At 52.0% G+C, this 141,652-nt stretch overlaps 1 protein-coding gene across 2 annotated transcripts; it reads left to right on the top strand.

The window, feature by feature from the left end:
• Nucleotides 1-50,407: 50,407 nt before the first annotated feature.
• BACE2 (beta-secretase 2) lies at nucleotides 50,408-141,355 on the top strand. 2 transcript variants are annotated; one of them, XM_053903057.1, is made up of 9 exons: nucleotides 50,415-51,131; nucleotides 90,558-90,646; nucleotides 100,970-101,186; nucleotides 105,008-105,136; nucleotides 106,528-106,662; nucleotides 107,847-107,948; nucleotides 112,824-112,973; nucleotides 117,992-118,160; nucleotides 140,865-141,355. In XM_053903057.1, the coding sequence occupies exons 1-9, from the start codon at nucleotides 50,841-50,843 to the stop codon at nucleotides 141,116-141,118; spliced, it is 1,536 nt and encodes a 511-aa protein (XP_053759032.1). In that variant the 5' UTR covers nucleotides 50,415-50,840; the 3' UTR covers nucleotides 141,119-141,355. The 2 variants fall into 2 exon arrangements, with proteins under 2 accessions (XP_053759033.1, XP_053759032.1); XM_053903058.1 differs by lacking the exon at nucleotides 117,992-118,160 and having other exon boundaries at nucleotides 50,408-51,131; nucleotides 140,865-141,039.
• The last annotated feature ends 297 nt before the right edge of the window (nucleotides 141,356-141,652 follow it).

Raw genomic sequence — 141,652 nt, 5'->3', positions numbered from 1 at the left:
CAGAGGCAGGGAGATTTGAGGGTCACATGGGAAGTGACAAAGCAGGGCTTTGAATTGAACTCACATCGGTAGCGTTGCAAAGAACGGATGATGCGCTCAATGTGGGACTCATTGGCTAATCACGTAGGTAAAATGAATTAAATCTCTACCTCATCTCACAGGCGGATGTTGTACATGGACCGAAGACCTACGTATTTTCACGAATCACGAAGGCCCTGGAAGAAATATGAAAATACTTTTTTTTTCTACAGACTTAGAGCGTAGGGGATCTTTTGCAGCCGGGCACAAGCCAGAAGTCCTAAAGGAGAGTGACAACGTTGAGTATTTAAAAAGGCAAAACCCCCCAAAATCAATAAATAAATGAAATAAAAAGGCAAACTCCTACCCGGCAAAGGACCCACGGCCAAAGTGAAAAGGACAGTGCAGGCACGGCAGGCGGGTCACCCATGTGCGTTTGGGGGTCGAGGGTTTGCGGTGGGACGCAGACGGCGCGGTCGGGGAGAAGCTGGAGGAGTAGAGGTGTCAGCCGCCAGCCACCCTGAGCACGTCCAGCTCCCCAGTCGGGCTGGGAAGGGCGGCTCGTGCCAGGCTGTGCCGTCCCCCAGTGGGTGGGGACGAGCCGAACCAGGAGCAGAGGAGAGCAAAGAGCGCTTGGGGCCTGCAACCATCACCACTTCTGTGCGCCTCTTGCCTACAGAAACGGCCCCGAAAGAGAGCAAGACTGAGGCTGCCCTTCTTCGCCCACATCTCATGTAAACTCCTTTGGTGAATTCTACCCGGTGTCCTGCAAGGATAGATTCGGAGATACAGACTTCCAACTTAACCGAGGTGACAAATGGCGGGCTGGAAAAAAAAAAAAAAGGTTTGCACATCACAGCCTTTTTGCCAAAAAGCAAACCAACGCGTGATGAAAGCAATCCTGAGGTGAATTTTTTTTTTTTTTTTTGCCCATGAGATTGACATGAAATTTAAAGACTGAAAACACTGCTGTTTGCGACGCTCTAAGGAAATTATCTTTCTCGCGTATTACTCGTGAAAGTATAAACAGATGCGAACGTTATAGAGGGGACAAAATGTGTCAGTTCCAAAATTTTAAACACGTACACATTCTGCCGGAGCAACGCCGTTTGTATCCTAAGGAAGTAGCAGCCCAAGGGAGCCCAGATAAGGTGCAAAGGTCCCTCGTGGCAGCTTTGATTGCGGCAGTGGATACGAGTACTGATGATGGGAATCATCTGCGTTTGTACCAGGAACAGAAATACAATTGTTTTCAAAATGATGTGTATGCGGTAATGTTGGCAGATTACAATATCTTATTGATGAACGAAAATTGTCACGACGGATGAGTGAGTACGTAGGTAAGTGGTGAGGAGGAGGACGAGTGGGGGAGAGAGAGAGAGGGAGGTGTAAAAGTGTCATGGCCGTGGGGAACGAAGGCCCATGAGGGAGTTGAGAAATCAGAGACTAAATGGAAGTGGTTTAGGATGTGGTGGAAAACTCACATTTTACTTAAATGTGAATTAGTTGGGTTTTTTTTTTTTCTTAACGTTTATTTACTTTTGAGACACAGAGAGACAGAGCATGAATGGCGGAGGGGCAGAGAGAGAGGGAGACACAGAATCCGAAACAGGCTCCAGGCTCTGAGCCGTCATCCCAGAGCCCGACGCGGGGCTCAGACTCACAAACCGTGACATCGTGACCTGAGCTGAAGTCGGACGCTTAACCGACGGAGCCACCCAGGCGCCCCAAATGTGAATTAGTTTGAATTCATTAGAACAGCTGTTTGGGTTTGTTAGAACAGTCATGTATTGAATTTATATATCTATATTTTTGTTATGTATCTAACTTAAAAAGTAATTAATTTTTTGTTCCGTCAGAGTAAAGGAATGAAGGAAAATAAAAGCAAAGACGTAGGGGAGAGGGGAGAAGCTGTCTCTAAAGCTCTGATACAAATGGGTGGCTTTCACGTAATGACCTACCTCCAAGGCAAATTTTTTGCAACATACTTTGGCCGTAAGAAAACACGAGGCCACATTTATGTGAGTAAAACAACTACCACTTTGAGTACGAAAAACAACCACCGGGGGCGCCTGGGTGGCTCAATCGGTTGAGCGTCCGACTTCGGCGCAGGTCACGATCTCACAGTTCGTGGGTTCGAGCCCCACGTCGGGCTCTGTGCTGACAGCTCGGAGCCTGGAGCCCGCTTCGGATTCTGTGTCTCCGTCTCTCTCTCCCCCTCCCTCGCTCACGCTCTGTCTCTCTTTCTTTATCTCAAAAATAAACATTAAAAAAAAAAAAGAAAAAGGAAAACTACCGGAACGTAGAATTTCAGCATCCAGGTGAACACCTGTATTCAAAAGCATGTCTGCTTCTTCCAGGGTATAGCGTTGCTTTCCCAGAGTTACGAGAGCTGAGTGTTCCCAAATGCAACAGAGGCCACAACTCCAAATCCTGACGCTTGGGTTTCGTGGACAAGATTTGCCTACGTGTCTCCTGCTCTTTTACTGCTGGACTTGCAGGCATGGTGCCTCCTCCCACTCAACATTTCAGTCGGTACTTACCTCTTGCGACTGATCACAGAGACCTTTAAATCGTCACTCTGCTCTTCCGTGATTTATCAACCTCCCTTTGACTCCCGAGGAAAGAGTCACAACGTAGACGGTCCTGTCGTTGTAGGAAAATCACAGTTGCGTCGAAGCTGGATTTTCTCGCTCTTTCGATGATGACGGTGGTGATGATGATGATGGTAATGATGAGGAAGGCCATCGTGGTGATGGTGAGGATGGAGATGACCCTGATGACGGTGAGGCGGATGATGATGATAGCGAGCATCCACCATGTGCTAATCCTCAGCCAGTCGGTGCTCCGAGAGCCCTACGTATATGAGTTCATTAAGCCTCACAGCTACCCCATGGGGTCAAAATTATTACCTTCCCAGTTTGCAGATAAAGAAGCCGCTCCCCACTGCTTGACCACAGTGGGAAGGAGCCGAGGGTCTCAGAGCCTCCGCCTCCTGATTCCGGGGTCTGCAACCTGCCTCCTTACTCGTGGGAAAATCTGCTTGTGGCCAATTAACTCAACACCCTGGGTACAAGCTGGGCTTCATCCTGTCTCATGCTTCCTTTCGTTACCCTAACCACAAGCTAAGATACCCTGCATATCGAAGAGGCGTGTGGCCCAGTGCCCCACACAATCAAGGACCGGTCCTAGGTACCGCCTGGGATTCCATGCACCCAATGTGGACTCCATCCCCAATGCTGAGCTGGTCTGCAGTTCCTAGGAGAGAACTAAGCACCCAACACAAATCAGCATGGGGCACGATGTGTCCTTCCATGCCCTGTACTCTAGACAGCACCCTTCTGAGATGAATAAAAATTGTCCCACCTGAGAGATGAGGAAACTGAGCATGACACAATGTAAGAAATCCGTCTAAGATCAGAGAACCAAACAGCAAGGTGGGGCACTGTTAAACAATGACCTAAAAACGCTTACCCGTGTCCTTAAATTCCCTAAAAGTGATCCTGCGTAGCTCCCGCGGACCACAGCACCATCTGAAGGTGACAAGGTCAGCCCTCCCCTGGGGCCATGACCATGTCTTCTCTGATGACCCAGCCCCTTCCCAGCACTCATGCTGCAGGGCACCAAGCCTGTGCAATGGCTGGCACGTGCACTGAGGCAAAGTGACGTTTCCCAGGAGGGACGGGAAACGCATCCAGCTATGACTTGAACCGTTTCTTCAGGCGACTGAACCACTGCAGGCGCTCACCCTGACCCTGGAACGGCGGCCCCCAGGCAGAGTCCTGACGCGACCTTCACGTGCCCCCTGAGTGCTGTCGCGCGGGTGCACTGACCACTGTGGGTGCAGGCTCAGCATCATCACTCAGTAACGACACCATCCATCTGGGTTTTTATTTCTTAAAACCCCTTGATTGAGTTATGACCGACTTACAAATGCCTGTATGTATTTGTTACATACCTTAATGTTTGGAGATTCGCATATACCCACAAACCCGTCACCATAATCGATGCCATGGACCTATGCCTCACTTCCAAAAGTTTCCTCCTGCCCTCTTCCTTTTTGCGTGTAAGAACACTTAACCTAAGACCTGCCCCCTTACCAAATTTGTATACTGTAGTACGAGGTACGAAAACACTCACCGCAGGCATTACGCTGCAGAATGGATGTGTTGTAGACTTGTAGAACTAAAACTTTGTACCTTTAACTAAACAGACCCTAGCCCCCCAGACCCTGTAACCTCCCCCTCGACTTTCAGCTTTAAGAAAGAAGGAAATAAATCCTGCCGTATGTGACAAAATGGGTGAGCCTGGAGGCTGTTTATGGTGAGCAAAATAAGCCAGACACAGAAGGACAAATATTACATGATCCCACTTAGACGACGACGAATCCAAAATGGTCTTTCTCTCTGTCTTGGGTTTTTTTAATGTTTATTCTTGAGAGAAAGAGAGAGACAGAGAGCCAGCAGGGGAGAAGCAGAAAGAGAGGGAGACACAGAATCCGAAGCAGACGCCAGGCTCTGAGCCGTCAGCACAGAGCCCGACGCGGGGCTTGAACTCAGGAAACATGAGATCATGACCTGAGCCAAAGTCAGATGCTTAACCAACTGAGCCGCCCAGGTGCCCCTCTCGCTGTCTTTGGATGAGCTAGATGTGAGCTCCACACAGTATCTAACCCATTCAACTTACACTTATTCATCCATTGAACAGATACTCACTAAACACCAATGACATACTGATCACCAAGGACAGAACAGTGGACAAAGCAGGGGTGCAGATTAGCGCTTACAGATTGGAGGGGAGCACAACAGGTGAGGAGGCATCATAAAGTACACGCAAGGGTTACAACGAGCTAAGTGGGATCGTGTCACCTGAGGAATTGGGAATCATTCCGGAGAGAGGGTGAAGTCAGTCCGGATGGGTGGATGATAAGAGTTGGCTTGGTCAACAAGGAATGGAGGCAGAGGGAGAGCCAGATTGCCCAGCAGGGGGGAAACTAAGGACTTAGCTTAGCAGTTAGACAAGGAGAGGAAGAGAACACGAATGGCTACCACGCCCGTGCACCGTGAGCAGTACGCCATGAGAGGGCTCAGGGTTCTAGACCCAAGAGGGGGCATTGGAGAGGAAGGCACCCTACAGCATGAACGAGTACATGGGGAGCCTGTGAAGGGCTTAAGCAAACTGAGACATGGTCATATGTGCATTATCGATAGATCATTCTGGATGCAGTTTGGAGTGCATTGGGGAGGCTCACGTCTGGAAGCACAGTGAGGAGCCGTTGCATCATCCAGATCCAAGAGGGCGGAAGAGGGTAGTTGCTGAGGACATGAAGAGAACTGGATGCTTCTCGAGATTCTTCTAGAAACAATATGAGGTGAAGGATTGGATGTGGGAGGTGAGGGAGAGAGAGAACAGTCAAGGAAAACGCAAGGAACAGTCAAGGAAAACTATCAAGTTGGGCAACTTGATAGAGGATGTTACTGTGTTCCCAGAGACAGAAATTCTGGAAGGTAAGATAGCTTTAGATAACAGGGAGTCCATTTTCACTTGGAACACGTCTGAGTCGGAGAAACTGAGGAGCCACCACGTGGGGTTGCCCCGTGGGTGAAGGTGGCTCACCGGGGCAGGAGCTCAGGAGAGGTCTGAGACGTTGATGCCATTTGGGGTGTCATCAGGATGGGTTGTTATGTTATAGACACGACAGGTGGCTCGGGAGTTTGTGCGAATGGCACAGAGGTCCTTGGACCGGCCTCAACATCCCAGGCAGGAGGATGCGGTCACAAGCACGTGGAAGGGCAGGGGGGGGAGGGAGACAGAGAGCAACCAGGCGTGAAGCGCCAGAGACCTGGGACGAGCGTCTTCCGAGGAGAGTGAGGTCCACAGCGGCCCAGGCTGCAGGGCAGGGAGCTGAGACAAGGACGGGCCCGGATTCACCGGAGTTAGCAGCCGCTACAGGGCGGATGCCCGGTGACAGAGGGCTGGGGATGGATGGAAACCATGGGCATAGGTGACTTTTCCCCAGGTTTCGCTGTGAAGAACGGGGGAGGGTTCTGGCAATGACAACCTCTGAGAAGGAAGGCTGGTGTGGGGTGAGAGGGAGACCACCAAGGGGGGAGGGTAGGAAGCCGGGGCGTGAGTGAGGACGGCAGGCGTCAGAGTGGGAGGAGAGCAGGGGACGGCTGGAGAAGCGACGAAGGACGGCCATTCGGGGAGGCCCGCACCCTCAGCGCCGGGGCCTGCGGCTGGGACCGGCGTGGACCGTGTGGCCCACTCCCCTGCCCTGTGGTCGGGGGGACACTTGTGGGACACTTGGCCTCAGCCAGAAGCAGGTCCCGGCGGGGCCGAGAGGGGCACGACTCCTGGCAGAGGGAGAGTGGACGCGGAGTAACGGGTACACGGAGTGAACGCGGACCGGATCCCGAGGGCCGGACGGGCAGGTCGGGGAGGGAGGAGGGCACCGACGGCGACCCGCACGAACCCAGAGCAGTGGACTCCCAGGAGCCTTCTGAATCTCCTCCGCCGAGGGCACCAGATGGGATCGGGAAGGGCTTCCGCATTTCCACGGAGGAATCTCCACGGCCGGAGAATGAAAGTTACTCCCAGCCGTCCACGCAAGCACCACAGCCCACGTTTCCTCGGAGGACTTTGGTTTTATCATAAAATCACATGAGACTCGCGTCTCACTCGGGTCAGCTTCCCACGGCTGCCACCAAAGAGTTTCCACCATCCGGGGGCTGAAGGCCACGGGCCGTTGCTCCGTCACAGCTCTGGAGGACACACGTCCGAGGGCAAGGTGTTGGTTCCTGCGGGTGGCCGGAGGGGGGAATCCGCGCCCTGCCTCCGTCCCGGCCTCTGGGGCTCGGGAGTTAGTGACATCACGTGACTTCTAAGTCACCGCCGGGGACAGCAGTCTCACACTGTGGTGACGGTTTCGTTGCTGCTTCACCGTGAGTCCGGGCCGCAGCCGTTGTCCTTCCGGATTCAATCCCCTCACCAGTGAAATGGGAAAGCACCATCCCACCAACCTCGCTCCTCGCTGCCCGGGAGGTTCGTGCCTTCGGAGCTGAGACGTGAGTCAGCGGGAGGAGCCTCCGGAGGGCGCCCGGGGGGCTCGGGAGGTTGAGCCTCCGACTGTTGATTTGGGCTCAGGGCGTGATCTCGCGGTTTGTGGGATCGAGCCCTACGTCGGGCTCTGCACTGATATCACAGAGCCTGCTTGGGATTCTCTCTCTCTCTTCCCTCTCCTTCTGTCCCTTTCTCGTGCTCATGCATTCTCTCTCTCTCTCTTCTCAAAATAGATAAATAAACTTAAAACGAAGGAGGCTTTGGAACAAAAGCTTTGTGTTGGGCCTTGTCTGAGACACGGCAGGGGAACTAGCATTTAGGAAAGAGCCTGACGTGCAAGGGTCAGAGCAGGCATTCACTGGGTGTGTGATGTTCCAGAAGCAGCTACCAGGCCTGTGAGTGTGGGTCTCTCAGAGAGAGAGCGGGACAGGGGCCACTGGCCGGGGACACGCTTTCTGGTTTGACGATCACCGACACTCAAACCTGAGCCTCTGATTCCTAACTGGGGTAATGTGGCTTTCCAGGCCCCGCCACCAGTCAATGCGACATCTAACTGGTGTCCCAGCTCCTATTCCCTGCCCACAATTGTCCGGTCAGCAGATGCTGACTCATTCTCCAAACATCCACTTTTTAGATGGAGTCATTCCCTCCCCTAGAAAATCTCCAACATCTTGACGTGGTGTTCACAGCTCAACAACCCAATGGCGGTCTGACATTTCAACGTTATTTCCCACAACCTGTGCACAAGGATCCTTTCCTGTAGCCAACTGGCTAACCCAGAGCTGCCAAATGCAGTTGTGCAGGTTTCGCACTGCACATCTAGGGCACATGCGTGGTAGACTGCACAAGGCACGCGCTGATACCTGTTCACTATTGCCTCCCCTCCCATCACCACCCGTCACCACCCACAGCCACCAACGATGTTTTGTGCCTCTCTTGTTCCAGGGTGTTGTTGGGTTTTTTGTGTTGTGGTTCCATGGATAGGTTTTAATTCACAGTAAAAACTATATAATAGAACAAATTCTTCCACAGTCTCTCGCCAAGATTTAAATAATATTTACCATATTTGTTTTAAGTTTTTGTAAATTTTTTAATGTTTATTTATTTTTGAGAGAGAAAGAGAGAGACAGAGCACGAGCAGGAGAGGGGCACAGAGAGAGGAGACACAGAATCCGAAGCAGGCTCCGGGCTCTGAGCTGTCAGCACAGAGCCCGACGCGGGGCTCGAACTCACGAACTCTGAGATCACATCGCCCTCTGACTGGGGGAAGCAAGAAATAAATGTAGGAGCGTATCTGGCTGTTCTCACCAGATTCAGGACGCAAGCTTGGGAGAACAAATCGCATCCTGAGCCGCCCTGCCGGGGGCGGGGAAGCATGACTCCACTGCAAGGAACAAATCCTAGCTCAGGACCTGCCCCCCGCTAGACCCTCCGAAAACGCTGTCCCAGAGCCTAGAGCCATGTGCCAACACCCCGCCAACGAGAGGGGTGATGCAGGCGGGTTCTGACGCGGCCTCTTCGGCAGGTGACATCCAAACCGAAGGGCTGACTCCAAGCCCGACAGGTTGCGCCGCATCGGAAGGACGAGCGATGCTTTCGGGGGGGTTTTGTTCTGTAAACCTTCTTAAAAATAAAGAACAGGTCAGAAGAAAGCGTGCGACCCACGCCCTGCAAACGACAGTAACCCAGCTGCTCGTTTACAGCGCGACCCGATGCTCTCTAACCGGACCGAGCTGGAACTAATGAAACGCACCGGCTGTGCACCTGATTTTCCACAGCACGTCCACACTGGCGCTGGGGATGCTGTGCGACCGGAGTCACTGACGCGCTTTAGGTTCGCTGCGCTCCTTCAGGTGCCACAGCAATGTTCCAGTATCAAAGCCTTGCGACTTGGGGCCGTGTCTTTCTCCAGATGTGCCAGGATTCCAAATCCTAGCTGTTTTTCCTCCTTCTATACATCTCCACGGAACAAATACGAAATAACCTACCGGTATCAGAGGGAATGGTAATCCGTGGCCTGGTGAAACCTGATCTTTGGAATGGTTTCAGTCGAGATTTGGCCACCCATCTGTGGCTCGCTAATTGGAAAGCGTGCGTTCCTTCCGTCGGAGCGGGATGTCATTATAGGGAACAGTCATCTCGTTATACCCGTTCTGGGAAGTGGCAGAAGCCCAGGGAAAGTCTGCTGGGGGGAAGGCATATTGTAACATTCTGGGGACTCGGCCAAATCACAGCCCCGAGACGCATTCGATAAGAGGTACAATCTGTCAAAAACCGCCACTTAGTTTGCAAAACGTTCTCCGGAAGCGTGAATAACGAAGGCAGTGCCCCCGCGTGCTCTGCTCGTCGGGGTGGGGCTCGCCTTCCTCAACGACAGTAACCGTCCAGGAGGCAAAGGCTCTCCCCGCCAAGGGTCCGGCTCCCCCGCTCCGCCAGAATCCGGGCTGGGATTGAAGGCCACCCCTCTTCCCAGCAGAAGAGGTGCTCGGAGGGCATTAGGATGTGAGGGAAGCTGTTTGCAAAAACAACGCTGGCCAAGCGGACGAGAGAGGAACGGTGCTTCCTCCGCGGACGACCAGCTGCCCCAGAGAGCCCCAGGTTGTCCCCGCCGGCTGTCGGGAATAAATACATGCTATTCTTGCCCTCTTCTTCCCGCTGAAACCAACAGAGCCCTGCAGCCTCAGGACGCGTGTCCTTCCCGCTTTATTCTGACTGGGATCAAATATGCATAACATAAAATTTACCGGTAGCCTTAAATAATTCACACTGTGGTGAACTGTCCATCACCACCGTCCGCGTCCAGAACTTTTCCCTCTTCCCCAAACTGAAGCTCTGTCCCCCGAAACCCTAATTCCCAGCCCCTCATCCCCCAGCCCCCAGCGCCTCCGATTTTACTCTCTGTCTCTAGGGGTCTGACGATCACCAGAGACCTCATCCAGGTGCAATCGCACAGTCTTCGTCTTTCGCTGCTGGCTGATTCGCTCCGTGCAATGGCTTCAAGGTTCATTCACATGGTGGCAGGTGGCACCATTTCCCTCTCTTTTAAGGCTGAAAATACCCCGCTGTAGGTAAACACCGCATTTCACTTATCCGTTCCTCGGCTGCTGTTCATTTGTTGTATCAGCAAGTAAGCCCAGTGGGAACAGAAAATAAAATGAGATCGTTGGATCACACACGCATGTGCAAGACACAAAAGAGGCCTCGTTCCTTTATTTTGGACCAGGCTTGAGCACACATGCAAGGGAAAAACCCCCTACCCGGGTCCACAATTGTCTCCTCCATCCGTCTGCAGCTGATGCCAAAGGCATCGCTGTAGAAAGTTCTCTTTCCGTCCCTGATGCGCCTGGGACTAAGTAACACATTAAAGTATCTGGTCATCTAAATGGCGGCACAGAGAGCGCATCAGCCCCAGTGCTGTCTGCGACGGTGTCTGAGAAGTGGTGATGGATTACACAAGAGATCGGACGGCAGAGACGGAAGGGAGGGTGAGGGAGAGTTTTTCGCCCTGGCGCTCTTCTTAGGAGAAAAGTACTTAATGGAGACCTGTGGCAACGCAGCCCAAGAACACAGGTTTCCTCCAACACAGGTTCTCCCAGGAAGGCTAGGAAGGAAGGTGCTAGAGAAAGAAGGCAGGGGGTACTGCCTGCCTCTGAGAAGCCAGGGGTGGGGCGGGGGCACATCCTCTAAGCCCTTCCTCACTTCTTACCCCATACCCTCATGTGGAAAGAGCCAGCAACTGAGCCACAAATAAATTTCTCCGCCCCCGGAAAATCTAAGAGTCTCCAAGGAAATACAGCAACATGGCACGAGGGTTTGATGTAAGTTTTAACCTACATCAAAATAAAACATAAATATATGTAAAGTAATATATTCAGTTATCAACTCACACATAGTTTTCTTTTTTTTTTAATTTTTGTTTTGTTTTTGAGAGAGAGCACTAGCAGCAGGGGAGGGGCAGAGAAAGAGGGGGAGACACAGAATCCGAAGCAGGCTCCAGGCTCTGAGCTGTCAGTTCGATGCAGGGCTCGAACCCACGAACCGTGAGATCATGACCTGAGCCAAAGTCGGACACTTAACCGACCGAGCCACCCAGGTGCCCCTATAATTTTCTTATCTACAAAACGGGAAGGGCTGGTTCGTTACGGATATTTGTGATTCTGGGATGCATTTTAGCATTTCTGGCTGATCTCCTGCCCTGGGATGCCTTTCCTCCACACCTCCCCCCACTCACCCCTTCCACCCCCCACCCCCCCAGTCCGTTCCTGACTTTTACACCTCAAGTTCAAGCTCACCCCTCAGAAAGTACTTCCTTAACTGCCCACCAACCCCTTGTACTCCACACGCACTGACCCTTACCCAGTATCTTCTTGTATATTAGTTTATCTCCTTCCTTCTAGAATGTGCTGCCCGTGAGCACAAGCCTCTTGCCCATCTCTACCGCTGGCCCCCTCAGCAGCAGAAGGGTGCCAACACCCAAAATATATTGGACACAGTCTAGCAATTTTCCAGAAGGGCCAAGTGCCGCTGCAGATGGGTGGATGCCCCACGTCTCAGCCCGACAGCGTTTTCTGCGGAGCGTGGCTTGGGCGTGGTTACCGGTGCCAATGCCTTGCCCCTCGGAGACGAACTCCCCCTCCTGTGTATTAAGTTCTGGGACCGTTGGCCGGATGGCTTCAAGCGGCTCCTTACAGGCAGCGCTGTGTTAAGCTTTCTCAGTAGAGGGAGCTGGAGGGCCACGGAGAAGGAAGAGGCTTCCCGCTGCTTCCAGCCTCCAAGCGGTCTGGGCGGTGTGGGGACGTCCGCCACACCCCGGGACTGGTGCCCCTGGGGGTGACCTACGCTCGCCCAGCAGCTCCGGCGGCTCTGGCCTGGGCAGACCAGCAACCTTCCTGCTGCCCGGTGGCCGAACTGCCCCTTCTCCTGCCAGATCTGAACTCCTGAGTCTGTCCTTCCGTGGTGTTTTCTGGTGACTCAGACTTACTCTCTTATCACAGGGCCAGTGTCCTTTCTATTAACTGTGCCCTGTTTTGCCCACCAGGTGACTTCTGTCGCTTCACTGGACTCAGATTTCTAACCACAAAGGTCCTGGCCCAAAGCTCTGTTCAGGGAATGTTAAGTTGTTCTCTGCCCAGAGGGGGCACGCATTTGGCCTCAGGGCAGAGCGACTGACCCCACACTGGGCCACAGGTCAGCTGGTGGAAGACAACGAATGGCCTGATTAACAAGTGTCAATCAACTAAAATAATCCTTGTCTCTCTCCAGCATTTGGTGGGGAATACAAACATCGGCCCGTCTTTATTAATTTTTTTATTTGGGGGAGGAGGGAGAGAGAGACGGTCTTAAGCAGGCCCTACGTCCAGCTCCACGCCTCGAGGGGGGCTCCAGCCCACGACCCTGGGATCACGACCTGAGCCGAAATCAAGGGGCGGACACCCAACTGACTGAGCCATCCAGGTGCCCCAATCGGCCTGTCTTTAAAAACAGACTAGTCATGACAGTAGCTGACCCTTAGGGGGCATTGGGGAGGTGACTCCCTACCGGATTCCCCTCTAGGACCGTACTTGTATTAACTCGCTTAACCATCACAGCGATCCAGGGATGCGGGTTACCATGATCAGCTCCATTTTATAGACGACGAAACAGAGGCCCAGAGAGGTCGTGTAACTACATCCAGGTCAACAGATGGTTCATGGCAGAGCTTGGGTCTGAATGTAAGCCGTGGGGCTCAAGAGGCCGCGTTCTTCATCATTACGGAAAATCAAAACGTGTGCCCGTAAGACAAGAGTATACCTTTTTAAAAGATCGCCCTCAATTAAATAATCCCGTTAAGCACATCACTTGAACATGATCGACTATGGAGAGGGGGCAAATGGAGATGGGGGGTGAAGACAGGAGAGAAATGAACACATTAACAAATAAAAAACAGCGAGAGAAGGGGCTTTCAAACGCGTGTGCACAGTTAGCACGCACTCGGTGATGGCTGTGATCGGCCCAACCCTATGTGCGTGGGCCGGCGTGCAACACATGCCCGCGGTTCGAGACGGCGGTGACAGGGATGACGCGTGCTTGACCACAACCCAGAGACCGTGTGGCGGGAAGCGGTCTGGCCTTGACCAAGTAGTGCAGGACATCTCTTCGCTCTTATAAAAACAGAACGGGTAGGATGTGAGCTCCACGTGGTCGGGAGCTATCTAGAACACAGGTTGGCGCGCAGTAGGCTTATTACTATTTACCGAATGAATGACCTAGAGCTCCAGGAGCAACCCCCCCCCCCCCCGGGAGCTCACGCCGGATGGGGTGGTCGAAGACCCGCCGTGAGGCGCACCCTCCAAGAGCGGGTGGAAGGAGCTGTCCACGTGGATAAGGAAAAAACCACATTTGAGTCATCCATCTGAGGCAAGTGCCTTGCCTTTTTCCAATTTCGAAATTACGTCTTTTAAAGACCACGTGTTTTTACAATCCTGTCGGGAATGAGTCCATCGGGTGTTCGAATAAGCTGCTTCTCGTTCGTTTCCCCGCCCTTCGGAGGGTACCCGATATTTAATACCGAATCAACGCAAGGAATCGATTTCCGATGCTGACGAGAAATTGGCATACATCAAGCAAGGATGAGCATCTGAGAGACGGGGCTGTTGGCTTTGCCCTTGAGTCAGAAATAGGCCCTAGGACCTCACAGCACCTGTTGCTGGAGCGGGCCCGTAATTAATATGTGTCCCCATAAGATGCCCTTAATAAAATCTTCAGTGAAACATGTACAAGTCAAGCACATAGGAGTATTAAAATTACCGTCCGCAGACAAAGCACATGACGAGCTTTCTAAAGTTAGGGCCGCATCAGCACAGCAAGCCACACCCAGCACTAATTTTTTCTGCGTGGCCTGACGGGAAATATTCCCCAGTCCTTTCTCTCCCTCTCATGGCTTCAGTTACATCAGAAAAGATCGACTTCCGATATCCCGAGAGGTCTTTTCTAGCTTTTCCAAGCGGCGGTTTGAACCCTATGGACAACGTTCCATAATTGCTGAACATCTGGCCTGATATCAGTTTCTTGGGGATGAGAAGAAACAGTCGCCTTAGCCAAGGTCCCAATCTTGAGTGTCAGAAGCTAATATCTATCAGTTTCCTTTCAGACTCATGAGGTGCACTGGGATGCCTGGGGGGCTCAGTCAGTTGAGCGTCCTACTTCGGCTCAGGTCGTGATCTCGCGGTTCGTGAGTTCGAGCCCCGCCTCGGGCTCTGTGCTGCCGTCTTGGAGCCTGGAGCCCGCTTCGGAGTCTGTGTCTCCCTTTCTCTCTGCCCCTCCCTCGCTCGCACTCTGTCTCTCTCCGTCTCTTAAAAATGAATAAAAAGGTTAAAACAATTTTTTTTTTTAACTCCTGCAGTGCATACAGACAGGGCTATGTAATTACAATCAAACGGCGACCAGAGCGTGAGTCTTGAATTACTCGTCCTGGGACAGACAGAGCTATTTATAATCACACTGAGGCTGGGGAATCGAGTAATTGTGGACCAGGATGAATCTGTGGCTCAGGGACTGACATGTAAACGGGCAGCTGCCAGTTACAGGCAAAGAAGCCCACACCACCCACAGACCACAGGGCAGAGGGTCACCTCGCACAAAGGGACACAACTCCTCCGGGAATTGCGTGGGGCCAGGCTTTCGGCAGCAAACCACCAGCTACTCTTGGCAGAGAGAGGTGAGCCTGGAGAGGGCATGAAGGCCTCTTTTCTTTGATTCCATTGCCGGGTTGAGTATGCAGCTCCTTGCAGAGGAACAGAGGAGTGGATGCCCAAAGAGACAGAGCCTGCTCGATCCTGTGTCTCCCTCTCTCTCTGCCCCTCCCTCACTCACACTCTGTCTCTGTCTCTCTCAAAAGCTGAATGAACATTTAGAAAAAAAAAAATTTAATTGCAAACCACAGTGGATTGTTAGCCAGTTATCACCAACGCATTCGTGTCATATGACCTCAATTTCCTCAGGACTTTTTCCACTTAAGTCCGTCCAACACATATTTATAAGGCGCTAAGTTAGTTTCCTATTGTTGCTGTAACAAAGGACCACAACTTTATGGTTCAAAACAACACAAATTTATTCCTACAGTCCCAGGAGTCAGAAGACTAAGATCAGGAACACCTGGGTGGCCCTGTCAGTTAAACGTCCGGCTTTTGATCTCGACTCAGGTCATGATCTCATGGTTGGTGGGTTCGAGCCCCGTGTCAGACTCTACGCTGACAGTGTGAAACCTGCTTGGGACTCTGTCTGTCTCTGTCTCTGTCTCTCTCTCTCTGCCCATCCCCCTCTCCATCTCTCTGTTTCTCTCTCAAAAATAAATAAATAAACTTAAAAAATGTTTAAATAAATAAAAAATAAAACCACTGTTGTCATTATGGTCACAGACTTAAAGCAAAAACATGAGCATAATGATGAACATATGAGGCATCTCAATAAACAAGAGGAAACTGTTTTAAAAAAGAACACAGTGGAAATTTTAGAACAGAAAAATAGTGTGTAAAATAAAATACTCATTGGCTGGGCCTGGCCGAAGGAAACTGAAGAGGGCCTCCATGGCCTAAAGTGATCTAATACACAAATAATTGGAGTCTCTGAAGAAGAGAAAAGAGATATTAGAGCATAAAAATTTTTTGAAGAAATAATGGCCAAATGCTCAGCCATGAAAAAGAGTGAGATCTTGCCATTTCCAGTGGAAATGGACCTAGGAGGTATTGCGCTAAGGGAAATAAGTCAGCGAAAGAGAAATATCACATGTTTTTGCTGATATGTGGAATTTATGAAGCAAACAAGCGAAGAGACAAACCAAAAAACAGACTCTTAGGGGCGCCTGGCTGGCTCAGTTGGTGGAGCATGTGACTCTTAAACTAGAGGTTGTGAGTTCAAGCCCCACGTTGGGTGTAGAGATTACTTAACAATAAAATCTTACAAAAAAGCAAAAAAGCAAAAAAAAAAAAAAAAGTCCACACTCTTAACTACAGAGAAGAAGCTGGAGGTTACCAGAGGGGAGGTGTGGGGGTAAAATAAATAAAAGAAATTAAGAGTATAGTTATCGTTATGAGCACCGAGTACTATATAGAATTGCTGAATCATATTGTACCCATGAAAGTAATATAGCGCTGTACGTTAATTAGATTTCAATAAGAAAAAAAAGAAAAGAAATAATGGCCAAACTATTTCCAGATTTGATGAAAACAGAAACCCACAAACCTTCAGAGAGAATAAACACAAACATTCACCCCAAAGGTACATGATATCAGATTGCTGACAACCAGTGATAAATAGATCATCTTAAAAGCAGCCAGAGAGGGTACCTGGGTGACTCAGTAGGTTGAACATCTGACTTTTTTTTTTAAATTTTTTTTAACGTTTTATTTCTTTTTGAGACAGAGCCAGACAGAGCATGAATGGGGGAGGGGCAGAGAGAGAGGGAGACACAGAATCCGAAGCGGGCTCCAGGCTCCGAGCCATCAGCCCAGAGCCCGACGCGGGGCTCAAGATTGTGACCGCGAGATTGTGACCTGAGCTGAAGTCGGACACTTAACCGACTGAGCCACCCAGGCGCCCCGAACATCTGACTCTTGATTTTGACTCAAGTCATGACCTCAGGGTTCCTGGGATGAAACCCCTACATCAGGCTCTGCACTGACAGCATGGAGCCTGCTTGGGATTCTTTCTCCCTCTCTCTCTGCCCCTCCCCTGCTTATGCACTCTCTCTCTCAAAATAAATAAACTTCAAAAAATAATAATAATAATAAATAAAAGCAGCCAGAAAAAAAAAGATCCATCACATAAGGGAAAGCAATGATAAGATATATGAACAGTCTCTCTTTCTCATCACAAAAAAAGGAGGCCATATGTTAATGGAACAACAACATTAACAAAAAAACAGGAAAAGAATCCATCAACCTAGGATTTCATATCCAGAGAAAATATACCATTGAGAAAAATGAAATAAGAGTCTGTTCAGGCAAACAAAAGCTGAGAGAGTTTGTCACCAGCACACCTGTACAACTAGAAATATCACAGAAGTTTGTCAGAGAATGAAATGGTACCAGGTGGAAGTAGATGTGCTTGGAGGAAATACAGAATTCCAGAAGAGGAAAAGCGCGTCAAAAATGAGGGTGGGTTGGTGCCCCTGGGTGACTCAGTCGGTTAAGCGTCCGACGTTTGATTTTGGCTCAGGTCATGTTCTCACAGTTTGTGAATTAGAGCCTGGGGTCGGGCTCTGTGCTGATGGTACCCAGCCTGCTTGAGATTCTCTCTCTCTCTCTCTCTCAAAATAAATAAATAAACTTAACAATTTTTAAATAAACACTTTAAAAAATGAGGTAGGTATGGAATATTTTTTTCTCTCTCTCTCTTTTTTAAATATCTGTGGAAAGCAACAGTTCTAACTGTGGGGTTTGTAACATTTGAAGAAGTCAAACCTATGGAGTAAATGCCAGCCGCTACGGTGCAGGAGGAATTACCCCCAAGGAGAAAGGAAGCTGGCGGTTAACATGAGGCGTCAAGGTCAAGGTCGGAAACAGAGCCCCCTCACCGTGGGAGAAGGCCGCCTGAGGTGGGCTGGCTGCTGCAGACCTGGGTATTAACAGAGCATTTTCAGAGAAGGTGCGCAAGCCAAGTCTTGAAGGAGAAGTCAGCCGGGATGGGTGACAGGAACGGGGGAGACCGCCTGGGGACAGCTCCACGCAGAAGGAACAGCATGTGCAAAGGGCCCAAGAATATGGGCGGAAGCATTCATGCGAAAAACTGTGCACATTTTGAGGTCGCCTGGCTGGCTCTATGGGTGGAGTCAGCTGCTCTTGATCTCGGGGTCATGAGTTCGAGCCCCACGTTGGGAGAAGAGTTTACTTAAAAATAAAAGGAAAAAATGTGCATAATTTAAGTGTGTACTAAGTGTGTGTGTGTGTGTGTGCGTTACAAAAGTTCACCCACTTTCATTTAACTTTTCGGTCAACATGTCTTCCCTTCATGGAGCTCGGTCTCTTCCCTCTACCCTCTTTCCTGTCCCCCCAGAATCCCCAGTTTTCAGCTAGATGGGGAAACTGACAAAAATCCTCACATAATGAAGCAGTGACGTCCTAGCAGGTGCATATCGAGGGCCTCATGTGCTAGGTTCCGCACCCCTGTGTTTCACGTGCACCGTGACTTTGATTTCATCCCCGCGACAGCCCACGACTGCTCTGTGGGTGGGTACTATTATTGTCTCCAATCCTAAAGAAAGAAACTGTGGCCTGGGGAGGTTCGGTAGCTTGCCCGAGTCTTGCAGCCGGTGGGTGAGGGAGCTGAGATTAGGACCTAGGCAGTCTGGCTCCAGGGTCGAGGCTCACACTCTTAGCCATTAGGTCACGGGGCTCTCCTCGCAGAGCTAGGGTGCTGTCGTTCATGCTGTGCATCAGACACAGCCAGCGTGTGCGGAAACTGCAGAGAAACATCTACCTGTGCATCAGAGAGAGCTTCTCAGAGAAAGTGGCACTCTGGTTGGGAAGGATGAGTAGGAGTCAAGGGCAGGGAAGGGAGGAGTAGGGGAGGGGGCATCCCAGGCAGGTGTGTTTTTTTTTGGGGGGTGTCAGTGCCCAAACCCAGAAGAGAGGATTTTGGATGGGATGGACCAAGAAAAAAAGAAAACGGGGCGCCTGAGTGGCTGTCGGTTGAGCGTCTGACTTTGGCTCAGGTCATGATCTTGTGGTTCGTGGGTTCAAGCTCCGCATGGGGCCCTGTGCTGACAGCTCAGAGCCCGGAACCTGCTCCAGATTCTGTGCCCCCCCTGGCCCCGCCCCTCCCCTGCTTGTGTGCTCTCTCTCTCTCTTTCAAAAACAAATAAACTTTGGGGAAAGTGGGTGATAGGCACTGAAGAGGGCACTTGTTGGAATGAGCACTGGGTGCTGTATGGAAACCAATTTGACAATAAATTATATTTAATATAAGATAAATAAATAAACATTAAAAAAAAAGAAAACAGTTCTCACCGGTCACAGATTGAAACAAATCCGTTGGCCTCTTCTGCTCAGGAGTAGCTTTTGAGCAAAACTATCCTCCAATTAGTAGGCAAAGAAATGTCTGCGACACGCTAACTCCCCTTCCTTCTTTTAAGTTATTTATTAAAAATGACTTTTTTTTAACATTTATTTATTTTCGAGAGAGAGACAGAGACAGAGCCAGAGCATGAGAGGAGGGGCAGAGAGAGAGGGAGACACAGAATCCGAAGCAGGCTCCGGGCTCTAAGCCATCAGCACAGAGTCCAATGCGGGGCTCGAACCCACAAACCGTGAGATCATGACCTGAGCCGAAGTCGGACGCTTAACCGACTGAGTCACCCAGGCGTCCCAAGCTCCCCTTCTTTCAAGCCAATAATTGAGTTCTGGAGAGACTCAAGGGGTCAATAAAAAATTATTGGGAGACTGTTACATTCCAGAGACAGAGCTGGACCTAGACAAGGCCATCGTTCTCTTAGAGCTCATAGCCTGGGGTGGGGAGAGACCCACAGCAGAAAACAGGTATATCTAATGCGGTTTGTATGTGCTAGGACAGGGACGTTCCCTGTTGTAGGCTTGATTCCTCCAGAGGCAAACCTCGAGACAAGAATTTGATCTAACCGTTCAGTTGGGAGGTGGTCCCACGAAGCACTGGTGGGGGGGACAGAGAGACAAGATAGAGAAGGAAAGGAGCCCTTGCATGGTGCTTGGTTGCCACGGTGAACATCCAGCTCCTTCCCGCCAGGGCTGTCTGGGTGACTGTGTAGTACGTGCCCCCAGGGTGTCCTGCCAAGGGGTTAGGAGCTGGGTATTTATCACCATCTCCCATCCACCACTGACGAGGGGCCGCTCCGCACACGCCTATACCCGGCACATTCAGATAGCCCTGTGCTCTGGCTGTGCAAAGCCCTGGGACAGAGAAGCAGGTGCAAGAGTGAATGCTGCCTTTAGGCGACATAAGGAGCTCAGGAAGGCTTCCTGGAGATGTTAGTGCATAAGCCTAGGTCATTCAGGTAAGAAGGAGGAGGGAGCAGAGCATCGCAGGCAAAGGAACATTAACCATATTTATCGGGATTATTTGTGTGAGTGACGTATTCCCCGCTGGGTGTAAGTTCCTCTGGGGCGTGATTAGATCTTCCTCAGCTAACCTTTCTCAAGTATGTGTTCCTTTTGTGCTGGGCTAGAAAAATCTAAGGTCAAGAAATATGAGACCAGGTATAAACGGGCCACCTGGTCTACCCCCGTTCTGGCCGCAGAGAGAGATGGTCACCAAGACAGAAGGACAGCCTGAAACTCCTGTCACCACACAAAGTTTAAAAAGGTTTCCCTGTGTGTAACTTTGTGTGAGAGAAGCCGCACAGTCTTTTCTTTACCAACTTCATTTTTGTACGAAAGAAAATATTTTTATTTTTTTAAACGAAAATGTAGAGAACGTGCATTTTCTAAAGGATTACATTTCACATGTTAATTTAACCTATTTTGTAAAAATATCAACAATATGCTATGGACACCATTTATAGCCACAGACCTATTTCTAGAAGGTTCTGGAACATCATATGTCAGATTCCTTTGCCTTTTCTTAACCGTATATTTATGTTAAGACCTTCAAATGAGGTCGATATAGGTAAATTGTTGCTTTCTATTTTCTTCAGTCCTTTGAATAGCTCTTGCGTTTTCTTTTAAATAGGCAGCAATTTCCCCCCAAACACTTGCTCACGCTACAGCAAAGGCAGGAATATCAGATTTTGCCATGATTTTGCAGATCTAGGCCAGTCCTTTATTCTCAGGGCCTTCGATGTCTGAGGGCAGGTTTTCTTGAAGCAGTTCCCACCGCCCAGAGGCAGCTGCGACACCTACATTATACTGATGTCTGGCGGCCACTGCGAGGTCGTGGGTGGTAACAGCTTCTCAAAATGAAGAAAGACGCGGCATTGTTTTCCCTGAGTATGCTGAACTCAGTTTTTATTCCATTTTTAAGGCTTCTTTTTAAATGTTTTTAAGGTTTATTTATTTTTGAGAAAAACAGAGCATGAGCAGGGGGAGGGGCAGAGAGAGAGAGAGAGAGGGAGACACACAGAATCCAAAGCAGGCTCCAGGCTCCAAGCTGTCAGCACAGGGCCCGACGTGGGGCTCGAACCCACGAACCGCGAGATCATGACCTCAGCCAATTTTTCCTCTAACAATTTTCACCTCTAACAATTTTTCCTTTGATGGATGTGATTTTCGGTGGCAAGTCTGAAAACTCTTCCCCTTAGACCCAGAAGATTTCCTGTTTTAAATTTTTTTTTATTTTTTAAATGTTTATTTTTGAGAGAGAGGGAGGGAGAGAGAGACAGAGAGAGAGAGAGAACATGAGCAGGGGAGGGGCAGAGAGAGAGAGACAAAGAATCCAAAGCAGGCTCCAGGCTCTGAGCTGTCAGCACAGAGCCCACCGTGGGGCTCGAACCCACGAACCGTGAGATCATGAACTGAGCCGAAGTCAGACGCTTAGCCGACTGAGCCGCCCAGGCGCCCCCCGTTTTTAAGGCTTTGATCAAGATGCGTACCAATCTCTCCAGCAGCTATGTCTCCAATTGAATGCTGCTACTTACAACGGGTCTGACCGACGCTGGTCATTGAGCACTGTCCTGGGAGCAGCCACAGTGGAAGAAATAGACGGATGGGAACCTCCCACAAACTTACCTATTTACTTTATTCTCACAAATCATCTTCAGAGCCTCAGCTCTTTGGTGTTCAGCAGGGGGCGTACGAAGGGTGGCAGAAGGGGGCACAGGGTTTATGATTTTTTTATCCATATTCATCACCTTAAAGAAAATACTCTCAATGTGGCATGCCACAGAAAACAAGCCGGCCATCACCTGCCTTAGTCATTGACGTTTCGGCTGTGTGTGTCCCTCTCCGGCCATTGCCCCAATAATCCCTCTCAGAGAGTGGGCTGGGAGAACTTCTGGAAGGTGCTCCTGAACCACTTGCAGCAGAGTCCCGTGAGGCGGGGGTCCAGGTGCGGAACCCTGGGTTCCAGAAGCTGGAGCTCAGAATCGGGCTCCCTGCGATCAGGGCTGGGCATCTGACCCCCTGCGGTCACCCTGGCAGATCCTTAAGTACATTCAGAAGCGAGGACCACCACGTAGGGGCTCTAACTCAGGACCGGGGATGGTGCCTTGTGGAAACTCGGGAGACTATCAGCAGAAACCCTCTCTCAGCCCGGAGGTCTGTAAGGCGATGGCCCGCGCTGCCATCTCCCGGGCCCGCCTGTGCACGGACCTCCCCGGTCACCCGGAGCGCCCGCCACCCTTTAAGGGCAGCCGGGTTGCGTTGGGCATCTGCGTGCAGCGTCGGCTGCTGGTGACAGAGCCCTACCTCCTGCCTCCGAGCTGATGGCACAGAACACCGTGTTCAGGCCACACTGGGCCCGTCACCTCGTCTCCACCTTCATACCTGGCAGGTGGCAACGCCCCACACACTGCCCGTGGGCCTGCTGGCTCACGGAGAGTACCGCCTGCAGGCAAGAGGTGATGGAGTCAGGGACACAGGCGACAGAGGCGGGGACCGAGCCGGGCTGTGTGAGGACATCTGGGCCAAGGAGCGTGCCCGCAGGAGCATCCTCCCCGCCCCGGGAAGACTCCAGTCTGCTAAGCAGCTCTGTTCCCCTGGCTACCAGCTCTGTCTGATTCCCCTTGGCACAGACCCTTCCGGTCACGGGAATTTGGGGCTCCCGGTGGCAGGCCAGGAGCTCTGCTGTTGGAGGTGCGGGTGGGGGTCAATGGCTTCTCCCCATACTAGGCAGCTGAACGGCGGTCTGCAAGTGGCTATGGCCCGAGTCGCCGGTCCCCTGAGCTGGGGAGCAACCCAAAGGGTGCTCCCGGACCCTTTTCAGGAGAGAAGCGGTGAGAAGGCGGTACCCAGCCCGGGTCAGCCCGTGGTGTCCCCGTAAACAATCAGTCCGGGAAGGCGGGCCGGCCCTCCCACCTGTGTAACATCCCCGGTAGGCCCCGCGGAGGCCGGCCCCGCGCCGAGTCCGAGCGCTGGCAGGTGCAGGCCGGTTCCCCTTCGCGCACTGGCTCTGCCCTGGTCGGAGAAGGTGGACCTCGGTGCTTCTGGCCGCTCGGGAGGGCTTGGCCCTCCCCAGTGCGGTAGGGGCAGCGGGACCACGGAGACCCCTGGGATAAGCGGACACAGACACCGGGCACAGATGTCGCGTCCAAGAAAAGAAGGGTGTCCACCATCTAGCTGGCTGAGAGAGCTCTGGACGTTCCTCGCTCCTCGCCCTGACTTCTCCCGGCCAGAGAGAAGGGGTGGGTAGCCCCTTCAGCTGTGGGATCTGGGCGCAGCCCCTCACTGCCCTGTTGCCACCCTCCCCTGAGGGCGGACAGTGGCCACAGTTCCATCCCTCTGTTTCTGGGTTCCAGGCAAATGATAGATCCCGTGCACCCAGGACCTTGCCAGGCATCCTGGAGAGGGAGGGTCTCGCAGCCCCCAGGAGCCGGAGTCCGCCCTCGGAACTCCTCAGGTCTACAACGCCAGGGAGAATCAATCACAAGCCCAACGGGCACTTCCTGGCCATTAACCGTGCCCCAGCCCCCATCTGGGCATTCGGTCTCTATTCTCAAGCCGTCTCTCTGCAAAGGCGTCGCCTCCCTCTTACATATGTGGAAACTGAGTCTCAGACAGGGGACTGAACTGGCCCAGCACCACCACTGGTTAGTGGCACGGCCCCACTTTGAACCCAGCTGCATCTAAGTCCCAGAAGAAGGCGGTGGGGGGCGGCGGGGGGCGGGGTTCATCCGCACGGGGAGCCAGGGTGTGCAGCCAGAGACAGACACGGCGAGGAAGTTGGAAGCACGACGAGGAGAGTCCCAAACAGGTCCCTGGCCCCCTGCCATGGGTTGTGGCCCGTGTTTATGGCTGCTTGCGATAGGATATCTCCTGGCCACCGCTCCCCACCCCTGCCCAAGAAGGCCGGGTCTACACAGCCACGCTTTTCTCCTGCTTTGTTTATTGCTGGATTCCCAGGGCCTCAACTCCTGTCTGGCTACTGTGGGCACTCAGTAAGTACTGGAATGACTCCATCAGTCAGTCACTGGGTGGCTGACCCAGACGGGCCAAGAACTGAGCTGACGAAAAACCCTGACAGTGCCTATTTACTCTCACAGAATTAATCCAAACGGGTGCTCCCTGCCGTCATTTTGAACATCCCTGCATAATATGTCTCCCACATGCACACACACACACACTCACACACACACACTCTTCAGCAAAAACCCCACCCACCCACTTCTTGAATTCTGGGCAGTGAAAAGTACAGGAAGGGTTTGGGCTTTGGGGTGAGAAACTCGTCAGTAAATACCAATTCCTTCCCATTTCTGCATTACCACTCCCAACATCTCATTGGGAAGTTTAAAATTGTGTCTGCCTGTGATACCTCTCAACACTGAAAAGGTGAAAGAAGGGTTGATGGTTTTTTTGTGTTTTTTTTTTTTTTTTTTCTTCTCTGTGTATTTTGAAATCGGCTCAGCACAGTTTGGGCAAAATCTCTGTCCGTCTGCTGCCCGGCCGGGCTTCACTCAGCTGAACACTGCTCAGTCAGGGTTACGTGAAGCTGAGGAAATAATGGAAAAGGCACAGAAAACCTCATCCCAACCCACACGGCTGATCATTTTCCAAAACAGCATTCTTGCCAAATGGGCTTTTGGCTTGATTCGCTCAAACGACTTTCTTGCTCGCTGCTTAGAAGAGGCGTTTTGGCAGGAAAAGGGATCCGCGGCGTGAGTCTGACATGACATTCTCATTCTGATCGGGAGAAGCAGGGTAGGAAAGAAAGACTGTGAAGCAGGGAAAGTTCGTCCAGCGTTCCCTTGTGGGCACCTCTCCCCAAGCGCCTGTCCTGTCGCCCAGTGGCCCCAGGCAGCCTGCCCTCTGCCCCCGGCCGCCCACAGCCAGCTGCTTGCTTTGTACGTTCACCCCACAGGCATTTGTGTTTAGGACTTACAGTCAGCCTGTTCGAATTGCCGCTGTACAAACGGTGAGGTTGATATTATTATTATACCCATTTGACAGATGAGGACACGGAGGCTCGCGTTCAGGAGCTTGCCTGAGACCCCACGCAGAGCCGGGGGCCTCTGCTCTGCTCCATCTGCTTAATTCCACCAGCACTGGAGCACTTTCAACCTTGAGCTGGACCGGCCCGATCTCATCCCTCCAGAGCCTACAGTGGTCAAGGCGTTGGTCTGATCGCCCCTCTGCCATAGCGAGGTAGTGAAAAGATAGTCTCCAGAAGCATCTGCATCATTGGGGGCCATTTGTCCTTCATGCTGAGGGGCAGGGCTCCCAGAAGGAGATTTTTCTGACTACTTTCGACCACCACACATGCACCCCGGGGCCCCTGTGTCATACGTAGAGTGACCACACTCGTCATTCTAGAAAATCTACGACAGAGCTTTTGTCCTTGCTTCCTTCAGAGGACCATTTGACAGACAAGGCTGGGGGGTGGGGGGCAGGCACTGCATGTTTGGGAGGGGGGAGAGTTACTCACGTGCACTTGAGACTCTAAAGTTTGGCAATCGATCCTGTAGGAACCCTCAGGAAGCCACAGTTTCCAATGTCCTTGGTTTCATTGCTGTTGGTCACCATTAACATTTGCTTTGTGGATAATTTCGGCATTTATTTGGTTATAAAGGCCTATCGGTTTCCCACATAGCTAGCTATCCGGCCCAGAGCACTGTGACCTTAAAACCACTTGGAGCTTGATATGGAAAAGAAGCCAGGGAAAATGGTCTTCATTTGGAGAAAAGAAGAGGGGAACAAGTAGGACAGACGCGTCCAAGGCAGAAAGGGAGGAAAGGGGCGACAACGAGAGTTCCAAATCTTGCAAGTAAGAATGGACTCCTGCCTGCCAGGGCGAGGGGCTGTCCGTACCAGCTCTGGCCACTGGAGCACATCTCTGCGGGAACCAGCGGCCATGGGACAGGACAGAGACAGCCCTGGGGGGAGGACAAAGGTGGCAGCGTGCCCAGGGCAAGTCGAAGCCCCTAGGAAGAGAGGAACGGCTTAAATCGACTGCGTGCAACTTTTCCCCACGGAACGTTTCCTTCCGGACATCTGACTCAGAAGCCAGCAGCAGGAGGGATTTTCCTGGCTGAGCTGGAAGTTTCAGGACCAGAAGCCACCCCCCGGCCTCCAGCCTCTGCCATATGGGGGCTGGGGGTCTTTTCTGTCCCCACAGCTCAGGAGCCCCTGCCCCACCCTGATGCTGGGGTCAGTTGGTCAAAGGGGCAGGACCGTGTCGCACACGAGACAAGGCCAGGGTGCCCCAGCCCCAAGACAGTGGTAGTGCCTGTCCCTGGGTTGGAGACGACGGCCCAGAACCAACCCCCAGGCAGGATTCTTGTACAAAGGTCCTGGGGCTGCCTTAATAAAGCCAACCGCGAGTCGAGCGGCTTAAAACGACAGAAATTTACGGTCTCTCAGTTCAGGAGGCCAGAAGTCTGAGCTCAAGGGGTCAGCAGGGCTAGGTCCCTCTGAGGGCAGGGAGGAAGCATCTACTCCAGCTCTCCCCCAGCTTCTGGGGCTTTGCCGGCAGTCTCGGGGGACCCCTTGACTGGAGACGTGCCACCCTGCCGTCTGCCTGAGGCGTCCTGCTGTGGAATAACCCGGGCCTCCCGCCCAGAGCCACGTAAACCTCCACGGGCCCAGGGGCCCCTGGAGGACTTCGTTTGTTGGTCAGGCTTCTCCTGTTGAAGCATCTGTGGAGGATGTCACCAGCCTCTGGAGCACGGAGGCCTCGCTGGGCTCCTCCGGGGTGGGGGACCCCCCTCCCTGCTCATCCCGGGGCAGCCTTCCCCCCCCACAGGCCTCCACCCCCGACTCCCGCTGCAGATTCCAGCAGGCAGCAGCACCCCCCACCCCGGGGGCAGCCCCACCACAGACCTTGCCTCCCGGCCCCTGAGTAAGGGAGTCTGGTGACCTCCCTGGTACTCAGCTCAAGGGCTTTGCCTAGCTTTTGCCACGTCGGCCCCAAATCGCACACCTTCTGTGTGAGCAGTGGCTTCCATGAATAGCACAGTGTCGGGGCGTCCGGGTGGCTCAGGGGTTGAGCGTCCGGCTTCGGCTTAGGTCACGATCTCACGGTTCGTGAGTTCGAGTCCCACGTCGGGTTCTCTGCCGTCAGCGCAGAGCCCGCTTTGGGGCTTATGTCTCCCTCTCTCTTTGCCCCTCACCCGCACACTCTCTCTCTCTAAAACAGATTAAAAAACAAAAGCAGAAAACGTTAGAATAAATAGCACAGTCTGGCAGGCCGTACAAACACATGGGTGACCGGAAGGTCCTGGCTGTGTGAGTTAGCAACGCTCGGGTGTTCGTTGACTCCCCCGGGGACCCGGGGAGCCCACCGTGTGTCCTGAAACTGTTGTCAAGTCACAAAACTGGGAGTCACACTGCGCCATCATCTGGTGAACCTGACTTCACCAGAACAGAGGGCCCCGTGTGCCCTGGGTCAGCAGAAACAGGCAGCGGCCAGTAGGCGGTGGAAAAACCTCGCCCAACGGGGCCGATTCCCCCGGGTGCCGGGACCCGAAACCCAGCGGCCTCCCCGCGCTGACAGCCTGGCACTTGGGAGAAGAATCCAATCAGATGTCTAAGCAAACCTCCAGACTTTTCTCCTCGCCTTTAACCATGCCCACAACTGCGGCCTCTGAGGCACCTGGGCTTTCCGTCTACAAGGGAAGGTTTTCTGAGTTTTTCTTTCTGCACACAAGCCTCATGGAGCAGACCTGTGTCCTGATTTCAGGCGTGTTCTTACGGACAATTTTGTAAATGATTCACAGAATAAATTGTGCGTTTTCCCAGCGCCCTTAGTCCCGGGGCTAATGTGGTAGGAAGAGGGCCAGGGAAGCAAGGGCACATTGGAGGAGCCCCGCGTGCCAGGCCCCGTGTGCCAGCTTTTATGGGACAGCACACCGCGTCTGCCTGTCCCATGGAGGGGGTACGATTGTCCCAACTCACAGAGGAAGAAACCGAGGCCCAGAGAGGCTGGCACCAGGATGACCTAAGCCGTGGTTGCCTTCCAAGTCCACGCCCTTCCTAGACCCCAAATGGCCATTTATAACACGGTGCCGAGCACATTCTCGCCTCCACACCGTTAGAGAAAGGGACAGAGCAAGTCAGAGGAGCCTCCCAAAGCCAGTGTCACTACTCAAGGCCAAAGAGTCAAGAGCAGGAAGCAAATGCATGTGGGGAATCGTGATGAAGGGAAGTGAATTCTCCCCTTACAAACGCGACTGTGGGGTTGTCTCATGGAAAAGGAAACAGGAGGGGTGCCTGGCCTGCTCATTGGAAAAACACGTGACTCTTGATCTCGGGGTCGTGGGTTGGAGCCCCACATTGGATGCAGAGATAATTTAAACAAATAAAACTTGAAAGAAACAAAGAAAGAAAGAAAGAAGCAAAGAAAGAAGAAGAGAAAGAAAGAAAAAAGCAAAGGAAGAAAGAAAGAAAAAAGCAAAGACAGAAAGAAAGAAAGAAAGAAAGAAAGAAAGAAGAAAAAAGCAAAGGAAGGAAGAGAAAAAGAAAGAAAAAAGGAAAGAAAGAAAGAAAGAAAGAAAGAAAGAAAGAAAGAAAGAAAAGGAAACAAGAGAGGAAGCCTGAGTTAAAAGAAATCCCAGTGTGTCCAGTTTGGAACAACTGGGACTATGACCAGGAGGACGCAGAGGGCCTGCGGCTTTGTGCCAGGAGCCGAGGTGACAGATGTTTCCCGCAGCAAAGCATTCAGAACTCAGTTGAAAAAGTGCGACAAGAAGAAAGTAGCACATCCAGTCACAAAACCGGTTTTTCTGGCATTTTCTTACTATCTCAGAGTGTGATCGGTGGCCCTGGGGACAAAACAGGCCTCCTCACTCAGCTGGGACTGATCGTCCACAGGCTAGCCCCTGGCCACCAGCCGGTCCTCTGCCAAGGCTCTTGCTAAAGCCCCGTCCTGACTGTCCATCCTTCTCCTCTCCTTCCTGGTCCCTGGGGTGTCTCTGGTCCAGCAGCCCTGCTCCTCGCTTGCGTTCCTTCCTGCGCTAACCCTGCCGTCTCTCCGGGAGCCCACATGGGCTCCTGGGGTCCCTGGTGCCCCGTGACTGCTGAGCACAGGGCGGGCACCCCATCCCTCCTCCAGGAGCTCCCGGCACACAGGACCGTGGCACCCAGCGTGGACCCCTGGTCACTGTCCGGTACGAGGCTCGTCATGCTGCTGACACGACCCTGCCCCCACCTCCGTGCCTCCAGTAGGGAAAAGCTGGGACAAGGATTTCCTTAAATGCCCCAATTACACAGCTGTTTTCATTTGTTCTCCATAAAGATTGTCCAGAAAGGCTCCACTTCCAGCTCCTAAAGGTGAGTCCCGCCAGGCCACACTCTGCCACCTTTGGGGTCACAGCTCCGTCCTCGGGGGCCACGCCCGGGAGACTGGGGCCACCCGAGGCTGTGTGTGTATCAATCAGCGTATTGGCTTCCGTGTGTTGGAAAGACAACCACAGGCCGAAAACGGGGGCACTTGGGCCAAGCCACCAAACCAAGGCTTCATACCTAACCTAACTGCACTTCCGGCCCCTTCCAGAAGCGTAGCCTTAACCAGCCAGTCAGGAATTTTCAGTCCCCATCGCTGAGGTAACCGGTCTCCTAGGTCCTCTCCATCCCTCCCACCCAAAGGGAGCTAAGACCCCGGGGCCCGTCCCGCTGAGGCCAGTGACCTTGCCGGGAACGATCCTTTCTTTTCTTTTGCTAATAACTTCCACCCCACCCCCCAGAAAACCCTTCCATTTTGTAACTAATTGCTGCCAAATTCTCGAATCGCTTAATAAAGCCAATTAGCTCTTGAAATGTACTTAGCTGAATTTTGTACAGCCCCGGGGGCTGGGGGGGGGGTGTAGTAGGGCACGTAACTACATCCAGAATCCGTGATTTTAGACCAGAGACTGGGTCTTTGGTAGAAAGAGCCAGAAAATCTACAAATTCTAGCTGTGCCATCTACTAGTTATTTGTGAGTCCAAACGGATCGCTGAGGCTTACGTAAGACTCCGTTTGCCCAGTGCGGAAACCAGAGATGATCATTTTTGCTCTCCTTCCCTCCCAAGCTTGTGAAGACAATCCAATTATTGTGAATTGAATATGGGCTCTTTTTTGATGTTGTTGAATCTAAAGCACTGTGAGCATGCAGGGTCTCTTTTTCTCGCCCTGAGGTAAAGGGAGACTCGGAGGGATGGGTGTACCTAGAGCCCCCGTCTAGTGCCGGGTTTTGTGACCGTGATGATGTCGTGTGGATGACTGCCCAACCCCCCAGAGAGAGCTTCTCGTCTATCGATCAATGGCAACCACACATCTTTTTTCAAATACGGGATGTCTGAGAAGAGCAAAGCGTTTATTAAATAAACGCTCATAAATGTGTCTATAGACACTATCCAGAGTCTACCTATTTCTACGTGGCTCTTGTGACAAAGAATGCCATGGGGCTGGAACCTTCTGTGACCTCTGAAGACCAGTCAGGTCTGTCCTCAGGGGTGGAGGCCAGGGGGCCGTCCAGGAGCCGCCAGGTGAGGTCAGGAATGCCACTAGAGGCTACGGGGAGATGGGATGGGGACGGGGTAATAACCAGGAGAGGGGGTAAGATGGACGAGCACACAGGGGACACAGCAGAGTCCCCTGGGCCCTGATGGATACCATTATCCTCCAAAGACTGGACCCCCGGATGCCCCTGAGCTGGGGACTTCCCTGGACAGAGGACAGGAGTATCCAGAGCCCCTGGCTCGGCGAAGGTCTGGAAGCAGGACAAGTTCGAAGACACCTGTCCTACCTCAGTGAACACCTGTCACACCTTTAGGCTCAAAGTCCTAGGAGTAGCTATTTGCCTACCTTCTGCCCTGATCTGTGAGCCAGCAACTGCCAAACCTTGTCACCTCTCACTATTGTTTTCACGGATCCCACTCCGCTAGATGAATGCAATTATGGTGTCACCTTTGCATCCTGGAACACCTGCCAGGAGGGAATAATGAAGCAGGTGACACCTGAGAGGGTTGCAGGGTCAGATGACAGTCCCCCTGGGAGCTAATGACTTTTGGACAATTTCCTGGGGGTGGAGGCAGGATGGGCTGCTGGGGGTCCCCTGGGGGGACGCCAGTGCACAGCGGGGAGGTCAAATCCCGCCCCAAAAGGCCGATGGGTCATTAACCCAATTAGCATGATAAGCTGGTATTTCTATATGGCTCAGAGCCAGGCTTTAAAGCCAATGAGACCCCCCTGAGGGGTGGGGCGTGCACTGCAATGGCCCAAGTGCCCCCTTTCCCAGGGAAATTGCACCCCAGGCTATCCAGGGCCACCGGACTCCATCCAAAGGGGGGTCTCCAAGTTTGGCTCCTCTGGCCTCCAGTCGCTCAGGGTGGAGAACGATCCCGTGGACGCCTGCTAGTGACGAGAGCGGGAGGTCTCTCTTTGGGGACGAAAGAAAATAAGCAGCTTCCTAGGAAATGTGGAACCCGGTTTCTTCAGCTCAGCCCTGCTCTCCAGGATTCAAGGTCCTTGGCCACTTGCTTCTGGGAACTTACTCACTTGCCTAGAAATACGCCCTCTCTGTTGTTCCTTGAAAACAAAGCACGGAAACATTAGAAAAATCCTTTCATTACCTGGTACAGTGCTTCACATGGACACAGCCACGGGGGACAAAAACGCCCGGGCTTGTAGCCACGAACAAAGAAGGATTCATCCACCCTTCTGAAAGAGACGCACACAGACACAGACCAGTGCACGCCTCCTTTTTTTTTTTTAAATATATTTTTTATCTGGAAGATAAATATATTTTATCTGGAAGAAAAAGTTTACCTCAGGGGAGGAAAAACCAGTTGGGGACTGAACTTACTCAAACCGATCTGATAGCCACATCCATATTTTAAAAAGGAACCTCATGTGGGGCGCCTGGGGGGCCCAGTCAGTTGGGCGTCCGACTTCGGCTCAGGTCATGATGTCGCGGTCCGTGAGTTCGAGCCCCGCGTTGGGCTCTGTGCTGACGGGTCAGAGCCTGGAGCCTGCTTCGGATTCTGTGTCTCCCTCTCTCTCACCCTCCCCCGTTCATGCTCTGTCTCTAAATAAACGTTAAAAAATAAAAATAAAACGATGCTGCAGTGGGGGCGCCTAGGGGTTCAGTCGGTTGGGTGTCTGATTTCGGCTCAGGTCATGATCTCGCTGCTCGTGGGTTCGGGCCCCGTGTTGGGCTCTGTGCTGACAGCTCAGAGCCGGGAGCCTGCCTCTGATTCTGTGTCTCCCTCTCTCTCTGCCTCTCCCCTGCTTGCTCCGTCTCTCTCTCTGTCTCTCTCTAAAATAAAAAACATTTTTAAAAATTTAGAAAAAAGGGGGAGCCTCATGCATAAGCACCCTGGCGGCCCCAGGAAGGACCCCTGGAGAAAGGGAACAGCCACCACTAAAGCGATTTCCGGGAATGGGCCCTCGTGTAACTGCAGCTCATTTGTGCTGTTTCTGCAGTTCCGAAGGCGGAGTGCAGACAACACCCGGCTGGCCCCTCCAGGCGAGCAGACCCGCAGGAGAGAAAGTACCGGGCCTGGAGACCTGGCCCCCCCAAGCCTGCCCATTAAGAGATTGGAAAGGGGCAGGGGTCCTGCCCTGGGCAGATGCATCTTGAGCTCACGAACACTAAGGTTTCCTCAAATGCAGCATTTCCGGTGAGCTCAGCGCCAGGCCTGCTGATGGTGAGCCGGGGGCGTGTGGAAGGTGGGCCTGGGGGCAGCGGTGGACGGCAGGGGGGGCAGCTGAGCCCTTCCACTGCGGGGCAAAGGGTGCAGCTTGTCGGGGAGGACACCACCGTGTCCCTGCGGTGTCCCCTGAGAGTTCCAGATCGTGACCCCACGCGTCCAGAGAGAGTCGGACCAACGCGTCTCTGCTGGTTCTGCTTTGGGCAGACTTGCTTTTCTGCGATCGAGAAGCATCTGCCCCGTCGGAGCCCATTGAGAGTCAGCGTCAAGGGGCCCATGGCTTACAATCAATCAGCAGATCGTCTGCTCCTGTGTCGGGTGTGTGTGTGCGTGGTGTGTATGTGACGAAGGAGGGCAGAGGTTGCTGTGGACTGGGGGTTGAGAAGCCTTCCCGAGGGCATTGGTGTTGAGCAGAAAGAGAAAGACGAGACGTAAGAACAGTTATTTTAGGCTGCGGCCACCGTGCGGTCTATCCCTGGGAGAGGCCACCTTTAGGCGACAGGCTTGAGCGCCGGAATGTGGAGAGGGCCACGGTGAATGGCCACGGCGAACACCCGGCTAAATACAACCGGGCCCATCCGGCCACCGACCTCAAAGTATCCATAAGCCCTACCTGACCGATGGGCTACTTATACCCAGGCATAGTTGCCATAAAGGGAAGATCCTTCTTGTCCCCAAAGTTCCTCATCTTCCCCCTTTAAATACGGTCCCTCCTCTGCTGTCCTGCCCCCCAATCCCTTGCGGTCCCTCCTCTGCTGTCCTGCCCCCCAACCCCCTGCCATCCCTCCTCTGCTGTCCTGCCCCCCAATTCCCTGCCGTCCCTCCTCTGCTGTCCTGCCCCCCAATCCCTTGCGGTCCCCCCTCTGCTGTCCTGCCCCCCAATCCCTTGCGGTCCCTCCTCTTCTGTCCTGCCCCCCAATCCCTTGCGGTCCCCCCTCTGCTGTCCTGCCCCCCAATCCCTTGCGGTCCCTCCTCTTCTGTCCTGCCCCCCAATCCCTTGCGGTCCCCCCTCTGCTGTCCTGCCCCCCAATCCCTTGCGGTGTGTTCAGTAAACTTCTGTCTCCTTGGTTCTACCTCAGGTGAACCTACGACCCCCTGGGCAAACCGGCTTCCACCCGACTGTCACCCCACATCTGGGGACCCCCGTCCACGGAGACACACACCACATGCCTCACGGGCGCTATTTGCCCCAAGCACATTTTTGCAGAGCCTCCTGGGATATGTTGGAACTCCAGAACAGCCCCCAGCAGTTAACCATGTCCAGGGAAGAAAAGAAGGCAAGAACAAGCAGCCATCAGGCCAGGAGGCTGCCTTAATGGCATCAGGGACGATCCATCAGCCCCCGCGCTGGTTCCAACGTGCAGACTGGCCCCACACGTTCTTGAGTTACCAGTGTAGGATCTAACCCCCCTCGAGCGCTCAGATCCCAGACCAGCGGGAGCCAGTGGGCTGATGGCCCCACACCCTGGCCAGCCCAGGGCTTCCATCATGGGGACCTGGACTCTGTCACCTTACGATGGCCTTTGCCCCAATTCCCGGCCGCACGCCCCATGGGGCAAGCCCCTTCCTGCACATGCATCATCCTTAGCTGAGCACGTGCCCCCGTTTGTCGTTTGAGGAGACACTGCTCTGGGACAGTTCCCCCGTGTTCTCCTTCGCTTGTTCCAGGAACGGCCTTCCTTGTCCTATTCCTGGGCTTGGTTGTTGTGCCTTCTGGCTTGAGGAGGCAAACCCGGCTTCGGGTAACTGCCGGACTCGGCCGTGCTTCTCAGGAGGGGAGAGAGCGAGCCGGGCTGGCGCTGCTCTCTGGGAGATGTAGACAGAGGTAGTCCTGGCCGGCAGGAGCCGAGGATACCTCTGCAGAGGTGACCGGGGCCCAGCACGGGGTCTCCTCACCTGTAGGGCGATGGTGCGGGGACCTTGGGCCTCTTGTGACAGTGGGGACACATAGGCAGCTCCTCTTACAGAGTAAGAGCTCCACGGTCACTAGCGAAGCCCTTAACGATACTGTTCACCATGCCTCGCAATATTGTTTTTTAGATATCGTAGAATACTCATGCAGTAGAATATTTTATTCGGGCATTGGAGTAATTTATTCTTCCTGTCCTCTACAGACGCACAGATACCGGAGCCCCGGTGCCTTCCTTAAATGGGTGTAGGATGTTACATTGTGCAAAAGGCTCTCGGCACGAGATCACCCCGCACCAGGTGCCTCCCCAGGGGTTACCGACTTAACCCCTCTGCCCCATAATTTCCTCTTCTGGGACACCGGGTCGATGGTTTGTAAATGACGCGGTAAAGGCGAGGCCCTCCAGTAAACGCTGGCCAGCCTCCCAAGCCCGCCTCCGTCGCACGGGTTCTTGGCTTTACTTCAGATGTTTGCACGTAGGGCCGGTTGGCCTGGTTGATAGAAGATACCCGCTCGAGCCTCAGAACGTGCCAAGGAGTGAAAAGCGAAGAAGACAGCTGGGCCACGTACGGGACAGATAAACAGACTGGGAATGGGCCCATATGCAATGTAGTGCGTCTCTGTTTTCCCCTTCTGCTTCCTTCCCGGCAGGATTTCCAGGCACGCGGCACTCTGGGTACACGTAGCATCTTCCTGTGTTCTCTCCCGCGGCAGGTACAGTCGAAAACCTTGTACCCGGAGATTCCATGACCAGACCCCCTCACAGAGCTTGCGTATCTTAATTCCAAAAGAACATAAGGACTTTTTACTTTATTTTTTTTAATGTGTATTTCTGAGAGCAAGAGAGAGAGAATGCGAGCAGGGGAGGGGCAGAGAGAGAGGGAGACACAGAATCCGAAGCAGGATCCAGGCTCCGAGCCGTCAGCACAGAGCCCGACGCGGGGCTCGAACCCATGGACCTCGAGATCATGATCTGAGCTGAAGTCGGACGCTCAACCAACTGAGCCACCGAGGGGTCCCAAGGACTTTTAAAAGATTTTTTAAAGTATATAAAGTATACTTAAAGTGTATAAGACAAATGTATATCATATGAGAAATTGTCAGAGCGAGAAATAAATAGACTTAAAAGAACCATGCCTTAGAAAAGTGTTTCCTGGGCCGCCTGGGTGGCTTGGTCAGTTAAATATATGACTTTGGTTCAGGTCATGATCTCACGGTTCGTGAGTTCGAGCCCCCCATTGGGCTCTGTGCTGACAGCCTGGAGCCTGCTTGGGATCCTCTGTCCCCCTCTATCTCTGCCCTTCCCCTGTTGGCCTACCTCTCTCTCTCTCAAAATAAGGACACATTTAAAAAAAAAAAGGAAAAGTGTTTCCCATACAGAACCTGTGAATCAATCGCATTTGTAGGAACGTGTAAGAGAGGAGCTAGAGAATACCCTTAATATTTAGTGAGAAAGTGGTGAAAGATTGTATCACTCTTCCCCCCAAAATTAACTTTCCACGCCCACTCACTTGAAAATCACTTAAGGGCGCCTGGGTGGCTCAGTTGGCTATGTGTCCAATTCTCGATTCCGGCTCAGGTCAGGATCTCACGGTTTGTGGGTTTGAGCCCCGAGTCTGGCTCCGTGCTGACAGTGCGGAGCCTGCTTGGGATTCTCTCTCTCCTCCTCTCTCTGCCCCTCTCCCACTCCCACTATCGCCCACTCTCTCTCAAATAAACATTTAAAATAAGCAAATAAAGAAATATTTAAAAGCAAATCACTTAAACTCCTATGGCGTTAGTTATTTATTTATTTTGAGAGAGAGAGAGAGAGAGAGAGCACAGGAGAGTACAAGTGAGGGAGAGGGTCAGAGGGACAGAGAGAGAACTTCAAGCCTGGACCACGCTCAGTGCGGAGCCCCGCTCGGGCGGGACTCGATCCCGTGACCCTGGGATCATGACCCCAGCCCAAATCAAGAGTCTGACGCTCAACTGGCAGAGCCCCCCAGGTGCCCTCCCCCCCCCAAGACGTTATGTCTAATAAAAGTTTTATTTACCAGGATATTCTTGTTAACATCTGCAGGAAGGAAGGGAGCAAGGCTCCCTCAGCAAGGTGTCCTCAGCTTGTGCTTCTAGCCTTTTCTTGATAGTCTTTTCTTTTGTTCTCCTGCCAGAAGATGAAGAACAGGTTCCAACCACAGGTGCTGGGTCCAAGGTTCTGCCTCGTTCTAGAGTAGAGGGCCTCGCACCCCACCAGGAGGGATGCGGCCTCCCACTCCCGAGAGCAGCCGGTGGTGCACCCAGCACAGCCCACAGGGGCCAAGAGGACTTCTAAGGACCACCCGGGGAACAGGATATGCTGGGACTCCAGGAAGCAGGAGAAGACCTGGGGGGATCTGGGGGCCCCTGTAATTCCTTCCTTCCTTCACTAGTTCAATAAATATGCTCTGAGCACCTCAGCGTGCCAACCTCTGTCCTGGGCCTTTGGGATGCGTTGTACACAGAACAGGCAAAGACTGCGGCCCGCGTGGACCTTATGTGCTGCGGGAGGGAGGTGTGCCCCAGAGAGAGACAGGGGACGGTGGATTGCAAAGAGAATGAGGGACTCATCTGTATGGTTTATTATAAAGTGTAAGCGCTGTGGAGGGAAAGGAAGAGGGAAGGAAAGGAGGGAGGGACAGGGGATAATAGGAGGGGGTAGGGGAGAGTGAGGAGGGAGGGAAAGGGTTAGAGGAAGTAAAGGAAGGGGGAGGGAGGGGGAGAGTAAGTAGGAAGGGAGAGGGGTGAGGGGCAGGGGTGGGGAGGAGGAAGTAGGGGGAGTAGGGAGAGGGAGGGAGGGGGTAAATTGAGGAAGTTGGGAAGGGAGGTTGCCACACAAAATGGCAGGGGAGCCTCAGGGTCTGGGGGCCCCTGGGCAGGGTGGGGAGGGGGCTGGCTGGCTGGGACTGGAAAAGAGAGGGGCACCCTCTGAGCAGGGCCTGTGGGAAGTGAGGGGGTGACGTGTGGGGGTCGTCACAGGGGCAGGTCCAGAGGGAGCGGAAGAAGTCCCCATTGTGACCGCCATGTTGAATTGGAGGTGTCCCATTGGGGGCAGCGGCCGCAGGGTCTCCGTGTTGGGAGCTGAGGCAGAGACGGCTGGGCTGAGCTGGTGACCCCTGCTCACTGATGGGATACTTCAAGGCCACCTTCTTCAAGGTTCTGGGAGAGCCCCACAGGGCGGACCAAGTACCGCTTGGAGCCGGCATCTCCTGGGCTTGAGGCCCCAGGACAGAGGGAAACTGGGGCAGGGGTGGCAGACAGTCAGGAGAAAAGAGACGGGAGGCGGGATGGTCAGCCCTGGATCAAATGCTACCGAGGGCTCAGGTCAGGCGGGAGCCCCCAGACTCCATTCTGGGGCGCCAAGCCAAAAGTGATTTTCATAACCTTGACTGTCCTTCCCTGGGTTGTGCAAGCCCGTCCCCAGGGTCCACACGTGGTTTCCATCAAGGGACTCCATCAGGCTCAATGTCCCATGTGGTGACAAACGGGTCCTCAAGGATAGGAACTTAGTTATTTAGCCTCCACCTTCAAGTACAAAATGCCCCGGCCCAAGGTTATCACCAAGAGCTGGAAAAATAAAAACACTGCAGCCGTCACTTGCCGGAAAGGCGAGTTCACCACCCAATGGCGACATTCGGAAATAGAAAGCAGCCAGCCTCCAGCCTTCCAGAACCAGTAGGGCAAGATTGTTTCCATTTCGTGACTGGAACGCTACTGTTCCCTGCCCTTGTAAAGTACAGATGCATTAGAGGATTTTCTTTCAAAACCAAACCCGCACTGTCCCAAGTGACCCAAGGGAGGGATGTCCAGGTGAGAGCCCCAGGTGCCCGGGTCTCTGGGAGCGGCCACTCTGGCCCCTTTCTCCGCATCAGGCAAGAGTATGGGTGGGCCTTTGCTGGAGATTGGATGGCTGAAGGGAGCAGCTGTGTACCTCGTTGGCTTGTCATTCAAATCCTGTGACTATGGTTTAAAAACGAATACTTGGGGCACCTGGGTGGCTCAGTCGGTTAAGCGTCCGACTTCGGCTCAGGTCACGATCTCGTGGTCCGTGAGTTCGAGCCCCGCGTCGGGCTCTGTGCTGACAGCTCAGAGCCTGGAGCCTATTTCAGATTCTGTGTCTCCCTCTCTCTCTGACCCTCCCCCGTTCATGCTCTGTCTCTCTCTGTCTCAAAAATAAATAAACGTTAAAAAAATAAAAAAAATTAAAAAAAATAAAAACGAATACTTGCCGTCCCGCTGTGTAAACAGGCCTCCATCCTGCTCTTTGCAGGAAGCATAACTTTCCTGTGACTTTCTTGTTGGCTCTGGACTCGGCCCCCACCCACCTGAGGGGAAAGAGCCCCAACCTTCCAGAAAAACAGCAAACGAACCCCACCCACCATAACTGACCCAACCCAGCCCTGGTCAGCCAGGCTCCAACCCCACCCTCTTCTCCCAGGGCTTCCGGAAGGTGGCTCCTTCCACAGGACCAGGCCCGCACACGCCCAGAAGGGTACATTGAAAGAGTTTCTGGTAACCTTTTTTTTTTTTTTTTTAAAGTAAGCTCTATGCCCAACATGGGGCCTGAACTCATGACCCCGAGGCCAAGAGTTGTATGCTCTACCGACTGAGCCAGCGGGCTCCCCAAGTTTCTGGTAATTTTTCATAATGACATCACTGAAATCCTAGGTTTTTAAATTAAAAAAAATTTTTTAAATATGGTTTGGCCTATGTTTTCCTATCACCATCAATAACAACAACTGTAACGGGGCGCTCGGGTGGCTCCGTTGGGTACGCGTGTGACTTCGGCTCAGGTCGTGATCTCACTGCTTGTGAGTTCGAGCCCCGCGTTGGGCTCTGTGCTGACGCCTCAGAGCCTGGAGCCTGGTTCGGATTCTGTGTCTCCCTCTCTCTCTCTCTGCCCCTCCCCTGCTCATACTCTGTCTCTCTAAAATAAAAAAAAAGTTAAAAAAAAAAAAAAGTTAAAAAATTTTTTTTAAATAAACAAAATAAAATAATAGCTAAAGTGCTTAAAATGTGCCAGCCCCGTGTGAGATGATTGGCATGTGTTGTGTCTTAATTTCCCAGTGTCCAACGAAATAGGCTTTATCTCCCCCCTCACAGACGGGGAAGGCCGCGTCAGGAGGCAAAACAGATTCAGAATTCAGTCCCAGTGTGACCAGAGTGGTGTCCCTCCCTCTTCAGATAACCTTCCCCACCCTCCCGGCCACCAGCCCCACCCGGCCCCGCCCCACCCAGGCCAGACTTAGGCCTCTTCCTCCTCCTTCCCCCATTTCCCACCCCCCTCCCGCCCAATTAGGAGAGCTAGGTGAAACTTCCAGCAGTTTGGTTCTCCACCAGCCTCTTCTGTTTCAAGAATTCTTTCTCAACCGTCACACGACTCACGTCTTCTGGTCATATTGTCCACAGCTGTCCAGATTCAACCGCAAGCTCAACGCTACCCTAGGTCACTCTCGCTTGTACACCTCCCCTCCCCGCACCCCATGCTGTCCTCCCCTCCCTCCCGCGGGAAGGACAGAATCTGGGACCGATCTCTTTTTACCTTGGGCGCGTTCTGCACCTGTCTCCCGCCACTCGGTATTCGAGAGAGGAGCCCCTGTCGTGGGGCACACAGTGCAAACAATTTCCTGTGTATCTTTGGAATTCCCAAGTGCCTTTTAAAATCACCCCACCCGGACGTTGGTGAACCCTTGTGGTCTGACGTCTGCAGCTCAAGGAACTCTCGTAGGTGTCTTCACCTCTGCCAGCTTCCTTCTCCCTGGACTTCTGCAAAGTCAAAGACAAGATCTGGTGGGTTTCCCTCGGTCGTAAATACTGCCTTTCGTGGCTCTCCCTCCCCGGCTCTTTTGCTCTGGGGTTGTAACAATTCCCCAAGTTACGAGAGTTATGTTGACCGGCTGATCTAGCACAACGGGCTTCAGCTCTCTCCTTTCTGCCTGCTGCTGTCCCTACTCAGCTTTTCATTTCTTCTCAAACATTATGCCTCTTTCTCCGAAAAACTCTTCTTGGAGCTCCAAGTGCCCATTCTTTTCAAAACAGTAAAATCTCGGGGCGCCTGGGTGGCTCAGTCGGTTGAGCGTCTGACTTCGGCTCGGGTCACGATCTCGAAGTTCTTGAGCTCGTGCCCCGCGTCAGGCTCTGTGCTGACGGCTCAGAGCCTCGAGCCTGCTTCACATTCTGTGTCTCCCTCTCTCTCCGCCCCTCCCCTGCTCATGCTCTGTCTCTCAAAAATAAACATTAAAAGAAATTTTTAAAAAATAACAAAAAAATAATAAACACAGTAAAATCTCTTCTTTCCTTCATGTAATAGGTTCTGAGACTTCCCTGAGGGGGAAACAATGTTAGCTCAAAGTTAGCTCAGGAAGTATTGGCTCGATGGCCCTCTTTCAGCCAGACTCTCCTCGTGAGTCTGGGAGCTTCTCATTGTCTGCGCACGTAAGCAAACGCTAAGACCGATGCATCTGGGGGGCTAGCCTGGACTCTCTCTGTAACCAGTGGGGGTCTCCAGGGGAGGGCGGAGAATGAACCTGGGGGTGGGGTGAGCTGACATGCTTCTCCTTGGAAATGGTGCAGAGACAGCATGGAGACAGGTGGGCAATGGCTAAGAGCGGCTGCCATTTTGAGCCCAGCGGGTGGTCCTGAGCCCTTGACTCTGCAGGCAAAGGCTGCCGGCCACCCTGTGCGCAGCACTCCGATGGGATTTCTGAGGTTTCTACTGAGTGCTCCCATAGCTGCTCCAGATCTGCCCACCCACCCTTCCAGCCTCCCTCTGCTGGTGGGACTCCAGGCATGTCTCTAAGAGGTCACAGGGAAACACCAGAGAAGCTCTTGACAGGGGCCAGACAAGCTTGGGCCTTTCGGGGCTGCCCCAGCCTCCCTCCCCCTCCTTTTTGTTATGGGATCCCAACGTGACCTGCAGCCCTGTCCTCTCCCCTCTGGGTCCTGGCTGTTCACTAAGGGACCTGCCAGACCAGGAGTTGTACCCCCATCCCCCAGCAGGCAGCCCACAGGGGCAAGCAGGTCAGATGTTAGGCTTGGCTACTTTAGGTACAGGGAGGGCCCTGCCTCTTTGTGGTCTAGGGGACCACCTGCCTTCTCCTCCGACCCTTCCCGGACCACCCATCGTGGGCCGTCATACCCTGAGCTTGTTGGTTGGGGATGGGCTTCTGTACCCCGACCTTGAGGGGGTGGTTTCCAGCCCACGTTACTTCTCCTTCCAGCGGAGATGACCCAGATCTGACTGACACTGGGAGCGGGGGGGGGGGGGGGGGGGGTGCAGAGACTCGCCTGCCTCTTCTCCGCACCTTCTTCCTTGTTTGTCTCCTCCACTGCCTCCCTTCTGCACCCCTATTCTGTGCTCCGACAAACTCATAAATCCACACAGAGGACAGTCCCGTTCTCCAAATGGCCCCTGTCCAAACAGATGCTCGAATCTGTCTTCCTCCAGACTTTCACCGGGAAAGGGACGCAAAGCGGCTTTCAGAAGCTGACCAAAACAAATACGACACAGTAAAGAAGACGTCGTCTGTGGCCACCAACCCGCTTCTGATTCCGCCACTCAGGGACTCCACCTGCCTTGGTGTTAATATCAATGAATCGTGATGATGTAAAATTCCAAGTACGCAGGAGAGCTGTGAACTCCGGAAGGATGCTAACTGTGGCAAAGAGGATTCCCGCTCCCCCCCGCACTGTCCCCCCACCCAGCATCACCTGTGGGATCCCAACCAAACCCCAGTCTCCAGAATGAGGACTGGAAGCGGTTCCCAGAACAATGGGAAGGACGGAGCCCCGTGGTTACAGAGAGGGAACGAGGCCGTTCTGACCAAGCCCTGGAGCTGAGGAAGGCTGACAGCTCGGGTAGGCACCCCCCAGACCCCAGAAACACACAGCCCAGGGGCAAGTCTTAACATCCAAGACATTTTCGGGGAAGGTAAACGTTGACTGATCCCTACCTAGCGAGTACGCCCACATAGGTTGTTCTGTGCCGTTGACTCTCACGATGGTCAAATACACACCTGAGCAGAAAGAACCATCATTTCGTGAACCACAAAGAAAAAGATATGTTACCATTACCCCATGACATGAGGCTTTCTTATCACTTAGGGGTTTTGTTTTGTATCTTTGAAAGAGGTTTATAGTCCTACTTGGCCATTCCTGTGTGAACATAAAATATAGGTGAAATAGACTGGTGAGTTATTCCTTTCTTTAAATTTTTAAATGTTTATTCACTTATTTTGGGAGAGAGAGAGAAAGAGCTTGAGCAGGGGAGGGGCAGAGAGAGAGACAGAGAGAGACAGAGAGAGACAGAAAATCCCAAGCAGGCTCCACGCTGTCAGCACAGAGCCCGACGCAGGGCTCGAACTCACGAACCGTGAGATCATCACCTGAGCCGAAACCGAGAGTCAGACACTTGACCTACCGAGCCACCCAGGCGCCCCAGGATAGTTGGTATTTAAAGGGAAGCCTGACGTGAGTCTTATTTCCTCCTGTGCTAAAATGTGCCTGATTCGTCCCTTTGAGAAGGGAACCTCGTCCAGGTAGAAGAACCCAGGCTTCGGCGGCTGGCGAAGGCTTCAGATCCAGCTCATCGTTGTCTGCTGGGATCTGAGGCAGATCCTCAGCGCCCCCCACCGCGGCACGGACACAGGACGCCTGCCCCGGAGCGACAGAGGACGCAGTCAGCGCCCAGGACGCGGCGGGACCTCAGCGCCGCTGTCCTTCGCTGTCCCTCCGAAACGGGGACATCTGCCCTGCCTGCTTGTCACTGTGCAAGAGTCACATCGCTGCGAAAACTTAGCGGCAGTGAGTGGGCACTGAGCACACGGAAGGAGCCGCTGTGCACCTGTCTGGACAGCGCTGGTGAGTCCTACCCTCTCCACGCTAAATGCTAACTGCTCCCTCTCTGTGCCCCTTGTCCCCTCCTCATGGATTCTTGCAGCAGCCTCCTAATCGGTCCCTCTGTCTCTGGGCTCACCACCACCCATCTCTCCTCCACCTGAGCTGGAGTCGTGTTTCCAAAAAGAAAATGGATTTGTGGTGTGACCTTGCTAACCTGTCATCTCTGATGGAAGGGGCTATTTGTCCCAGGTGGCTCCAGCTCTGATGTGGTCAGTGGCACAAAGGACGGCTCAGCATGTCTGTTAAACGAGCCACGGGGATGCCTTCTGCAGGATCACCTGGCCCTCCTCACCTTCTGTACGCTCCCCGGGCCCGTGTTCTGGGGTCCTCTCCAGCTGGACCATCCTGTGGTCTCTCAGAAAGGTCACATGATAAGGAGCACAGGCTGTGAGGTCTCCAGAATCTGAATGCCAGTCCCACCACTCAGCAGTCAAATATCAACTCCGGGGGCGCCTGGGAGGCTCAGTTGGTTGAGCTGCTGACTCTTGATTTTGGCTCAGGTCACCATCCCAGGGGCGTGGGTTGGAGCCCCGTGTTGGGCTCTGCGCTGGGCCCGGAGCCTGCTTTAGATTTTCTCTCTCCCTCTGCCCCTCTCCTCTGCTCGCACGATCCCTCAAAAAAAAAAAAAAAAAAAAAAAAAAGAAAGAAAGAAAGAAAGAAAAAGAAAAAAACCCACACAAAAAACATATCATCTCTGCCTCCGTATCTCATTTGTAAAATGAGAATGATCATGGTGCCTGCTAACACTTATTATTAGGAGTATATATTTCACTGAGAGGACTGGCATGTTTTCTGCCAACCGATACTATTTTGAAATAAATCTCGTTTCATTCATAAATATTGCAGCATGTCTGATCTAAATAATATCTGTTAAACACACACACACACACACACACACTCTCAATGCCATTACTCTAAAAATATTACTCTAAAATACTCTAAAAATATCAATAATAGTTCCATAACATCATCCAACCAGTGTTCAAATTTCTCTAATTGTCTTACAAGTAACTTTTCCTTTTTGTTTAGTCATGAGCCAAAGAAGATCCCTGTGCTGCAAATGACTGATAAGGGTCTCGGGACTCTTTTGATCTGTAACAAGACTTGGCCAACTTTCTGCAAAGGGTTAGACGGTAAACATGTTAGCCTTCGAAGCCACAGGGTCCCTGTAGCAACTACTGAAACAGACACGGCTACGTTTCAATAAAGCTTTATTCACAAAAACAGGCAGCGGGGCTGAATTGGTCCCCCGATGTCATGTGCCAACCCGCGACGTAGAGGCTTAATCAGATTCGGGTTCGATTTTCCGGCGAGAACATTTCACCGGTAGCATTGTGGACTTCCACGAGGAAGCACGGAATGCTGGGTGGTCCCTCTGCTTTGTCTGTGAAGTTCTCAGCCAGGGATGCTCAGTGCCCAGATCCGTTACCCCCTTAAGGGCTGCTCAGTGACAGTGTTCCAAGCCCATCATCTTTCTTCTTCGTGCATCAGCTGCAAACCTTCTGTGAAGAGAAGTTTCCCCTCATCAATTATTTGGTTATACCGAGGTGTAGTTTGTACAGGAAAGTCAAGACAATAGATGCGTGATTCTTTTCCCTCTCTGCCGGTTTTTTTTTTTTTTTTAGCTTATTTATTTATTTTTTGAGAGAGAGAGAGAGAGGAGAGAGATTGAGAGAGAGGCAGAGAGAGAGGGAGAAAAAGAATCCCAAGCAGGCTCCATGCTGTCAGCACAGAGCCCGACCCAGGGCTTGGTCCCATGAACCCTGAGGTCATGGCCTGAGCCAAAATCAAGAGTCAGATGCAGGGCGCCTGGGTGGCTCAGTCAGTTAAGAGTCCAACTCTCGGCTTCGGCTCAGGTCATGATCTCGTGGTCCCTGGGTTTGAGCCCTGCATCAGGCTCTGCGTGGACAGTGCATAGCCTCCTTGGGATTATCTCTCTCTCTCTCTCCCTTCCCCTGCTTGTGCTTTCTCTCTCAAAATAAATAAATAAACTTAAAAAAAAATCCCCCCCCCCCAAAAATAAAGGAGTTGGATGCTCAACCGACTGAGCCACCCAGGAGCCCCTCTCTGCCAGTTTTTGAAAGTAACGCATTGGGTTCCTTAGCATGCTTCCAAAATAATCAATGTACTTTTTCAAAGAACATTGTGATCGAATAGGTTTCAAGATAATTGAAGTGTTTTGAGCCATTGCAGTTACCACTTCGGATGCTGTTTGAATCGTCCAGGCTCTGCCTTAGCTCTGGACAGAGCCTCCAGAGCCGTTGATTACAGCCTTGCTTCCTGGTAAGACAAGACGCTCCAGGGTCACGATGCTCAGTTTCGTCCCCAGACCTGGGATCAGCCTTCTCTGGGGAGCCACCGTTTGCTTTACGGGGAGGGGGTGGGGGATGTGATATTTAGAAGCCCTAATGTAGGCACTACAGATGTTCATCGTATGTAGGCATTTCCAGTAGACACAGCAAGGCTTCTTCTTTTTTTTTTTTTTTTTTTTTTAAGTTTTATCTACTTATTTTGAGAGAGAGAGAAAGTGTGAGCAAGGGAGGGGCAGATAGAGAGAGAGAGAGAGTCCCAAGCAGGCTCCACACGGTCAACACAGAGGCCGATGCAGGGCTCGAATTCACGAACCATGAGATCGTGACCTGAGCGGAAGTCAGATGCTTAATAACTGAGCCACCCAGGTGCCCCAAGGTTTATTTATTTACTTTTTTTTAAGTAAGAACGACCTCAGGAGTACCTACTGGAATTTCCAAATCAATTCAGGACCACAAGTCTCCAGATCTCTTCAGTCGGACACCTTATTCCCTTTCTCCCATGCTCTATTTCCTGGTTCACCTGGGGAGCTTTTAAAACCAGCCGTTCCTAGGGGCGCCTGGGTGGCTCAGTCGGTTGAGCGGCCGACTTCGGCTCAGGTCATGATCTCGCGGTCGGTGAGTTCGAGCCCCGCGTCGGGCTCTGTGCTGACAGCTCAGAGCCCGGAGCCTGTTTCAGATTCTGTGTCTCCCTCTCTCTGACCCTCCCCCGTTCATGCTCTGTCTCTCTCTGTCTCAAAAATAAATAAACGTTAAAAAAAAAAAAAAATTTAAAACCAGCCGTTCCGGATGCCGGCCCCAAACCTACTGCCAGGTGGGATCCCACAGGTGCCTCACGGAGCAGCCAGGCTTGGTGCCCAGGAACCAGTGCTCGGGGCCGCCCGGGGGCTGGGTAGGAATAAAGCTGGAGACCTGTCTACAAGCCCGTCCATCCAGGAGTGAAGCTCTGTTAGGGTGAGGAGTGCAAGGAGGTAGAAGTAGAGATAAGGAGGCAGACAGCACCTTCCAGAAGGGTGGCTGCACGGGGAAGGAGATAAGCCAGCAGCCTTCACAAGTGGGGTCAAGATGGGTTTTACCAAAAGGGAAGTGGGGGCTGTCTGCATGTTTGTAAGTTTCTGAGAAGGAACCATGAGGCAGACAGAAAAGGAAACCACAGGATACTAAAGAGATGAGCTGATAAGACTCCCCTGGGCCGTAGGGGGTTGGCGTCTTGCTCCGTCTGGGAGGCCCTGGGAGAGACACAGGAAAGGGCCCTTTGATTCTCCGAGTATGGTCTGACTCTTTCAGAGGGCCCTTTAGCTCAACGCTATTTTCATGATGACAGTAAAGTGTTACTCGTCTTTTTCACTTTCCTTCGGTTCTGCGGGCTGGGTGGAATTTTCCAGAGGTTTCCGAATGGACGGAACGCAGAAGCGTATATGAGAATCCAGCTGCCTCCCGTTAAGCCAGATAAAGAGACTTGCAAAAATGCAAAATAATCATTCTTCTCACTTTTTGAAAAAGTTCGTTTTCGTTAAAATGGTATTTGATGGGGGCACCTTGGGTGGTTCCGTCGGTAAAAGTGTCCGACTTCGGCTCAGGTCATGATCTCAGAGTCCGTGGGTTCGAGCCCCGCGTGGGGCTCTGTGCTGACAGCTCGGAGCCTGGAGCCCGCTTCGGATTCTGTGTCTCCCTCTCTCTGTCCCTCCCCTGCTCACACTGTCTCTCTCTCTCTCTTTCTCAAAAATAAATATAAAAAAAAATTAAAATGTTATTTTATGTTGTTGTATAATGGGTTTGTTACATTATTTTTTAAGTGCATTATTACATATTGTTAACATTTGTTTTAATTCCTAATTTGGTAACTATTGATAGGTATGATCTACATAAACAGAAGTTCCTGGGGCGCCTGCCTGGCTCAGTCCGGGGAGCGTGCCACTCCTGATCTCCAGGTTGTGAGTTCGAGCCCCACAACTCGAGATGGTCTAGAGATTACTTAAAAATAAAAAGAAAATCTTAAAAGATTTTATTTTTAAGCAATCTCTACACCCAGTGTGGGGCTCGAACTCACAACCCCCAGGTCAAGAGTCGTATGCTCCACTGACTGAGCCAGCCAGGCGCCCCTAGGGTCCTTACTTTTTAAGGGAGTAAGAGGGTCCTCAGACCCAAAAGTGTGAGAATTGTTGGTATAGAAGGAGCTCAGAGTTAGTGCTAAGAACCAATGAACGTCAACAAACACATCGGTGACAATCTTTGTGACCAAGCAACACGTATTCCTGGAAGGAATCCTTGGTGGGCTCCTTGGGCAGGAGGGCAAGACCCTTTCTCACCCTCAGCCGTGCCAGGCATTTCTGGGTGAGGACGTTTGCTCTTTGCAAGGAGGGGTGGGCCAGTCTCACTCGTAGGCCTCGGTTTCCCCATGTGGACCCAGAAAGTGTGGCTGAAATGGTGGCTCTTACAGAGATTCTTGGGGAATGCTGGGGTGCTGCAGGGGTGTGAGGGGTCCACCTTCTCCCTGCCGCTCACCAATGCTTTGGGACACAGCTTCTTTCTTAGAGAAGGGCTTCGGGGAGTGCGTAAAGAACCCCTAATTAGCTCCGGAATGACAGGCCTGCCACATAAGGTTCCAGGGAGAGCACCTGGGAGGTAAAACTATTGTTTCCCAGACCCAGGCTGCACCCTCGTTGTGAGTAGGGGTCGGGTCCAGAACTGCGAGACCATTCGTAACAGAGACGGCCATGGGGACAGTCATCAGATGCCGTCACTTCAGCCCTATTCATTTCTGAGAAGACCGCTCCAGCGTCCATGAAAACTACATGAGGTCCCCTGTGACCAGATCTTAATGCGTCTGTTTCCCCGTAAACTTAAACTGGCTTTTTCAAAGTGAAAAGCTCATGAATGCTCACACTAGGCGGGGGCCGGAGTCCCACAAAGGACACACCTTAATTAGACTTGATTTTCAAAATTTTCCCTGGTGGTTTTTAATTATGAGAGCAAATGTCTCTGATGTTGAACTTCCAGTCAGGTAGCCCCTATGCCAACGTCCTTAATAAATTGCATGTGCTTTTTTTCCCCCCCCCCAAGGTTGTGTTCTTCCGACAACTGTCTGCACTTCTGTTTGGACCCCCTCAAGACTGGACACCAAGGAGTATAAATAATCATTCTTTAAAAATTATACTTCGTCTACAACCTTGAATTCGAAATGTGAATATATGAATATAATAGCTCTGGAATTACTATGCAGATTTATGGGGATATCAATTTAGGTTATATCACAGGCCCTACTAGGCCTTTCTTTTTTGAGGCTGGGGATTTGTTAAAGTTGGGATACAGTCTGGGGAAAATGTGATTTTTTATACGCACAACCGAAGATCTCTGACATATGGGTCTCTTGCAGAGCGAGACCTGATTCTAAAATCGAGAAGACAGGAATAAAAATCAAATCTTGGCTAGAAGTAGCTGGAAATTACAGCGAGGAGCGAAGCTTTGCTCCAACCTTCCCACTGTTTGAAGACGGGCTTGTTTGTTTTTTAAAACAGCCGGCATATTTCAGCTGGAGGAGGTAGAAAAGATTCGCCTGCTCCTTGTTTCAGTGGAAATCAATGGACCTTAGTTTGTGTAACTGTTACCCGCCCCCCCCCCCCCCACCCCGCGTTTAGTACCTAAAATAAAATAACCCTCGTTGCTGGCACTGCTGAGCCCCTTCTTTGGTCTTGGTGTCTGCGGCTAAACAAGTATTAATTAGATAATCCGCCGGGAGCTGGCGGAGGGGGAAGCGGAGGGTTGAAAGGCAACGTGCAGCTTTGGCGGCCCTGATTTTTGCATCGTGACTGCAACTCGCTTGGTGGACTGAGGGAGTCCTGGGGGAGGTGAGGGAGCAGCTCCCGCCAGCTTCCCATCTGCATTACGGACAAGCGTGGGGCGGAGAAGCCCAAGCTCAAAGCCAGAAGCGGACACCACCTCCCGGGCGGTGACGGTGGGCGCCAGCGGGAGCCGAGGCTCGGGCAGCCAGCAGAGGCATCCAAGCCCCATCCCCTCCACCCCCAAGATTCCTAGGGAGAAGTCTCCAAAGCTCTCGCGTCCTCCCTGCCTCCCCCACCCCCGCCTCCACTCAGATTTCTTCCAAATCTGCCGGGGGGCCGAAGTGGGGACAAGGAAGCGGGAGTGAGCAGGCATGGGGGTGGGGATGGGGGTGGGTGTTCAGCGCACGGAAAATGCCCAGAGAGGCAGCCAGACTCCGCCGGGCTGAAGTGCTGCGGGGAGGAACTTGGCGAGGGGAGGCGCTGACTCCTGGTGACGCTCGCGGCTCTTTGACGATTCCCCACTCTCCTCTCTGACCCTCCACTCACCCCCCCCGCCCCTGCGGGGCCCCCTCGCGCGCGGGGTCCCGGGGCCAGTTCAGGCCCTTGCTGCCCCTTTAAGGGTTCCCGAAACTTTCCCCCTGGTATCAGATGAGCCTCGTCACATCCGTTGGCCGTAGCAGCGGGGCGCGTTCCGAGGAAATTCGGGACTCGAGTTTCCCGGGGAAGAGGCGCGGCCCGAGACGAGCGAGGGCGGGCGGGGCGCGTCCGGGGCGCTCCCGCGGACCCCGCGCTCCGCCGTGACCTTGGCCGCGGGGGAGGGGCCCGGCCCCTGCGGGGCAGCCGCCGCCCGCCAGAGGGGGCAGCGGCGACCAACTTGCTCAAGTTGGCGGCGCGGGCTGGGGCGGCTCCGGCTCCGGCGCCTCCTCCCGCTCCTGCAGTCCTCCTCCCGCGGTGCTCCTCCCAGCCGCCGCCGCCGCCGCCGCTGCCGCCGCCCGCCCGCCCCGTGCGCGCCCGGCCCTGCCCGCAGCCCCGCGCCGAACCTCCGAGCCGCCGCCGCCGCCGCCACCGCCGGACGGGACGGGCCGGGCCGCGCGCGCCCCCCGGGCCCCGCCGCGGGCATGGGCGCGCAGGCCCGGGCGCTGCTGCTGCCGCTGCTGGCCCACTGGCTCCTGCGCGCAGCCCCGGCGCCGGCCCCCGCACCCCTCACGCTGCCCCTCCGCGTGGCCGCGCCCACCCCCGGGCCCGGGACCCCCGCCGCGCCCCGCGCCGCGCCCCGAGCCGACGGCCTGGCGCTCGCCCTGGAGCCCGCCGGCGGCGCGGCCAACTTCTTGGCCATGGTGGACAACCTGCAGGGGGACTCCGGCCGCGGCTACTACCTGGAGATGCTGATCGGGACCCCCCCGCAGAAGGTAGGTTGGTGGGCGCTCGCCCGCTCCCCACCGCCCCTGCGGTCCCCCAGGCTGCAGCCGCGGGTTTCCCGGGGGGCCCGTGGGGGGGGGGTGGGGCGGGGGGCGCCCGGCGGTGCCCGCGCGCGGCTTAGCGTCGCCCCCGACCACACGCCGGCAGGGCAGAGCTGGGGGGCGGGGCGGGACGCCGAGGGGCCCCCGCCGGGCCGGGAGCGGGGCGCGCGCCCTGGGGACGCGGGGCGGCCGGGCGTCCTGCCCCGGGGCGCTGCCGAGGGCGTGCGCGAGTGTTTCAGAACTTGTGCGTCCTCCGCCCCGAGCCGCCGGGCGGCGAGCGCCTCTAAGGGGCAGCCCTCCTGGCGAGCGGGCAGCCGGCGCCGTGGGCCTCGGGCGCGATGCCGAGGCCGCCAAGGGGCTCGCTTCGGGTTCCTCTTCTGCTCCCCACGATCCCCCCACCCCCATGCTGTCTCATGGCCACGGGAGCCCGTGGCCGGCCCCGGCGGCGCAGCGCCCGGGGAGAAGGCTGTGTGCGTGCGCCCGGCGGAGGGGGCCGCGTGGCCGCGTCCGTCTCCCGGAGTTGGCGCGTCGGCGTGCTCTCGCCGGTCCGGCCGCCCAGCCTCTCTGCACCGAGCCCGGCGGCCGCACACGTGGCTGCCGAATGTATGAAAGCGCAGTCCGGCGCCTGCGGAGCAAACGGGGGCTGAGCCAGGCTGCCGGGGACCGAGTGGCCTCCCGAGGACAAAATAAAAATAAAACCAAGCGGCATTCTTTTTCTCTTAATCTGATTTTCATTTATTAGCACTTTTTTTTTTTTTTTTTTTTTGTAACGAGAACCCAGTGGCCCCAGGCTCGGTAATCTGAAGAACAGGAAAATTTCAGGAGTCGAGTTGGCTCTCCTCCTCCTAACACATTACCTAATCCAAGTGTGATGTGAAGTCAGGTTTTTCTTATCAATTGAGTACAGTCTCAAGATACTTTATTTTTATTTTTAACGTTGTCATTTGGGTTTTAATTCAGCTATGATTCCCCCATAAATAGAACATACTCATGACTTGGGTGTAATTCTAATTAAATTATTCAAGACTTTTCTGAAGAGGAAAGATGCGCCATGCTAATTCTTTTAAAAAAAGAAACTCTGCAGAATAACTTCTATACTTGCTTAATTAGTTTAAAAAAAAAAAACCAAAACCCTTCAGAAATGTGTTCAGCTCAAAACTTTGACTCTGCTTTTTGCCTTTCGTCTAAGTGGTGGCTCCCGGGGTGGATGGTGGGGAGGGAGGAGGGGGAAGGAGTCAGCTGAGGAAGCTTAACTTGACCACAGAGGCTGGTGCTGGTCAAAGCCACCACGTGAATACTCCAGCTGGTAGTGGGAACTTTGTACTTTTCTGCCTTCCCAAGATTGCTCAAGATATTGACGATCAACCTATTTTGTGGCCTAAGGATGATGTTTTGGGACCGGAAATGACTCTCCCCTTGGGAATGTGTGCCTTGAGGGCAAGAGCTCCTGTTAATTTTTTGAGTGGAAAGGAATTCTTTGTACTGAAGAAAAGATGAGGGCAGTTTGGGTGCTGTGATAAAAGGGGGTTTGAAGTCTGCCTCCGGGGACTAGAAAGGGGATGGGGGAAAAAAAAGTCTCAAGAAAAGCTTAAAAAAAAAAACCAAAAAAAACTTTTCTCTGGGGCTCTCACAACAAAAACTTTCATAAATGATAGCTTTTCTTTATTAATTAATGCAGTGACCTTTCCTTTATTTTCTTATTTTTTTAAGTAAGCTCTGGGTCCAACGTGAGCCTTGCACTCACAACCCCGAGATCAAGAGTCGCATGCTCTACAGGCTGAGCCAGCCAGGCGCCCCAGTGACCTTTACTTTAAAATGATGAAGTTTAAATAACAGGAATGTATTGAATGCCTCGTGTTTGTATCCTTACCTTGGCCAAGGGAGTAGTTCATTCAAGGTTATGTCTCAGTTAAAGATTAGCATGTTTCCAGGGAAGGCTGTTTTTAACAATCCAGATTTAATTTTTACATTTGACGGGGAATGAAATATTCTGTTCCTCCTTCTTGGCCTGATTTAGTAATAAGCTGTTTTATAGCAACATCCGTGTGTACGATCTTTCCAAATGCCTACTATAGGTGTTAGTGACAAATGCACTGGGATTCATTTCTTCCCTGTCTCCTCCCGAAATGTCTCTGGCCACCAGCAGGGTGTTTGCAGCAGGCCCTGGGGTGACTTCTGAACTTGGAGTGAGGTTTCCTGCTCTATTAATGGCCAAGAGTTATGCATTTATTCTCTGCTGATTCTCCTAAGCCTAAAATAAAACTTGCTTAGGTGGAGAGAAAAATGAAATTGTAAATTCAAGCATTAAATAACCAAGAATTTTTGGAGAAGTAACAGTCGCAGATCGTTCGGAGGGCTCCCCTCGTGGCAAGCAGCCTGCTGCGTGTCTCACGGGTGCTCTCCCTGGGGGTTCTCACAACCACCTCCCAGTTCTGATGCCCATTTAGGGGATGGGACAACAAACCTGAGGAAGTTGAATGGCTGGCCCAGGGGACGGGACAAGAAAGAGAGCCAGAAATCGGGCCCAGGTGGCTGGAGTCCAGAAGCCGAGTTCCGAACCATTGGGCCCCTGCCTACCTGCTCCCTTTCCTTCCCGCCTCCTTTATTTTACTTTTCCCTTTTTAAAGTTTGTTTATTTTTGAGAGAGAGCAGGGGAGGGGCAAAGAGGGAGGGAGAGAGAGAGAGAGAGAGACAGAGAGACACAGAGACAGAGAGAGAGAGAGAGAGAGAGACAGAGAGAATCCCAAGAGGGCTCTGTGCTGTCAGCACAGAGCCCAACTCGGGGCTCAAACTCACAAACCGTGAGATCCTGACCTGAGCCGAAAAAGCAAGAGCCAGACGCTCAACAGACAGAGGCACCCAGGCACCCCTCCCTTTCCCTTTAAAAAGAAAAATTTGGCCTCCAAGTACCCTCCCTGTCCAGCCAGAGCTCCCTGGACCTTAAACCCCAAGGTGTCAGGGACTTAATAACGTGACCAAAGAGGGACTCCAACCCCCGCGGCCCCTTCGTCCTTTCCTTTCCTTCAGGGCGACATGATGAAGAGTTGGACCCAGGTGTGCCTGGGGGAGAGCCATAGGTCAACAGGAACCAGAGCCACGCAGGTCCCTGCTCTCCCAAGGGAGAGCCAACTGTTGGACACGTGCACACGTGCTCGGTCCCCGCATGCCTTAATCAAGAACTGGGGGGGGGGGGGGGTCTTTCGTTCTGCCTGACACTCTTCAAGACATCACGGGCATCTGCCCCGAAGCCCGTGGGAGAGCAGGACCACGTGGGCATGGGGATGCGGGCCAGGTGTTGGATACCATCATGTGACCTCGTTCGAACAGTAGAGAACCCGCCTCTGCTTGAACCATACGGTTTGGTCGTATTAATAATAATGGCGTGCTAAAATGATGATAATTATAGCAATTTCCATTATTTAAACAAAAAAAAGGCTTCCATGCTGACACGATAAACCCACTGGAGATGCTAGGGGGTCTGCAGCTCTGTACCTGGTAATGGCCTCAAAAGGCCTCCGGGGTTTCTGTTGAAGGATTGTTCTGTCCTCTCTCCACCAATAGGGATGAAACAGACAGAAATACGATCTTCATACTTAACCATTCGAATGTAAAGAGCTACAAAATTATTTTGGGGACTCCCATTTTAATCACGGCATGTTGGCTTATCACTTCTTAGTACACAATTGTTTGGAAGACTTTGGATTGAAAATATGTGCCAAGGATATGCAATTTAGGAGTTTGTCTTTTTTAGAACAAGCAATCCAGTGTCCCTGAATTACATTAAGCCTCACTGCAGGCAAGGCTGGAAAAAGGGATGGGCACCGAGAATAAGTGTTGTTGTTTTTTTTAATGTTTATTTTTGAGAGAGAGAGAGAGAGAGCATGTGTTTGTGTGTGCAGAGAATAGGGCAAAGAGAGAGAGAGAGACAGAAATCCAAGCAGGCTCTGAGCTGTCAGCATAGAGCCTGATGCGGGGTTCAAACCCACAAACCGGGAGATCATGACCTGAGCCGAAATGAAGAGTCGGACGCTTAACCCACTGAGCCGCCCCGGCGTCCCCCGAGAATACATTTGCTGGAACACAATGAGATGGTAAATATTACGGACAATGACGTGTCTGGGGTTAAAAGAACAAGAAAGTCAAGGCTAGGTTCCCACCAGCTTCTGTGAGTGAAAGGTGCCAGCTCCTGAGCTCTAGAGAAAGAATTATGATCCAAGTCCTCCTGCGGAAGATGGAAAGGCCAGGCCGAGACATCTGCGCAAAGCACCTTAGAGGGACCGTCTGAGAAGTCGCTAGCAACTGTTAATATTAATAGCCAACCTTTATTTCAGGCTCACTGGATGTTGGGCCCCACGCTAAGCATTTTGCACAGGTCACCTCCTCTAATCCTGCAAACAGCCCTGCGAAGGGCGGGTAAGTGACTTGACTTAGTAGTTTTCAGATGGAGAGAGCGAGATCCCGAGAGGCCCAGCAATCTGTCCGTGGTCCCACTGGTGAGAGGCCCAGCTGGGGTATCGATCCGTGGGGTCTGCCCAGCTCCCCGGGCCACTACCCCTCTTTTGCATCTGGACTTTCAAAAAAAATACCTGGGTTTTGCGGGGAGCCTCCAGGACGCTGTGGCATCACACACTCGTGACCGAGGACAGGCGATCGGCCGCCCTGTGCTGCCCTGCTCTTATCGGTTGGCGATCTTTTGACTTCTTAGTTTCCTGCAGCTGCTGTGACAAATGGCCGCAAACTAGGTGACTTTAAACAGCAGAAATACATTCGCTCACTGCTCTGGAGGGCGGCCATCCGGAATCAAGGTGTCGCCAGGATCCCGTTCCCTCTCCTGCCTCCCCCAGCAGCCAGCCTCTGCCTCCGTCTTCACAGGAAATCCCCCGCCGTGTATGTCTCTGTGTCCAAATTTGCTGCTTCTTAAATGACACCGGTCATTGCATTAGGGTTCACCCTGATCCGGTCTGACCTCATCTTAGTGTCTTCACATCTGTAAAGACAGGCGCCAGGGGTTAGGATTTCTACATAATTTTTGTGGGGGAAACCGACTGAGCCACCCAGGCGCCCCAGCGGGACACGAGTTTTAATCCAGAAGTTCATTCTGAGTTTGTCATTCTGTGTATTTTCTTTCATTCTATCCCATGTTTCAGTTGCCAATAATTTTATTTTTATGTATTTATTTATTTTTAAACGTTCATTTAGTTTTGAGAGAGAGACAGAGTGTAAGCAGGGCAGGGGCAGAGAGAGAGGGAGACACAGAATCCGAAGCAGACTCTGGGCTCTGAGCTGCCAGCACAGAGCCCGACGCGGGGCTCGAACTCTGGAACTATGAGATCATGACCTGAGCCGAAGTCTGAGGCCCAACTGACTGAGCCACCCAGGTGCCCCAGGACTCAACATATTTTTTAAACATTTCTTGTCACGTTGCACAAATTCTCGAGTTGCCAGAATCATTGCCTAACTTGAGCGAAGTCCATTTGTGTAAGCTCGGATCGCTGGTATTTTAAATACCTATGACTAAGAAATACTCATGTTGGGAACAACAAAGATGTAAAAGGCTTGAAAGCTTGTATTTCATGTTTTAAAGACTATAAGGCATCTGTCACCCGTCTTTATTGAACATATTTGATACAGAATACACACCTTTCACTTGTAGTACTCCTACCTGTCATATCTAGCCCTTTCTCAACTTCTGACTTCCTTTGTTGCAGATAGGTGGGCTTAACCTCCTTTGGGCTTCCTGCTTCTTCCTGGAATGATTGCTGGCGTCTCCTAACTAAAACTTGAAAAGGGGAGGTTTAAGGTTAGCTGGCGAGATGAGTGATTTCTCCACGGTGGTAGTCCATGCTGTGTTGAACCCGAGGACAGGAGTTTCAAGGCGGTGGCTTTTTCCCTTCCCTGTGGCGCCTGGCAGCCCTTGGGTTTATTTTATATCACAGACACGGTATGAGCAGGTCAAGCCTTTGGCCCGGGTTTCGGGGTCCACCTAGGCTGAGCGTGGGGGTTGGTGGGCGCTGACTTTTGCCCCAGCCCCAGGCAGAGTGCAGCAGGAGTAGCTGGTGCGTCCATTGCGATGATGTTAGAAATAAGCCCACCGACCCAATCAAAGGAGGGATGCGGAGACTCAAGCACAGTGAAGCGAGGCTTTAATCAACGTTCTTGCAAGAGCAGGTGTCTGATGGACAGGCACGCTCAGGGCAGTTACAGCAGACAATTTATCTCCTCGCGTGCAAGTCCCTCCCCTGGTTCCTCATTGGCTGAGCACTACAGAGGTGAGGCCCTCCCCTGGTTCCTCATTGGCTGAGCACTGCGGGGGGGGGGGGGGGGGGGGAGAGGGGTTGCAGCCTTACCGGGAAGTCGCCTATGCCCACGGAAAGCCAAAAGTGGTCTGGTTGGAACAAACGTACATTTCCTGAGGTGACACAGAGACTTTCAGTCCCTCCTCCCTTTGTTCTTTGGTGCATGCTCATTGCAAAGCCCCCGAAAATAAGCCCGTGAGACAGAGGGGGGAAGAAGAACCAGAAGTGAAATGTCTAAGGGTTTGGGACTCCATTGTGGGGAAGGGGGGTTGTACATATTTCCAATAGGTTATAAACCTACTATTTAACTAGACAGCACGGCGTTTATTTGGTATTTCTTTAAAAAATTTTTAAGTTTATTTATTTAGAGAGATAAGAGAGAGACTGGGCAAGGGGCAGTGAGAGAGTGAGAGAGAGAATCCCAAGCAGGTTCTACACTGTCAGTGCTAAACCCAATGCAGGGCTTGAACTCACAAACCGTGAGATCATGACCCGAGCAGAAATCAAGAGTCAGAAGATGCTTAACCAACTGAGCCACCCAGGGGTCGGTATTTCTAACAAAGAATCCTCTCCCTTCTCACAACGATGGGCACTTCTGTCTCCAACCCAAGAGCCTCCTTGTATGACCAGCGGTGAGGCCTCTACTCACACTTGGCTCCATTGCCATATGCCATGGATTCCTCTCACTCTGTTTTGCTTGCCCAGCCTGGGTTCGATGTTGACAGCGGGGCTCACCGTATGCTAGTGACCGTGGATACTACCTGGAAACAGAATGGCTGTGAGGCAGGTGGATGGCCCCGCTTAGCTTCTGTGACATCGTGTGTATTTACGTCTACCCGTATTTATAGGTAGAGTGTAAGGGTGTGTGCCGGTATTCTGAGCTCCTTTCCCGAGCCGTGGAGAACTGGTGTGTGATGCATGGCTGGACTGGCCACCCCTTGGGGGTCCTCTTCTGGCCCAAACGGACGATTTGATTATTTACTTATTTATTTATTTTTTGCCCATTGCTGTTCGGTAGCTTTTTTCGCCCCTGGGATCCCCAAAGAGGACAAAATGCTCCTGGCTTGCTGCTGTGACCACATTCAAGACACTCAACTAGGAGGTTTGTTTATGAGTTTGTGCACACCAGCCAGCACCGGTCACAGGTTGGACGTTTTGGGATCTTTATTATATGGCACGTCATATACCTATACCTGGTAATACACAATCTCAGCACTGCCATTTTAGGAAGATAGAGAGCACTGTCCGAAGAGTAAAACGGTGCTGCCCTGGGCCAGCTTCATCATTCCAGGGAGCCGTAAAGGGCGGTGGGAAACTTCTCTCCTTCCAGCACCACGATTTATACCTGGCCTCGCTAAGGCCAGGCTCGCGCTCCCCGGTGCCAGGAGCGCCTCCAAAGCGCACGCGCGCTGAATAAGTGGCCTTATTGGCGGTATGTGGGGGGACTGCTTCAGTTTGCCAGCCCTGCAACCCACCCCAGAAACAAACAAAAAGTCAGCCCACAAGCCAGGCCCTCAGAAAGTGGTGCCGTGGAGGAAAACGGGGGAAGGTACCGAATCAAAAAGTTTTCCCGGGAGCAGAGAGGTTAGGACAGCCAGGACCCTGGTGAGAAGACACGCTCCTCGGGGAAGGTAGGTGTGGATTCCAGAAGCCTCCGTGGGCATCCAGAGCCCTTTCCACTACATCAGGCCGCGCCTGGAAACCATAAGCTTTTTTCAGCCAGACAGGCCGCTGGGGAGCCGGCAGAGCTGTGCAGTCATTTGGGAAGCAGGTGTTTGGGTGCTGACCGTAGAGGTGCTGCTTGCCAAGTGCTGGTGTGGGAGAACCTCTCAGAGCCTCAGTTTCTTCATCTGTAAATTCGACCCGGTGACTTGAGATCCCTTCAGAGGCTCTAGCACGCAACGTTTACAATCTGTTTCAGTTCTGAGCGCTCGCGAAAGCTCTAATATTCAGCTGTGTGCAGTCACCCGGGCATCTGTTAAAAAGCAGAATCTGGCTCCGCACCCTGGGGGGAGGGGAGGGCACAGGTCACAGGTCACAGCTGGCCGGGAGGGACTAAGAGTGCCTGGTAGGGCTGGGTCGAAGTAGTTTCCCAGGACCCAGCCCCCGTGTCATGGGTGAGTCCTCTGCATTTTGCCCTGTTCCCCTGGTCCCCCTTAAGTAGGCACTCGGCCCCAGCCCGGGGACGCTGTTTGCGAGCGGGACAGAGGCCAGCTTCTCCTCTGCGTGGTGGTTGTCTGCGTGGAACCTGGAATGAGTCGCTTTTTTCATCTTCCTAAATGTTATTTGGTCAGTGTCTCCTCTGCGGGTTCAGCAACCTCAAGCAGACTGCCTTCCAGAAGCCTCCTTGTGTTTGGCAGGTTGGAAACGAGGAGAGCGTTTTCTCCAGGGACCGTGCTCTCACGGCGCGTGTGCTGACGGTGTCCTTTTTAACTTTTCAGTCTGTCACGGGGCAATAATTTGTAAAGCGATAAAAATGAGTTAGTAGGAGAACAAAATGGAAATTAAAAAGTACGTAAATACAAGCGCTCCTTTTTCAGTTCCTGGGTGCAGCAGACATCCGGTTTCCTGGTTGGGCTGATGTCTGTTTCAAGGCTTCCTCTCCCATCCTGTGGCTACCTCGTTGCCGATCAGCCCTAACTGTTGGGCTTGTGGATCGGGCAGTCTGGGGAGGCCAGACTTCTCACTGATACACGAGTTCCAGAAAGCTTGCTCTGTAAGACGCGGGGCAGGTCAGAAGTTATTAGAAGTGGTTCCAGCCACTGATTTTGTTTTGCTGTCCCTCCCTTTAGTGGGACGGTGGTTATTTTTGCTAAAGTGGAAAGGGAATATGGTGGTGCTGGTTTCTGTGCTTCCCAGCCCCTCTCCAGTGGGGGTGGGAAGAGAGCTTTTACACCCGGCAGCAAATAGGTCTAACCCAGAGGTTTTCTATCCCAGGATGTTGTGGCTTCTCGGGGACATTGGGCACTGTCTTGAGATGTTTTTTGGTTGTTACAACTTGGGTGGTGCCACTGGCATCCAGTGGAAGCCAGGGACGCTGTTGAACATCCTGCAAGGGAGGCACGGGACAGCTCCCCATGGCAGATGATGGTCTGGTCTGAACTGTCACCGATGCCAAGGGTGAGAAATCCTGGTAACTCGGCCTGCCACCCGCGCCGGCCTGGGAGCAGTGAGGGGAGAATGCCCACGAGAAGCATCTGCTGTGGGCACAAGCCAACAGTGGCTGCTCATGATGCCCGTGGACCTCCCCTGATCTTCAAAGCCCTGTCTTGTTCCAGCACTGCGGGTCTCCTCCTTGGGCACATTTATTGAGTGACTACTGTGTGCCAGGCCCTGTTCTCCGGGGGGGGGGGGGGGGGGGGGGGGGCGGGGAGTGCAGTTTGGCTGTGGCCAGCAGCGTGGGAAGACGTGGAGGGAACCAGGTGAGGCCAGGCAGGCGAAGGCAAGGGCTGTGCACTGGGCAGGGTCCCTCACCGTGAATGCACGTGGGCCCTGGGTGCTGCCGACGGATGCATCGGCCTTGGGAGTAGCTCATCTTTCCTCTATTTTCTTTTTTTAATTTTTTTTTTTTAATTTTTTTAACGTTTATTTATTTTTGAGACAGAGACAGAGCATGAACGGGGGAGGGTCAAAGAGAAAGAGACACAGAATCTGAAACAGGCTCCAGGCTCCGAGCTGTCAGCACAGAGCCCGACGCGGGGCTCGAACTCACAGACTGCGAGATCATGACCTGAGTCGAAGTCGGCCGCTCAACCGACTGAGCCACCCAGGCGCCCCTTTTTTTAAATTTTTTTAATGTTGGTTTATTTTTGAGAGAGAGACAGACAGAGCATGAGTGGGGGTGGGGCAGAGAGAGAGGGAGACACAGAATCCGAAGCAGACTCCAGGCTCTGAGCTGTCAGAGCCTGACGCGGGGCTCAAACCCACGAACTGTGAGATCATGACCTGAGCCGAAGTCCGGCACTTAATCGACTGAGCCACCCAGGCACCCCTGTCTTTCCTCTATTTTAAAATTGCGCTTTGGGGTTAGATTTTATTAGAACAGAGTCCTTAGAGAGGCAGTGTGTGTGTGTGTGTGTGTGTGTGTGTGTGTGTGTGTGTGTGTGTATGCGTGCGTGTGCGTGTGTGTGCACGAGCGTAGGGAGTGAAGAGTGGGTGGGGCGAGCTAACCATGGTTAGCCAGGAATTTCTGAATTAAAAAAGAAAATTACGGGGGCGCCTCGGTGGCTTGGTCAGTTACGCGTCCGACTCTTGATTTCAGCACAGGTCATGATCGATCTCACGGTTCGCGGGGAGGCCCGCGTCCGGCTTGTGCTGACAGCACGGAGCCTGCTTGGGATCCCCCCCTCCTCCCTCTCTTTCTCTCCCTCTGCCCCTCCCCTGCTTGTATGCTCTCCCTCAAAATAAATAAATAAAACTTAGAAAAAAAAATTTAAAAAAAGAAAGCAAAATGACGCTCAGCGTGCCCAAGGGAGGTGGGACGCCAGACGACCGTTGCTTGTTTTCTAACAGTGCCTTCGGTCAGGTTCCCCAGGGACAGATGGAGCTAAGCGTGTGGATGGGTGCTGTATTTGGCAGGTGGTCCCGGGATTCATGTGTAGAGGGTGGGGGAGGGGAGAAGGGAAGGGGAGCGTGCGGGGAGAGGTTGCAGGTGTGGGCAGCGGTACACGAGCCCCCTGAGGGTCTCTGAGAGGATGCCCAACGGACTGGGGGTCCCAGGTGAAGGGCAAGGGCGCTGGGCTCCCCCACCCCCACCCCTGCTCCTGCAGGTGTGTGCCCAAGGCTGCTCCAGAGTGGGCGAACTAATGGCTAACCTTTGGCATTTGTGGTCCTACAGCTGGTTAGAGCAGGCCTCCAGGCGGTCACAGGGGCCGCGCACTTGGGGCTTTGAGGGTCAGATGCACGGAACTGTTGGCTCAGCACGGGGTTTGCTGCGGCCGCTGCAGCCCTCCCACTGGAGCTGTGGCTGGCACCGGTTAGGCCAATATCTGGGCAAGGAAAGAAGGAATACGGTTCCGTCACTGAATGTACTTGAGGGCATCATTTCGGCCTTTCACAAAGCAGTTTGGAAACGCTGCTTTAAAATCCTAACTTCCTAAAGCGCTCTAGAATCTAACTCACGGAAGCCTCTGTGAGTCAGTCCAGAGTGTGCTTCTCATTGAGACGCGTACTTTGAACTTTTTTCCAGAAGAGGAGGATGTGATGTGTGGGCACTGAGCAAGGGAGAATGCTTGGTGGGGGGGAGGGCAAAGGGAGATGATGTTTTGAGGTTAAAAACAACCACAAAACCTCCTTTGAAGGTCGAGTGCTCTGAACCCGAGACTTCAACACTTTTGCGTGCCAGGTGCCTTGCGATGTCTGAAGGCAGTGAAGCAAGGGGTACAGGACAGGGTCAGGTCCCAGACACCCTGACACTCTCGTGAAATCCACAAGCTTACTGAAGCCTAACGATTTATCATCCAGCTGTGCACGTATAGTGTATATAACACCAATTAAAAATTTTTTTCTTAACGTTTATTCAGTGTTGAGAGACAGAGCTCGAGCAGAGAAGGGGCAGAGAGAGAGGGAGACACAGATTCCAAAGCAGGCTCCAGGCTCTGAGCTTTTCAGTACAGGGCCTGACGCGGGGCTTGAACTCATGAACGGTGAGATCATGACCTGAGCTGAAGTCAGACTCTTAACCAACTGAGCCACCCGGGTGCCCCACCACCAATTCTTTTTTCTTTTCTTTTTTTTTTTTTTTTTTAAGTTTATTTATTTATTTTGAGGGGTGGGGGAGGCGGGCAAGCAGGGGAGGGGCAGAGAGAGAATCCCAAGCAGGCTCCGCGCTGCCAGTGCAGAGCCCGACGCGGGGTTCGAACCCACAAACTGTGAGCTCATGACCCGAGCTGAAATCAAGAGTCGGGCTCCACTGAGCCACCCAGGCACCCTGTCTGACACCAGTCCTTGAATGTACGCTCATTTCAGAAATACCTAAGATATGTTCTGTCGCCCTAAAGTCTGTAGACATATGTGCATTTTGGCCCCTTACCCCTGCGTGGGACCTGGTAGTTTCTGTGACCCCATCTGCCCCACCCAAATGGGAGAGACTGGTGGTCTTTGGGTGGGTGGGGTTGCAGGCCTCCTGCTGGGCTCTTTATAGAGGGTGGAGACCATCCCCACCTTCCCCTCCACCTCTGAGCTGGTGCCTCGCTGGCTCACTCACTAGCTCACTCACCAGGGGACCTGTTCATCCCAGTCCTGGGTTTGTGAGCCATGCCGCTGGCCGGACAAGTGAAACATCCTAGTGTTTGTGTTCAGGCCTCCAGGGAGGCGGGGGCCTGCCCAGCCTCCGATCTCAGCCTCACGCTCCACCCCAGCTCTGCCAGTGCCGTGCGTGGGGCTCCCAGTCAGCGGCACACATTTCCTGTGGCTGCCTGGGGGCCGGCCCCACCTCAGGTCCCCTCTGCCCCCCGCCCCAGGAGTGAATACAGACCCAGCCGTTCTGGCCCCTCCAGCCGGACAGACAGCATCCCTCCGCAACCTGCAGGGTCACCTTGCCTTCCACACGGACGCTGTTGCAGCTGTGGTTTGTGATTCTCTGTTTTTCTTTCTTTGAATGTTTATTTATTTTGGACAGAGAGAGAGAGAGGGACAGAGCACGAGCAGGGGAGGGGCAGAGAGAGAGGGAGACACAGACTCGGAGGCAGGGCTCCAAGCTCCGAGCTGTCAGCACAGAGCCCGACGCGGAGCTCGAACCCACGCACCGTGAGATCATGACCTGAGCCGAAGTTGGACCGTCAACCGACTGAGCGCCCCCCCCCCCCCCCCCCCCCCAGGCACTCTGGTGTCTGATTCGTTGTAAGCGAACCAAGTGTGAGATAGTGAGCTAAGGGAGATACCGGAAAAGCGGCGTTCTGAGGTCTGGTTGTCTGAAATTTCATGGCAGTGTGCCTTCGAATGGCTGTTTTTGTTGGTTGGTTGGTTTTTTAATGTTGGGCACGCCGTCTTTTCGGTCTAGAAGCTCAGGGTGTTCAGTTCTGAGGGATTTTCTAATTAAAATGTCCGCTCTCTTTTTGGGGGGACCAAAAAGAGTTGCCCAGATGTTGAACTTCTGGTTCGGTCTCCTGTCCCCATCCCTTGGTCTTTGCTTCTATGGCAGATTCTCGGCTGCCACCTTCACTTTCACTTTCGAGAGCGCTTTCTTGTTCCTCTGAATGTTCCGTTTCATGCTTGTACTTTATTCTTGTTCCAAAACTGCATATCTGCTATTTCTCTGAGGAAATTACTTGCGATTTTTTTTTTTTTTTTGGAAATTTTCTTCCCGCTTCCTGCCTTTTCTCTGCTGCCCCTGATTCCTGCCCTTAGGGGCCTGGTCTGGTCTGTGTCACACGCCACAGACTTTCTTTCCTCAGATGTCCGGGGATTAGTGGCTGACTGTTCATATTTAAAAGGCAAGTGTTGGGAGTGCCTGGCTCAGTCGGTAGAGCATGTGACTCACGGTCTCAGGGTTGGGAGTTCAAGCCCCACGCTGGGCATGGAGCCTACTTTAAAAAAGTAAATCACGTAGGGGCGCCTGGGGGGCTCAGTCGGTTGAGCGTCCGAATCGGGCTCAGGTCATGATCTCCTGGTTCGTGGGTTTGAGCCCCGTGTCAGGCTCTGTGCCGAGAGCTCAGGGCCAGGAGCCTGCTTCGGATTCTGTGTCTCCCTCTCTCTCTGCCCCTCCCCTGCTTGTGCTCTGTTTCTCTCTCTTTCTCTCTCTCTCTCTATCAAAAATAAAGATTAAAAAAAAAATTTAAAAAAGTAAATCAATTAAAGGGAAGCGTTAAAAGACCAAGAGGAAGGCTGTGTGTGTGGACCGCGTATAGAGTGAGTTTTTGTTATTTACATGCGTGCCTAGGTTTTGAAACATGGTGGTGACAGTGACCCTGTTACCGGACCAGTGAGCGATACTTCCACTTGGGTGGTCAGATCAGAACACCTTCCCAATCCTCTCCTCTCTGGCCTGCGGCGGCCTGTGTGACTCAGCCCATAGCGGTGGACGGTGGGACATAAATTGGGGTCTCCTGGAGGATTTCTGGGAAGCTTCTCCTGATCGAAACAATGGATGTGGCTGGGATTATAATTTCTGCTCCTTCCTGCCATTGATGAAGGTGAAAGCCTGTCAACAGGTAGCCAGTGTCTGACCTTGAGAGACAGGTTTGGGGGGAGCAGCAGAGATCTGACGCTGGTTTTCTGTGAGGTGTTGATCTAATACCAGTTCTCTCTAGACACTTCTGGACGTGGAGAATAATCCCCACTTGTTTGAGCCGCTTGAAATCTGGTTTTTACTTGCAGCCAAAAATGTTCCAAATGTTGTGCCATCAGAAGTTTTTGGGAAAAAAATAGCTTACTAATTAAAAAAAGAAATACTTGAGAGGCCCCTGGGTGGCTCAGCGGGTTGTGTCCCGACTCTTGATTTCAGCTCAGGTCACGATCCCAGGGTTGTGGGATCAAGCCGTGCTTTGGGCTCCATGCCAAGCATGGAGACTGCTTAAGATATTCTCCCTCCCTCCCTCCCTCCCTCCCTCCCTCTGCCCCTCTCGCTTGCTTGTATGCTCTCTAAGGTAAAAATTAAAAAATTACTTAATGCAATTTGTCATTCTTCTTAACCTCTCCCAAGAAGAGGAGGACAAGTCTAAAAAAGTCTTCTCCTTAATGTCTTTATTGCTGCTATTGGCCAGACGCTTAGGACCACCAGGAGGAGTGAGAGGGCGAGCAGACTAAGGCCCATGGGCCAAATCTGCCTGTTTCTGTAAAGTTTTATTGGAATGCAGCCATATGGATGATGGTTATGTGTTGTAAGTCGTCTCACCCTACAGTGGCAGAATTGAGATGAGCGGGCCTAGGTGGCCAGCTGGCTGGCGGTGGTTTTGCTCACACCGGCAGGTGGGAGCTCTCTGTGGTGGGCATGGGGGCGGGGGAGCTCCCGGCTCTCTGAGGAACCCACCGAATACCCCGCAGGATAAGGGTTGAGGGTGTAGACATCGGCCACCTCCAGGATGTACCAGTCGCGAAGTCAGGTGAACGTGTTCTTCCCTCAACCCCCCCTTTCCTTTGGCTCCAGTCCTGGGGAGATCACAGGCATTATTGTGAACCAGGTGGGGAAACAGAAGTAAATCCAGTCATGCCTCCCCTTCCCCAGGGTGGATTTCTGAGCCTAAGGCGGGCCTACCATACTGGACGAGCTTGAGTTTTGTCCTTAGACAGGGCTCGGCCGATCATGCCCGAAAATGAATGAATTCCCACAAAGCTTTTGGAAGAATGCAGCCTTTGCCCAAGACTTCATTCAAGGATGGGGAAGAGCAAGTTTCAGAGCGTGTTTGAAGGCAGTCGTGTGACGACAACGTTCTACCAAAATATGACGCCATCCTACAAAGGCTATGGAGGGGGGTTGCGAAATGTCTCAGAATATGTACGCATTTGCCCTTTGGCTCACAAATTTGCTTCTGCGGGTTTACACAGGTTATGGGGGGAGGGCATGAAAAGCATCCCCCAAGGCTCTGGTGATGTCACCTGCAGCCACAAACCATTGGAGACAACCCGGATGTTTGTGGAAAGGCGACTCCCGGAGGGAAGCGTTGGTCTACACTGTGGGACTCGATGCAGCTGTGAGTGAGGACTGTCGTTCAAAACTTCAAGTGAGGAGGGGCTCCTGGGTGGCTCAGTCCGTTAAGACCCTTGATTTCGGCCCAGGTCGTGATCTCCCCGCTTCATGAGTTCGAGACCCACATCAGGCTCCGTGCTGGCAGTGCAAGGCTGCTTGGGATTCTCCCTCTCCCTCTGTCTCTGCCCCTCCCCTGCTTGTGCTCACTCTCTCTCTCAACATAAATAAATAAGCTAAACAACAACAACCACAACAAAACATCTTCAAGTCAGGAAATCCAGATGGGGAAAAGAGGGTAGCATGCGTCTAGGAAAGCAGGTAGGCGTGTGTAGGCGCCTGTCTCCCCTCCCCCCACCCCCCCTCGATGGTGCGGGACAGAGGCCCCGAGAGCGCTGCCTTTGTTCCGTCACCTGTTCTCTGCTGACAGCCCGCAGAACATTCTGCAGGCTCCAGCACATTATCCGTCTGGTATGTTGGAAAGATCAAGACCTCTCAAGATAAAGTTACGTGCTTTCACTTCCCAGAAAGCCACCGTTGCAGACTGGCTGGCTTTTATTGTGATTACAGGGTGACTGGCAGTGGTTTGCTACTTAGCAGATACTGACAAAAAATAATAAGCAATTAAAACAGGCCCCTTTTTAAGGTGATATTTTCACACCGCATTAGAAACGGCTTTTTCGTAAGAAACTCCTAAGGAGAGAAGTCTTTGGAAGATGGTATCTTTACTTATTTTAATTTAATTTTTTAGAGAGAGTGGGAACATGAACAGGGGAGAAGGGGAGGGAAAGAGAGAAACCCAAGCAGACTCCATGCTGTGTGTGGAGCCTGATGTGGGGCTCAGTCGCATGACCCTGGGATCATGACCTGAGCCAAAATCAAGAGTCAGACGCTTGACTGACTGAGCCACTCAGGCACACCCCCAAAGATGATCTCTTTAAATGTTTCCATCATTGTTTAACTTCTGCCACCGGAAATGGTATGTTTGCTATGTGCATAAACACTTTTGAACCCTTGGAGACCATTTATTACCTGTGTAGAAATCTTCCAAAGAATTTTAATTACTTAAGGAAACAAAAAACAAAAAACCAACCACCTAGAGAGAAGTAGCGCCTTCTGGTTAGTTTGCTAGAACTACTGATTGACATTAGGGAAGGTGAAAGTTTAGGATTCATCATCCCCATTTCACAGATGAGGAACCTGAGGCATAGCTGGTGGGCGAGCAGAGCCAGGATTTGAAAACAGCTGGTCTGGGCCCCGATCTTGTGCCCTGAACCACTGCTAAACTCGCTCTTAGCATGTAAGTCCTAGATGTATACATGCATGGGGCTGAGTACTCAAAACTCTTTTTCTTTTTTAAAAAACTGTTTCTAATGTTTATTTTTGAGAGAGACAGAGAGGGACCGAGTGCAAGCGGGGGAGGGGCAGAGAGAGAGGGAGACACAGAATCGGAAGCAGGCTCCAGGCTCTGAGCCGTCAGCACAGAGCCCGACGTGGGGCTCGAACTCACGGACCGCGAGATCGTGACCTGAGCTGAAGTCGGACCCTCAACCGAATGAGCCACTCAGGCGCCCCAAGAATATTTTTCTTGACGGACTAACTTCTCCACCAATTTTCAGAGTCACTAGTCTGTGAGAATTCGGGTGCCCTGTAAGGGGGGGTGGGGCTGGTTCGATACAAGAGAAACTGCTCATCGATGAGCTGAGTTCGTGGGTGTCTTGGAATAGCATAGACGCCCAGGAAAGAGGCATTCGTTGGTTCATCCGCCAGCCTGTTCGGACGCCCGGCCTTCTGGAAGATGTGCGGGCTGCCTTGTTTAATAAGCGCCTCTCCCGGAGCAGCCCCAGGATAGCGCCGGGCGGTCGGAAGCTTTATCTAAACCATAAATATCAACTCCCAGCAGCGATGGCCGGGCAGAGCCTGCGTGTGGTGTCTCCCCTTTCCCATCGGCGGGTGTCACTTAAGCCCGCCTGAGTTGTGGCGCTGTCCGCTTTTTTACGGGCAACCGCAGAAGTCAGGGTGCGGCTTGGATTTGCTTGACTTTTCCCACCTGCGTAGGTGGGGAGGCGTGTGGGCACCCCCCCCCCCCAGCCTGCTGGCTCCCCTCCGTCCTCCCTCTGGTTCTCACTCCTGCCCGCCTCCCTGCCTCCTTCTGGTGGATGCTGCTGGAAAGGGGAGGAGGGGGAGGAGGCCGGCTAGGAGCAAGGTGCTAGGGACGCCTGTGCGGGTGGCACCTGATCTGGGTGACCGAGTGCACATGGCACCACACGGGGGGCCCCAAGGAGGAGCTGGTTTTCCTGGGACGCGGTCTGGGGGCCAGCTTCTATGAACTGCACCGCTCAGGCTCCCTTTTCCCTTGGCTTGGGATGAGGGGTGAGAGAAGCTGGTGTGGAAATCCCACCCCCTCTCCCCTCCGGGTTCAGGGTGGCTGGGCTTCCCTCCAGCACGGCGACTGTCGAGCCCTGACCTCTTCCAGGACCCGGCCCACCCTGCCCCTCCTCCCTGGGCCGCAGGCCCCTGGACACCTGGCTCTGTGATCCTACCCCTTCCCACACCCCTGCCGACAGCCCCTCCCCCCCACCCCCCCTCCCCCCTCCACATCCCAGCAGACAGCCTCTCCCCCACCACCCCTGCAGACAGCACCCCTCCACCCCTGTGGACACCCCCCCACATCCCTGCAGACAGCCCTTCCCACCTCCACACCCCTGTGGGCAGCCCCTCCCCCCTCCATACCCCTGCAGACAGCCCCTCCCTACCCCTCCACACCCCAGCAGACAGCCCCTCCCCCCCACTCCTACAGACAGCCCCCACCCCCTGCGCACACCCCCCCCACATCCCTGCAGACAGCCCCTCCCACCTCCCCACTCCTGTGGACAGCCCCTCCCTACCCCCTACACCCCAGCAGATAGCCCTCCCCAGCCACTTCTGCTGACAGCCTCCCCTCCCCCTGTGGACAACCCCCCACATCCCTGCAGAGAGCCCCTCCCATCTTCATACCCTGTGGACGGCCCCTCCCCCTCCACACCCCTGTGGACAGTCTCTCCCTACTCCCCACACCCCTGCAGACAGCCTCCTCTTGTGAACCCTGAGTAGAATCCCCTCTCCTGCTATGTGTGCTCAGCTTCCTGCAGCTGGTGAGGGGGACACGCGAAGCACTTTGCTTACTGCGTGAGTCTGTCCAAATCTTTGGAACTCGAGGGGCGCCTGGCTGGCTCAGTCGGTAGAGTGTGCAACCCTCGATCTCAGGGTTGTGAGTTCAAACCCCACTTTGGTCGTGGAGCCTACTTCAAAAAAAAAAAAAAAAAAGGAACAACAAAAGGCAAATCTTTGGAACTTTAAAATCAGGCACCGCGTGCCTCAGTTGGTCTCTGGCAAGTGTCCTGAGCTGCAGAAGCTCCGGGAAGCAGAGAAGACAAGGGTCATCCCATCTGTCCTTCCCGTCTTACTCTGGGTTTGGATGTCTGTGCATGCTTGCGCATGGGGACTTGGACTGAAACCGTGTGATCTTCGGGCCGTGTCCCAGCGCTGTGTGGGCCTGGCCTCTGTTAGGGCTGCATTGTGTGTCTCCCCTGCGTGCCCCCCCTAAACCCAGTACCTCCGAATGTGACTGTATTTGGAGGTAGGGCCTTTGAGAGGTGCCTGCATAAAAGAGGCTGTCAGGCCCTAGTTCTCTTTGCCCCGTGACCTTCTGAGAGGTGAGGGCGCCGGTGGCAGGGTGCACGGGCACAGAGGACCAGCCACCTGGAGAGGCAGCAGGAAGGTGGCCATCCACGGACCCAGGAGAGAGGCTGCAGAGGAAACCGGCCCCGCTGACTCCTTGACCTTGGACTTCCAGCCTCCAGAGCTATGAGGAGATGAATTTCTGTTAAGACACTAGTCTGAGCCAACTGACGCGCCCTGCCTCCGTCCCAGCGCAGGATGGGGTCCTAGCGCACGTGGCCGTCCGGAGGTCTCCCCGCTTTTCCCACACTGCCCTTGGTCACCGGGCAAGGAAGGAGGACGGGGGGCGGGCCTTCCCTGATAGAAATGTTCTTTTGCTGTGATATCCCATCAGGCTTTATTTTCTGGACCATAAAAAACAGGTCTGGGGCACCTGGTGGTTCCATCGGTTAAACATCGACTCTCATTCTTGGCTCAGGTCATGATCTTGTGGTTCGAGAGTTCGAGCCCCGCATGGGGCTCTGTGCTGATGGTGCGGAGCCAGCTTGGGATTCTTTGTCTCCTTTTCTCTGCTCCTCCCCTGCTGGTGTTCTCTCTTTCTCCCTCAAAATAACAAATAAAAAACCCCAGCTCTTATTAAGTCTTTTATTCTTCAATCAGCGAATGCTAAGATAGCACGCTGCAGGTCAAACGACTGTGTTCTTACCGCACTAATGGCAGATTTAAGAGAAACATTTTTTGAGAGAGAGGGTGCAGGTGAGTGAGGGTCAGAGAGAGAGAGGAAGAATCCCCCGATGGGCAGAGAGAGAGGGAAGGAGAGATTTGGTCTCACCCAGGGCACAAGCTCACCACTCGTGGGGCAAGGGCTCACCCATGCGGGCTCGAACTCACAAACTGTGAGATTACAACCTGAGCCAAAGTCAGATGCTAATGACTGAGCCGCCCCTGGCGCCCAGGAGAAGCACATTTAATAGAGTTAAGCTTATTTATTTTTCGCGAATCAAGACACATCCACTTGGGAGAAATTGTGACATTCAGGTGCATCAGAAAATTATGGCTTCTTTTATGGCCAGTGACCCGGGGGCCGGGGCCAGCCAGCCACCTGCCTTTCTGAGCAGTTGAAACCAGAAGGACTGGAATGTTTTGTACGAGGCCTGGCACTTAAGCGTATGAGGCTTTCAGCTTGGACTCTTACCGTCTCGCCTGTCTCGCAGCTCATTGATCTCAAACCTGGCAGAGGCATCCTCCGGGGAGAGGAGATTTAAGACAGAACGGCCGGTGCGAACGTCCACTTTGTGCGGGAGCTGCGAGGTGTGCCTGGGTGCCGGGTAGGAGCTGTGGGCCACGGCCGCGGGCTCCCGTGTAAATCAGAGCAGGAGATCGGGAGGTGGCATGCTTTTCCCAAGTGTGTGTTCACACTCGTCTCTGAGGCCTAGCCATTCTGACAGCGGAGGAGAAACAGTGTGTCAGTTTCTGCAATCGCAAGCATGTAATCCATATTCTCCCGGCATCCTTTAGGCCTGTTGTTAGTGATTAACGCCAAAAGTTGATTGTTTGTTTTTTTTTTAAGTTTATTTCTTCATTTTTGAGGGAGAGAGCGTGAGCAGGGAAAAGGGGCAGAGAGAGAGGGAGAGAGTCCCAAGCAGGCCCCACACTGTCAGCCCGGAGCCCGACGCGGGACTCGAACCCACGACACCGTGACCTCACGCCCTGAGCTGAAACCCAGAGTCCGACCCTTAACCGGCTGAGCCACCAGGCGCCCCTAAAAGTTGATTGTTTTAAAACCTGCGGGGGATGCTGACAGTTCCGTGCTCCGCACAGGACAGCGTGCTTGGGAGTGTGCGGGTCTTTATCAGGCACAAATCCGGTCTTGGGCTGATGTTGGCTTTCATGTGGTTTTTAATGTCGTAAGGAATAGTGAAATCACGTAAGACGACTTTGTGAATTGTTTGCGCAGGCGTTTGTGATAAGTGGGCGGGGGGACTGTCATCCAGTGTTGTGTGTATCGTGGCACGGATGTGCGGTGGTCGTGTATCGTAGTCGAGAGTCAGGTGCTCTTTACTGAAGTATAGTTAACACAGTGTTACGTTAGGTTCCGGCGTGCCGTAGAGTGATGCAGCCATTCGGTACGTCACTCAGGGCCCATGATGATGAGTGTCCTCTGTATCCTTCCTGTATTAAAGAGAAGGAACACTTCAGGGGCGCCTGGGGGGGCCCAGTTGGTTAAGCGTCCGACTTCGGCTCAGGTCGTGATCTCGCGGTCCGTGGGTTCGAGCCCCGCGTCGGGCTTCGGGCTGACGGCTCGGAGCCCGGAGCCCGCTTCGGATCCTGTGTCTCCCTCTCTCTCTGCCCCCCACCCCACTCGTGCACTGTCTCCTAAAAATAAATAAGCATTCAAAGAATGGTATGGATTCCAAGTTCTGTTCTCTGGGTTGGAGATTATATACAGTGGTTCCTGGGATGATTCCAGTGGACAAAACGATGACCCCTTAGATTCAGTTCTTCTGTTTTTATGTTTCTCAATAAAATGCAGCCTGGTGTCCGAGTTTGGTTAACTGGTAAGGCAGTTACTCTAACTCACTTGTCACAAAGCACACTCAGCAGATATTTGATGCGCATCGACACATGTCAATGGTCATGTGACCCCCCCCGGGAGGTGCGCGCCCCCCCCCCCCGGCACGGAGGGTACAGCAGTGAGCCACAGCCACAGTACATCTGGTGTTACATTTAGGGAGAAGAGACCGATCCAGTAAATACGCTGCTACTTGGAAGGTGGATTGAAACGCAGACAAAGGCATGCTGGGCGTGGGGGGGTGTTCTTGGGTGCTGCGGGGTGGTCAGGGGAGGGGTCTTCAATGAGGCAGCCCTGGAGCAGAGGCCTGAAGACCGAGAGAGTGAGGTATGTGGGGAAGGGTGTTCCAGGCGGAGGGAACAGCCAGGACAAAGGCCCTGAGGAGGATGTGTGCTTGCGTGTTGGAGGTGCCCCCAGGAGGCCCCATGTGGAGCACGCCGGTGTGTCAGTAAGAGGAGAGGTGGCTGGCAGCTACGTGGTCAAGAAGGTAAAATTAGGAGATTAGTCTTGGAAATGCTAAATTGAGATCCCTTCAGTGGCAGCTGAATATGCACGTGGGGTTCCACAAGAGTGTCACCGTGAGAGCAGCCTTGTGAAGCCGTGAGATTAGATGTGGTCTCCCGCGGCGTGAGCCTGGATGCAGAGGTGAGGTCCGAGGACGGGCCCTGAGACACCCCAGAACTTGGAGGCTGGGGAGGTGAGGAGGAATAGTCTGGGGGCCCGAGGAGGAGCAGTAGGGGGATGGGAGGGGAACAGGAAAGTGGTCGTGTCGGGGGGGGGGGGGGGGAAGGTGGGGACTCAGGAAAGGTCCAAATGCCCTGATGGCCAAGGGGCGGGAGGTCTAGTGGTTGGTCTTGGCGTGTGATGTGGGTAAGAGCTGTCCCCAGTGGTTCAAGAGAGAAGGAAGCAGAGGGCTTTGAAGCCGTGAATAAGTACAGTTACCTCTTTCTTTGAAATGTTTTAAGTTTATTTATTTTTGAGAGAGACAGAGAGGAGGGGAGGAACAGAGAGAGAGAATCCCAAGCAGGCTCCGCGCCATCAGCACAGAGCCCCACGTGGGGCTTGAACCCACGAACCCTGAGATCGTGACCTGAGCCAAAACCAAGAGTCCTACGCTTACCCCACCGAGCCCCCCAGGCGCCCCAAGCACAGTCACCTCTTGCAAGGGGTTTCCCTACAGGTGCACAGGGGCCACGGTTGTAGGAAGCTCTCAGGCGAAGACAGTTGTGGGTTGTTGCGTTTGTCCAGATGGGAAATGGAACAGCCAGTTTGTAAGCAGGTGGGAGCGATCCTGGGGGGATGTGCTGACGATGTGGAAGAGAGTCTGGGGCATCAGTGCTGTGCCATCCTGAGTGGGTGGTGGTGGCTGTTGGGAGGGGTGGGTGGGATCTGTCTCTACCTTTGCTGCATCAAGGGCATTTAGATGTCATACAGAAGGGTTCTCTCACACGTATGTCGGAGATCTTGCCGAGGTTAGTATGTTGCATTCTTTTTTAGCCAAGTCTTAGTTTTTCCTGCCTCTAGAATGTTCTGGAAGATTTGTGTGCGGCTGTTCTGTACCCTAATTAGGGAAATATCTGTATTTCACTGGCGTGGAGACAAAAGAGGGAGGCATCTGTCACTTCTCTTTTGGGTTAGCATTCTTTCAAAATATCTGGACACCGTAAAAATGTGGAGATCAATGGAGATTTAATGTCTTTCCTGAGAGGAATTTACTTGGAAGGGCTTTAAAAAATCTTTTTAGCGGAGAATGATCTCTTTGATCGCCATATGCCTATTAAAACACTTTTTTCCCCTCGTGGGTTTCACAAGAAAAGACCATCAAAGCCTTTTACAAATCACATAGAAGTAGCCTGTTTCTTAAATGGCTGGCCTGAAATTAGCAAAGGCCAGCAAACCCAAAACAATGGCCTTTCTGGGTGACACCTTCCCGGTTTGGGCCCATCAGACAGCAGTGCAAAGACATGATGCAAAACGGACTTAATGCTTTCGATTTTGAGAAGGTGTCGTTGCAGAGGCTCGGTCCCGTTCCACGGTAAGCTGAGTACGAGGATTCTTACCCTGCCCCTCATCACGTAGAAGCATCAGTGTCGCTAGATGGCTTTCGTGCCTTTGTGACGCTTAGGGTTTAAGTCACACTGTCTGCTTCCAAAGCACTTCCGTGATCGTATTGAACGTGTATTTTCATAAAACTGTGTGAGGCTAACCTGGCAAGTCCGTTTGGCCAGTGAGGGTTTTTTGTGTTTTTTTTGGATCTTTATATTTATTGCTTTTTGTTTCAATTTTATTTTTTTTATTTTTTAAAAATTTACATCCAAGTTAGTTAGCATCTAGTGCAACAATGATTTCAGGAGTAGATTCCTTAGTGCCCCTCCCCCATCTAGCCTATCCCCCCTCCCACAACCCCTCTAGTAACCCTCCGTTTGTTCTCCATATTTAGGAGTCTCTTCTGTTTTGTCTCCCTCCCTGTTTTTATATTATTTTTGTTTCCCTTATGTTCATCTGTTTTGTCTCTTAAAGTCCTCATATGAGTGAAGTCATATGATTTTTGTCTTTCTCTAATTTCACTTAGCATAATACCCTCCAGTTCCATCCACGTAGTTGCAAATGGCAAGATTTTATTCTTTTGGATTGCCGAGTAATACTCCATTGAATATATATACCACATCTTCTTTATCCATTCACCCATCGATGGACATTTGGGCTCTTTCCATCCTTTGGCTATTGTCGATAGTGCTGCTATAAACACAGGGGGTGCATGTATCCCTTCGAAACAGCACACCTGTATCCTGTGGATAAATGCCTAGTCGTGCAATTGCTGGGTCGTAGGGTAGTTCTATTTTTAGTTTTTTGAGGCACCTCCGTACTGTTTCCCAGAGTGGCTGCACCAGCTTGCATTCCCATGGCCGGTGAGTTTTTTTTTTTTTTTTTTAAATTTTTTTTTTTTTTTTTTCAACATTTATTTATTTTTGGGACAGAGAGAGACAGAGCATGAACGGGGGAGGGGCAGAGAGAGAGGGAGACACAGAATCCGAAACAGGCTCCAGGCTCCGAGCCATCAGCCCAGAGCCTGACGCGGGGCTCGAACTCACGGACCGCGAGATCGTGACTAGAGCTGAAGTCGGACGCTTAACCGACTGCGCCACCCAGGCGCCCCTTGGCCGGTGAGTTTTAACTCGAGTTCAGCGCTGTTTATTCACAGTACAGTAACAGGTTGTGTAGTCGGCATTTCACGTCCCTAGTCTCATTCTTTTGTGTTTCACACACTTAACATTGACTACAGTACCTTTGACAAACAGCATCATAAAACAGAGGGAGTTATTTTTCTTAAGTGTGTTGTGTAGCAGGGGAAAGGACTTAGACATTAAACTTTTAATTCATTGGACAAACCTCAAGTAATTAATCTCTGATTGTGTGTGCTTCATTCATTTCCCGTCCTACAGTTGATTCAGCAGAGACTGAAGGCCATCATAAAAGAGAAAGCTGTTTTTAAAAGACAATTTTTTTTAATGTTTGTTTATTTTTGAGAGTGAGGGAGACAGAGCGCGAGTGGGGGAGGGGCAGAGAGAGAGAGGGAGACACAGAATCGGAAGCAGGCTCCAGGCTCCGAGCTGTCAGCACAGAGCCCGATGCGGGGCTCGAACTCACGAACCATGAGACAATGACCTGAACTAAAGTGGGACACTCAACCAACACCCAGTCTTCTTTGTCACCGTGGCCCCGGGCACATGGTAGCTGCTCACTAAATATTTATCGGAAAAAATAATCTTCCCCAAAGACTTGAAACAGAATTTCGAAGAGATATTTGCACACCCGTGTTCTCAGCAGCCTTAGCGCCATAGCCAACAGGTGCAAGCAGCGTGGGTGTCTGTTGGCGGACGAGTGATAACCACAATGTGATATATCCATACGGTGGATTATTATTCGGCCCTGAAAAGGAAGGGCATTCTGGACATTCTGACACCGGTTACAGCGTGGATGAACCTCGGGGACGTGATGCTGAGCGAAACCTGACAGACACAGAGAAAAACTGTGGGATCCCACTAGAGAGTCAGAGTCCCAGCGTCGGCAGGTAGGGTGGTGGGGGCTGGAGGAGGGAATGAGGCGTTAGTGTTTCCAGCGGACAGAGTTTCAATTTGGGGAAGATGAGTAAGTTCTGGAGGTGGACGGCGGGGGGTGGCTGTTACAACGGTGGGAATGGACGTAACAGCGCTGACCTGCAGACTCCAGAATGGTTAAGAGGGCAAACGTTATGTGTATTTCACCACGATTAAGAACATGACTCTTACTGTCTAGAATAATGGCCAAAAGTAGCCGTTTTATAATAACGGTAACTTGACGGTCTTGCCCGTTGCTGCAGTAAAAGTGTAAACGCTTTGTCTTTCTTCCTAACGTTGACTAAAAACTGGCAGTACTTGAACGTGGGGACCTGGGCGAAGTTAATCCCGTGTCTCTTTTCGGAAAGTTTAGATCTGAAATGGCTTCTCAATTGCGGTTACCAACTCTTGAGCACAAGGGAGCATTTAGTGAAACTCCGGAAATATCTTGAGAGTTAAGACGTCATACCTTTGATGAGAGTCTGCTTAAACTCCTTCAGAAAATGTGCAGAAAGGGCTGATTTTAAGCTAAAACGATGTCTCCTAAGATCCCTGGAAACCTATAACGGATTTTGGGGACTGAGCGGTTAGTTGTCTCTTTGGGAAGGAAGAGGCTACCTTGCCTTCTGGAAGTAGAAGTTTCCCTCCCTCCACAGTCACCCGAATATGGGACATACCTGCTTTTGAGCTTTTTATTTATTTTATTTTGTTTAATGATTTTCTTTAAAAAAATTGTTTTAATGTGTAGTTTTGAGAGAGACAGATAGAGAGTGAGTAGGGAAGGGAGCAGAGAGAGAGAGGGAGACACAGAATCTGAAGCAGGCTCCAGCTCTGAGCTGTCGGCACAGAGCCTGATGCGCGGCTTGAACCCACGAACCGTGAGGTCATAACCTGAGCCAAAGTCACTGAGCCAGCCACTGCTTTTGAACTTTTTAATAGTGCTTTCTTTAAAAAGCGCCATTTAGCGTGAATTTTCTTCTCCATGACAAAGAGAATCATTATTATCATTGGCCTCAGTAAACGAGGTCTAACCTTGTAACTCTGACACATGACTGCTTAAATATCCGCCTTCCTCCGTCAGTGTAATTGCATCCTGACAACAGGTAGCTTACATAAGCCCAGAGGCCAAGGGAGACTCCAGCCTGGGAGGTGTCCAGGGCTGTGACATCTCCATAGAAGAGAGGCCTCCACCTCCCCAGCCCCCTCCCCAGTTTACCTACAAGAGGGAGGGGCCGGGCAAGCAAATGGAATCATCCAGGCCACCTGTCACGGAATATCCCTTTGCAAACAAGCGAGCGTTGTGGCTTCCAACTGCTCTTCCAGAAGCTTGGTCGATGTGAGGCTGCTTATGGCAGTGCCCTCAGGAGTCTGTGCTTGACTTCTGTGTCCAAGGGGCAGAGAACCAGACTCCCGGACTGTTTTGATTCTTGAAGATGTAGCCAACAGCCCACCCTTCTTTGGGCTTGACACCGGCTACGGTGAGCCCAGTGACACATGGGCTCCTGATCCTGGCCCTGGCGCTGCTGGTCACCGGTCAGGGCAGCCCTGCGTGCCTGACCACTCCCAGGACTTGGCGTGTCGATGTTGTCTCCAGTTTCTGCCGCCTAAAGCACAGGCGGAGGCCTAGAACACCATGTTCATAGGTGAGGCTGAGAGCAAGAGCCGGAAACCCACAGACACAGCTTCCTCAGGGCTTGGAGGTGGGTTTAGAGGGTTCTGTTGCCTCTTTCCAAGTGCGCTCTGAGGCCGTTGCTACTCACAATGAAAACTGTCCTTGGACCCGGGAGGCTGATGCCCTGTCCGGGCTGCCGGGGGCTGAGCCTTAGGCCAACTCTGCCCGGAGGAAGCCCAGCCTTGTGGGGTGTGCAGGGGCACACCCAGTGTGCAGGGGGAGACCCAGGCTCCAAATGTCCTTCCTTGTCTGAATTCTGTGGGCAACAGCTAGACTTAGGCGCACAGATTTCGAAGGCTGAAACTATTCCCTCCCGTTTTACAGATGAGCAAACTCAGGGCCAAAGTGGACTGTCCCCGGGGCGCCTGGCTGGTTCAGCTGGAATTGCTTCCGACTCTTGATCTCAGGCTCGTGAATTGGAGCCCCACGTCGGGTGTAGCGATTACTTAACTGCATAGAACTTAAAAGTGACTGTACAGCCAGCTAGTGGCCAAGTGGAGACCAGATCTCACCGCTTCACTGGGGGGGCCTCTGTCCCTGGCCTTTGACGCTTGGGGAGGCATCTGGCTCTGTCTGCTTTGGGAGACAGGCCCAGGCCTCTGCTTTGGAGACTCCCCATTTACGAACCAGGCTTAGGTACCTACTGAGGTTCTGTTCAGAGGGAAGCCCTTGGAGAAGTGCTCCTGGAGCACGTGTCCAGCCGAGAGGGCCGGTGTGGGCTGGGCTCCGAGGAGCAGGCTCTGAGCAGAGTGTAGCTGTGGGGCGTTCATGGTAGTGCTCTTAGGATCCACGAGGGGCCGAGGAAGCAGGAGTGGGCAGAGGGTCCGATGAAGCCCAAAGGTGGCCTCAACTGCCCCGCCCTGGGGCACTCGGGCACTAGGAGGGCCCTGCAGAGCCCTCCCGAGTTGGGCGGACGTGGCCAGGCCTTTGTTATCCAGTGTCACTCGTCATTATCTGTGGCTGTCCCCAGGAAGGGCGTGACCTTGGGGGAAGAGGCCAGGTGACCTCTCACAGCCGGGCAGTGGGGAATCCGGGCAGCGCCCGCACGCTCTACCGCCATTGCGTCTTCCACGGGGGACAAAAGGGTATTTGAGACCCTAGGTGCTTAGAGGGTTCTTTTGCCTTGTGGGGGCGGGGCCAGGTCACGTGGACTTCCCATCAGCGGGGAAAGCCCATCTCTCTGCCGCCCTCCTGCGCTCCCGGGGGCTGGCTGGGAGAAGCGTGTGCAAGAACTCAGAGCTTCAGAGTTGTGCAGGCTGTTCACCAGGATCTTGTTCACCAACATCACCTTTGCTGGTTAGCCTTGAGGTGCGAAGGGCGGTCAGGCTGCTGAGGGTGGGGCGCGGGCCCGGTGGGTCCTGCCACAGCCCCCCCTCCCCCGTCACCCATCACCCAAGTGTGAGTTCCACTCCGCGGTGGCCCCAGAGGGTAAGGACGGCCACGAGAGGCGCCATGGGAGAGAAACCAGGAGCCCAGTGGAACCCCTGAAGCCCTGAGGGCATCAGACCCTAGGAAAACCCATCCGGCGGGCGGAAATTAACTGGCTCCAGCTCTGAGTACAGACGGCACCACTCATTCATTGACTCAGCAAACCTTTATTGAGCTCTGTGCTCAGGGCTAGTGCATCGAAGCCGCTGGGGTGACCCAAGGAGGCAGAGGAAGCGGAACAGCTTGAGGAAAGTTCCGGCGCATGGAACATACGGGACACAGAGACTCGTGGAAATGGAGGCAGAGGGAAGAGGAAAGGAGGTGGAGGGTCCCAGTCCCCCAGGGGACCGAGTGTGGAAGAAGGACTGGTGGAGTGAAGCGGCCTCGCTGGCCCTGGGGTTTAGAGTCTGAGCCGAGTGTGGGTGCTCCTGGCACCCGGGCCAGCACCCCGGTGTTTCGGCACATGGCCACGTTCACGTGGGCACCGCCTGCTGCAGGGGAGTGGCCGCAGTGCCCCCCCCGGGGAGGGCTGCTGGGGACCCCGTGCCAGTTCTGGCGCTGATACACCGTGATGCAAGTCAGCCCGCAGACGAGGGCGGACAGAGTCGCTCCAACCCCTTTGAGAAGTTAAAACATCCCGGTGAGCAGGGCACAATTCTGGGCGCACCACACATGAACGATCTCAGGTGCCCCTCAGAACAGCAGCCTTTAGCCTTCCGCTTCACGGGTGGATGAGGACGCCAACGCCCGGAGAGGGTGTGTCATTTACCTGAGCTCCCACAGCCAGCCAGTAGGAGGCTAAGCCGGCGCCCAAATCCAGGCGTCACAGACCCTGAAGCCACTGTATTGTCATGCTGCTCTGCTTTAGAGAAGGTGCAGAGTGTATCCTGGGACCGTATCCTGGGACCATTGGCGGAAAATGAACCTGAAGCCAGCAGCCTATGAATGGACACCATTAAGGGCCCGGGCTCTGGATGTGTGATGAAATCTCCCCCACCCTTCGCCTCTCCAGTCTTGTTACCGGGGCGGGGGTTGTGTCTGGAAAGTTTCAAAACTCAGGGACCCTCCCTCCCTGCGGTAAAACCACCCCGGGGATGGGTTTTCACTGCAGAGGGAGCCACAACTCCTGTGTCCGGAAGGAGATCAGCCGTGTCTGATCTGGGGTTCACTCCGGTTCTTAAGACAGGGACCCCCGCATCAACCCTCCCGCACCCCAGATCCCGCGCTCCTAACCTCCACCTGTACGGCCGGAATTAACCTGCCAAGCCCTGAGCACCCTGTGGAAAACCTTCACTGCTGTTTTTTTTTTGTTTCTTTTTTCCTCCAAAAGGAGCTGAGGAATCCATGTGGCCCTTGACGTGTGTTTTTCTAGTAGGAGCCTCGTTGCAGCAGTGAAAGCCCAAGCGTGCGTGAGCGCGGAGCCTGAATAAATCGTATAATCAAGCTCCTCTTAGCTGAGTTCGGTAACATCTGTTTGTGTTAAGTGGAGCCCTTTGAAAGTGATTCCCCCCCCCCACCCCGTTCTTTATAAAACAACCTTAATTTTAGATTGTGGAGAAATGGCGCGTGGCAATTATTTTTGCTTTCTTCAACAAGATGTGTTTAAGTAAATGAGATTCATCTCCAGAACCGAAGCGGAGAAAGAACCTGGTTAACAAGATCAGCGCCTATAATCACGCGTAATAACTGTGGGCAAACAGCCCGCGTAGCTGGGCCGGAAAATGCCGCTGCTTGCGGGTTCTGCTTGCCGGCCGACTTCAGCAGATGGGCGGCTAATGTAATTAGGGATCGTTGTGTTCAATGAGCCATTATTTAAACGATCTGCTCATTTTCCTATCTATTAACCTGCTGAAAAAGAGACAGTGATATCTGAGAGATCTCCAGCTGCTAATCGCTAACTGGACGCGTCACCCAGTTCTTTCCTTTAACGCGATGTTTTGCCCTCCTGCAGTGACGAGCAAATGACTTTCTGCAAGGTGATTGCCCCATGCATCAGCAGAAGATTAAGGAGGGACAGACAGTGGGAGACACGCACAGTCTGGATGTAGGTTTCGGCTGGTGGTAGAACGGTCAGGTGGGTCATCGTCTTGGAGGGCTCTTCGCTTTCCTGACCACACTTGGCTTTCGTTCCGTTCAGGGTCTCTGAGTTTAAGCATATTTGGTCTCTGGAGCACATAAGGCAAGGTTTGCCAGAGTCACCCTTCTCGCGTTTCTCCCTGCCCTGAGACACTGGTGGGGGCAAGGCAGTGAGGCAGGGAGGAGCCCGTGACTGCAGGGAGGAGCCCGTGACTGTAGGGAACAGCTGGGTCTGGGGCAGCCCGGACTTCTGGGAGGTGGCAGAGCGCGCTGTCCAGCTGTCCAGGTGAGGAGCCGGCAGGTGGAGGTCTCAGGCCATCCGATGCTGTGTTCACTTCCTGGCACTTCATGCCGCCCTGGATGCTTGAAGGGTCTTTGCTGCTGCAGCTAGAGAATGTACTGGAAGCTCCAGTAAATACCAGGGCACATGGGTGGGCACCAGAACCTCTGCTGTTGTCTTAATTCCTTTAAAAATGTTTTAATGTTTATTTATTTTTGAGAGAGAGTGCGAGCAGGGGAGGGGCAGAGAGAGAGGGAGACACAGAATCCGAAGCAGGCTCCAGGCCCCGAGCTGTCAGCCCAGAGCCCGTCGCGGGGCTCGAACCCATGAACCGTGATATCTATGACCTGAGCTGAAGTCAGATGCTTAACCGACTGAGCCACCCAGGTGCCCCCATCATCTTGATTCTAACATTGGTTATCCTTGGATATTTAAGAGGTAAACGTGTGGTTATTTTGTAGAGCACCTGGGACATGAAGTGAGCCCACCCTAGCCATTTCTAGAAAACCTAGATACTTTGCGCACACATATCAGGAGTTTGATCTCGATCTCCCTCCAGCTTCTTGGCAGGTGCACCTTCTCCCAGGTGTGTTCTTACCCCTACAGGTCAGCTGATTAGCAGATGCCTGAGGTAGTCATTGTGGGGAATGACAAAAGGAGGCAGGAAAATCTGTTTTGCCCTCAAGCAACTTTCAAGCTCTTTGAAAGAAAAGCTACTTGGAGAAAAGGAAGGCCAGTAAAGACCCAGACAGCCCGGACTCCTGTTGTCGTCGCACCAACACACAATGAGGAAAATAAAACCCCACAGCAGGTGCCATTTTAAAAATGAGTGAGCTTTGTCTAGGCAGTCCATGGTGTGAGGATAAAGTCCTGACTGTCCCCAAGGACACTCCTAAAGGGAATGTCCTGAAGAACCCGTTAGATTCAAACTGCTCTGGAACCAGTCCTTGGCCAGAGGTCCCTTGGGATGTCCTGGAGTTTGTGGTGGTGGCACCGAGGACTGACCTCAGTCTTCCCGCCTCCTGCAGAGAGTTGCATGTGTGATTGGCACAAGCAGGTATTGCTGGCTCACTGAGAGTCTGCACCAGGGAGCAGCGAGGCACAGGCAGCGAGGTGGAGTCCTGCCCAGATGCAGGCTTGTGAGAGGTGGGGCCCCCTGGATCCGGGGCTCTGTCACCGCTCAGCAAAGTGGCTCAGAAGCACATTGTCGTGAAGACACTGGCTGTTCACATTTCGAAACCTGTCCAGTCCTCACCCACCAGTGTGCCGAATGGTGTCCTTGCTTCAGGATTATTTTGTAGAATGGCATCGCGCGGGTTTAGCTGGGGCTGCTGGGCTTGGAGAATATCGTTGAAGAAGTACACGCCAAAGGGGAAAGTGTTTGCTTTAGGGGTAGTAGGAGTCTCCTACGTCTGTCTTCTCTCTCATCTTCTAGAATAGACGGTCTCAGATCTTTTGCCTTCTTGATATTTTGCGTATTATTGGTGGGTGTGCAATACAGACTTGTCTTATAAATGAATAAACAAGTTTCTTTTGCCCAGAATATGCAGCAACTTGTTCACGGCTTTCCAGCGGCCAAGATGCCCTGGGCGCTGTCCAAGGTACTGGGGCCGAAGCGGCGAATCCCACCCAGGCCCTGCTCCCCTGCAGGGTGCCCCATGCTGGGATGTCCCCTGGAGAAGACCGTGGGGCGCCGTCCAGTGTGGAAATGGTGCACCAGGGGCTGGGGACACAGAATTCCTAGGAACAACGTGTACGGCGTTTCCAAGAGCACAGAGGAGGGAAGTATCTGCAGGGGGGATGAGAAAGGAGGGCTGTGGTGGGAAAACTAGGAATGTTTCTGGAGCTTCCGGGGGCACTGGTCAGTAGTTGCCTGTGCTGCTTACACGCTTGTAATCGAGACGGAAGTTTAGCTCAGTGATGCCTGGCCGTGCTGGGAGGCACAGGGCAGTGGCTCCAGGGAGTGTTTGGAGTTTTTATTGCTTTTACGGAGTGACAAAAAATTTGTCCTGTTAATTCCTGCAGTTCTGGACCTTTTTTTTTTTAAAAAAATGTTAATCTATCTGCATCTTCAACGTCCCTTGATGGGGCTGAGCGTCCTGGGGTTTAGACCATCATGGGTGTGTGGACTTGAACCCAAGGAGGCAGAAAATGCTTTTGGAAGTTCAGGATGAAGGATGCCACAGAAGGCAGTGTGAATGCATGAAGTGAGGCTCAGAAACCGGTACCCTGAGCCTCGGAGGTTCAGCTTGTTGCAGAGCAGAGGCACGGGGCAGGTGGCACTACCTTTTTTCCCTTGTGGCTTGGATTCCTCCCAAAAGGGGAGCTCTGGCGGGACGTCAGCACACACGACGTCTGTCTCCAGCATCGTCGCACAGAAAAAAGTGTCGGCTTGCTGCTGTGCAGAGACGTTACTTGCAACACAAACCCACGGTGGTTTCCCTGGACATCCGTCCCTTGCCTGACTTTGGACTGCCTCATTTATTGGGGTGATTTCTCTCCTCAGATCCTTTGCTCCAGGAACGACTGAGGTGGCCGGCTTTGCCGAGCCATGACTCGAATTGAGTTTTCTTGCAAGCTGAGCCCTGCTGAACTCGCTGGGAAAGAGAGGGTCGTACCAGATGCCTGGACGGTTAGGAGTCGGCTGCGTAAAAGAACGGAGTCTGTATTCTGGTGCAGCTTTCTCTGCTTTCGTGTCCCCCTGCCTCTGCAAAACGGGGCTTTGTTTGTTGGGGTAGACGTAAGCGCAGGGGTGTGTGAAAGTTCTGGTAAGATGCGGAGGCTGTTGGGGGGTGGATGTCTACCCAGAAATTCTCCTAGGCGATTGTGCCTCTGACCACGCTTGTTGTGAAAAAGCACTCGGTGTGGAGGTGGGATGCCCCCGGGCAGCCGGCCTTTCCTGCTGGGTGGCTGGGTGCGTGGAGACCCGGAAGCGCTCGTAAAGGTGGCACGCTTTTCCTGACCGACCATGAGTTTGGGCAGGGAGGATGCTCATGTTCAGGATTCTAGAGTTTTCTCGTCTGTGATTTAATGACAGATGAAGTATTCCTCACTGTTGTGAAATTGTTTTTTGTTGTTTTGTTTTATTTTTCGGGTGATTGATAGGTCTTGCCACACTTTCTTCTTTTATTTATTTGAGAGGGCGCGAGAGCATGAGCATGGGAGGGGCAGAGAGAGAGGCCGAGAGAGAATCCAAGCAGGGTCCGCGCTGTCAGCGCACAGCCCGACGTGGGGCTCGAACCCGTGAACCACGAGATCATGATCTGAGCTGAAATCAAGAGTCGGATGCTTCACTGACCGAGCCACCCAGGCGCCCCTCACTCTCTGTTTTTAAAGGTGTCGAATTCCCCGATTGGCCTCATGAAGGAGTCCTGGGGTTTTACCCTTCTCCTTTGTTTCTCTGCTGCTTTCCTCCAAGCAACTTGAGAAGCTCTTCTTGTCCTCCGGAACCATTTAAATCTGGAAGCGGGATCCCGTGTGTTGCACGGCTGAGCGTGTGTCAGCTTGGACCCAGTGTCTGCTGCTGGGACAAAAGCCTTGGTGCTTGACAGGTTGCATTTTGGCAGTTCGTTCCCAGGATGGGTAAAGGTGCCATCCTTTGCTGTTTTCACGTTGGCCATATGTGATACTGCGACTTACTAGAAGAAATCTATGTTTGATCTTGGTCCAGTTCCTGGCAGAGCTCCTGAAACCCGAGGAGCTCCCCCAGGGATAGGACTGCTATTCAGAGCAAGCCCCCGTCCGCCCACACCTGAGTGACGTTAATGAGCTTGCTCTTGGGACGGGGAACCAACCTGGGAGGAGAGTTGGAGTTCAGGCTCGCCTCGGGAGGGCAGACGGGCTGGAGGTTGACCCAGTCATCAGCGGCCAACGATTTCAGCAGCCATCCTGAGTGTGAGGCCTCCATGAAAACGTAAACTACAGGATCAAAATGGAAATGGGACATGGGAAGCCATAGGATTAGGAAAAATGTATTGAGTTGGACGTATGTGGGATGGGTTCCTGTCTTAAAAGAACTGATTTTGAGGGGATTGCTTTTACGTTTGTTTATTTATTATTTTTATTTTATTTTTTAAATTTTTTTTACGTTTATTTTTGAGAGAGAGAGAGAGAGAGAGAGAGAGCACGAGCATGAGTGGGGGAGGGGCAGAGAGAGAGGGAGACAGAATCGGAAGCAGGCTCCAGGCTCCGAGCTGTCAGCACAGGAGCCTGGAGATCATGACCTGAGCCGGAGTCGGACGCTTAACTGACTGAGCCACCCAGGTGCCCCAATGTGAAGGGACTTTTTAAAAACCTGCACAGAGATTCTGATAAGCCTGCTTTGAGGATCATGTCGTGTTGAGTCACTGACACTGAGAGTGGGAGCGGAGAGCTCTGCCCTGTAGGAATATCCGGCCCTCCCGGCTGACCTGCGCACGAACTCCTCCCCCGGGCGCACTTGCCCTGACTGCTGGAGGCACGCGAGGTCTCTGCAGCTCCTTTCCGGTCCAGCCCAAGTACACGCAGACTTGGCGACAGCCTCGGGGCTGTTGGGCATCACTTGCTTGAACGGGGAACCAGATGATTTTTATTCAAACTGCAGGCTGTCTGACATCTCCTCTCTGTAGGGGAGTGAGATTTTGCACCTTTTCCAGTGACTCCGTGTTAGTAGATGCAGACGAAGGGCAGAATTCACTTCCTGAAGTTAAGGCGTATCGAGTGATTTTTATCATCTCTTTATTCAGTACGTTTTAGAGTCACGTCAGGCCTCAGGCCCCAGATCTGCCTGCCATTCCGCCAAGTGTCATGGATGGGATCTTCAGTGCTGGGAAGGGCACCCTCTGAGGTCACAGAATTGGCTCTTGTTTGGGAAAACGTGGGCAGTGCATTCGCTGTGCCCACGGCTCCAGGGCAGGTGCTCCCAGGACGGGTCGTTACTCCCGGCCATTTCCACAGCCTCCTGCAGGGGAAGGCCAGGGCACTTCGATCGGCGAAGTGGGAGCCAGAATTGCTGTCTGCCTGGCAGCCTAAAACAGGGCCTCCGCGGAGCCTGCCCACAGCACGTTCAGGCGCCCCAACTGTACCTTGTTTATTTTTTCCCGAATCTGTATTGTCTTTCAAAGGAAAAGTTGGTGTCTTTGATTTTTTTTTTTAACCTTTGAGAATCATTTAGCTGTTCACTCAACACATATTTGAGCGTCTACTCTGTGTCTGGCCCCGTTCCGGGCACGGGGACAGAGCAGCGAACAAAATAGCCATATCCCTGCCTGAGAGCTCACACGCTAATGGGGTGAAGGGGAAATGGGCAGCTCCTAGAGCCAGGAAGTGGGTAGGCGGGTTAAAATAATGTGTTTGGAGTAAGACGGCGTGGGTTCAGACCTGGCCCTGCCACGCACACACCCGCGTGTGACCAGGTTGGTCAGCCCCTCTGCACCTGCTTGCCCTATCTGTGAATAAGGGTGTCGACGCTGCCCTCAGAAGGCCCTTGTGAGGGTTCAACACGTTAGTGTCTATGCAGCACTGTAAGGAGTCCCTGGCACATAGTAGGTGCTGAGTCCTTGGCACATAGTAGGTGCTGCTAGATGCCTGCCATTGCTGTTGTTACCCCAGGAGGGCATGAGCGTCATGGGAGCAGAGGGAGGAAGGGAAGGGGGTGCCCAGCAGAGGCAGGGAGTTGCCATTCAGAAGGGTACATTGAGAGGTGCCCGTTGAGTAAAGCCTTGGAGGACATGGGGGGATGTGCACTGCGGCTTCCCTGGGAGGGCACTCCGTGACCCGGGTCCTCCTGGGAGGGCACGCCACGTCCTGGGTCCCCCCGGGAGGGCAGTCCACTTCGGCACAGGCAGCGGGTCGGGGGGCAGGGACGGCCCCAGTCTGGAATGTCCACGGAACAGCATGGTGGGGGTGGAGTGAAGTCGGGGCGCCGGGGACTTGGCAGCCGGTGTGAGGACTGAGGCTGTCGAGCCGAGGGAGGGCAGGGGGTGGTGCACTCTGACTTACACTTTTGTAGCGTCACGGTGGCCACTGGGGGGAGTGGACCGAGGGAGGAGACGGGGACGCTGGTTGGGAAAGGCGGGAGACGGTCACGCCACTGGCCACGTTGGTCCCAGCAGAGGTGATGAGAGACGGGCAGGCATGGAATACAGCCCGGAGGAGGGGGTCTGGATGTGGGGCCTGGGGGAGAGAAGCGGTGAAGGTGTCGCCACGCTGTCTGGCCTGAGCTAACACGACGGAGCCACCGTTAACAAAATGGCAACAAAGTCTATGGACGCGGCAGGCCTGGGGGTGCTGGGGGCTCGGTTCTGGACACGTCAGACGTGAGACAGTGTGTTTGTTTCCTGGGGCAGCCATAGTGAAGCACAGACCGGGTGGTCTGACACAGAAATGTCTCCTCTCACAGTCTGGAGGCCAGAAGTCTGAGGTCAAGGTGGCGGCCGGCCCGCCCTCCCTCTGGGACTCTGGGTCGAGTCCTTCTTTGCGTCTGCTGGTTGCCGGTGATGGCTGTTAGTCTCTGGTGCCCCTTGGCTGCACCTGCCTCTGTCCAGTCTCTGCCCCTGTCCCCTGGCCTTCTTCCTGTGTGTCTGTATCTTCACATGGTGTTTTCCTCTTGTAAGGACCGCAGTCCTGTCGGATGACGGCCACCCTAATGACCTCATCTTAATGGCATCCGCAAAGACCCTATTTCCAAGTCAGGTCACAGTCACAGGTTCTGGGGGGTTAGGACCATGGTGTGACTTTCTGGGGGACACATTTCAACCCCTAACGGATGGCTGTTGGGCATCCAAGTGGAGGTGTTGAGCGGGGAAGGCCCGGGGGTGCCCGCGTGGGAGATGTAGGGGAGTCACGGGCGTGTGGAGGGCAAAGCCATGAGACTGATGAGGTTGCTGCCACGGGGCGAGTGTGGCTGGTGCCTGGCGGTCGCAGGGCCAACCTGTGGGGGACTCCCGCACACGGGGCAGAGGAGAGGCACCCAGCAGCGAGACTGAAGTGGGCAGGCAGGAAGTCGGAGGAAAACTGGGAGGGTAGACTCCCGGAACCCAGAACGAAGACTGTATTTCCAGGACAGAGTGGCTGACTGGGCAAGATTCTGCTGAGGGAGGGGGTCAAGTGAGAGAAGCGTGGAAAACACTGGATTTGGCAAAACTGAGGGTTTTTCCCAGAGCAGCTGTGTAAGTGTTGAGAGAATTCTAGGTAAATACTTACCCACCTGGGTTATCTCATCAATAGCTTATGTTTCTTAGCAGTTTTTTTTTTTAAGGTTTGTGTATTAAAAAAATCTTTTTTAATGTTTATTTTCGAGAGAGAGAGAGACACACACACACACACAGAGTGTGTGAGTAGGGGAGGGTCAGAAAGAGAGGGAGACACAGAATCCAAAGCAGGCTCCGGGCTCTGAGACGTCAGCACAGAGCCCGACACGGGGCTTGAACCCGCAAACTGTGAGATCATGACCTGAGCCAAAGTCGGACACTTAACCGACTGAGCCCCCCAGGTGCCCCTCCCTGCTGTTAGCTTCTTAATGGACTGTTCAGATTTCAATTTCATAACGACTTTTAACACAAATTTCTCATTGATACAAGTTTTTTTCCAAGCAATACCTTGTTCTTGGTGCTTAGTTTCAGAAAGAATTCTTCGAGCATTGCCTTCTTCCAGTAACCTGATAGTTTCTATTTTTTCCCCTTCAAAATAAAAGCTGCAGATTCTCGTGGACACTGGAAGCAGCAACTTCGCCGTGGCAGGTGCCCCGCATTCTTACATAGACTCGTACTTTGACACGGAGAGGTGAGTGACGGGCGCGTGGCTGGGCGCGGCAGGGTTTCGGGGCACCGCGTGAATACTGAGCAGACACTGGCATAAGAGAAGCCGAAAGGCTGTGTTGTTTAAAGGGGGGGGTCTGTGTATGTATGTATTCGTGTGTCTGTGTAGACATCTGCGTGTATATTTGTATGCCTAGATATCTGTGTATATGTAGACCTGTGTGCATGGATCTATTTGTGTAGACATTTGTGTGTATGGCTGTGTGTATATTTGTGTGTGTGTGTACATATTTCTGTGTATGTATAGACATTTGTATGGTTGTGTGTATTTGTGTGTATATATTTGTGTAGGTGTAGATATCTGTATATGGTTCTGTATGTACTCGTCTGTGTGTGTGGTTGTGTGTATTTGTATTTGTAGACATCTGTATATGTAGATATTTGTATATAATCGTGTGCGTATTTGTGTGTATGTGTAGATACTTGCATACGTGTGTATGGTTGTGTATCTATTTGTATGTATATGTATATGGTTGCATGTCCATTTGTGTGTGTATTTGTAGATATCTGTGCATGCATATATGGTTGTGTATATGTGTACACATGTGTGTATGTAGATATCGTGTGTGTACGATTGTGTGTGTATTTATATGTATCTAAATATTTGTGTGTGTAGATATCTGCGTATGTGTGTATGGTTCTACATATGTGTATATGTGTATATAGTTGTGTATATATCTGTGGGTATGTGTATGTGGTTGTGTGTATATCTGTGTGTATATAGATGCACAGATATCTGTGTAAGTGTATATGGTTGTATGTGTGTAGATATCTGTGCATATGTGTATATGGTTGTGTGTATATTTGAGCATATGGTGTGTGTATATGTGTATGTATATATTTGTGTATATGTATAGATATCTGTGTATGTATGTGTGTATATTTATGTGTATGTAAATATTTATTTGTATATGTAGATAGCTGCATATGTGTGTATAGTTGTGCATATGATTGTATATTCGTGTATATGTGTATATGGTTGTGTATATATCTATGGGTATGTAGATGTGTAGATATCTGTGTATGTGTATATGATTGTCTTTGTGTATATGTGCAGATATCTGTGCATATGTGTAAATAGTTGTGTGTATATTCATATGTGTGTATGGTTGTATGTATATGTATATATTTGTGTATATGTATAGATATCTGTGCATATGTATATATGGTTGTGTGTATATTTATGTGTCTATATGACTGTGTATCATTGTGTATATCTAGACATCTGTGTATATGTACATATCTGTATGTGTCTATGATTATTGTATATTTATGTGTATGCATATGTTTTTGTGTTATGTGTAGATACGTGCATATGTTTGTATGGTTGTGTATGTATTTGTGTATATGGTTGTGTGTATGTTTGCAGACATCTGTGTATGTAGATATTTGCATACGTGCATATGGTTGTGGGTCCCTTGTGTGCATGTGTAGACATCTGTGTGTATGTAGATATTTGCATATGTGTATACGGTTGTGTATGTGTTGATCTCGCTGTGAGTATATGGTTGTGTGTTTTCCTGTGAGTCGTGTACTTGTCTGGGTATGCGTGTACACACAGGTATGAACTCCTGCCAGGGGAATCCACAGGAGGATTCTCCTACCAGCTGTGGTGCCTTCTGGCATCGACTTGATAAAAATCTGAGTCCGCTGGCCTTTTTGTAGTCACACCCGGTTTGCAGACAGCACACCGTCCTCTGACGGTCCTCGAGCCCCTCTAGCCCTGATGTGGCAGGGGCTCGAGCCGGGAGGGGAGCGTTAGGCGTCAGCGTGAGGCTGTTCCGGGCAGCGGCCTGGGCTTGCTCGGAGAGCCACGTTTGCTGTCCCGAAGTTCAATGGTGGTCAAGGTGTGGTTCACTGGGACCACTTCTGTGACTCGCTTAGAAAGGAGCACAGAACATTCGGTCTGAGGACAGGGCTCCAAGCCTGCCGTTGTGGGGCAGGCACCTGAGAACAGTGTGGAGCCTGGATGGCATCGGGCAGCCCCCGCTGGGCTCCCGGGACGGCCCCCGGGGCCTCGTGGCAGCGTTGGGCCCCAGAGGAGCCCACGGGGTCAGAGTCGCCGTCTTCTGGGTGCCGTTGCTGCCCAAATGCCATGCACATTTCGATTTCACATCTCTTTTTGTGACCCTAAAATTTAACCTTAAACAGAGAAAACAAGGGGAATGCGGTTGGCTCTTCAGGCTGGTGAGCCGTTGCCAGACCCTGAGCTTCCACATTCAGTGCCCTGCTGCCCGTCCTCTACATGCCTCCCTGCTCACTTTCCTCGTCCACAGTCTCTGTTCCCCCAACTTTGGTTGAGGGAAAATAACAATTGGGAAGCTTCAGAAAACTGTGGGCGTCGATAGTAAGGCAGGAGACGTCGCCCCGTGTGGGAGAAGTGCCCGCCTGTCTTCTCCCGATGCCACAGCTCGGTCTCCATTTTGGTGGCACAAGAGATGTGGTCCTCTGTAGGCACAGCTGGAGAGCAGTGGTGGCAGGTGCTAGGCAGGCCTCGTGGGGCCACCAGATACCCCGTGGGCCCGTCCTTCGAAGAGCCTGTGGCTTAGTGTATGACCCCGTGCACCGAGAACCTGTCATTACTGAAATTCCGGGGCGAACTTCCCAGCCAGTGACCGTTTATGACAGAAGAAGACTTGTGGGTGCCCCAGAGCTTTTGCTATAGCCACAGATGTGCAGCAGGGGGGCGTATGTGTGTGCACGCGCGCGTGTGCACGGGGCTGGGGGCTACCCTCTGCCCTTTCCCCTTCTGACGGGCCATCCATCCACATCCTCTTCCCCCAGCTGCTCAGTCTGGACTGTTTCGTCCTAGAGCAGGACTTGGACTTGGTCCAGACCTTGATTTTATTCACGTAGCACAGGAGGCCCAGGAGGCCAAGAGACTTGTCCAAGATCAAGCTTCTAGGTCAACAGTTCCTGAACCTTCAGCCCTGGCACACCCCCTTTTTCTAGCAAGTATTTGGGAATGCCCTGAATGAATTGCAAAGGCAGTATCGCTTACCTGCATATGTTAAGTCTAGACGCCCCGGGACCGTACGGGGAGGATGGAAAGCGGTCATGTGGACAGAGGTGGTCGGTACCTTGGTCTGTGCACACTCTGGGTCGGCTGCAGGGGGAGGGCTGGGAGGTGGGGGCACACGAGGCTGTGAGCATCCCCGGGGGCCTTGCAGCAGCCAGTGCAGACGGGGAGAAGGGGGGTTGAAGTGGACTCGGACCCCCAGAGCGGCTTGGGTTGGTGACATGATTTAACAAACAGGCGAAGAATCTTGGTAAAGTTGTCCCTCCCCCAAAAGTGTCACCTTCCCCGGGTTGACTCGCATTTCTGGAAAGTGCAAATGCGTATTAAAAATACGTAAAAAAATGTATCTGGGTGGCACAGCAACCTTAGCCCTCCGTCTTCTTCACACTGCAGGCTATAGTCGCGACACGTACCTGGTGTCCCCACACCTACCCTGTGCTCAGAACACGCGTGTGCAGCACACTCCCTGTGCTCTGAACCTCGTATTCGAGGCTCAGCTGTGTCTTGAGTGGCTTTCCTCCCCTGGGGTAGTTCTGGTTTTCATCACGGATTTGCAGACACGAGAGACAGTAGGAGAAAGTTCAGCAGAGTGAAGCCAACATTTGAGAGACGTGTGTACTCACATTAGATTCCAGGATGCAATTTTTAAAAAAAGTTTTTTTAAATGTTTATTTATTTTTGAAAGAGAGAGAGAGAGAGCACGAGCACGGGAGGGGCAGAGAGGGAGACACAGAATCCACAGCAGGCTCCAGGCTCCGAGCTGTCGGCACAGAGCCCGACGCGGGGCTCGAACCCACGAACCGTGAGATCATGACCCGAGCTGGAATCAAGAGTCGAACGCTCAACCCACTGAGCCACCCAGGCGCCCCTCAAGTGTGCAGATTTAACCCTGTGGATGAGTGTTCCCTTCCCAGTGGGTAGACGGTAGTGCTCTGGCAAGCGCCCGCAGCCAGGGATCAATAAAGGCCAAAAGAGCACTTTGCAAGCCAGTCCCTTCTGCCGCGCAGATGCGGTTATTGAAACCGGGGTGGGTCGCAGGCAACGTTACAAATAACCGTGTATGGTATTTACCCGACCGTAGCCTGCGGGGGTCTTTTCTCCTTTACCTTTTGATTTGTTCACGGTTTGGCCGGACGGTGGTCCCGTCTCAGGCTTCGGGAGGCCACGTCTTTCTAACCTCGCCGCTAACCTTGCCGGCCGGGTTTGTGGTCAGGCGGCAGATGTTTCTGTTTTTCATATTTGGGTGTTGAGCCCCGTTTAAGGTGAAACTCGTGAGAACGTCTGTAGCTCCCCCGGTGGCCAAGCCTTCCCTCCCGCTAACTCGCACAGGAGGGCTGAGGGCTCCCTGCCAGCTTTTGGGGCCTTCAAGGGTCTCCTGGGCTGTCCACACGTGGACGAGCAGAGATAACAGAACCTACCAGCGGGCGGGGGACGCCCCTGGCTCTGTCGCCCAGACCTGAGCCCACCTTCTTGGTTCACAGGTGATGCTGAAAAGTTCTCAGTACCCAGAAGACATCACCCACATTTTGGGCCTCTGGGCGGCCTTTTAAGAGGACTGTTCCGTGAAGCATCACATTTCTGAGTTTGGGGCCGGTTCTGCTCAGTCAGTGGCGCCCCTACTAACAGCGGGAGTCTGCAGGTTAAGCACTCGCTCAGATTTACGCCAACGTTCTTTTCTCTCCCTTCCTCTGTGCCCCCCACCCCCCGCCCCGCCATGTTTCTCCCAGGCTTCTCTTTGACGCAGATTTAATATTGGAAAGATAGGAGCGTTTTCTGTGTAAATTATGTATTACTAATTTGCCTGTTGCTTTGAGCTGACTTTACAGTTGGCCTACGGTATGCTTTCCCCCATTGTATTTGATGGATGCCAAGAGAACGTTCTCCCTTCCCTTCTTAGTTTCTGACAAAGGGTTCTTTTCTGAGATGTAGCTGCCTGCTCTATGATGTTTCTGTGTTTGCCTGTCCCTCTGATCTCCCTCAGTTATAATAAGGTTCCTGGTTGGGTTTGTCAGCCTCTGATTCAAGTCCCCCAGTCTTTGGATATTCAGGTTTAATGCTTCCTGAAACATTTCCCAGTAATTGGAGCTTTGGCTTGGGGTTCTTTGACAAGAGTTCTTTGATTTATGGAATGAGCTGTCAGACTACCATTAATCATTTGTGTAGCTTTTTCCCATCAGAAGCCCGCCTTTCATGGTGGCAAACGTTCCGATGAATTTCTACATGGCAAAAAGAAGATTGTGTATTTCTTTAGATGTACTTCTTTTTTAGCCAATAAAATAGCCTCCGGCCAATTGGCTTGATTAAAGAGCCAACATACTCATTCCCCTGACCTTCTACTAATCTCTTCGGGAAATTAAACATCTTTCCATTAAAATGTCTCCTCCTCCCATACTCCATGCGGGGGGCGAAGCCCCCAGGGTAGTCATGGCAAAGGAGCAGTCGATGCCTGTCGGTAGAATTAGGATGTTAGGGGACTACCGGTGACCAACTGAAGGAGGCTGAGCTGGACCCCTGATGCCCCCAAGAAATGCCTCATGTCTCCGTGTGCGACGATGCGGACATTTGATGGTTTAGATCATTTCTCAAGCCCACCCATTGTTTGCCTGTCCCAGACGGGACTGTTGGAGCCCATGAGCTTTGGCCACTGTTGAGGGTGTTGACGAGTCTCCAGGATAGACAGGCTAGCTGAGCAGCCCCAAGGGCCATCAGTGGCCCCACCCACTCTGGTCCGGTCACTCCCAGAGCGAGCAGAGAAGGGGAGGGAGTATCTGGTCACTTGGGCCGGCCCAGCAACCCCAAAGGTAGGTTCCAAACCCCCAAACAGGCAGAAGAGCCCCTGGCTGCATTCTTCCGGAGGTTCCACGTTCCTGGGGTGTGGTGGTTTAAGAGAACCAGGTCAGACCTCAGGACCCCACTCTTCAATTCTGCCCTTACACCTTCTCTTTTTATGTCCTCTGAAAACGACAGGGGGTTTCTTTCAAAACACTACAATGTTCTGTGGCTCTTTTCTCCTCTGCTCGTTGATTTCACTTTCCACTCCTGTGTTCAGGCAACACTCAGAGGCAGAATGCCTCCTGAACTGGGTTCCAAGTGGGTTTTTTTTTAATGTTTATTTATTTTTGACAGAGAGAGGGGGGCAGAGCGTGAGTGGGGGAGGGGCAGAGAGAGAGGGAGACCTAGAATCCGAAGCAGGCTCCGGGCTCTGAGCTGTCAGCGCAGAGCCTGACGCGGGGCTCGAACTCACGAGTTGTGAGATCACGACCTGAGCTGAAGTCGGTCGCCCAACCAACTGAGCCACCCAGGCGCCCCCGGTTCCAAGTGGGTTTTATTGCCGTGAGCGGACTTTTTCCTGGCTGCCTGCATCCTTGATGGATTGGGGTTTCTGAGCGCCCAGAATGGACGCCACGGGAGGAGCCAATGTGGGGTTCTCTCTCAGTGTCGCTAATTAGTGAGCGGAGCCCTTGAGAGCCACAGCATTTTAGTGCCAACGAGTAGGATGTTAGAGCATGAAGGCAGAGGAAGACTTTTCTTTTTTAATTCAGTCCTGGAAACTATACGTCCATAACCCTCAGCGTTGCTTACCATTCATCCCTGAGGTGTTTGCCCTTTGAGGTTCGTTTCGGGGAGCTCGGCCAGCGTGCATTTACTTTTTTCTCGCGTTATCCACAGCTGTGCTTTCTACAGGGGTGACTGCTAGCCGCATGTGGCTGTTGAAAATACGCAACGTTAGGTGAAACCAGTTTACCTCTTCAGTCACCCTGTAATCTGTAATCGTATTTTACCGCTCAGTGGCCCCTACGGTTACCATGTTGGACAGCACCGATCTGCGGCCAGTTCTGTTGGACCGCACCCCTCTAGGACTCAGGAGAACTCTGCCTTTAGACACCAAGCCCCCTCCGCCGCTCCTGACCACCTTAACCAAGCCGTTCGACAGACTAACCCCCTTTCCGAGGGATGGCTGGACTTCCAAACGAGACCGTTTTGGGTATTCAGTAAGAGTAACTCTGTAGGAGCGTTTTCAGGGAAAAAAATTCTTACCTCTTCTAATAGTAGTTCCTAGATTGAATAAAGATAGCAAGTGATTAGATAATTATCATAATGGCAGCTATTTTTGTTGCGTACCTGCTGTGTCCCAGGGATTTTGTTCTAAACGCTTTCCAGTATTAACTCTTGTTCCTCAAACTTAAACCACCGCACGAGGTGTGGTGCTATGTTGTCTCCTTTCGGCCAGAGGCACAGAGAGGTTAAGCAACCTGGCCCGTATCACACAGCTAATAAGCGGTTGAACGCAGTCAGCGTGACATCACCTGCCTCTCAGCTCTGCGGGTGGCACTGAAATATCCAGAATGCCTCCCCCATGAGGGGAGTAGCAAGCTGGTCAGGATAGTGTAGAAAACATGCCAAATACATGTAAGAGGCTGGTTCAGACTCCGACGATATTAGCAAATTCTAATGAGTGTTCTATACTCTGGGCACAGTAGAAATAAAACAACTTCTCAAAGGACAGTTGTGGTACTTCAGGTGGTTTTGGGGAGATAACTAATCATTTAACATTTATTAAGGCAGACTTTTTATTTTATTTCTAAATTTTTATTTTTTAATTTATTTTGAGAGAGAGAGAGCGTGAGCAGCAGAAGAGCAGAGAGAGAAGAGAGGGAGGAAGAGAATCCCAAGCAGGTTCTGCCCTGACAGTGCGGAGAGCCCGACTCGGGGCTCGATCTCGTGAACCCGCGAGATCTTGACCTGAGCCGAAGTCAGACGCTTAACTGAGCCACCCAGGCGCCCGAGATAATTAATCTTTCAGATCGGAAGTTGGCAAACCAGGACCCGCAGGCTATGACCCAACCTGCTGTTGTGTTTCTGTTCATAAAACGTTATTAGAATACAACAGCGGGCCTTGTTGATGTACCGTCTGTGGCCTCCGTCCTCATTAGATTTGCATAGCTGGGGAGTTGGAACAGATCACATGACCCGCCAAAGGTAAAGCACTTGCTTCCTAGCCCTTTCCAGAAACAGTGTGCTGACCCTGGAGTGGATCCTAGGTAGCCGCTCTCGTTAGCAGTGGTGGATTTGCGGACTCGAGGAATGACCCGAGATTGTCAGCAGGGCCCGAATAATTCCATGGTTTCGTTGCGGGTCACCGTCTCTGCGTGCAGCCCCTGCCACACACCAGGCACCCCTGAGTTAGTGCTCGCGGTAAACTGGGCGTCACAGCGACCCTCGGGTGCCCGCGTCTCAGCGACCTGACTGCCTGACACGTGCGACTTCTGATGGGTCCCCTAGTTCTCCGCGTGCGTGGACCCCTCCCCCCTCACTCTTCTGTGCTCTCCCTTGTCAGGAGACAGGTGCACACGAGTCACTTAATGCTGCTGCCCCTTAGAGGTCATGGCAGAGCGATCTAAGACGGCAAATGTTAAAAGCAGCCGTTCTGTACAGTTTGTATCCCATTACGAAGCTAACGTAGATCAAATTTCTCCAAAAATCTTCTGCCAGTTTGTAAAGTTTATTATTTGAGGGAGAGAGGGCACTCCGACGCATGCCAGCAGGGGAGGGGCAGAGAGAGAGGGAGAGAGGGAATCCCAAGCAGGCTCCACACTGTCAGCATGGAGCCCGACGCGGGGCTCAAACCCGCGAAGTGCGAGATCATGACCTGAGCGGAAATCCAGAGTCAGATGCTTAACTGACTGAGCCACCCAGGTGCCCCATGTCTGCCAGACATTTTAAAAATAACTCTTTTTTTTTCTGATTGTGGAAGTTAAGTATGCAGAAATTGTAGATGGGCCTAAAAAACGAGGGGAGTCTCCCCTACACACCCCACCACCCAAGGGAGCCACCGACATTTTTCTTGTACCTTATTCCTGTGTCGTTGAAAATGACTTAGTCTGTTTCGGTTTTATGTAATATTCCATCATAGAGATATGGTTTGCTAAACTGTTTCCTTTTTACTGGGGCTTAGGTTGTTTCCAACCATTTGCTATTATAGATAAAACATAATGGCTGTCTTTGTACCTGAGTCTCCACCTGCATCATGGGCGTTTCCTTAGGATCAAATTCTCAGAAGCGTGATTACCGAATTAAAAACTGTCAAATATATTTAAAGCTTAAGAGATGTGCGCACCACCCCCCACCCCACCCCCCACCCAAAAGAGGTCATATCATCTCCGATTTAACTTCCTTCCTGACCTCAGGCAAGACTGCATTAGTCCCTGTAATCCTACAACAAGGACTGAGTGTTCAGTGATAAATCAGCGAAATAAAAACCACAGGCAAATGGGGGCACTTTCCACTGATCTGTTTGGTGATTTGACACTTCTCTGAGGAAGTGGACAGTTTTCCTAGGGTGAGTGTGGTGTGAATGCTCAGATATTTGCCTAGAGACCTTCTTTGGGTCCTTTGCTGTAAATCAGCAGAGTTTTTAAACTCAGCGGGGTAAGAGAATTACTTTACAGGTTGGGACACCACAGGGCCATGACACCTGCTGTCCTCCCTCCGGAAAGTCCTTCCTATGCGGCTCGTTGGCTTTGTGCGTGTCTCACACACATGTGGTTGCTTTGCAGACGCCTGGGTCACCTCCACGTCACTGCCAACCCCCCCTCCCCCCACCGATTTATTCTCTGGAGAGTCCTTAACACTCTTTATCACCACTTGGAATTTTGTGGATTCGTTTGTTTACTGTCGGTCTCCCCAAGGGCAGGATTCTCCTCTGCCCTGACCATCGTCTGAATCCCTTCATGTTTTGGTATCCCCCATATTTTGGCATGAGTATAATAAGCTTTGGAGCCTTGGGGACAACCGGGAGAAGGAGCCTGTGACATCAGGAGGAAGGCCGTGGAGGTGGAGGGGATCACTTGGTATTTTCACACTGATTGTACATGTGAATCTGAGCCCCGGGCCACAGCCCGCGGCCCCTCCCTGTGTCACAGAGAAGCCACTGCAGGGCCCCTGTGAAGCCAGAGGGCCAGGCAGATGCCCAGGTTTGATTTCTGCCTTCAAAGGCTCATCCAGTTAAGTAAAGCCCCTGACTTACTGGCTTCACAGGGGCAGATGTCGACCCCAGTACCTCCCTCACACGTGGCACGGAACCACTGCTACCCAAATGCTAGTGATCGTGTCTTGTGGGAAATGCCACTTGGTCAGCAGGGCCACTGTTAGTCCTGAAGAGTTGACCGTAAAACCCCCCCGGCGCTTAGCACAGCCGTCTCCGCCACGGTGACCGGTCAGCACGCGGGTTCACAGACAAATACGATGCCTTCCCTCGTGTTCCGCCAGGTCCAGCACGTACCGCTCCAAGGGCTTTGACGTCACCGTGAAGTACACGCAAGGGAGCTGGACCGGCTTCGTGGGGGAGGACGTGGTCACCATCCCGAAAGGCTTCAATAGCTCATTTCTTGTCAACATTGCCACTATCTTCGAGTCAGAGAACTTCTTTCTGCCCGGCGTCAAATGGAACGGGATTCTGGGACTCGCGTATGCTGCCCTGGCCAAGGTAAGGCCAGCGTGGGCCTGAGTGCGTCAGAGGTGGGACGCGTCTGGGGCCAGTGCTCGGACGGGCGGCAGGTGGGTCCGGGCCGCGGGGCGCAGGCGGTCCGTGAGACTCCCGTGGTGGAGGCAGACCGTGGTCACACAGTGCATCGTGTTTCTGGGCATCTTTGAAGCTTAAGGTAAACGGTGCAGTTCCTCGAACTTTCCTGCCAAGATACACCCCAAGCATCACTTTCCCTCATTTGTCTTAGTTCTGCTTATTTTACTTCTGCAGTGTAAAAATGTTAACAGAACCTGAATCACTTGAATTATGGTGGTGAGGGGTTTTTCTTCGGGTAGGGTCAAAAGAAAACACATTGTTTTTTTTAACGTTTATTTACTTTTGAGACAGAGAGAGACAGAGCATGAACGGGGGAGGGTCAGAGAGAGGGAGACACAGAATCTGAAACAGGCTCCAGGCTCTGAGCTGTCGGCACAGAGCCCGATGCGGGGCTTGAGCTCACGGAGTGCAAGATCATGACCTGAGCCGAAGTTGGATGCCCAACCGACTGAGCCACCCCGGCACCCCGAAAAGACATTTATTAAACTCGCACCTTCGCGTGGAGACACGGAGCCTGCAGGAGGTCCTGAACCTCAGCCGGGAGGCTCCCCACCACAGAGGAGAGCGTCGTGCTTTCTTGCTGTGGCTGCAGACACCCCTGCGGAGCCCCCCCCCCCCCCCCCCCCGTAGCCCGAGTGGGGCCTGAACGCACGTCCTAGGGACCGCCAGCCAGTGGCCCAGGAGGCGCGGGGGGAAAGCGTGGAACCTGCACAAAATGGGAAAGACAGAATTGAATGTTCTCCAAACATTTGGACTCAGGCCGGCCCAAAGGAAGGGACGTTGGTGTGCAGGAGTGTGGGGGGGCGGGCTTGCTCACAGGCCGGGGGATTTCCATCAGGAAGGGAGCCAGAGGCCAGCAGATTAGGACCCAGGGTGTGCCCGGGGCTCGGGCTGTGCACACCTGAGCAAAGCGGGAGGTCACCCCACCTAGTCTGCAGTGGGCACCACACCTTGCCCTGCTCATTGTTCGGTGCCAGGCTTGGAGCCAGAGTGGAGTGTGAAACCACAAGGCACACACATGTAGGACCTACCCACCCAGTAACGGCGGAGCCCCCCGCGGTCCGTGAGGGCCCAGGAGGGGAGGCCTGTTTTCTCTCCCTGCAAGGACGTTTATTCCAGCCCAAGCCCGCTAGTAAACGGTGCAGGGGGGCCAGGCGGGGAGGGGGCAGCAGGGAGGGGTCGGGGGAGGTTCCCAACCCTGTGGCTTCTCAAGGAGAGACAGCCCGTGAGGCACATCACAGGATGTTGGTTCCCTTGAATCTCGAGACCTCCCCATGAGGCCAACTTTGGAAGGCCGTGTTCTCCCATTTTATGGCTGTGCAGACTGAGGGTCAGAGAAGCTTACCTTCCTTGCCCAGAGCCCGTCTGCAGACCCGGGGGGGTTCTGGAGCCCCCTTTTCCTCTCAGTACTGTGTGGCGAGCTTAATGGGAAATCTGCAGACTCTTGACCTACATTCCTTCTTGTTAAGTTTATTTTTATTGATTTTGAGAGGTAGAGAGGAGGGGGAGGAGCAGAGAGAAAGAGAGGATCCCAAGCAGGCTCCCAGCTGTCAGCACAGAGCCCCACACGGGGCCCGATCCTATGAACCACGACGAGATCAAGAGTCCTACACACAACCGACTGAGCCACCCAGGCGCCCCAATCACCTACCTTCCTAAATGCGATTTCCCTGACAGCGTGACCAAGGACAAACCATTCCGTGTTTACCTGACATTGACCGCGAAAGGTGTGCCCGGTTGGTGTCACGGCGGATTATTTGGAGGATGGTAGAATGAAGCTGAATTTCCCGGAATTGATAATGTTGATAATAAACTTCCTGGGAAGTAATGACTCCGGGGTCCCTTGGGGTGTCCGGACTCCCCACGTGACCTTTTTGTGCGTGAAATTCCGAGATTACCAGCGATGGGGTCCCGTCCCAGCCTGGGGGAGACAGTCGCGGGATGGGTGGGGCGAGGCACGTGGCGGGAGACCCGTGCCAGGCGGCGCAGTCTGGATTGGGGTCTGGAAGAGACTGGCCGAGCCACTCAGCGGCCACCACAGCGTGTGGTGTCTCGGTCCCCCTACACGCCTCCTGAATCTGGTTCTCTTGGCTGATCCTGGCACCTGTGTGTTTTTAAACCTCAAGAGGGATCCCGAGGCACCGTCCTCCTGAAAAGTGACTCGACAGAGTAACAATGGATCCCTTGCCGGGCACCAGGCACTATTCCAAGTCCTTTGTGCGTATGGACCCATTTGAGTCCCACGACAGCTCTAGGAGGCTATTATTTTCCCATTTTCCAGATAAAGAAACAAAGGAACAAGTCACACGGCTGGCAAGGGAGGGAGCCAGAATTTAGTTCCAGGCAGCGTTTATTTACTTCGCTGCCTCCCATGCGGGTGACCGGAGGCACGGCGGCCTGGGTCAGCACCACACCCGGCCTCCTGCAGGAGGGGACTTTGTCTCTCCGTCATCGACCCAGATGCCAAGTCCTCTGCCCACCTCGCGTACAGAGATTGTGCCGACTCCTGGCAGAGAGTCGTGGAAGCAGGGCTAGGAGGCCAGAGACAACAGAGTTAAATACGTGGGAAGATTTCTCTTTGCCAGCGGGCTCTTCTCCTACTCCCTCCAGAATTTCAGTTTTAATTCTTACAGGTAGCAAATAGTTCTGACGGTGACCGTCGGTGGTCAGAATGTGCCAATGGCACCTGTGCCACCACGGGCGAGTTTCCGTCAGGAACCAACAAGTCCGAGGGGCGCCTGGGTGACTCGGTCGGTTGAGCGCCTGCCTCTTGGTTTCGGCTCAGGTCATGATCTCACGGTTTGTGGGTTCGAGCCCCGCGTCGGGCTCTGTGCTGACCCCCACGGAGCCTGCTTGAGATTCTCCCTCTCTCTCTGCCCTTCCCCAGCTCTCTCTCTCTCTCTCTCTCTCTCTCTCTCTCTCAAAAGAAATAAACTTAAGAAACTAACAACTCCAAGTGATTGGTATCTCCCAGTTGTCAAAAATCTGCCCGGAGGTCCCTGACCTGCCCTGAGACCGCCAGGGGGAGGCCCACCCCCAGCTCAGAGCTGCTCGCACACCGTGCCTCTTCCTCTGAGTCCTGGAGACTTGGGGGTGCCCAAGTGACTGCCAGCTCCACGGGAAGGGAGGCACGGGCTGCTTGGGCCCAGCAGGGAATAGGGGCTTTTCAACCTGAGGATCCCAGGACTGTCCCTTCCCTGCTGCTTTCCTGCTCCCCGGCGTTCAGTGGGTGCTGTGATCAGAGATGTCTCGTGGCGCCAGACGACCGTGGCTGAAAGGAGTGAGTGACGTTTTCTGAAGCCACAAAGGCCGCACCTGGAGACCGTTCTCTTGTTACTCTGAGATGGCCATGATTAGAGTTCACCACCCATCTCGGCGACCTACTTCCACGTCTCACCCCTGCCTCCCGGAAAGTCGTGGTGACAAATGAGACGGTGTCGTGCTTGCTCTACAAATACCCTCTTCTTTTTGCGTGCCGTCCCCGCGCAGGGGCCTCGCCAATCTACTGTATCGCTCCAATTTTAGAAATACTGTCTTATTTTTACAACAGAGCCGCTCCAGCGGGGAAAATGCCGCCTGGTGGGAAGTCTGTTGTAGGTTTTTCTGAATTACTGCAGCTTGTTTGTTGTTTAGCCATGAGACAAATTAGGAAAACAGCTTGTACGTCACGCGTGGTGTCTGCTTTGGGTCACTCATCTGTTCTGTCGCCGTTTTCCCTCCTACAGCCGTCAAGTTCCCTGGAGACATTCTTTGATTCTCTGGTGGCACAAGCGAGAATCCCCAACGTGTTCTCCATGCAGATGTGTGGGGCGGGACTGCCCGTCGCTGGATCCGGTACCAACGGAGGTAGTCTTGTGGGTATCTTTTAGTCTTAAAGGGGGGGAAAAATCACAAATCAATCGGGCAGTTTTTTCTGTTTTATTGACACCCTGATAGGAATAGGAGACGTGGGCGCGTGCAGAAGTCCTGTGGAATTTTGATAACCTTTGTTCTAGAAGCTTTAGAAAACGGATACACTTGGGAATTATTTTTATCTTTCCTAATTACCTTGCCATCCACAAGCTGATGATTGTCATTGCTTCCCCCAAATCCATTAAAGCTTCTTAAAAAAGTTTTTTTCTTTGAAGGGTAACAGTTTTTTGCGGGTTGGGGAGGGGCAGGTGAGGAACCGTAGGGGGTGCGGTGAGCGGGCTTTTCTCTGCCTTGGGGAAGCAGAGGGAAATGCTGGTGATGTCATCAGTGCGGTGGGGAGACAGGCACACCTGTATATCCTTTGTCTCTCTGTGCGCACGTGTGCGCACACAGCGGAAAGCTTTCTATTACACAGACAGATCAAAGCCATCAGCGCTGTGGATATGCTGTGGCCTGGGCGTCCCCTCAATGAGCCCTGCACCCCGATGTCTAAAGCAGGAGGTGACAGGGACGATGTACAAGAAGGGCACCTCAGGGCACGTGCCCACAACCCCTCTAATCGAAGCAAGCCCAGTTGCTTTCGTTTGCTAACAGTACACACAGTCTTTTTTTTTTTTTTAACGTTTATTCATTTTTTGATAGAGACAGAGCGTGAGTGGGGGAAGGGCAGAGAGAGAGGGAGACACAGAATCCGAAGCAGGCTCCAGGCTCCGAGCTGTCAGCACAGAGCCCGACGTGGGGCTCGAACTCACGGGCCGTGACATCATGACCTGAGCCGAAGTCGGACGCCCAACCGACTGAGCCACCCAGGCGCCCCGAGTACACACGATCTTAATACCTTATGTAGCCCCTTTTCTGGATAGAGGGCAGCCTAGGATTCATGGGGCGATGTTTCATAGTTTGACAGCACGCAGTTTGGGGTAGGGAAGCTCTTCTGTTCTGCTTTCCACGCACAATTGCAAGACAGTAAGTCTAAGTCCTCTGAGGAACTAAATTCCCGTCAATCAACGCAGTTAACTATTTCGCTTCACGTGTTTGGAGGAAGCGAAGTCTCGAGACCATAAGACTAAATTGTATGTACTTCCTTTACATAATGGAAACCCCCAGAGCATCTCGATTAGACTAGGGTATGATATTGTTGGACCTTTGGATACATGGCCCCCAAACGTTCCCTGTTTAATTTTCAAGCATAGCTGTCTGTTTTGTAACATCACAATAATGTGAAGGTACTGAGCCCAGTGAGGATTCACCTTCTGATCGCATGCTTTCTCTGTGTAACGTGTTGCTATGCCTACGTGTTTTTTCTTACCCCCGTAAATATTTTTCTTCTCAGGTCCTGGGTGGAATTGAACCAAGTTTGTACAAAGGAGACATCTGGTATACCCCTATTAAGGAGGAGTGGTATTACCAGATAGAAATTCTGAAATTGGAAATTGGAGGCCAGAGCCTTAATCTGGACTGCAGAGAGGTATTTGCACCGTGATCTCTTTGTGTCTACCCTCGTGTGGCTGGGTCGCTTAAATACTACCGCTGGGACCCGAATAGAAAAATAGAAGGTCCGTTACATTAAAAGATAAATCAAAGATTCATTACATTAAAAGTTACAGGGCCTTTTTGTATGATAATGAACTCCTCCTTCCAGAAAATTTGTTTCCTTCCAGTCACTTGGCTTCGTAGGGGAAAATTAGCATAAAATGGTGTGTGCGGAGGAGTGTCCAGGGGCCACGGCTTTCACTGTTCGTCTGGGCCTGATGGTGACTGGACTGTGTTGAAGAGAATGGAATAAGCAGGTTTCGTCAGTGCGACGGGGAAAGGCGGCGGGGGGGCGGGTGGGGGCTAGAAATAAGCAAAATGAAACTCAGATCATCAGCTTAATCCTCCATTCGCCACCCCCCCCGCCCTCCCCAGCGCTCAGCTGTCACTCGAGGGGGCGCACCTCGCCTGTCCTCACGGGAGGCACACGTGTAGAGCACCAAGTCACGTATGAGCCGTATTCACACCCTGTCTGCGTTTGGCTCCTTTGTGGCCACGATGGCATCGATAAAGCGGTGCTCCCTTGCACTGCGATAGGCCCCAAAGCCGGTTTGTCGCCAGAGACCCTTATCTGCCGTCAAAGAATCCAGCGGTAGAACCAAATGGGAGGGCCTACAATACAATACAAATTCCACGTGTGGGTGTGAGAGCCTTTTCCTGAACGTGGCTGTGCTTCCGTCAAATGCAGGTAGCAGGTGTCTGTTAAATAAAGACTGTCTGTCCTTCTCTTTCTCCATTTGTGGGATAACACTTGACTGTAGGATTTGTATACGTGGTAATTAACATGTCGCGCCCGTCTGGAAAGCCAAGTGGGTCTTTGCCCTTGGGGGCTCCTCCGAGGACATTTGAGCGCCCCCAAATGGGGGAATTTCTGCATGGAGAGAGCTGTGGACGGCCGTCACGTCACTTCCTTCTCCTGGCCTCAGTTTCCTTATCCGGGAAGTGAGCATTTGGGCTAGTGTCCAAGTTCCAAGAATAGGAAAGGAATTTAGCCACCAGTGAGGGACCACGGCTGCCTGGATCTGTATGTAGCAATGACAGCAATAGCAGGCTGCAGCCACGCATCGATTATGAGTTTCATGTCTGTGCCTTTTCCCCGCCAACTCTCCTCTGTTCTAGTACAATGCAGACAAAGCCATCGTGGATAGCGGCACCACACTTCTGCGCCTGCCCCAGAAGGTGTTTGATGCGGTCGTTGAAGCCGTGGCCCGCACGTCTCTGGTGAGTCCTCGGGGCGCTGATAAATCTCGGGGACCGCCAGGTCATGACCACGTGCTGAGGGGTACTGCTTTGTACTCCAATAGTCGTCATCCGAGGATTTTGAGGGGCTGGGTTTTTTTTTTTTTTTAAACTATGACTTATTAAATTCACAGTCTTACTCTTAACCAGCAAAGAATTTCTTCACTTTAACCTCAGAGGACTTGGATTTGAAGGTGCAATGCTGTTTAGTGTTTCAAATAATAGTGTAGTGGGTGTAGGACTTTTTTTTTTTAATCTAAGAAAAAAAAGTCCACTTGGTAATACTCTGTATTAAAGTACACGGTAGACCAAGGATATATTTGCAGCCTGTAAAACAAAACAAATAAACCAAAAATTGTACTTTTTTTTTTTTGGCCTTCATCCAAGCTGTGCTGGAATTTTAATTCCTTACTTCTGTAAAAGAATGTGATTCACAGAAGACGAAGGTCAATCAAAATCAAGCCCGCGTAATCATGATTAAAACCACGGCCAAGGGCGGCATGCATTTTGGAGAACTGGCTGACGGGTGTTCCAGTATGGCTCCAACTTTCCAGTTGGTTCGGGGCAACGGGATGGACCAAAGGCATTGACTGGGGAAGAGCACAGCTTCAGGGGTCTGATGCGCTTGAACGTAGCTAGGTGCCCGGGGTGGGATTCGGGCCCTCGGAGTCTCCGTGCCCTCGTCGCCGGGCTGTCGTGAGGGCCGAGGTAGAAAGCCCCCACACGGTGATGCTCGGGGAGAGGAAGCCTCTGTTTCATGTTCAAACCACGGTGCCGCTGCTGCTCCTTGTTCGGACGCGTGCCAAACGTTTCCCTCAGCTTCTTGGGTGTTTTCATAAGCCTCTGTCTGCACAGGGCCACGCTTGCAAGGTCACCAAAAGCGCGCGTCTCCCACCCAGAGTCTTTCTCCTGGTACGAATGCCGGCCCGACCGTCCCACTGCTCCACTGGCCGGATTCGAAGAACCGGTGATCGGAACATGCGTAGCAGTTGCTTTGTGACAGCTTCTCGCAGAAGCATGGGGAGGAGCACGGGGCTTTTGGTTGTCCTGAACCAGACTTCAAGAGTCCGAGACCGTCATGGGAAGAGCGGCAGGTGATCCGAGAGGACAAAGAGGGGCCGTGAAACAGACGTCGGGCCGAGGCCCTTTTTGAGCTTGAGAGGATTTCCAGGCAGCAGCGGTCAAAAAGCCAGAGTAAAGCTCCTCTCTTGTCTCGTATCTGCTGAATCAGAAAAAAGTGGCAAGTAAAGTTTTTAGTGCCCTAAATTCAGAACGCTGGCTGAAAATCAGACCATGCTTAAAATAAGGAGCCATATGCTGATTTTCTTCAGTAGTGAAAATGTCCTCAGCAGACCTGACATGAGCCTCTTCAGACGGAGTATTCTGGGCCGTAAATGTGTTCGGGCTTATCCTGCAGAAATGCTCGATGCGTGTGTGTGTACGTGTGACCCCAGCCAGCCTGTGGCCAGCCCCGGCCTGTGCGGGGCCCACGACCCCAGCCCCTGTGTGAGCCCCGCGGGGAGAGAGCGGGCCACGCCTGCCAGGCGCTGGGACCCCAGACGGCGTCACAGGCCCCGTTCAGCGGCGACGGACTTTGTGAGAAAAGCAGGAGGTAGAAGGAATGAGATTACAGAATGTGTTTGCCGTGTCTAAAATTACCCTGTGACCTCAGAGCCTGTGTCAGGGAGGGGAGGACCCGGGCAGGCTCTCTGTCTTGGGCCGAGAAAGTCCAGGGAGGGCAGACGGGGTCCCTGGGTCAGCGCACGTGGACCACAGGTGGCCAGTGTTCTCGCCTGTCGTGGCGTAGGGTTTCTTTCCAGTTGAGGGGATGGCTGACTTCTTTTTTTTTAAGTTTATTTATTTTTGAGAGAGAGAGAGTGTGTAACAAGTGGGGGAGGGGCAGAGAGAGAGAAGCCCAAGCAGGCTCCACACCTTCGGTGCGGAGCCCGACGTGGGGCTCGAACCCACAAACCGCGAGATCATGACCTCAGCTGAAGTCGGACGCTTACCCGACTGAGCCACCCAGGCGCCCCGGGAAATGGCCGGCTTTGGGGAGTTAGACGCAGTGCAGATGTTGGGCTCGTGGCCTGGATTGTTCAGCTGGGATTTTAGGAATGCGTGGTTTATAGGTCTGTAATTTGAGAGGAGCCTCACGGGGAGTTCCGTGTATGGCAGAGACCTGGGCTCCCCGTCCTCCTAGGTGAAGTGCCGTTGTGTTCTGCCCAGCGCTTCCCCATCTGTAAAATCCAGAAGCGGGACGACACCTGCTTTTGGATGACTTCTGACCCCAAACTCTGTGATCTGAGGGTCAAAACTGTCCCCCGAGGACACGTAGCTTAGCCTTCCGGGAGGCCCTCGGACTCACAGACACCTCTTTGGAGGTAGATGGTCCCCCATCCGATTCAGAGCTATACCCCTTAGGTGAGTTACTGGGCACGCCCCTGGGCCTGATCCCTCCGTCTGCACATCAGAGCCGCTCCCAGCACTGACGTGGGGCCCCCTTCCCCGGGTGCAGGCCCGGCCGCCCTTGTCTTAGCTCATCCCTGGGTCCACCAGATGACAGCCCCACCCTTCTCAGCTGCACTGGCAGGGGATTCTGCCCTCTGATACACAGTTCCACTCGACTTAACTTTTATAAAAGGTGAAAATATATTAACGCCAACATTAGAAATTTTACAGATCAGTCACTAAGTTTCGTGATGGATGTTCCGTGGGAGGACGAAAAACTTTGGGGCATTTTCTCCCCATTGTGTGGCCCAGAATGGGGTGGAGGGGGGCTTGCACCTGCCGGGTGTGGTCCTATAGTACACGGCACTCAGGGTTCGTGCAGCAACACCCAGTTTTCTCAGTTCTTGCCCCGATTGGCCTGCACACCATCCCTGCTTACCTGTCTTACCTCCTCTCTGCTTCCATAACACCCTCCTCCTGGACTTCTGGTCCCTGCACCCTCTTCATGGGGTCTCCTTTGCCAGCCTGATCCAGGGTGGGTCCTAGGCCCCTCCCTTCTCCCTGTGTTCTCTCGGAGGGATTCCATCTATGCCCCATCACCACCCATCAGTGACTCTAGCCAGGCCCGCCCCCTGGAGTTGAGACTCGAGAACCAGTGGCCTGTGCAAATCCCACTTGGACCCCTTACTGGCTTGCCACAAAGCTCAGATCTCTCTTAATGGCCTCTGGTGAAGATGCCAGGGCACTATCATTTCCTCTGTCTCCCCTCTGTTCCTTCCGATCCGCCCCACCAGCCTCCACTGCTGACCTCGGTTTTACCCATTGAGGCAGCTTCTCTGCCCGTCCTCCCTCCCTCAGACACATCTCGTGCTGGCCCCCCACCCCCGCCCTTAGCTCAGCTCAGGTTCTTGGAGATGCTCTCTTGACAGTCACCTGTTACTCCAAGTCGGTGCTCTCCTAGCTGCACCCCCTCCCATGCCCTCCTGGCTCCGCCCCCTCCTTGCCCTCCGGGCCCCGCCCCTTCCCATGCCTCCTGGCTCCGCCCCCTCCCTTGCTTTCCTGCCTTTGCTCCATCGCACTCAGTCCCAGCCGTGCCCCTGTCCCAGGCTCTCCTAGATCTGTTCCTGTCACATACACTCCTAGAGCTCTTCCTGTCGCACACTTCTCTCGTTCTGACCTGAGCTGGGCCCTCGCTCTGCCGGCCGTTTTCGAAGAGGCACACCCGGCACGGTTCTTCCCTCTTTGGGCTGGCAGGTGCGGGTAGATGTCCTCCGGAACCTACGCTCGCCCTGGTGAGCTGATGGGAGTTAGTTGCGTTTGACTTGTGGACTCGGCAACTGGTGGGCATGTGCCGGTGGCGTTGTCCGTCCAGACCCGGGGCGGGAGGCCCAGGTGGGCGCTGTGTGGCCTTGGCTGTTCGCTTTTCGCGCGAATGCTTCCTGAGTCTCTCCTGGGGGCCCGGTGTTAGAACTGCTAGGTGGGACAGACAGCAGGCCTCTGTCCTTAAAGGACTCGGACTTGGGGCGCCTGGGTGGCGCAGTCGGTTAAGCGTCCGACTTCAGCCAGGTCACGATCTCGCGGTCCGTGAGTTCGAGCCCCGCGTCAGGCTCTGGGCTGATGGCTCGGAGCCTGGAGCCTGTTTCCGATTCTGTGTCTCCCTCTCTCTCTGACCCTCCCCCGTTCATGCTCTGTCTCTCTCTGTCCCAAAAATAAATAAATAAATAAAAAAAAAAAAAAAAAAAAAGGACTCGGACTGTGGTGCAGGAAACAGAATTTCGGCAGTTCCACCAACGAATGTCAAATTCTAACCACCGCAGGAAGAAAGAGCGAGGGGGAGAGCTGCATGACGGGGTAGCAGCACGGTGGGGACGGTTTCCTGGACGGGAGGGCGTCTGAGCTGACGTCTGGGGGAGCAGAACGATATCGCCGGAGAGCAGAGAGCCCCCCACAGGGCTGCGCACCGGGATGAGTTCCGCGCTTGGAGTTCAAAGGAGAGGCGATGCCCGAAAGGCTCAGAAGGTTCTCTCTCCTAAAGGGTCCTTGGCCACTGCTGTGACCCTGGGCGCGTTACTTCACCTGTGCTCCGGTTTCCTCGTCCACAAAGTGCTGGGGGGGGGGGGGGGGTGATACTGTGCTGGTGGGGTTTTTTGAGAATTCAAGGAATTGCTGCTGCAGGGGGCTCGGAACAGCGCCTGATACTTAGGACTCCGTGTGCCTGCGGGATCTTAATAGCTGGGGATTCGTCATCACCGCTCGCCTTCCAGAAGACTGCCGTCTCGGCCAGGCCGTCCCGAGGAAACGTTGTTTACCGCCGCGGGCATCTGGCGAGGGGAAGAGGAGAGCTGGGAGCGGTTTCCTCTTGACGCGCCAGCCGAGTCATGGTTTCTCACGTGCTCTCTTTCTGTCCAGATTCCAGAATTCTCTGATGGTTTCTGGACTGGGTCCCAGCTGGCTTGCTGGACGAATTCTGAGACGCCTTGGTCTTACTTCCCTAAAATCTCCATCTACCTGAGAGACGAGAACTCCAGCCGATCGTTCCGCCTAACCATCCTGCCTCAGGTACGAACCGGCCCGTGTGCTTTTCTCCCGGAGCGCGGCCCGTGTGGAAGTCAGGCAGTTGGTGCGGGACGTGCCGGTGCAGATAGCATGTCTGTGTGGGGTGTCGATCGCCACGGTGATGCCGTGTGGCAGGTGACCGCAAAAGCCAGCAGCCCTATCCGCGAGCGTGAGTCTGGGCGGGTTGCCTGGTCTCCGCAGGCTCGCCGGCGTGCTTGGCCGGGCCTCGCTTGGGTGGTCTAGGGTGGCCTCGCTCACGAGTCTAGTGGCTCCCAGATGACTCCCACCGTCCAGTGGCTGACGCACGGGGGTGGCGAGGCTCAGAGAGAGGGGAGACACGCAGGAGCCCCCGGAGCAGGCGCACAGCTGGCCATCACCTCCCGTGCACTGCTGCCCCTGGGGGCCCGGGCGGGGGAAGTGCGCCCACCTCCCAACAGGAGGGGCAGCGCAGTGCCATCGCAAGGGCCCGGCAACAAGGGAAGGTCGGGAATTGAGGACATTTTTGCAGTATCCACCAAAGCACCAGTACGTGTTTTGGTTTTTGGTGGTTTTTTTTTTTTTTTACTTTATTTTTAATTTTTGTAATGTTTATTATTGAGAGACAGAGAGAGACCGAGCATGAGCTTGGGAGGGGCAGAGAGAGAGGGAGACACAGAACGTGAAGCAGGCTCCGGGCTCCGAGCTGTCAGCACAGAGCCCGACGCGGGGCTCGAACCGTGAGATCATGACCGGAGCCGAAGTCGGACGCTCAACCGACTGAGCCCCCCAGGCGCCCCCTCCTCTTCCTAAGCTTCTAATCGAACAGCATTTTGTGCCCTGGTCCATCTCGCTCTGGCTCTCGCTCTGGTCCCCCTTCGGGAACCTCCCAAGTGCCCTCCATGTACCCCAGCCCCCTTCTTTCTCCCCTAAAAACGTTGCCACGTAATCTTCTATGTGGCCGCTCCGAGCCTGCTCTGCCTGCCGTGAGCCATCAGTGAGTCCCCGCTCCGTGCGTACTGACGTTCTCATTCCCGGTGGCTTTCTGGGCCTCGCTGGACCCTTCCTCGCCCTCCAGCCTGCGCCCTGCTACGCCCTTGACCCACCACTCACCGGTCACCGTCCTCTAGGGCTCTGTGCTCGCTCCGATCGCTTAACCTTTGCTCCTGCCAAGCCCCTGCCTGAAATGCCCTCTCCTCCCCACTCCCTCTGCATATTGAGATTCTTCCCATCCTTCAAGATCCAACTCAGACAAACCCTCTTTTGTTGACCCTCCGCTGAGCAGAATAACCCGTTGTGAGGCTGCCCTTCAGACTCATAATGCATGTTGTTTAGTCGTGTCTGTAGGGTGTGTTTTATGCTGCTGCCTTTTTCATTTGACTTCTGTTTTCTTTAAAAGCACACGCACACACCCTTACAGTTCTCCCTCAGCTACATTAATTCCTCGAAGATAAGAACCAGGAGACTGAAGACCTTGTTCCTTCCCAGGAATGACTGGGCCGGGGAGGCTAGTGGGTAGTAACTTTTTTGAACAGACCGGATGAGTGTGCCTTTGTTGTGACTTGGTGAATTGGGGATAAAGGATGGGATGGGGGGGGGGGGGGTAAGGAAGGAGGAGTCATTTCAGAGGAAAAAAGGAAGTGATAATATTGCCTTTTTCCTTCTCGACTGTATATGGGGGGAGGGGGGACGTGCCTTCCAGGAATGGAGGGTTAGTGGGGAAGAGCCCAGAAGCCTCGGGAGAAGGCTCCACAGAGGATGCACGCGGCCGGAGCCCGAGGCTTCGGTTACGTTCTCAGCTCTGCCCCTGACTCACACTGTAACTTTGAGCAGATCGCCTCGCCCTTTCTCCGTCTGTCCCTTTGACTATAAAAGAGGATTCATGATACTTGCCAGAGACATTTTCACTGCATACGGTGCTGTGTTTTCTGTGTCTTTAAAATAATTGCGCGCCGTGATTGCATTTTGGGCACACCTCGAGAGGTAGGCATCATTTCATCAGCGTGGTTTGTAACTAAAGTTGAATCCTAGCTTCAGGACAAAGGTGAGCACGTAATGGTAAATTAATGGCATGGGGTTGGCTGCCAGAATCAGGGACTCCTAAGAAACCAAGAAAACAGGCATTCGGCGGAAAATCTGTTATGTCCACAGCAGGCGGTTGGATGGGCAGTTGTGAACTGTCGCCTGCTGAGAATGTCACAAGCTCTGGGTGCCACTGACACACCCCTCAGGGTCAGCGCTGGGGGTGGGGGGGGGAGCATCTCCTAATACTCCTGCCCCCCCACTTCCTAACATTTAGGGCAGCCATCAGGGCTCCTTGTCCCCAAAGTTTTACAATGGGGGGCCCCTGCCTAGGACCTCTGGTAACAGCAGTACTGGAGGGGCATATGCTGGCTAGGGCAGAAAAGAGTTGTGTCAGAGGCATCCCTGAAATTTTGTCCGTCTCCGGCGCTCTTTTCCAAAAGCACATGGGCTGAATCTGTTTTGGCCAGTTTTCAAAAGCGGCCCCCAACCCCAGCCCACAGGCGAATTCTGGTTTTCTTTTCCCCAGAACCCTAAAAATGTAAATAATGCCAGTCTACCCCTGATTGGTCTATGGGTGCTATTTTCGCGTGAGGCAGACAGTTTATTCTGAGATCTAGCAATACTGCAGCTCTCCTAGCATGTTCCAGCATCTACAGTCTGGAACCTTTACTGGAAGTCGTCCGGGAGACGCGCAGGAAGAGTAAAAGATCCCAGATTCAGTCTGCGTGTTTTTGTATCGGTAGCGTCTGTTACAGGACAACGTGATGATTGATTGGGTTTTATTATAGAATCAGTTGGGGGAGTGTGTGTGTGCGTGTTCGTGTACTTTCCTAGGGCTTGCTTACAGAACCTTAGGTGAAGGTGCTGTGACGGCAGGTAAGTGTATCTGTCCCCTGCCTTTGCCTAATTTAAGTTGATCCTGGGAAGTCGTGCTTTCCATTTGGTGTTGATGATGCTTAGCCCCTCTCACTCAACGTAGCACACACCTCCTGAGGTCCTCCTGTGTGCCTGTCGTACCCTAGAAGCCTAGGCACCAGGATACAGTGAGGAACGGAATGAATGGGTCCTTGTCTTGAAGGAGGGCTTGGAGACAGACAGACCAGTTGGGCAGGGTTCTAAGGGCAAGGCTGTTCCCTGGACGCAGCAGCCGCTCCCTGTCTAGCAGGCGATGCCCTTGCTCGCCTCCCTGCCTTGCAGCCGCCCTCCCTCTCGCCTTCTCTGCACTGACCGGGGCAGTGATGTTCCTCTTCCTCAGGGGTCCGTTTGATCAGATCCTCTCTCTGCAGCCTGACTTCTGGTTTCCTTTCCTGCTCTCGTGTAGTCACTCCTTGTGGCTGGTGCTCTGTCCTGCCTCCTGCTGTAGGGGTGTAGCCGGGAGGCAAACCATTCCTTCCTTGGGACAGCCCCTCCCTGCTGCACCCTCTGAAAATACCTCCCCCCCCCCCCCCCCCACACACACTCCTTCTGGCAACAAAGCCCTGGGCTCGAGACCTTTCCCTCCAAATCTTTCCTCCTGCTTTTGCCCTTTAGGGCCGGTCAGTACTCACAAGAAGGTCCTTCTTCCTACTTCTGTTGTAATCTTACGGTTTATTTTCCAAATGTTTGGTATTTTGTGTTACTAAGCCACTGTATTCTCTCAGTTGCCTGCATTTGAATACTTTGCTGTTAAAAGAACAAAGGGAGCCTTCTTACTGATGCAAGGATGATTTGCTCTCTGATTGTTTTAAGTTTTGACTCATTTCCTCTGGAACTCGTGCCCCACCCCTCCATGCCCTGCCCCCCCCCCCCCAAGGACCTCAAGGGCCATGTTTGTGTTTATTGAACTTCACAGCCCCTGCGAGAAATGGCCCTCAGCCATGACAGACCCTTCTTCCACGAGGCGTGCTATATCTTCTCTCTGACTCTGACGGCTTCTCTCTCTTTGACTGAGGGAATAGATCCTCCTGCTTCTGCCTTGCTGCCTCCTTGGAAGCTCCCTTTGGCAGAGGATGACAAGGACAGTGTCCTAGGCCAGTTAGGAGCCTTTGCTCTTGCTCGGGAGAGAAGATGATGCCGATGGTCCAGACTGGGCGGTAGCCATGGGGATGGGAGCGATGATTGCATTCGGATTCCATTTCAGAGGAAGGCCTGCTATGTAGGGAAAGAGATCCTGGCCCGGTGTTGTAGGGCCTGAGTAACTGGGTGAATCACGGATTTACTGAGACAGAAGACCTTAAACAAAAGGCACATTTGGGGGAAATGTTCCCAGTTCAGTTTTTTTAATATTAGATTTGAGATGCCGGTTGAGTGGCGAATGGGCAGGAAGACATAAGAGTGTGGCTATGGCAGCAGAGATCTGCCTGGAGGTCAAGATTCGGGGGTCAGCATAGAGCCCAGGGGTGTGCTTAGGGTCACGGGGCCACATGGGTCACCCGGGGGGACAGCCAGAAGGAGAGGCCAGAGCCCTGGAGTTCTCCGATGCTTGCAGTGAAGAAATTAGCGGCCAGTGAGCTGGGAGGAAGAGGAGAGAACCCTTTCTCAGAAGCCAAGCGAAGGAAGAGGTCTGAGGGGGAGAGGTCGCTGGGCGACATTGCCGTGGAGGGGCCTGTCGGAGCGGTTCCCCCCGACTCCACATTTACCTCCTGCCTCCTCCGTAGACGGGGAGCTTCGAGGGGGCAGGCACGGGGTGTCCATCAGCCCTGTGGTGCTGGCCCTGAGGCAGTATCTAAGCCATGCCAAGTGCTCTGTCAATAAGAGCTGGCTGGTTGGCTGGCCGGACGGACCTCACCGTGGCGCCCCCGTGGAGTTACAGGTGGAGCCTTCGTCACTTTCAGCGACGCTTATCACCACGCTTGTGCTCTCAGCTTCTGGATGGCAGGGTGATGTCCCCCGCACCCCTCCCCACCCCACCCCACCGTGTATCTCCCCACAGCACCTGGGAGGCGGGGGCGGGGGTCCCGAACGCGGCGTGACCTCGACAGCTCCGCGACGCTGCCCGATTCATGCCCCTCCTTGTTTGTTTGCTCTGTCCTCTTATGTAGCTTTACATCCAGCCCATGATGGGGGCTGGCCTGAACTATGAATGTTACCGATTCGGCATTTCACCTTCCACCAACGCGCTGGTGATCGGTGCTACCGTGATGGAGGGCTTCTACGTGGTCTTTGACAGAGCTCGGAAGAGGGTGGGCTTTGCAGCAAGCCCCTGTGCAGGTAAGCGACGCGTGCGTTGGGCAGAGGACCCTAACCGGAGCGCTTTATTGGAAGCGATTCTTGGTAGCGTGTCAGTTGCTACTGAATTGTTCGGTGCGGGCCTGTCGTCACTGATCGGTCTTATCAGTAAGACGTACGGTAGGATTGTGGAGAGGGGTAAGCGAGACAATCCACGTAAGACGTTTAGTCCTGTGCTTGACACATGGGGAGTGCTTGTAAATGTTAGCGTGATAGTTGTCTCTCGGGTTAAATTTAGAATGGTATCTCAAAGGGGCGCCTGGCTGGCTCAGTCATTTGAGATTCCAACTTCGGCTCCGGTCATGATCTCACGGTTCATGGGTTCGAGCCCCGCGTCGGGCCCTGTGCTGACAGCTCAGAGCCTGGAGCCTGTTTCACATTCTGTGTCTCCCCCGCTCTCTGGCTCCCCCCCCCCCACTCTCGCTCTGTCTTTCTCTTTTAAAAATAAATAAACATTAAAAAAAAGGGTATCTCACACCATAGAATAAACATACGCGGCCTTGGGGATGAATTACAGGGTTTTTGACAGTGAAATCAAAATAAATAAAGCAGATTCATGGGTAAGCTGTGTGTTTTTCTTTCCCTCCAAGAAATCTTCGTTGTGAAATAAGTCAATGCCTATCATTGCTATTTCTTGAAATCCTAAAATAATGAGATCAAGGAGCGTGTTTTTCTCCTAGAATTCTTTTGGAGAGCTGGTTTGAGGGTGAGTCAGCAGCGTGGCTCTGCAGAGCTGAGCTTGAGAGAGTGGGGCAGGTGTTCAGAGAAACGAGGAGAGGACAGGAAAGATGATGGGTGGGTAATCCCCCCAAACTCGAGAATGTCTGTAGATGAACAATTTGCTAGAATGGGGTGTCCGCACAGCGCGTGGTTTAGCGGGGTGGGGGCAGGGGGTCGAGTACGTCTAGCAGTAGCCCAGGCTGGTGTGGAAAAGGCCAGGGCTGGACGTGGCTTCGGATGGAATCGCCCAGACGCATGGAGAGCGCATGAGCAGGCAGTGGCCGGGTGCCACGGTGCTTCTGGGTAGGATTCCAGGGAACTCACAAATCCTGGCACTTTGGATTCAGAGTTGGTGGGTAACATGCCAAGGGAGAGGAAAAAAACTAAGCAGACGTGAGGCAGCCAAAGAGTGGGCAACAGGGAGGTGGAACCGAAGAAAATTAGAGGCTGGGGTGAAATACAAGACCACCATGCAGTGCAGGGGTGGAGGTGTGTGGGTTAGATGAAAGCATCCTTAGGCACTAGACGTAGCGACAGGATGGGCAGGAAGGCTGACTAACTGTGCTGGTGGCTTCGACCCTGACCAGACCTTCCCTGGGATCTAAAACCAACGGGAGAATTTGGGGGAGAGTGTCGAACGATCTCCGCTGATCTATTCCGGAGAGGGAGGTTTCAGTTCTTACTTGCTACCCAAATCGTGGTCGTAACATTGGGATCCTGGTTAAGAAGGCAGGTCAGCGATGCGTCACGTGCATCACAGCCTCGTTTAGACACATTGGCGTTCTCGAAGGGTAACATAAAACAATTTGGAGAGTGGGTGAAGAGAAATAGTGAAAGGAGAACTTACATCCGGAATATTGGCCCTACTCACGTGCTGTCTAAAAAAAAAACCACCCTGGGGCACCTGGGTGGCTCAGTCGGTTAAGCGTCCGACCTCGGCTCCGGTCATGATCTCATGCTTTGTGAGTTCGAGCCCCGCAGTGGGCTCTCTGCTCTCAGCATGGAGCCCGCTTTGGATTTTCTGTCCGCCCCCCTGCCCTCGTCTCTCTTCCCCGCTTGCTCTCTCTCTCTCTCAAAAATAAAACATAAGAAAAAAAAAGAAAATGCCCAACACCACGTACATATTTGTTGCAAATACCTTCTTAAACGTTAACGCAGATTCCTCTGACTTTATTGGTGAGCAGGCTCAGAGTCCTTGAGATAATGTTTATCTCTGAGAGCGCATTAACTGTTTTTAGCCTGTGAGGTATCCCTGGGGGAGACCTTTCTCTGGGCACTACCTGGGAGTGTATAATCTGAGATGCTACTCTGTCTCCTGGATGTGAATATTCTTTTTTTTTTTTACTTTTTTTTTTTTACATTTATTTATTTTTGAGAGACAGAGAGAGCACAAGTGGGGGAGGGACAGAGACAGAAAGAGACACAGAGTCCGAAGCGGGCTCCAGGCTCCGCGCCGTCAGCACAGAGCCCGACGCGGGGCTCGAACTCACGAACCGTGAGATCATGACCTGAGCCGAAGTCGGACGCTTCACTGACGGAGCCACCCAGGCGCCCCTGAATGTTTTACTTCTTATAACCCAGAGAACTAAGAACGAAAGCAATTTGCCTCACAATTTCTGTTCTCTTGTTAAATACCATTAAAGTAGAGGCTACTATGGCAACAGCCGTGTATCGTCCACTTAATACCGCAGGGAGCGGAATCACCGTGTCTCCTAAGTGAATTGCCGTTGGAAATAGTTTAGTATGAAGCGTCTCCAGGCAAAGCAACATTCGTTCCTGCGTTTCAGCATGAATCCTTTGGTAGGTGTGCTTAAAGAAGTTTTTCTGTTACTATTTAAAAAATATATATTTAGGGTTTTGGTACTTAAACATTTGATTTCACCAGCCATGGGAATACACGAAGCTATGTCTCCTCTCCCGTGCAAACCGTTTAGCCATTAAAGTAATTCCTTCCCTCCAAGCTGCAATTAGGAGCCAGACAGTGGTCTGTGGCGCTGTAATAAATGGAAGAGAGACACCGCTTTTTTTTTCTCTTTCTAGAAGTGTTTATTTTTAATTCCTAACCTGCTTTAAATAACAAAGAAAATGATTTAAGTCACAGGAAATCATGTGCTTTGTACACACTTTTGGAACACCCAGATTTAACAAATGCTAACGTTTTTGTCGTATTTTCTTCAAAAGTTTGTCATGGAAACAAAGTAAATGGAGTTAGAGCCCCACCCCACTGCCTTCCCGAGAATTACCCTTTAGCTTGAAACCGGTGTACGTTCTTATAATTACTACGCACGTAACATTTCACTACACAGGTATGAGTACCTTGCATTCATCATCTCTTGCTTGGTAACAACTTAGCCCCCAGTTTAGCAGTACTTGATGACCTTGTGCAGGTGCTGAAGGTCAGCAGCCGAGGAGTGGCTTAGCTGGTGGTTCTGGTCTAGGGTCTCTCGTGGTCTAGGGTCTCTCGTGAGGCTGGAGGGGACTCTTGGAAGCTCACTCCTGTGGTTGGACCTTGCCAACCGGACCTTACTTGCCGTTTGGACCTCACACCAGGCTTCCCCGAGCACACTTAGGACAGTCGTCTGGTCACCCGGGAGCAAGCGATCGCAGGGAGTAGAAGGGCAATAGAGCAACCAAGACAGAAGCCACAGTCTTTTTTCCAACCAATTTTGAAAGGGCATACTGTCGCTTCCGCCCTATTCTGTTGGTTGCACAGAACCACCCTGGTGCACTGTGGGAGGGGGATTACACAAGCGTAAACACCGGGGAGCGGGGATCGTCGGCGTCACCTTAGAAGCTGTCTCCCATAGACCTGTAAATAAGTACCATATAACAACCAACATAGGTTGGTTGGTCATGGGTTTTTGGTGTTTTAAAATGTATACGGGGGCGCCTGGGTGGCTCAGTCGGTTAAGCGTCAGACTTCGGCTCAGGTCATGATCTCGCGGTCTGTGGGTTCAAGCCCCACGTGGGGCTCTGCGCTGACAGCTCGGAGCCTGGAGCCTGCTTCGGATTCTGTGTCTCCCTCTCAATCTGCCCCTCTCCTACTCACACTCTTTCTTTCTCTCTCCCTCTCTCAAAAATAAATAAACATTAAAAAAATTTAAGGAAACAATTATTGAAAAATAATAAAATGAAATGTATGTGAATGCTACACAATACTGTATATAATAATATATATCTTTTGTCCACCTGCTTTATCGGTCAGCATTACATTTACTAGATTTTCCGTGTTGATGGGAGATCACCCATTTTGACTGCTGAATAGTATCCTCTTGTATGAATATACCCAGATTATTTACCCAGTCCTGCCTTGATTAACATCTGGATCGTTTCTAATATTTGCAGTTATAAACACTACTGCAGCGAACATCTTTCTGCCTGTGAATGAGATCTTCTGAAAATGGAATTTCTAGATGGTTTGGTATGCCAGTCTTTGGAATTACTGGCTGCTGTTGGATTTATCCTCAAGGTAGCTGGACCATCAGGATTCTACAAGAGTTTTCATTTCCTCAAACTATTCTATTCTATTTGTTTTGTTTTCGTTTTTGCTTTTTGCCAATCTGTATGTGTGAAATAGTGTCACAGTTTGATTACTTCTGAGACGATGCAGCTTTGGATGTTTTTGGGGTGTCTGAGCTTTCTCTCTTATGGTGAATTTTTCTAATAGCTTATGGACATTTTTCTTTTTTTTTTTAAATTTTTTTTAACGTTTATTTATTTTTGGGACAGAGAGAGAGCATGAACGGGGGAGGGGCAGAGAGAGAGGGAGACACAGAATCGGAAGCAGGCTCCAGGCTCCGAGCCATCAGCCCAGAGCCCGACGCGGGGCTCGAACTCACGAACCGCGAGATCGTGACCTGAGCCGAAGTCGGACGCTCAACCGACTGAGCCCCCCAGGCGCCCCATGGACATTTTTCTACCATCTTTTTTATTGATGGCTACACAGTCTTAATAGTTGATCCATTAATTCTGGGGGGCTAATGTGTGGTAAATATCTGCTAGTCTCTGGATTTCTCTTACTTGTTTTTATTAGCTTTCACTTACATTTATCGACATTTAGGGAAATAAAATGTACCAATCTCTTCTTTACGGCTTTTACTCTGTACCTTATTTAAGAAATTTTTCTTTAATCTAAGAAAATAGAGATTTTTTTTCTAAAGATACTGTATACTTCCCCTCCCCCCCATTTTCTCATAATGTGAAGTAGGAATCTGATTTTTATAAGGGCATTCAATTTTCTCAGTACCATTTATGGAATATATTTTCTCCTCTGATATTTTCAATATTTTATAAAAAATTTTAATATACAGAAAAGACTAAAAATAATGACATCCTAAATACACACTATCTAGATTTAATAATTTTTATATTTTGATATATATTAGTATATGTGTATATGTAGTTTTTGTTTGAGCCATTTGCAAATAGGTTGCAGATATCATGACATTTTGCTCCTAAATACTTTACTCCATAATACCTCATCCACAAATATCTCTTAAAAATAAGGACAGGCTCATATATAACCATAATACCATTATGACTCCTAAAAAACTAACAATATTTACATTGTAATATTGTGTAGTATCTAGGCCATATTCAGATTTCCTCAGTTACCCCCAAAATGGTATTCTTAGCTGTTCTTTTTTTTTTTTTTCCCAAAAGCCAGTTATTTTGTAGGATATATTTATATTTGTCTGGATTTTTACTAATGGTATCATTTAACATGTTCATTTAACCTCACATTTCTATAAACTTGGCTTGGTTTGGATTCAAGTTAAATAATTAAATAATTTTAATAGCATCTTTGTTGTATACCAAGACCCAGTATAAATCTGGATCTATTATTTTTTTTTATTTTAAGTTTATTTATTTATTTTGAGAGAGAGCACAAGTGGGAGAGGGGCAGAGAGAGAGAGAGATTCTGTGCAGGCTCTGTGCTGTCAGTGTGGAGCTGAACTCAGGGCTTGAACCCACGAACTGTGAGATCATGACCTGAGCCGAAACCAAGAGTCTTACGCTCCACCTACTGAGCTCCCCAGGTGCCCCTGGATCTCTTATTTCTGAACATTCTCTTTTATCCCACTGGTGTAGCTGCCTGCCCCTGTGGTATAACATATAGTTTAATATCTGTAGTTATAACAAGACCTAATATCCAGCAGGGGCTCACCTCTTCTCCTTATTCTTCTTTAGATGGTCCTGGCTACTTTTGTCCTTTTGTTCAGCTTGTCAAGATCTCTGAAGAACCTTATTGGGATTTTGATTGCAAGTGCACTGGATGTACAGATTAACTTGAGAAGAAATCAAATCTTTATTTACTTTTTAATGTTTACTTATTTTTGAGAGAGAGAGAGAGAGAGAGAGACAAGAGTGCGAGCAGGGGAGGGGCAGAATCTGAAGCAGGCTCCAGGCTCTGAGCTGTGAGCAGAGAGCCCGACGCGGGTCTCGAACTCACGAACCACGAGATCATGACCTGAGCTGAAGTCAGATGCTTCACTGGCTGAGCCACCCAGGCGCCCCCAAAATCAAATCTTTATTATACAAGTCTTCTCCTCCTGAATGTGCTAAGTCTTACTTGTTTAGGTCTTCTATTATATCCTACAGAGTTTTTGCAGTTTTCTTCAAGAAGTTCTTATGCATATACCTCTTGCTTAGATACCTATTTTGATTGGTATACAGGCAACACAGGGTTTGTTTGTATATTAATCTTCTATCCAGTCACGTTGCTAAAATTCTCCTTTTAAAATAGTTGTTAGTCACTTGGATTTTTTGTGAGAGCAGTCCTATAGTCTGGTGCATGGAGTAGGCTCTTGGAGTTCCCTTCTAATCCTCCGTTAAGGGATTCTCACTTTGCTGAAATTGTTTAGTATGAATGGAAAAACGGTTTGACATTTTCTGCTAATGTTAAACATATTCCTACTCTATGACTCAGCAACGGCACTCTTAGGTAGATGCAGTGAGGAAATGAATGTGTCTTTCCACCCAAAGACCTGACCAGAAGCAGCTTTATTCATAAAACAAACTAAAGCACATCATTCACTAATTACATTGTTACATAAAACCGCCATTTTCATCAAACTAAAAACTGTTCAAAGCTCAACAAAGGAAAATGGATAAACATTATGACACAGCAGTTTTCCTTATGCTGAAGAATGTAATTTAGGATTTCTTTTAAATTTCATTTTTCCCCCAAGTTAAAAAAAATTTCTAGGGGGCGCCTGGGTGGCTCAGTCGGTTGAGCGTCCGACTTTGGCTCAGGTCATGATCTCACAGTTTGTGGGTTCAAGCCCCATGTTGGGCTCTGTGCTGACAGCTCAGAGCCTGGAGTCTGCTTCTGATTCTGTGTCTCCCTCTCTCTCTGCTCCTCCCCCGCTCGTGCTCTGTTTCTCTCTCTCCTCCAAAAATAAATAAAAATTAAAAAAAAATTTTTTTAATATTTACTTTTGAGAGAGAGACACACACAGAGCATGAACAGGGCAGGTGCAGAGAGAGAGGGAGACACAGAACCCGAAGCAGGCTCCAGGCTCTGAGCTGTCAGCACAGAGCCCTATGCGGGGCTCGAACTCAAAAACCGTGAGATCACGACCTGAGCCAACGTTGGATGCTCAACCAATTGAGCCACCCAGATGCCCCTCATTCATCCCCAATTCTTGACTCATAATTTAACTATGTGTGTAATTCTAGGGTGACCGTTTTTCCCTTAGTGTTTTGAAGATGGTATTTCAACATCTTCTGGCCAACATTACTGCTGATGAAAAGTCACTTTCAGTTGTGGTACCAAAAGGGGTCATCTGTTTCCTCTGCTTGCTGTTCAGACTTAGGTTAACTTTTTAGTCTTCTGGAGTTTCACCATGATGTATGTAGGTATAGATGGTTTTTCATCTTGCTCAAGACTCATTGTGCTCTCTGAATCTAAGGATTCGTGTTTTTTATCACCAATCCTAGAGAATTCTCAGCTCGTGCCTCCTTCACTATTACCTCACAGCCATTTTTACTAGTTCCTTCTTTTGGATCTCCTGAGATAAATTTCGAGATTTCTCCTTATTTCCTCCATGTCCCTTGACCTCTCACTCATACTTTCTTCTCTTTACCTTTGCTGTATTCTGTGTAGTTTTCTGCAGATACATCCCGTAGTGCCCTAGTTCTCTCTTCAACTGTGTTCAGTCGACCACTTAAACTATTCAGTGAGCTTTTAATTACATCGACTGTATTTTTCATTTCTGGCAATTCCACTGTGTACTTCTTCAAATAGACAAGTTTACTTCTCTGTAAATTTTGTTCTGTAAATATTGTGACTTGTATTCCCTTTATCTCCATTATTTTATTTAATTTTTGAAAACGGCCAGATCGTGTTCAAATCACAATGCGTTAGATAGCGCCCCGCTCTGTTAGAGGCAATTATAAAGACTTCAAGTGTTCCCTCATTATTTTCTTAAGTTTATTTATTTTGAGAGAGAGAGAGAACCAGCAGGGGAGGGGCAGTGAGAGAGGGGGACAGGGGATCCAAAGTGGGTTTTGCACTGACAGCAGAGAGCTCGATGCAGGGCTCGAACTCTTGAACCGCGAGATCATGACCTGAGCCGAAGTCGGACACTTAACCGAGTGGGCCATCCAGGCGCCCCCTCTCCCCATTATTGTTTGAGCCTCATAATCTTCTGTCGCTCTTCTCTAATTCATTTAACAATTCCTCATGGATACATTGAAGTTGTTTCCAGTCTCCTGTTGTTATAGACAGTGTTGCAGTGGATGCCATTTGTCTGTGTTTATTCTCACATATGAAAGTACAATTGCTGGGTTAAAGGGTATAAACATATAAGAATCTTTTCTTTCTAATGTTTATTTATTTTTGAGAGAGTGTGCAGGCAGGGGAGGGGGAGAGAGGGCGGGGGGGGCGGAGGATCTGAAGCAGCCTTTGCCCTGTCAGCAGCAAGCCCGATACAGGTAGGGCTCGAGCTCACGAACTGTGAGATCGTGACCTGAGCCGAAGTCAGTCGCTCAGCCAACTGAGCCCCCCAGGTGCCCTAAGATTTTGTCATCTTGATGGGTATCGTCACATCGCCTTCTAAGGAGGTTGTGCTCTTTTCTGCGTTGGCTGTACCGTTTGTCTAGCAACGTATACTGTGGCCTGACTCTCCAGTCAGCGTCACCAACAAGGTGTTGTCACCCCTTTGGGAATTTTGCCAGTCTGATGGATGAAGGTTATCTCAGTGTAGTTTTTAATTTGTATGACTTTGTGTGCGCGAGGTGGAGTTTATTTTTATAAGTAAATGTCTAGGGCATTTGTTTCTCATTTTCTGTGAACTAGGCACTCATATCCTTTCCCCTTTTTTTTCTTTCCTGTCGGGTTTTTAGTTGTTTTCTATTGATTTGTAGAATCTCTGTGGTGTAATGGAGTAATTAGCTATTTGGAGGGAAAAAAGCTATAATCCATATTTCAATTCTACATTATTTAGAAACTTTGCTGATAATGGATTTTTTAAAAAATTTTTTTTAACGTTTATTTATTTTTGAGACAGAGAGAGACAGAGCATGAACGGGGGAGGGGCAGAGAGAGAGGGAGACACAGAATCCGAAACAGGCTCCAGGCTCTGAGCTGTCAGCACAGAGCCCGACACGGGGCTCGAACTCACGGACCGCGAGATCATGACCTGAGCCGAAGTTGGCCGCTCAACCGACTGAGCCACCCAGGTGCCCCTGATAATGGATTTTATTGAAAAAATGCTTTCATGTATTTAAATATGTCAGTCTTTTCCTTTAAGGCCCTTAGGTTTAAAGCCACATTTTAAATGGCCTTGTTTATTGAAATTATTTCGTGATTTGTACAAGTACTTCTATGTTTGATTTACCTTGACATAGTTTGTATGGATTAAACCTCCCCCCCATATGATTATCCCATGTTCCTATAACATTTTCCCAAATAATCCACATTTTCTTCACTGATTTGAATATTATCACATAACAAATTCCAGTAAGTATTTGGGGAGATAGGTCTGTATGTCTGGATTTTCTATTCTGTTCAATCGATATATCTTACAGTATTTTTTTTTTTTAAATTTATTGCTCTTGAGAGAGCAGGAGAGAGTGTGTGCGCATGTGCTCACACATGCATGAGTGGGGAAGGGGCAGAGAGGGCGACCGAGAATCCCAAACAAGTTCCACGCCGATAGCTGGATGAGGGGCTTGATCTCGTGAACGGTGAGATCATGACCTGAATCGAAATCAAGCATCAGACGCTTAACTGACTGAGCCACCCAGGCGCACCCCCCCTCCCCCCGCTGTTCTTTCTCAATTTTATTTTCCTTTATGAACCTTTCAATCAGCCTGATTAAAAAGCCTTGGTAGTATTTTAGTGAGTTTTTAAACACCGCTATTGTGTAATCTCCAGCATATTCTGTTTTCCTATCGTTTACGGAGAGCTGATCTCTTTGGTTTTGTGTCTGCTGTTCTCTCGTGGCAGATTTTCTTCTCACTTGGTTTGCAACTACTTGTTGTGAGCTTATCTTTAGTGGGAAAGCTTTTTTTTTTTTTCCCTTTGGAGAGAGTTCAGTGCACCTTGGGTTGTAAAAATGTTGCCATAAACCAATTTTGCATTTGTTTCTGCTGAGTGTGAGGCGATGAGCACTTCAGGATTTCTACACCAAGCTGTGTAAATTTCGATGCCAGCCCTGCTCCAGGCGGTGGCAGGGAAGCTCTGCTTCTCGCAGGAGGTTCTTCCTTGCCCTTCCGGCCCCCAGACCTCGGGCAGAGTCCGGCTTCCTGGTTGGCAGAAATTTCCCGGCTCCCTCCCCCAGCGAGCCAGCCTCTACCAGCCCCCTCCGTGGTGCCGGGGTCAAGTCTTTTTCCCATCCCCCTCCGCACCCCTGTCCCTGGGCTTTGGATCCCCAGTCCTAGCACCTATTTCCGGGCTCATCTACATATTTAAAAATATGAGTTTATCATCTTTTCTCTGTGTGGGAGGAGGAGGACGTTCTCTCTCGGTGCCAGCTAGCAGTTGGTGGAGCCCAAACCTTTGGGAGCTTCCCTTTTCTCTTGATGTCTTTTATTGGGTTTCCGTAACAATTGGTGTTTGTCACACCACACTCCGCCATGGGATTCGGCTTGTCTCTAAGGGTTGGGACAGGGTGGGAAGGAGAGCAGCGAGTGGGAGCTCTTTGAGGACTTTGCCGGGGAGCTTTTTAAAATACAGGATGGCCCACACCCTCCCCTCCTTTTTCAGCCAGGGTGTATCAGAATGGTGGTAGGTGGGAGGGTGATGGTTATTTTGGAAAAAGATCCACAGATGCTTCTCTTGTGCTGCCCTGCCTCTCCTCGCCTCACCCCCCCCCCCCCAACCCCTACAAAGAATCACTATTCTGGTCTCAGATCGGAGCCGGATAAATACGGCGGTGGTCACCGCGTGTCATAGTGCTGGCCGGCCTGGGGCTTCAGCGTACAGATAGTCTCACAAGTCAGCAGCAGACAGACAGACAGACGGACGTTCAAGGCCGGTGCGCTCTCAGATGCCTCTGTGTTGGCTGGGCCAAGTGTCCTAGAGCTAGAAGGATAACAGAGCGTTAAGATTGACAGATCTCTCTTAATGTATCCAAAGCTTCTGAAATACCACTCATGTCTTTTTATAGATTGAGACATTTAACACCCAAGAGCTGTATAGAGTTGAGCTTTTACAACTTGAGACGTACCATGGATTGTGGCAGTCGTTTCGCTGTGAATTTCCTTGTGCAGGTTGAAAGTGGATCATCTGGTACATATTCATGTTTAAAAATAGGAAAGTTAGCTGTTAAGAACAGAGTTTCAGAGCGAGGCCTCTGCCATCTACTTAGAATATAATCAAAGGATTGCAAAGCCAAGGGGCCCCAAAGACATGAATCATGCAGTCTCAAAAGAACACCGAGGCCTGGGGTAGTTTGTAAGAGGTTTTCGTGTAGTTGCAGCACAAAATGGCCCTGGGTCTAGAATGCCTGTCCTGGAGCTCCAGAATGTTCTTCCAAGTGAACCACGGCTGCTCGAAAGGCGTCTCGGTACCATCACTTTATTTTACATGCCATGGCAGAAAAGACCCCAGCCATGATAATTTTTATAGTTGGTAAGTTGATGGATCTTCCTCAGGTGCTCATTATCAACGGGGTCTTCTGGAAGATAGAACCGAGAAAACACATAGTTACAATTTTAACCCAAGACATTGATGAAAGATTTAAAATAACAAGATATTAACACGTGGTGCTTAGGAAGCACTGCCCTTACCCCAGGCACTGTACTAAGTGCCTTCCATTAGCTTGGTCCCCATTCACTAAGACTGTGATTTGTGGGTACCATTGCCATCTCCCATTTTACAGATAAGGAAACTGAGGGGCAAAGAAGTTAAGGAAGTTGTATAAGGTGACACAGCTCATACGTGGGAAGTAGGATTTGAACCCCAGAAGTCTGACCCCAGGGTCCATGCTCTTAACCAGTACGTAGGATGGCCTCATAATTTCGGTACAAAAAATTAAAATCTATTCCATGGTCATAGAATAATTAGTATATATAAGAAATGTACAGATCATCCAGTGAATGGAAAATGCCCTCCAGAAGTAATTTTAAATCAACTCTCCCTTAATTTTTGTAAACTACTTTAAAGTTTATTTATTTATTTTGAGTGAGAGAGCACGAGTGGGGGAGGAACAGAGAGTGGGGGGGGAGAGAGAGAGAGAGAGAGAGACAGACACCCAAGCAGGTTCCGAGCTGTCAGCACGGAGCCTGATGTGTGCCTTGAACTCATGAATCATGAGATCGTGACCTGAGCGGAAATCCAGAATCAGACCCTTAACCGACCGCGTCACCCTGGTGCCCCGTCCCTTCATTTAAAAACAAAAAATGGACTTACGTAAGTAATCTCCATACGTAGCGTGGGGCTCCAGCTCACAACCTCGAGATCAAGAGCTGCAGTCTCTTCCAGACTGACTGAGCCAGAGGGGCGCCCGACTTTTAACGGGAAGCAGCTGCTTGGAATACGTGAGGATGCATCTGTTTCCAGATGATACATTTTGACTGGCAGCCTTACATTGGGGCTGTTTTTCCAAAAACTGAAAAAAATGTTTTTTGATTAAAAAAAGGAATACGTGTACATGGCAGAAAATAGGAGTTGGTTGAGGGTTTTTATGTATTTTTATTGTATCTGTGTATAAATGAAAAATGTATATGATCTTGATGAAAGATTTAAAATAACAAGATATTAACACATGGTGCTTAGGAAGCACTGCCCTTACCCCAGGTACTAAGTGCCTTCTATTAGCTTGGTCCCCATTCACTAAGACTGTGATTTGTGGGTACCATTGCCATCTCCCATTTTACAGATAAAATACCTAGGAGATCTGGGCTTGGTTTTGGTTTTGTTGTTGTTTGGTTTTCTCTTTTAACCTAAGTGAAATCATATCCTGTGTGCTGTTCGTTGACATACTTTTTTGACTGCCCCGTTCTTTTGATTTTTCTTTCTTTAATTTTTTAGGCTTATTTTCAGACAGAGAGAGAGAGAGCGCGCACGTGCGCAAGTGGGGCAGGGGCAGAGAGAGAGACAGAATCCCAAGCAGGGCCCCGTGTGGGGCTTGAACTCACGAACTGTGAGATCGTGACTTGAGTGAGCCAAAGTCAAGAGTTGAACACTTAACTGCCAGAGCCACCCAGGCACCCCTCTGTTTCTGACTTCTTACTTAATTCTACTGTGGTCAGAGAACACAGTATGAACTGAATTCTTTTCTTTTTTTTTTTTTTTATTAAAAAAACTTTCTTAAGTGTTTTTATTTTTAAGACAGAGCATGAGTGGGGGAGGGGCAGAGAGCAAGGGAGACACAGAATCGGAAGCAGGCTCCGACGTGGGGCTCGAACTCACCAACCGTGAGATCATGACCTGAGCTGAAGTCAGACGCTTAACCCACTGAGCCACCCAAGCGCCCCTGAACTGAATTCTTTTCAATGTCTTGAAACTTGTTTCGTGGCCCAGAATGTAGCCTGTGTTGGTTAAATGTGCTCTCGAAAGCAAGGTATATTCGGGGCGCCTGGGTGGCTCCCTCGGTTGAGCGTCCGACCTCAGCTCGGGTCATGATCTCGCGGTTCCTGGGTTCGGGCCCTGCATCGGGCTCTGTGCTGATGGCTCAGAGCCTGGAGCCTGCTTCGGATTCTGTGTCTCCCTCTCTCTCTCTCTCTGTCATTCCCCTGCTCACTCTCTGCCTCTCTCTCAAAAATAGACGTGAAAAAAAATTAAAATATTCGCTGCGTGGGCGGAGTAATTGCCAGTGATGTCAAGCTTGCGTCAAGCTTGCGGGTCGTGCTGCTGGGGTGGCCTCTACCCGCACTCACTTCCTGCCCGCTTCCGCTCTTGCTGAGAATGTAAGGGCGGGTCTCCCTAAACTTCTGCAGGTTCCTTATTCTTGTTTCCTACATTTCAAAATTCTTAGGAGGCGTGTAAACCCTTAGTATGGCTGTGCCCTGTTGGTGCGTTGAACCCGAACCCTTCGGAAATGAGTTGCCTTCGTCCCTGGCAGTCCTCTTTGCTCCGAGTCTGCGGCGTCTGATAACTGACACGGCCACTGCATTTCTCTTGATTACCGTTAGCCTGACCCGTCTTTTTTCCACCCTGCGACTTGCAACATATTTGAGTGTTTGTATTTAAAGTGGGCTTCTTACAGGTCGCGAGTAGTCGGGTCTTGCTTCGTATCTAATTCCACGGTGTCTGCGTTGTCGCTGGGGCGTTGAGACCCGAGGTTGGCAGATGGCAGCCCGCAGGCCGGATCTGGCGGGTGGAGGTCTTTTCTACGACCTCTGAAGATGGTTTTACATTTTTTTAATTTATTTTTTTATTTTTTTAACGTTTTATTTATTTTTGAGACAGAGACAGAGCATGAACGGGGGAGGGTCAGAGAGAGAGACAGGGAGACACAGAATCCGAAGCAGGCTCCAGGCTCCGAGCTGTCAGCACAGAGCCCGACGCGGGGCTTGAACCCACGGACCGTGAGATCGTGACCTGAGCCGAAGTCGGACGCTTCACTGACTGAGCCACCCGGGCGCCCGGTTTTACATTTTTAAAGGGGTGTGAAAATAATCAGGACAGAAGGGGACAGGAATCCTAGGCGGCCCCAAAATCCCTAACACATTTGCTATCCGATCCTTCCCAGAAATGTTTGCCGACCCCCGGCTTAGATTATATTTAATGTGATGATTCATGTGGGAATGAATGCTGTTCCCGCGTTGCTACCTGTTTTCTGTTGGCCTCTTCTCTCCCTTCCCCGCCTTTTTCTGCTCCCTTTGGATTGAATATTTTTGTTTCTCTTGATCTCGGCGAGTTTATGAGCTGTGGCTGTTGTGTGGTGGTGGTTGCCACAGGGTTCGTAGCCTGCGGCTTTGATTGACACAGGGCCCGCTTCGGGTAGGAAAGGGACCTAGAGTGTTCTTGCATGGTCTCTCGCCATCCTGTCCCCCGATGTTGCTGTCACACGTTTTACTTCGGCATGTGTTAGAAACCGCCCCCTACACTGGTGTTATTTTTGCTTTCAGCCAGTTATCTTCTTCAGTGTTTAAAATGAAAAGGAGAGACGTTATAATTGCCCGTGTGGTCACCGAGTCTGGGCTCGTCTTCCCTTTGTGTGGATCCCAGTTTCCATCCGACATCACCGATTTCTGCTCGAAGGGCTGGCTTTGCCGTGGTTTTGGTGCAGTTGCCTGTGATGGTTTCTTCCTTTTTTTGGTCAGCTTTATTGAGATATAATTGACAGATGAAAGCTATATGCATTTAAGGTATACAACTTGATGCTTTGATAGATGTGTATGTTGTGGAATGATCCCTGGAAGCTAACATATCCATCACCTACCTCACAAAGGTACTGTCTCCTTCCTTTCCTTCCCTTCCCTTTCCTTTTTCCTCCCTCCCTCCTTCCTTCCTTCTTCCTTTCCTTTCCTTTCCTTTCCTTTCCTTTCCTTTCCTTTCCTTTCCTTTCCTTTCCTTTCCTCTCCTTTCCTCTCCTCTCCTCTCCTTTCCTCTCCTCCCCTCCGCTCCCCTCCCCTCCCCTCCCCTCCCCTTCCCTCCCCTCCCTTCCCTTCCTTTCCTTTCCTTCTCTTCCTCCCTCCTTCCTTCTTTTCTTCTTCTCTTTTCTCTTCTCTTTTCTTCCTTTCTTCTTTCTTTCCTTCCTTCCTTCACTTAAGATCTACCCCCACAATTCTACTCTCTGCTGCTGAGTTGAACTATTTTAGATTCCACGTGTAGGTGAGATCCAGCCAGATTCTCTGTCTGGCTTATGTCACTTAACATAATGTCCTCCAGGTTTATCCGTGTGTGTGTGTGTGTGTGTGTGTGTGTGTGTGTGTGTGTGTGTGAAGTTTATTTTGAGAGAGAGAGCCAGGGACAGGCAGAGAGAGAGAGAGAGAGAGAGAGAGAGGAAGAGAGAGAATTCCAAGCAGGCTCCTTGCTGCTAGTGCAGAGCCTGATGCGGGGGCTCAGTTCTCATGACCCTGAGATCATGACCTGAGCTGAAGTCAAGAGTTAGGATGCTTAACTGACTGAGCCACCCAGGTGTCCCAGAATTTCCTTCTTTCTTAAGGCTGTGCGTGTCTCTTCTTGTGATAAATTCTTGCAGCTGGTGTATGTCAGAAAACATCTTTATCTTCACTTTGAAAGACCCTGTTGCTTGGTACAGAATTCTAGATTGACAAGGTTTTCCCTTCCGGCACTTGAAAGCTGTCACTGCACAGTCTTGTCGCTTGTGTTACTCCTGACATGAAAGTCGCTCTAATTCTGTTTGTTCCTTTGTACAGAATGTTTCGTTTTGCTCTGTATGCTTTTAAGATTTTCCCTTTGTCACCGGTTTTCAGCAGTTCACTGGTGTAATCTGCTTCGTGCTTCTTATGCTTGGGGATCTCTGAGCCTCTTGGATCTGTGACCTTGCTGGTTCCTTGAAGTTTGGAAAGGTTTGGGGTATCATTGTTTCAGATATGTTTTCTGCCTCCCATCCCTCCCCTCATCTGGGTCCTCTGAGTGTGGCCCTACAGTTTACCGACGTTCTCTGTTTATGTTTTCAGGATTTTGCCCTCTCTGTGTTTCATGGTTAGTTTCAAGTTGTCGAGTTGACTGGTCTTTTTCTCCTGCGGATACATATTCCATTAATATCATGCAGTGCATTTCTCCTCTTGCACATTGCGGTTTTCATCTCTAGAAATTTGACTTAGGTCTTATAGCTGCTGTCTGTCTGTTTAACACGTCTGACATGATTATAGCTATTGTGTCTCTATTCACGCCCGATATTCCCTCCAGCGTCCTGAGTGGAACGCAGTTATAGTAGCTGTTTCAATATCCTGTCTACGAATTCCACCATGGGTGTCATTCCTTTGCCAAGTTTCATAGGATTGATTCTTTCCCCCCTTGGTATGAACTGCGTTTTTCTACTTCTGTGTGAATTATGAATTGTGTTTTCCTGCTCCTTTGCACACTTGGTGATTTTTTCTTTTTTTTTTTTTTATTGGAGGCCAGACATTGTGAATTCCACCTTGTTGGATGCTTGTGATGTTACAGGTTACAAGAAATATGTGTTTGGTATTTGCCTCCATTTCTGGCACAGAGCTCCTTAAAACCCTGGGAATTTCCAACGAGGAGTGTTGTCTTTTGTTATGTTAGTGAGGTGACTTTGGAAAGCATCGAAGGGTGGGGCTGGCCTGTGATTAGTGTTGGAACTTCCCGTCCCTCCCCCTGGCCTGCAGGGAGGGAGGGGCTGGTCACCGAAGCCATCTCCACTGGCCAGTGACTTCATCCATCAGGTCTGTGCAGCGAACCCACTATGAAAATCCAAAAGGAGAGGGTTCGGGGCAGGTGGATGTGTGGAAATATGGTGAGAGCGGCACCTGCAGGCACGGAGGCTCCTCCCCCTCCCCCCACACCTCGCCCTGGCCACCTCTTCCATCTGGCTGCCCCTGAGTTTTGTCCTTTTCTAGTAAACCAGTAATTCAGTAAGTACCCAGTCTCTCTGAGTTCCCTGAGCCTCTCTAGCAAATGAATGAAGCTCAAGGTGGGGGTGGTTGCTACCTCCGGTCTGTAGTTCATCAGTCAGAAGCATAGGTAACAACCTGGGCTTTTAACTGATGTCTGAAGGTCGGGGGTTGCGGGACAGCTTTGTAGGACTGAGCCCTTCACCTGTGGGATCTGATGCTGCTTCCGGGTAGACAGTGTCAGAATTGAGTTGAATTCGTGGACACCCAGCTGGGGTGTGAGAATTGCCTGTTGGTGACTTAAGCCCCAGCATGTTAAAATTGGCTCCAGGTATCCAAAACAGTGCTGAATACTCCTGTATTCCTGCAAATATGCTTGAGATCTGTTCCTGGGTCACATTTAAGTTAGAGTCCTGCCTTGTCTTGCTTTTTTTTTTTTTTCCCTTAATGCTTATTTTTTTAATTTTAGAAAATACAGCGGGAGGGGCACCTGGGTGGCTCAGTCGGTTAGGCAGCCGACTTCGGCTCAGGTCATGATCTTGCAGTCCGCGAGTTCTAGCCCCGCGTCGGGCTCTGTGCTGACAGCTCAGAGCCTGGAGCCTGCTTCATATTCTGTGTCTCCCTCTCTCTGACCCTCCCCTGTTCATGCTCTGTCTCTCCCTGTCTCAAAAATAAATAAACGTTAAAAAAAAAAATTAAAAAAAAAAATAGAGCGGGAGCAGGGGAGGGGCAGAGAGAGAGGGAGAGAGAATCCCAAGCAGGCTCTGTGTTGATAGCCTGGGGCTTGATCTCGGGAACCCCGAGATTGATGAGGGAAACAAAGGGAAGAGAAATGTAGCTGAAGTTAAATCTCCTTACAGCTCGCAGCCCGCTGACACTGACACGTGCTGAGTGTGACCTTGCTCAGGGAGCTCCTGGCTGCCTTACTGCCTTGGTGTTTTTGTTTTATCAAAGACCGAAGGTAACCTCATCTTAGCAGCAGCGAGCCCCTCAAGGTCCTGAAATCCTAGCTTCCAAGTTCCTTAGAGACTTACGCCGCCCCTCACCCCCACTAACTTAGAAGTATATGGCCACTCACTCCTCACAAGCCCGGTGTAGCTCTTTCTGCCCCCGGGTCCTGTCCCCGAGCTGGAAGAAAATCACCTTTTGCACCAGAGACGTCGCAAGAATTCTTTCTTAGCCGTTTGCTCACGAACCCCACTCCGTAATTTCATCGTTTCGGTGCCCTTACGTGGGGCTGTGAGTCTTTCCATCCTCTGGGCTCTGCGCCTCGGTGTGAACCAAGTGAGTCCTCTCTCTTCTTCCTTTACTCTCATTTCAGGGGCTTTTTGAGAAGTTTGGTCCTAATGGAACACTTTGATGTCAATCGCTCGGGCTGTAATCCTCTAGTCCAGGGCTGCTCCACGGGGAGGACAAAGCCCGCCCTTTGGCTGGAAGTTAGGACCCCGGCCGATTTGGTAGTAAGACCCAGGAGCTGGATGCCCTCTCTTTATTCCTGTCCTTGTACGACGTTGTCTGTCTTGGGCACGGGACGGCCACCTAAGTCACCAGGACGGCTGCCAACCTTCACGACTGCCGTAAGAGATTTCCTCCTCATTGGTCTGATGTGATCCCCTCCACATCCCTGGTCTGGCTGCTTCTGGCTCTGGGACCTCCACTGGGAGCCGGCCGAAACTAGGACCCGACCGACTTAAAACCCAGCCAAGGACTGTTTCCTAGGAAGTGGTCTGTAAGGACTATATATGTGTCGGAACGTGGCTTGGACCATGATGGAATTCTGCCTTTACTATTTTTCATCAGAGTCCCCTACTGACTACTGAAGTCCTCTCTTCTGCAGGAAACAGAACAGGTAGACTGAGGTACCCTGCGTCCAGCTGTGAATGGCCCTAAAGCAGGCTCCCGATCTCAGGGCCTCTTGCAGAATGTGTTTGGCTACTAATCAGGCTGATAAACTGCCTCCGGATATATTGGATGTTTGTCTAAACGGGCCTCCTGCGGAGGAGCCCCTCCCGGGTAGCCAGACTCCTTTGGTTTCATTCTCGACCTAATCAACCAGGTGCCAGGACTGCTGTCAGCCCTGATCGTGGGTTCCATCTGCCATAACGCGATCCCCGCGTTTTAGAAAAGCGGTTACAAGATCATGACCTGGGCTGAAACCAAGAGTGGGACGCTCAACCCACTGAGCCACCCAGGCGCCCGTGGCCCGTGTTGCTTTTAAGCCTCTAAGATCAGACCAGAGCGCTGTGCAGTCTATGGTTCCTTTCCCCGTGATGGAGGAGAGACCCTTAGTACTCTGACTCATGCCCTGCGAGTTGGGTTTGGGTTTTTTTCCACTGGGACACGGCGTAGACAGAAAGCGGTTGGCGGTAGATACAGTAGTCAGCTCTGCACGGGAGCTCCAAGCCCTGTTCCTTCTAGGCCTTTCAAGTGGATCTTGGGCCCTCCGCTCAATTTTGTCAGCTCTCTGCTGAAGGCTCAGCGGGGGCCCTCTGGAGGTGTGTGGAATTTCTGTCTACAGCTGCCTCCTGCCCTTCACTGCCCTTGTGAACCCCAGCAGTCCCCAGCCCTGCCTTGCCCCCCACCCCCAGCCCTGCCCTTCTGCCCTGCTTCCCAGCCCTGCCCTGTCCCCGCAGCCCTGCCCCTCTGCCCTGCCCCTCCCCTCAGTCCTGCCTGGACCTCCCAGCCCTGCCCCGCCCCCGCCCAGAAGGCTGCCCACCTCTGCCCGTGTCCCCCTCCCTGCACCACAACCCAGAAACGTTCTCAAGGCCACTTTCCTCTATCCGTCGGGACTTAGGCTCCTTGCGCAGTTTGCAATATCTTCAGAATCTTTGTTTCATCACATATTTTGTCCAGTATTTTAGTTGTTTCAGGTGTGTGGGGGGGTAAATGCGGCCCCTCTTACTCCATCTTGAAGCAAAAGTGGTTTTAGGTGATTTTCGTCGCCTCACATTCTGCACTGGTGCTGGTTTTGGTACCTGCGCTAAGCCCCAATTTATAAAGTAAACACGCTTTTTAAAAGACAGAGGACCTGCTCTGGAAAGGCACTTGCCACTTGTTTCTACTACGTGAAGGATTCTTACGGCTCAGGAGAAAAAGGCAGAAATTATAATAGAAATATAAATGGCCAAAGAGTTTGTTGTTTAAATGGTGACCACAGCCGCGGCACCTGCTGTCTGGACGGACAGGAGGCCAGCACCCCTGTGTTCCTGGGTACACACAGGCTCTGGTCCCTTGCTGCACTCTTCCAGCTGACTCAGAGGACGCTGTGAGTCCACACACACACACACACACACACACACACACACACAATCCCCATGAGCAGGAAAATGTTCCAATCACGTCTGTTTCTTCCCCCATTTTAAACCCTTCTTCTAAGGCCATCATTCCATTGTTAGTTTGACTTTTTCTTTCCTCACCAAAAAAAGATGTTATGTGGCAGACCTTAGGGTCTTGAGGCTTCCAGTTACAGAAAAATCAAATGCTTAGTGACAGTGTTTTTTGGGGCCTCAATATGCATCTCTGCGATTAAACATGGGTGAAGTGGGTGGCAAGACCTTTCTTTTTTTCCAAGTAAAACATAAAGTGCCACATAAATTCTGTGCTTCTGAAAGGGGCAGATAAATCTGATGGTAGAGAAATGCAGTACTGATAACCCCCAGACTTGCTTTGAGAAATCCTCTCCGGGGCGCCTGAGTACCTCGGTCCATTAAGCATCTGACTCTTGATCTCAGCTCAGGTCTTGATCTCAGGGTCATGGGTTTAAGCCCCGTGTTGGGCTCTGCTCTGGGCATGGAGTCTACAATTTGTTTTAATTAAAAAAAAATTTTTTTTTTAAATGTTCGTTTATTTTTGAGACAGAGACAGAGCATGAGCAGGGGAGGGTCAGAGAGAGAGAGAGACACCGAATCCGAAGCAGGCTCCAGGCTCCGAGCTGTGAGCACAGAGCCTGACGCAGGGCTCGAACTCACGGACCGTGAGATCATGACCTGAGCCGAAGTCGGACGCTTAACCGGCTGAGCCACCCAGGCGCCCCTAAAATTTTTTTAATGTTTATATTATTTTTTGAGAGAGAGCGCGCGCGAGCGAGCGGGGGATGGGCAGAGAGCGACAGAATCCGAAGCAGGCTCCAGGCTCTGAGCTGTCAGCACAGGGTCCGACGCGGGGCTTGAACTCATGAGACGTGAGATCATGACCTGAGCCAAAGTTGGTCGCTTAACTGACTGAGCCCACCTGGGTGGGCTCCCTGGGCATGAAGCCTACTTAAAAAAAAAAAAAGAAAGAAAAAAGAAAAAGGAAGGGAGGGAGGAAGGGAGGAAGGAAGGGAGGGAGGGAGGAAGGAAGGAAGGAACGAACGAATGAACGAACGAACGAATGAATGAACGAACCCTCCTGACGTCGTGCGAATTCAGTGTTGCACTCACATACCGTTCCTGATTCTGGGCCCTTCACACACTGCAGGGGGGACGCGGGGCAGGGAAGACTCTCTTGGGCAGGCCGGTCTGGCCGGCTGGTCTTGGAGCCCAGCGGGAGTGTGGGGCAGGCTGACGTGAAGGCGGCATGAAGTCAGGTGGACTGCACCGGAGACATCCCCGAGCTTCGGGCAGGCTCTGCCGAGCTCCTCGCCGTGGATACCACTGTCCTCCCTACTTCTTCCCCTCCTTCCCTCCCAGCCGCCCCGTCTCGGTCGTCCTCCCCAGGCGCTGGGCGATGCACCCTCGCCCGCCGGGCCCCGCGGCCCTGCCAGGCCTCGCCGGGGCCCCCGAGGCTTCTGGATGTGCCCTTCTGCCCGTCGCTCTCCCCCACGTGGGTGCAGCACCTGCAGACCGCGGGACGTGCCGTGCCGTGCTCGGGTGCGGGCACTGAATGCCGTGACAATGTGCTGACCCAGAGGTCCCCTGCCTGAGCCACTGGCTCCTGACCCGTGAGGCCGCGGTCTCACAGAGCAGGCGTTCTCTCTCTCGTTACACGGCGGAGACGGGCTGCGCCCCTCACAGCTGTGGATTTTCCCCCTTTCTGTCTCCCCAGAAATTGCCGGTGCTCCAGTGTCTGAAATTTCTGGGCCTTTCTCAACAGACGACATAGCCAGCAACTGCGTCCCCGCCCTGCCTTTGAACGAGCCCATTTTGTGGATTGTCTCCTACACTCTCATGAGCGTGTGTGGAATCATCCTTCTTACCCTGATCGTCCTGCTGCTACTTCCTTTCCGGTGTCGGCGCCTGCCCCCGGACCCCGAGGTTGTCAATGACGAGTCCTCGCTCGTCCGGCATCGCTGGAAATGAAGAGCAGGGTCCGAGCTCGTGCGCGACCTTGAACTCTCTGTTAGGAGAATTCCGTTTCAGGTGCAGCAGCCGGGGTCATAAGGCAGGGTTCCTTCCTGTAACCACTAGTCTTAAATCTGTTCTGCTCCCAGATGCCTTCCAGATTCACTGTATTTTGATTCTTGATTTTAAAGCTTCCTTCTTCTCCCTCACTTCCAAGAAAAATTATAATAAAAAACACCTCATTCTAAACCAAAACAGAGTGAATTGGGCTTCAGGCTTTCTGTGACTGGTTATGCCAGACTGGCTAAGTGTGCGGCCAAGACCCGCTTTGGCTCATTCTCCCCTTCCTCCCGTCTCTGGAGAAGGGAGTACGTATGGTTCGTAACTCCTCCTAGCTGATGGGAAGCTTTTCATATTAATTGCATGGAAGGGTATTTTGCGCCAGGCCTCAACCTGGATCAGAGTGTACGGGAGCCTTGCAATATGGCGGCAGGAGGAGCATCCTGGGGCCTGATGATATGACCATCCTGCCCGCTTCGGAGTTGGAAACAG

Source organism: Panthera pardus, unplaced genomic scaffold (assembly GCF_024362965.1).
Source record: "Panthera pardus isolate Hobbes unplaced genomic scaffold, ASM2436296v1 HiC_scaffold_16, whole genome shotgun sequence".
NCBI lineage: Eukaryota > Metazoa > Chordata > Mammalia > Carnivora > Felidae > Panthera > Panthera pardus.
Note: the sequence above shows the minus strand (reverse complement) of the source record. Positions and strands in the feature narration are given on the sequence as shown.

What these genes read in the sequence shown, in the direction of transcription:
- BACE2 (XM_053903057.1), top strand. Translation starts at nt 50,841, where the DNA reads ATGGGCGCGCAGGCCCGGGCGCTGCTGCTGCCGCTGCTGGCCCACTGG. An exon ending in TCGTACTTTGACACGGAGAG is followed by an intron (nt 90,647 to 100,969) that starts GTGAGTGACGGG and finishes GTGTTCCGCCAG; the next exon opens with GTCCAGCACGTACCGCTCCA. An exon ending in CGTATGCTGCCCTGGCCAAG is followed by an intron (nt 101,187 to 105,007) that starts GTAAGGCCAGCG and finishes TCCCTCCTACAG; the next exon opens with CCGTCAAGTTCCCTGGAGAC.